This window comes from Diaphorina citri, unplaced genomic scaffold (assembly GCF_000475195.1).
Source record: "Diaphorina citri unplaced genomic scaffold, Diaci psyllid genome assembly version 1.1 scaffold205, whole genome shotgun sequence".
In the NCBI taxonomy this organism is placed as follows: Eukaryota; Metazoa; Arthropoda; class Insecta; order Hemiptera; family Psyllidae; genus Diaphorina; species Diaphorina citri.
In genome coordinates, this window is record NW_007377642.1 from 50,724 (window position 1) to 189,914 (window position 139,191).

At 36.3% G+C, this 139,191-nt stretch overlaps 18 protein-coding genes and 4 long non-coding RNA genes across 37 annotated transcripts in view; 6 read left to right on the forward strand and 16 right to left on the reverse strand.

The window, feature by feature from the left end:
* The first annotated feature begins 12,590 nt into the window (after positions 1-12,590).
* On the forward strand, positions 12,591-16,935 carry LOC103505929. Its single transcript, XM_008470303.3, has 4 exons — positions 12,591-12,708; positions 13,851-14,035; positions 14,412-14,606; positions 16,740-16,935. Exons 1-4 carry the CDS (start codon positions 12,632-12,634, stop codon positions 16,907-16,909), a joined length of 627 nt encoding a protein of 208 aa, XP_008468525.2. The 5' UTR covers positions 12,591-12,631; the 3' UTR covers positions 16,910-16,935.
* Positions 16,936-18,367: 1,432 nt separating this feature from the next.
* Positions 18,368-20,103, reverse strand: LOC103505944. The gene is made up of 3 exons (XM_026821123.1): positions 20,031-20,103; positions 19,775-19,967; positions 18,368-19,614 (listed from the first exon to the last, which is right to left on the reverse strand). Exon 3 carries the CDS (start codon positions 19,295-19,297, stop codon positions 18,368-18,370), a length of 930 nt encoding a protein of 309 aa, XP_026676924.1. The 5' UTR covers positions 19,298-19,614; positions 19,775-19,967; positions 20,031-20,103.
* A 225-nt stretch (positions 20,104-20,328) lies between these two features.
* On the forward strand, positions 20,329-22,132 carry LOC113466052. Its single transcript, XR_003390584.1, has 2 exons — positions 20,329-20,869; positions 20,982-22,132. It is a non-coding gene; the product is annotated as an uncharacterized LOC113466052 (long non-coding RNA).
* A 15,872-nt stretch (positions 22,133-38,004) lies between these two features.
* LOC103505930 (testis-specific serine/threonine-protein kinase 4-like) lies at positions 38,005-39,321 on the forward strand. Its single transcript, XM_008470304.3, has one exon. It carries the CDS (start codon positions 38,223-38,225, stop codon positions 39,294-39,296), a length of 1,074 nt encoding a protein of 357 aa, XP_008468526.1. The 5' UTR covers positions 38,005-38,222; the 3' UTR covers positions 39,297-39,321.
* Positions 39,322-60,822: 21,501 nt separating this feature from the next.
* On the reverse strand, positions 60,823-61,812 carry LOC103505932. Its single transcript, XM_008470305.3, has 2 exons — positions 61,707-61,812; positions 60,823-61,536 (listed from the first exon to the last, which is right to left on the reverse strand). Exon 2 carries the CDS (start codon positions 61,501-61,503, stop codon positions 61,150-61,152), a length of 354 nt encoding a protein of 117 aa, XP_008468527.1. The 5' UTR covers positions 61,504-61,536; positions 61,707-61,812; the 3' UTR covers positions 60,823-61,149.
* Positions 61,813-62,504: 692 nt separating this feature from the next.
* LOC103505937 (protein-L-isoaspartate O-methyltransferase 1-like) lies at positions 62,505-65,532 on the reverse strand. Its single transcript, XM_008470310.3, has 4 exons — positions 65,387-65,532; positions 64,729-64,948; positions 64,218-64,303; positions 62,505-64,013 (listed from the first exon to the last, which is right to left on the reverse strand). Exons 1-4 carry the CDS (start codon positions 65,471-65,473, stop codon positions 63,597-63,599), a joined length of 810 nt encoding a protein of 269 aa, XP_008468532.1. The 5' UTR covers positions 65,474-65,532; the 3' UTR covers positions 62,505-63,596.
* Positions 65,533-65,934: 402 nt separating this feature from the next.
* LOC113466057 lies at positions 65,935-66,481 on the reverse strand. Its single transcript, XR_003390587.1, has 2 exons — positions 66,264-66,481; positions 65,935-66,174 (listed from the first exon to the last, which is right to left on the reverse strand). It is a non-coding gene; the product is annotated as an uncharacterized LOC113466057 (long non-coding RNA).
* LOC103505945 lies at positions 66,482-68,442 on the reverse strand. Its single transcript, XM_026821124.1, has 5 exons — positions 68,349-68,442; positions 67,840-68,156; positions 67,192-67,327; positions 66,651-66,799; positions 66,482-66,544 (listed from the first exon to the last, which is right to left on the reverse strand). Exons 2-5 carry the CDS (start codon positions 68,086-68,088, stop codon positions 66,482-66,484), a joined length of 597 nt encoding a protein of 198 aa, XP_026676925.1. The 5' UTR covers positions 68,089-68,156; positions 68,349-68,442.
* A 1,449-nt stretch (positions 68,443-69,891) lies between these two features.
* On the reverse strand, positions 69,892-80,714 carry LOC103505936 (protein-L-isoaspartate(D-aspartate) O-methyltransferase-like). The gene is made up of 6 exons (XM_008470309.3): positions 80,522-80,714; positions 80,252-80,436; positions 72,010-72,158; positions 71,187-71,403; positions 70,605-70,690; positions 69,892-70,343 (listed from the first exon to the last, which is right to left on the reverse strand). The coding sequence occupies exons 2-6, from the start codon at positions 80,382-80,384 to the stop codon at positions 69,942-69,944; spliced, it is 987 nt and encodes a 328-aa protein (XP_008468531.1). The 5' UTR covers positions 80,385-80,436; positions 80,522-80,714; the 3' UTR covers positions 69,892-69,941.
* On the reverse strand, positions 73,439-78,700 carry LOC103505935 (protein-L-isoaspartate O-methyltransferase 1-like). Of its 3 annotated transcripts, none has more exons than XM_026821132.1 (7): positions 78,599-78,700; positions 78,010-78,291; positions 76,474-77,844; positions 75,996-76,147; positions 74,692-74,911; positions 74,380-74,465; positions 73,439-73,980 (listed from the first exon to the last, which is right to left on the reverse strand). In XM_026821132.1, exons 3-7 carry the CDS (start codon positions 76,670-76,672, stop codon positions 73,564-73,566), a joined length of 1,074 nt encoding a protein of 357 aa, XP_026676933.1. In that variant the 5' UTR covers positions 76,673-77,844; positions 78,010-78,291; positions 78,599-78,700; the 3' UTR covers positions 73,439-73,563. The 3 variants fall into 3 exon arrangements, with proteins under 3 accessions (XP_026676933.1, XP_026676935.1, XP_008468529.1); XM_026821134.1 differs by lacking the exon at positions 78,599-78,700 and adding an exon at positions 78,513-78,535; XM_008470307.3 differs by lacking the exon at positions 78,010-78,291 and having other exon boundaries at positions 78,599-78,697.
* A 96-nt stretch (positions 80,715-80,810) lies between the features above and the next one.
* On the forward strand, positions 80,811-81,818 carry LOC113466056. The gene is made up of 2 exons (XR_003390586.1): positions 80,811-81,003; positions 81,154-81,818. It is a non-coding gene; the product is annotated as an uncharacterized LOC113466056 (long non-coding RNA).
* On the reverse strand, positions 81,676-88,710 carry LOC113466054. 2 transcript variants are annotated; one of them, XM_026821141.1, is made up of 3 exons: positions 88,447-88,710; positions 88,121-88,255; positions 81,676-81,819 (listed from the first exon to the last, which is right to left on the reverse strand). In XM_026821141.1, the coding sequence occupies exons 1-2, from the start codon at positions 88,677-88,679 to the stop codon at positions 88,162-88,164; spliced, it is 327 nt and encodes a 108-aa protein (XP_026676942.1). In that variant the 5' UTR covers positions 88,680-88,710; the 3' UTR covers positions 81,676-81,819; positions 88,121-88,161. The 2 variants fall into 2 exon arrangements, with proteins under 2 accessions (XP_026676942.1, XP_026676941.1); XM_026821140.1 differs by lacking the exon at positions 81,676-81,819 and having other exon boundaries at positions 87,922-88,255.
* On the reverse strand, positions 81,950-92,464 carry LOC103505946. The gene is made up of 19 exons (XM_026821125.1): positions 91,930-92,464; positions 91,421-91,588; positions 90,754-90,931; positions 90,215-90,525; positions 89,923-90,028; positions 89,325-89,652; positions 88,447-88,652; positions 88,180-88,255; positions 87,745-87,902; positions 87,363-87,430; positions 87,073-87,174; positions 86,615-86,752; positions 85,872-85,954; positions 85,190-85,364; positions 84,889-85,066; positions 83,412-83,722; positions 82,583-82,720; positions 82,236-82,298; positions 81,950-82,146 (listed from the first exon to the last, which is right to left on the reverse strand). Exons 1-19 carry the CDS (start codon positions 92,087-92,089, stop codon positions 81,965-81,967), a joined length of 3,129 nt encoding a protein of 1,042 aa, XP_026676926.1. The 5' UTR covers positions 92,090-92,464; the 3' UTR covers positions 81,950-81,964.
* A 2,577-nt stretch (positions 92,465-95,041) lies between these two features.
* Positions 95,042-103,447, reverse strand: LOC103505949 (sodium/potassium-transporting ATPase subunit beta-1-like). The gene is made up of 8 exons (XM_026821126.1): positions 103,246-103,447; positions 101,247-101,387; positions 100,945-101,090; positions 99,673-99,859; positions 98,063-98,193; positions 97,219-97,387; positions 95,927-96,050; positions 95,042-95,137 (listed from the first exon to the last, which is right to left on the reverse strand). Exons 1-7 carry the CDS (start codon positions 103,403-103,405, stop codon positions 95,932-95,934), a joined length of 1,053 nt encoding a protein of 350 aa, XP_026676927.1. The 5' UTR covers positions 103,406-103,447; the 3' UTR covers positions 95,042-95,137; positions 95,927-95,931.
* A 566-nt stretch (positions 103,448-104,013) lies between these two features.
* On the reverse strand, positions 104,014-108,516 carry LOC103505950 (protein-L-isoaspartate O-methyltransferase 1-like). The gene is made up of 4 exons (XM_008470330.3): positions 108,503-108,516; positions 105,907-106,028; positions 105,417-105,502; positions 104,014-104,815 (listed from the first exon to the last, which is right to left on the reverse strand). The coding sequence occupies exons 1-4, from the start codon at positions 108,514-108,516 to the stop codon at positions 104,378-104,380; spliced, it is 660 nt and encodes a 219-aa protein (XP_008468552.1). The 3' UTR covers positions 104,014-104,377.
* Positions 108,517-109,775: 1,259 nt separating this feature from the next.
* LOC113466055 lies at positions 109,776-110,570 on the forward strand. Its single transcript, XR_003390585.1, has 2 exons — positions 109,776-109,834; positions 110,494-110,570. It is a non-coding gene; the product is annotated as an uncharacterized LOC113466055 (long non-coding RNA).
* Positions 110,571-112,404: 1,834 nt separating this feature from the next.
* On the reverse strand, positions 112,405-116,371 carry LOC103505951 (protein-L-isoaspartate(D-aspartate) O-methyltransferase-like). The gene is made up of 4 exons (XM_008470332.3): positions 115,922-116,371; positions 115,016-115,161; positions 113,420-113,535; positions 112,405-112,552 (listed from the first exon to the last, which is right to left on the reverse strand). Exons 1-4 carry the CDS (start codon positions 116,133-116,135, stop codon positions 112,405-112,407), a joined length of 624 nt encoding a protein of 207 aa, XP_008468554.1. The 5' UTR covers positions 116,136-116,371.
* A 2,133-nt stretch (positions 116,372-118,504) lies between these two features.
* Positions 118,505-123,004, reverse strand: LOC103505952 (protein-L-isoaspartate(D-aspartate) O-methyltransferase-like). 5 transcript variants are annotated; one of them, XM_026821136.1, is made up of 5 exons: positions 122,661-122,989; positions 122,183-122,319; positions 120,624-120,849; positions 119,314-119,399; positions 118,505-118,821 (listed from the first exon to the last, which is right to left on the reverse strand). In XM_026821136.1, the coding sequence occupies exons 1-5, from the start codon at positions 122,854-122,856 to the stop codon at positions 118,528-118,530; spliced, it is 939 nt and encodes a 312-aa protein (XP_026676937.1). In that variant the 5' UTR covers positions 122,857-122,989; the 3' UTR covers positions 118,505-118,527. The 5 variants fall into 5 exon arrangements, with proteins under 5 accessions (XP_026676937.1, XP_026676936.1, XP_017298131.1 ...); XM_026821135.1 differs by lacking the exon at positions 120,624-120,849 and adding an exon at positions 121,538-121,763 and having other exon boundaries at positions 118,506-118,821; positions 122,661-122,985; XM_017442642.2 differs by lacking the exons at positions 120,624-120,849; positions 122,661-122,989 and adding exons at positions 121,538-121,763; positions 122,528-122,602 and having other exon boundaries at positions 118,507-118,821.
* Positions 123,005-123,203: 199 nt separating this feature from the next.
* LOC103505941 (protein-L-isoaspartate(D-aspartate) O-methyltransferase) lies at positions 123,204-126,507 on the reverse strand. The gene is made up of 5 exons (XM_008470321.3): positions 126,192-126,507; positions 125,704-125,840; positions 125,252-125,477; positions 124,723-124,808; positions 123,204-123,698 (listed from the first exon to the last, which is right to left on the reverse strand). The coding sequence occupies exons 1-5, from the start codon at positions 126,409-126,411 to the stop codon at positions 123,300-123,302; spliced, it is 1,068 nt and encodes a 355-aa protein (XP_008468543.1). The 5' UTR covers positions 126,412-126,507; the 3' UTR covers positions 123,204-123,299.
* LOC103505939 (protein-L-isoaspartate(D-aspartate) O-methyltransferase-like) overlaps positions 124,701-139,191 on the forward strand; it is a 47,172-nt gene continuing 32,681 nt past the window's right edge. For 5 of the 6 annotated variants that reach the window (XR_001809418.2, XM_026821138.1, XM_017442647.2 and 2 more), the window contains exon 1: positions 124,701-124,833. The gene's annotated coding sequence lies outside the window, so the exon portion shown is untranslated. The remainder of the gene's footprint in view (positions 124,834-139,191) is intronic. The other variant, XM_017442644.2, reaches the window with a different exon arrangement.
* The window catches only part of LOC103505938 (protein-L-isoaspartate(D-aspartate) O-methyltransferase-like), a 14,083-nt gene continuing 2,920 nt past the window's right edge, over positions 128,029-139,191 (reverse strand). Inside the window, exons 3-6 of one of the 4 annotated variants that reach the window (XM_026821130.1) lie at positions 138,869-138,954; positions 132,880-133,147; positions 132,071-132,677; positions 128,029-128,160 (exon numbers count right to left, since the gene is read on the reverse strand). In XM_026821130.1, coding sequence (XP_026676931.1) covers positions 128,124-128,160; positions 132,071-132,677; positions 132,880-133,147; positions 138,869-138,954 — 998 coding nt within the window. In that variant the 3' untranslated portion in view covers positions 128,029-128,123. Of the gene's footprint in view, positions 128,161-132,070; positions 132,678-132,879; positions 133,148-133,484; positions 133,907-134,260; positions 134,649-138,868; positions 138,955-139,191 lie in introns of those variants that run through there. The other 3 variants (XM_026821129.1, XM_017442639.2, XM_026821131.1) reach the window with 3 other exon arrangements.
* On the reverse strand, positions 135,154-136,903 carry LOC113466053 (protein-L-isoaspartate(D-aspartate) O-methyltransferase-like). The gene is made up of 3 exons (XM_026821139.1): positions 136,652-136,903; positions 136,303-136,388; positions 135,154-135,415 (listed from the first exon to the last, which is right to left on the reverse strand). Exons 1-3 carry the CDS (start codon positions 136,782-136,784, stop codon positions 135,215-135,217), a joined length of 420 nt encoding a protein of 139 aa, XP_026676940.1. The 5' UTR covers positions 136,785-136,903; the 3' UTR covers positions 135,154-135,214.

The window sequence follows — 139,191 nt, forward strand, 5'->3', positions numbered from 1 at the left end:
GGACAACTAGTGGTTGACTATGAATCTTATCTGTATACCTATAGGTACTGAAAATAAATACGAGTATATAAATAATAATTAGACATCCAAGTAAATATGGACAACTAGTGGTTGACCCGTCCTTTGTACGGGATCAGCGTGGCATAAGAGTCATAACTTTGAGGTGCTGCCATTTTGAATCGGGATGGACAGGGGTTCGGAAGACTGGGTGGAGCTAAGGTTGGTGGGCGGAGTATTGGGTAGCTTCACATTGTCAGTTTTCACAGCAGAGGTAGAAGGAGGAGCTGCGGTAATGGTAGAATAGGAAGTAGAGGTAGACGTCATACTTGCAGATGGAAGAAACACTGATGGAAGGAATTAATAATTGACAGGAAAAAAGTGGACTTGGGAACTGAAGAGGATCGCAGCGGCCGGGAGGACTGAACAGCTGTTACTGCGTTGCCATGGCAACCGTAAAATTGAACGAAATGGGAAGGTAGATCATTGTTCAAATGGAATAAAAAAAGTTCAATGTAAAGCAGAAAGTACAACAGGGATCTAGGTATGACTTACATACACTTCAAGAGGAGAACTTAACTCGCAAAATGGTACAAAAATCACAAAAAACGACCAACTATTTCTCTTGAAAAACACAAAATAAGGGAGAGAAAAAAAAGCACGAAGCGCACGGGGGTTTTCCTTGATACCAATGAGGGTTAAGTAACAATTACTTTGGTTAATATCTGGATGGGTGATTATCCGATTTTTACCAAATTGTTACAGTCGCGTCCTTGAACCACACCGGAATAGCATACCAAATTTCATTTCTCTACGACAAATCGTTCTTGAGATATTTTGTTCACAACTTCTACTGTGTCGCATCCTTGTCACATTTTACAGCTACATACCAAATTTCAAGTCGCTAGCTCTTACCGTTCTCGAGATATTTTGTTTACAGACAGACAGACAGACAGACAGACACACAGATACACACACGGACCAATGGCTGAAACTTTGGATTTAGGCTCTAGGGACCTCAAAATCTATTCCTCCTCCCCCTCTTCTCATGTCGTTTTTCTTTCCACCAAGTTGTCATGATATATACTCATGATCATGTCACCAGGGCAAGGTTATTAAGATGAGTTTATTCAATAAAACATGATTATTTGTGAAGTTACGCCTACATAGATGCTAAACTCTTACACAATCTGAAAATGGTTGAGCTTTCAAGAAGACTTAGATTCTCATCATCAGATCAATAAGGTGTTGGAGTATTCTGGAAAATATTTTCAGAAGCATCACGCCAAATTTTCTTTACTATTTGAATTTAAATTGTCTTTTATTTCTAACTTTAACATACAGAGCGTTCGAAAAGTCTTGGAACCCCTGAATATTTTTGGAATGGCTAAAGATAAGAAGCTGAAATTAGAGGTAGAGTTTTATATTTTAAAATGCAACTTTTTGAAGTCGTCACCAAACTTTGACTGGAGCCAGGGTCGCCCCCAGGGGGGTCAACTTCAAAATCTTCAATGGGAACTTCCTGATTGTAATACATCAAATTAAAGGCCTCAAAAAACTTAGTAATTTGATACAAGTTTGAGCTCAATCTAACAACCAGGGCTCTTTTAATTTTGGCATGTTCTTCCGTCAATAGGGGAAGCACCCAAAAAGTGAAATTCTTTGACGCAGGGGAGTATCGAACCCGTAACTTTTTAACTGTAAGTCGGATTGTGCTATAAGTTGAACTGATAGATTTGGCGTAAAAAATCACATGTAATTGACTAATCACATGCTTATTTGTTAATAATTCACAGAAAAATAGTCAAATTTGTTGACACAGGGGAGTATCGAACCCGTAACTTCTTAACCGTAAGTGGGATAGTGCTAAAAGTGCACCATTCGATTCGCCGTGAAAAAAGTAAAACACATAAGATAGACTATTCACTTACCCTTGTATTTCACAGAAAAATAGTCAAATTTGTTGACACAGGGGAGTATCGAACCCGTAACTTCTTAAACGTAAGTGGGATAGTGCTAAAAGTGCACCATTCGATTCGCCGTGAAAAAAGTAAAACACATAAGATAGACTATTCACTTACCCTTGTATTTCTTAAACGTAAGTGGGATAGTGCTAAAAGTGCACCATTCGATTCGCCGTGAAAAAAAGTAAAACACATAAGATAGACTATTCACTTACCCTTGTATCAATGATTTATGAAATTTAATTAAATTTGTTGACAAAGAGAAGAATCGAATCTGTAACTCCTTAACCGTTGGTCGTACAGAGCTATAAGATAAACAATAAGATTCCTCGTAAAAAAATACATATGATTGACTTATCACATGTACATTTATCTGTATTTTTCGAAAATTATTAAACTTTATTGACACAGGAAAGAATCGAACCTGTAACTTCTTAATCATGAGTCGGATGGTGTTCAATGTAGCATCATTCGATTTGGCGTAAAAAAATCACATATGAATGACGTTTTATTTTCTAACTGTAAGTCGGACAGTCTTGAAAGTTGCACCAATCGATTCCTCGTTAAAATTTTCACATATGAATGACGTTTTATTTTCTAACTGTAAGTCGGACAGTCTTGAAAGTTGCACCAATCGATTCCTCGTTAAAATTTCCATAAAAGAGAATGAATGCTTAGTGGACCCGAAAAGACTATTGGGGACTTTTATGGGGCAAAAAACTGATATTACGGGTTAATCTCCTATGGGGCACTTTGCTTAGTGGACCCGAAAAGACTATTGGGGACTTTTATGGGGCAAAAAACTGATATTACGGGTTAATCTCCTATGGGGCACTTTGAGGTTGAACAGGAACACCCTGTATGGGTGTACTCATCTTATTGATACCTTACTATGTATTTCAGTCACGTGTCCCTGATTGACCAATCCGTGCTCTGCGTTTGAAACCTCACCATATCATCCGGATGTTTCACAACGGAGAAAGTTCCGGTCTTGCAGATGATAGAGAGGAGGAGAGAAGGAAGTGGTTGAAATCTCACTTCACACTGTGGAGATACAGAGGGACAAAATGATTGATGAAGATGGTTGCACCTTTCTATCCCGTCAGCTTACTTCCTGATAAATATTTGCAGATGATATTTATTTATTTAATATACCTTATATACTGTCTTCTAAGACTAAAAAGTCCCATTATGCCCATAGGCGGTTCTTGCCTAAATTTTTGGGGGGCTTGATTTTGAAGGTACACCTTCAAAATTTTGATTTAGCTTTATGTAAAAAAATCTAGTGTGAATATCACACGACTTTCCTTATCTTATTGAATGATGCTTATTTGAGTATTATTTTACCCTAACTTTTACCATATCTCCAACCGTATAGTCGGTATAGCTGAAAACCGCCAAAAAACGGTCGAAATCCGTCCAAAAGCGGTCGAAATGTAGTTCACAAAAATGTAGTTCACCGTCCAAAAGCGGTCAAAATACCGCCAAGCGCAAAACCTATCTTAACTAAACGTTTTCTGTTGAATCCTTATCACATTTGTGAACTACAAAATACCGCCAAGCGCAAAACCTATCTTAACTAAACGTTTTCTGTTGAATCCTTATCACATTTGTGAACTAGAACCGACAAGCGCAAAACCTATCTTAACTAAACGTTTTCTGTTGAATCCTTATCACATTTGTGAACTACATACCAAATTTCAAGTCTCTAGCTCATACCGTTCCCGAGATATTGTTAAACTAGACCGAAAACCGCCAAAAAGCGGTAAAATGCCGCCAACCAATGCACCGATCTTAACCAAAAGTTTCGTGTCGCATCCTTGTCACATTTGACAGCTACATACCAAATTTCAAGTCGCTAGCTCTTACCGTTCTCGAGATATTTTGTTTACAGACAGACACACAGATACACACACGGACCAATGGCTGAAACTTTGGATTTAGGCTCTAGAGACCTCAAAACGTGTTTTGACACTAAAAACTGACCATCGAAAATTTGACCCGATTACATTACTTTCCTTCCTATAGGATAAAAGTAAAAAATGGTGTTTTGGATTATTATTCTGAAATCCAATTTTATCTAGTGTAAGAGGGCCCTGATAACTTTGGGGGGGCTTAAGCCCCCCAAGCCCCCCCCTATCGCCGCCTATGCCTTATGCCAACAGTGTTAAACGAAAGACCTCCAATAGCGGTTATTTAGGCCAATTAAAACATAAGTATCTTGTACATAAATACGGCCGGGACATAGAGTTGTAACATTGACAAAGATGGAGAAAATTAACAAGTAGCATGGGGAAAAGATATTAATGGTAATAGCCACCAAATAGGGTTGCCACTAAAGATTCTTAGACATCACATTAACCCCTAAAAACCAAGAATATTGGTTTTTCTGGTTTCTGTGTTCTGGCTAGTGCGAACCTAGGTCGCAGGGGGGTTTTTTTTTTTTTTTTTTTTTTTTTTTTTTTTTTTTTTTTTTTTTAGATTTCGCCAAGCACTGATACGCCCAAGACTCAAAGTTTCAAGATTCAATATGATTGAAACGAATCCTTCAGGTTTGGAAGTCCTTGTGGTGTTGCTGGTTCCTTCACATTGTCTACATAAGTGTCAATTATTCACCTCATATAATACTCACAGTGTGGACACAGGGATATGTATGACGTATGGACATGAGCACACATCAGGGATCAGGCTATCGTATCTTATGTACGAGTATCCTCTCCCTAAATTTGCATGATTGCATATTCTATTTGTTATTTGCAAAACCTATACCTACCTTATCTAATCTATATCTATACGATGATCAATAAGTGTCAATTATATTTCACCTCATATTATAGGTATTCACAGTGTGGACACAGGGACACGTATGACGTATGGACATGAGCACACATCAGGCTATCGTATCTTATGTATCCTCTCCCTAAATTTGCATGATTGCATATCCTATTTGTATTTGCAAAACCTATACTTGCCTCATCTAATCTATATCTATACGATGATCAATCAAACCCAACACCCTTTGTTTATACTTATGACCAAACAGGGTGGTAATATAGTGACATTATCACTATATAATATACATAGTACCTACCTATATGCATGTCATACCTACATAATATGTATACGAAGTTCTATACACTGAGAAAAAAAATGCTCGATTTCCCACAAAAAAACACAGAAAAACTTCTGTGACCGGTTTTTTGTGAAGTCAGCAATATTTCATAGGCGGTTCTTGCCTAAATTTTTGGGGGGGCTTGATTTTGAAGGTACACCTTCAAAATTTTGATTTGGCTTTATGTAAAAAAATCTGGTGTGAACATCACACGACTTTCCTTATTCTATTGAATGATGCTTATTTGAGTATTATATTAGATATTACCCTAACTTTTACCATATCTCTAACCGTTTAGTCGGTATAGCTGAAAACCGCCAAAAAACGGTCGAAATCCGTCCAAAGACGGTCAAAATACCGCCATCCGCAGCACCTATCTCAACCAAACGTTTTTGACTTGCATCCTTGTCACATTTGCAAACTCGATACCAAATTTCAAGTCTCTAGCTCATACCGTTCCCGATATATTGTTAAATTACACCGAAAACCGCCAAAAAGCGGTATCCGCCAACCGTTGCACCGATCTCAACCAAAAGTTTCGTGTCGCATCCTTGTCACATTTGACATCTACATACAAAATTTCAAGTCTCTAGCTCTTATCGTTCTCGAGATATTTTGTTTACAGACAGACACACAGACACACACACGGACCAAACTTTGGATTTGGAAATTATTTAACAACAGAACAAATGTAGCAACAGACAAAATATAGCAAATGTACAATATGTACAAGTCATTATGGGATTGAGAATATGGTATAACTATTTAAAATTATGTATGTCAACAACTGTCAACTTATACATAGATATCCCATAATTCAGAGATTTTACCGTTTATATGGGGATAATTATTTTCCTGGATGATTTACAGGAATTACAGATACCTAACCATTTTCTTGATACTAAGGTTATTAAGATGAGTTTATTCAATAAAACATGATTATTTGTGAAGTTACGCCTACATAGATGCTAAACTCTTACACAATCTGACTTGTGTAAAATCTGCCTGGTAATGTTCGTAAACTTGTTGCACATCATGACTTCTTCCTCCTCCCAAATGATAAATAGACATTTCTGTATATCACCTTGCCACTACAGCTTATCCATCATCTTTTTCTATTCCTCCTCCCCCTCTTCTCATGTCGTTTTTCTTTCCACCAAGTTGTCATGATATATACTCATGATCATGTCACCAGGGCGAGATATAACCATGACTTGAATTACTCTCATGAATACAGAACATGAACCCATAACTTATTATTTACTTTATTGAGTGAGAAGAGGGAGGGGGGGATAAACTGCTGGTTATGGATTATGGATGATATGGAAATACAAATACTCTCATGAATACAGAACATGAACACATAACTTATTATTTACTTTATTGAGTGAGAAGAGGGAGGGGGGATAAACTGCTGGTTATGGATTATGGATGATATGGAAATACAAATGACAATCAGATTAATTAGACTTATACTTTATCATGGACATGACTATTATCAGTATTGTGAATTGTGAGGGACTTCGCGTCAGAGAAAAGGTCGGCAATGTCTTGGTTATTTTACAGGCGCGATCTGCACTTTACTGAGAATCAAAAGCTACTCTCTTCAGGACTATAGGTATTATTACATTACGTATAGTTCAACGCAGTTCCCTTGGCTGTCAAAAACATAAACCATTCTGAAGTGACTATATAAACTACAAATATAATGGCTACTCTCTTCAGGACTATAGGTATTTTTACATTACGTATAGTTCAACGCAGTTCCCTTGGCTGTCAAAAACATAAACCATTCTGAAGTGACTATATAAACTACAAATATAATCCACACACATGTCGTTATAATATAATATGCTCTCCTCTTCAAACAGACACACAAAATTTAAATATAATAACAAAACACATACTAATTGTTTTTATTATAATGGAGTCCAAAGCTTCGATAAATCCTCAAACAGACACACAAAATTTAAATATAATAACAAAACACATACTAATTGTTTTTATTATAATGGAGTCCAAAGCTTCGATAAATCCTAACAAAACACATACTAATTGTTTTTATTATAATGGAGTCCAAAGCTTCGATAAATCCCTCTCCTCCCCAATCCCCATGCTCTTAGTTAGATAAATAAAATGATGTATGTACCTACAGTTCCAGGCTGTACTTAAGAGAGAAACATAAATATTTCAAAAATAAACACAACGTTTTCATTTCAATTCAAACAATAATTTGAAAAAAAAAAAAAAAAAAAAAAAAAAAAAAAAAAAAAACCTAAAATCCGATGTTTACCTACCATGCTGGCACCGGTCGCTATGCGCATTTATATGTCATAGCTACTCATTTTCCTCACGAGGCTGCGTGGGCTCCGCAACAGCCAGTCACGGAATCAATCATTTGCATGATACAAATTTCTTGACCCCGGCGGGAATCGAACCCGGGTCTCCCGCGTGCAAGGCGAGCGCAGTGACCACTACGCCCCTATACCTAATACATACTATACAGATACACTAATAGTAGGTACTATACCTAAGCCTATAGAATCTATAGATATTCGTAATACGTGTAATAACATTTTTGATCAAATATGGAAGATAGAGATGATTGATGATCAAAGCGAAGCTATAAGTACTTTAATAATATTATGTAGAAAGTATTGATTTACATATTGTATTTTCATAGCGAAGCTATACCAGTTCTTCAATTTGACTATGTTTGTGGTCTTCGTAGTAATTTTAATTTTTTTCGATGTTCAATTGAAATTTTACTTGGGGAGACAAAAGATTAGGCAAAACGGATCAATATCGTTAATACACCATAGCATGTTTTTTACACAAAAGAAGTTTGACTGATGATTAGCGTGTTCCAATACATACATATAATAATTATGTTCTTTTTGAATAGGTACCAAAATACACAAAAGAAGTTTGACTGATGATTAGCGTGTTCCAATACATACATATAATAATTATGTTCTTTTTGAATAGGTACCAAAACTCAAGACTGTATGTAAGTGGGTGCTCTAGGAGTGTGAGAGCATAGACTGCATAGCATAGAGCATACTACCTAAATACTTTCTGGTATAGTAAAACTCAAAGAACTAGAGAGAGAGGGGAGGGGGGAAGAGGAAAAAAGAAAGGGAGAAGGAAAAGAAGAAGAAGAAGAAGAAGAAGAAGAGAGAAAAAACTGCTGTTGCCAAAAATTCTGCCCTTTAAAACAGAACAAGATAAAGAAATTCCTATGAGAGCATAGACTGCATAGAGCATACTACCTAAATACTTTCTGGTATAGTAAAACTCAAAGAACTAGAGAGAGAGGGGAGGGGGGAAGAGGAAAAAAGAAAGGGAGAAGGAAAAGAAGAAGAAGAAGAAGAAGAGAGAAAAAACTGCTGTTGCCAAAAATTCTGCCCTTTAAAACAGAACAAGATAAAGAAATTCCTATGTACCTACATTTTTATGTAAGAACAGCATTACCATCATTCTAGAGGGCATAAATTTAGTGAACCTAATTTGTCTACGTGTAATTTAAGGCTTGGAGAAAAAACTGCTGTTGCCAAAAATTCTGCCCTTTAAAACAGAACAAGATAAAGAAATTCCTATGTACATTTTTATGTAAGAACAGCATTACCATCATTCTAGAGGGCATAAATTTAGTGAACCTAATTTGTCTACGTGTAATTTAAGGCTTGCAGAAAACGTAATGAAAATTTTCGGCGGGAAATACCTAGGTATAAGAAGAGAATGAAATTTATAAAAATGAAATATAAATAAAAACAATGGAATTAATTACGCCAGATGTGTTGGATGATATTTGGTATAAGAAGAGAATGAAATTTATAAAAATGAAATATAAATAAAAACAATGGAATTAATTACGCCAGATGTGTTGGATGATATTTAGGTAAGAGAGCGGCGATAAATTTTGAGAGAAAGAGAGAGAGAGAGAGAAAGAGAGAGAGAGAGAGAGAGAGAGAAAGAGAGAGAGAGAGAGAGAGAGAGAGAGAGAGAGAGAGAGAGAAGGGAGGGTACATTTTAGGTACATTACAAAAGAAAGAAAAAAACTGTTACTTCTATGTATAAATAAATAGGTAGGTACATAGTTTATTTTGCTTCGGAAAAACTGTAAGTGGTAAGTACGTCTACCTAACATGTTTGAATAATATACTTTATGTACCTTTACATCTAGAGGCAATACTAATATACATATATGAGTGTAGATAAAATATCTTTTATATTATGAGCGGTAATTTATTTGTACAGGGTTACAGGGTCTGGTGTGTTGAAAAAAAAATATATTAGAGAGAGAGAGAGAGAGAGAGAGAGAGAGAGCAATTTTCAAACACCCTGTATGTAAGACAGAATTTAATTTCCCCTCTCATCTGAATCTATTGAAAACAAATAATAAAAAAAGTAAAAAAAAGGTGGTAGAAAAGTGTAGCAAAATTTTATCAACCCTTGTGCCTTATGGTTATAGTCATTTACCTATTCATTGAGCAGGATTGCTATTTGTCAATAATATAGAAGATATAGAGGTTGGCACCTAGTACTCTAATAATATACTGATAAATAGTAATTACAGCTTTGTAAGCTATTCTGGTACCTAGTGGTCAACAGGGAGATTCTATGTTCAATCCTAATAGTTTGTTTTGTTCATTTTTAATGTATTTCTACTGCAATTTTTGTAAAAAAAAGGTTAATACAGAAAGTAAACATACAATTCCTTGCAGGCATTGGTAATCATTCTTGATCAATTTAGTTAAAAAAGAATATAGTAGTATTTCATCATATAAAGGTACAGTCTGGAGCTAGAGGAGAAGGCTCAATGTATTATTCAAAACAAAGAAATATAACGGTAAAAAACATTACATTTCTACTGTGTAAAAATATTTCCCAGGGGTCTAAATATTCACCATTTTGTTTTTATTTTATTATTCCTCGCGAACTTTTGCGCTTAATAAGTTTTTTCTCTTGTGGGTAGGAAGTAGGAAGAAGCAGAAGGGAGAAGAAATATGAGAAGTCATTTGTACTGGTTGAAAATACTGACAGAAGAAAGGTTAAAATAAGGGGGGTACCTATGGAAATTATAAAAAAACATACAAGTATGAGTAAATGAAACTTGAAATAAGTACCTATCCAGGATAAAGGAAAGAAATTCCCTGAATGACGACCTGAGGGAATTTCAGGTCACCTCATGGGGAGGCAAAATAAATTAATCATACTCTAGCAAGGGGTACATTATGGCATCAAATAAACCAGATGAGTGGTTCCCTCGAAAAAAGGTTAGGGATTTTTTTTTTACTCTTTCGGGATTAGATGGAAGTTTGTGTTAGGAGTTAGGTAATGCTCATCAGAGACTTTGGTTCTACCTGGCCTAGATCTAACTACCTATATAGAAAAAACAACAGCAGAATACTACAAAATAAAATTGTTAAAATTACTCTTTCGGGATTAGATGGAAGTTTGTGTTAGGTTAGGAGTTAGGTAATGCTCATCAGAGACTTCAGAGACTTTGGTTCTACCTGGCCTAGATCTAACTACCTATATAGAAAAAACAACAGCAGAATACTACAAAATAAAATTGTTAAAATATACTCTAACATAAAATAAGTTTCAGAAAACTTTACTCCAAACCGTATTCGAACCCTCAATCTGAAGTACCTAATACCTATTGGTAAGTCTACTCTAACATAAAATAAGTTTCAGAAAACTTTACTCCAAACCGTATTCGAACCCTCAATCTGAAGTACCTAATACCTATTGGTAAGTAATTCAATAGGATAAGGAAAGTCGTGTGATGTTCACACCAGATTTTTTTATTTTTAGTTCAGATATTTTAATTTGGTTATTTTATTTCAGTTGCTCTTTTTAGTTGAGAGCTTTTAATTTAGTTCTTTCAGTTGTCCGTCCTTCAAGTCCGCTAGTTTTAAGTTCATTAATTTGTCCTTTTCGTTAGTATATTCTATTCCTTTAAGTTTAGTGTACCATGCACCTTTGGTCGTTTAGTTTAATTTTATTTTTCTCAGTTATCTTTTCAGTGATGCCTTTTTATTTTAGCTCGGCCAGTTTTAGTTTTTGAGTTTTTCTCTGTTCATTTGATTGTTTTCATTTCTCTCTCTCTCTCTCTCTCTCTCTCTCTCTCTCTCTCTCTTTTTTTTTTTTGTTCTTACCAAATTTTGATGATTTTCCTGTATAATAATACATACCTACATAATACCTAATATTGCATCTGATGGAATATTTCATGGGATAAAACTGAACCTGTCTGTTTTATTCAGAATTACATACCTACATAATACCTAATATTGCATCTGATGGAATATTTCATGGGATAAAACTGAACCTGTCTGTTTTATTCAGAATATTCAGCTCTCTCTAGTAAAAAAAATAATGGCGAGATTTCCTCTGGAAGTCTTTTTTATTTATTTTAATCGGTCTTCAATAAGCCATGCGATAGTTTCTAAAGTACCTATCTACCTATACTCTGTATGTAGATAGCTAAATGAATATACATATACATTATGTACATATATTATATTAAGTAGGTATGTGGCTATCTACCTATACTCTGTATGTAGATAGCTAAATGAATATACATATACATTATGTACATATATTATATTAAGTAGGTATGTGGTTTGCTAATACCTATAGATAGTGCACAAGTAAACTCTATAGTACACTTCCCCAGAAATTGTCGGGCTTCAAATATTATGTTTAATGACTATAATGAGTAATGAGTGGAAAAAAATAAAAAATAATCAACATGTATTTTTAGGAAGAATACTCATTTGTCTAATCGAGAAACAAACTGGCAGAAAACGGTTATACCTACAACAAGTGCACAAGTAAACTCTATAGTACACTTCCCCAGAAATTGTCGGACTTCAAATATGTTTAATGACTATAATGAGTAATGAGTGGAAAAAAATAAAAAAATAATCAACATGTATTTTTAGGAAGAATACTCATTCGTCTAATCGAGAAACAAACTGGCAGAAAACGGTTATACCTACAACAACAAAGTAGGATAAACTGGTTACATCCACTAACATAACATGGTACGAGTAAACTGGTTACATCCACTAACATAACATGGTAAACTTGTTAGATCCACCAACATAACATGGTAAACTGGTTACTGGTTACATCCACCAATATAACACGGTAAACTGGTTACATCCACTAACATAACATGGTAAACTGGTTACATCCACTAACATTCATAGCATTTTCTGAGTTACTGAATTTATTTCTAAAACTACATTAGACGAGTATTACTTGTGTTTCTATAGCATGTACATATGTAGATAATAAATAATACATAATTTATAATACCAACCTCAGAGGTGTAGTGGTAGCATGGTGGACTCTGGATCTGGACTCTGGAGGTTCAAATACAAGTCAGGTCGTAAAATTTGGCGTAGGTAATGGGGCTCAACCACTTTTTTTTTTCTTCGCTGATAAAGGAAGTTCGAAACACGCTGATCTCAATAGAAATGCTTAAAATTTCAACTATCACTTGAAGAATTGCGAGAGGGCACTAAGCTCCTATTACACGATGCGAGCCACAATACCTGAGTTCTTCTGTGACCGAAATTTCAAGACTGGCACCATGCAAAGTGTCCAGGATGTGGTGTAAGTATGCCAGAACTATGTGAGTGAGTATGCCAAAACTATGTGTGAGTATACCAGAACTATGTAAGTGAGTAGGTATTTCAGACTTAAAAAAAAAGAAGGTTCGATAGAGGGAACTGTAAGCAACAAAGGAGGTCGTATCGTCCCGAAAGCGAAGAGAGAAGAAGGAAGACAGGAGAAGGTTCGATAGAGGGAACTGTAAGCAACAAAGGAGGTCGTATCGTCCCGAAAGCGAAGAGAGAAGAAGGAAGACAGGATAGAAGAAAGCCAGCCGTTCCGAGAACCTTATCCGTTTAGGATAGAGTTCGCCCCAGACAGGAATTAAACTCGCTACCTAGCGCTTACAAGGCAGAGGCGCTACAAACCAAGCTAACTAGGCTGGCAAGGTAAACTTTCTTTCGCCTCTAAGGAGTCTAACCCGTGACGTGATAGTAGTGTGGCTGTTCTGAACGAAATTACCTACAATATCCTGCCTCGGTGGTATAGTGGTCAGGACTATATCCTGCCTAGGTGGTATAGTGGTCAGGACTATATCCTGCCTAGGTGGTGTAGTGGTCAGGACTTTATCCTGCCTCGGTGGTGTAGTGGTCAAGGCGCTCGCCTGGTAAACAGGAGGGCGTGGGTTCAATCCCAGCCGAGGTATGAAATTTTACCTCAATATAATTTGAGAATTTGACCACAATAATAGTAGTAGCCTACTGCTGGAGTAAAGGGACTTTTCAGTCCTATTTAGTGGTCAAGGCGCTCGCCTGGTAAACAGGAGGGCGTGGGTTCAATCCCAGCCGAGGTATGGAATTTTATCCTCAATCAATTTGAGAATTTGACCACAATAATAGTAGTAGCCTACTGCTGGAGTAAAGGGACTTTTCAGTCTTATGCGACTATCACTTTTAGACTGAAAGTGGTCGAGACCATCATATTCCCCCACTTCACTATCACTTCTAGACTGAGTGCCTTTACTATCACTTTTAGACTGAGAGTCGTCGAGACCATCATATTCCCCATGGAGAATTTCCCGATTGTCCTGTCTGAAAGGGATAACTGTTCTGTCTACAACTACTGATGTCATTGTTATTATTATTATTTGAGTTCAAGTGACGTGATGGTAGTGTGTTTCTAACTTTATTCTATTCAAATTTCAGAAAGTTCTGCATCCTCCCCAATCGGACAGCGAAAGGTTGGGCAGTCCTTATGGGCAAATTGGACAACTACGATGCTTCCCAGCTGCACTTGGACAGTGCTATAAAACTCCTGTTTATGCATCTGGATAGCTTCTTACTAGCCCATCCACTGGTACCTGGCATCATATTTATGTTTGACATGCAAGGTATGTTGGTAACACCTCGAAAATCAAATTATTTGTGTTTAAAGCAGAGTTTTTTCACAACTTTTTTAGATATTACAGTATTACTAAGTGCCTCTTTTCAATTTTCTTAACCTTTTCACACTGGTAATGCCGCCACTGGTCGCTATTCGATTACAGTAGCTAGAGCTGAGTGCACCCCGAACTCTAAGCACAGAGCCGAAAAATTTCTTTTTAGGTATCTACTAATTTTGACCTCCCCCCCCCCCCCCAAATACCCACAGACCGAAAAATTTTTTTTTTGGTATCTGCTTATTTTGGCCCCCCCCCCCCCCCTAAAATAACCAATAGAACGTCTACATAAAATCTTCACACTCTGAAACACTTTGTTTTTTGTCAGGTACTAGTCTGTCCCATCTGACCCGAATCAATCTGTCCCTGGTCCGCAAATATTTGACCTACGTACAAGAAGCTATGCCACTTCGTCTGAAAGAAATTCGAATCATTAACGTGAACAATGTTATATCCCATATCATGAACCTTATCAAGCCATTCATCCATAAGAATCATCTGCAGTATGTGAGTATAACTTCAAGCTAGAGGGAAGGGGAGGCTAGATTGAGGAAGGGTAAAGGGCCGTTCACACTTGTCCATGTCGTGAGTTTCATCCGATTTTTTTCCGAATGTCCTGTAGACAATGTAGGTAATTTAAATGAGTGCTTCCAATACAAACGACACGATATTTTTTTCCCCCGAACGACTCAAAATGTCCTTGTAGGCTTACCTACTTACAGGTGAGAGGAGCTAGTAGCATCAGTCAATTGGTGCTCGATCCAGCAAGGTATGGTATTCTACGCCAGTATTAAGTTGATTAGTTGATGATTTTGTTCATGTCCCTTTTGGCAATATAATTTACATGAGAGTGTTCCCACTATTACGCACGACACGATTTTTTCCGCACGACACGTGGGAACGGGCCTCAAGCCTTAACGAACATTATCCCATCAGGATAAAATCCGCCCCGGGCGGGAATCGAACCCGCGGCCTAGCGCTTACAAGGCAGACGCACTACCCTTTTTTTATTGGTGAGTATAAATATATGAAAATAATATTGTTGGTTGTATTTAATTCTTTCTCTCCTCTCTTTCATAAACAAATCGTGAAATAAAAGACGCATTTCGTCAGCTTTGTAGGCGCCAGGCTGGCTTTCTCCTATCATGTCTTCCTTTTCTCTTCGCCTTCGGGACGGTAAGACCTTAAGGTGCGTCCCCACTTCTGTTGAATGTGTTGATCAACATGTTGAGGTTGCTCAACATGTTGATCGTGGACGTGTTGATCCACAAAATGTTGAGTAGAACGGAACCCGACCGAAGGCGGTAAAGATCAAAGGAAATTTTGTTGAACGGGAAACATTTTTCTAGTGTGGACGGTTCTACAAAATGTCCAACTTTTTTCTCCATCATCATCACCATTCAGTACTAGAGCATCAGTGTTAATGTGCTAGGAAAAAAAGAAAGGTGCTTTGTTGGACGTGTTGATCCACAAAATGTTGAGTAGAACGGAACCCGACCGAAGGCGTCAAAGATCAAAGGAAATTTTGTTGAACGGGAAACATTTTTCTAGTGTGGACGGTTCTACAAAATGTCCAACTTTTTTCTCCATCATCATGTTTTTTTGTTGGTGAGTATAAATATATGAAAATAATATTGTTGGTTGTATTTAATTCTTTCTCTCCTCTCTTCCATAAACAAATCGTGAAATAAAAGACGCATTTCGTCTGCTTTGTAAGCGCCAGGCTGGCTTTCTCCTATCATGTCTTCCTTTCCTCTTCGCCTTCGGGACGGTAAGACCTTAAGGTGCGTCCCCACTTCTGTTGAATGTGTTGATCAACATGTTGAGGTTGCTCAACATGTGTAAGTGATCTATGGCCAGTGTTGAAATCTCGATAAACTCGCTTTAATTTAACTCTTGAAGAAAGTAATCTAATAGATCAGTTGCGCTTACTTGGGTGATGTTTCAAAGTCATAAAGCAGGAAAAATGAGGACCAACAAAATTTTTCTTTTTCCTCTACGACTTCTAGATACCGAGATAAATCGATTTAAAAAATACCGGTAAATCGTGAAGTTTGACGTCACGGAATACGCTACCGTAGACGATGACTCCCGCTTCGTTTGTTTGTGCGCAAGCGTTTCTGCGCATTTTGACGTGAAATCTGACGTCACAACTCTTTGAATTTTTTCATGTATGTTTGAATACTGTTGGTCAACAAATCAACAAAATTGAAAATAAATAGTGAGGCCGGTGCAGTGTTGATCAACATTGTTGATCAATACATTCAACACCAGTGGGGGCCCACCTTTAGCAGTTACAGTTCCCTCTATCAAACCTCTTTGAAAAAAGACACATTTTCTCCCTCGTTTTATGCCGACCACTCACGTTCAAAGGGTCGGAGAGACCTAGGTCCGCCACACAAGTTCAAGGCCGGTGCAGTGTTGATCAACATTGTTGCTCAATACATTCAACACCAGTGGGGACGCACCTTTAGCAGTTACAGTTCCCTCTATCAAACCTCTTTGAAAAAAGACACATTTTCTCCCTCGTTATATGCCGACCACTCACGTTCAAAGGGTCGGAGAGACCTAGGTCCGCCACACAAGTTCCGACTGTCTGGCAGTGACCGACCGACATTAATATTATATCTGGATTATCTGGAAAAAGTTTCGTTGTAAAACGCGTTCTGTTCTGAAATTTCAGAATTGGCCATCAACCAACTCGCAGACTGTTCCAACATGTTTGATGACGAAGAGCGACTCCTCTCTCAGTTGAACAAGAATTTCAAAAAGTCCAAAACCAACGTTACCATTGAGGGATCTTTCAAAAAACTGGATCTGGACTGAAAGCAAAAGGGACCGCCAAATTGGACATCCGGAAGTATACCTACCACCTGCAAGAGGAGGTACCTACTCTAAAAGTCTAATCTCCCTTCATTTCCAAATGGGTACGGTACACGAAAAAGCCCGTTGTAAATTAATTTGTCCATATGTCGTCTATGAAAAATATCAAAACACGCACTGTCCCTGTACATATGTATGTACTTTCCGTATCCATGAAATAGGCATGTTAATATTGGTAATTGCCTACATAAATAAGGGAATAGCAAGTAAATACTTTCCTTCCTATACGATAAGGAAAGTAAAAATTGAAAAAAAGAGGATACTTGAAGGAGAAAAAAAAGGGAGGACATTTGTAAAAGTATGTGTTTATTCATCTCCTACTGTTCTTCTGCGCCGCTTACGCTTGGTTCATTAGGATCTCTGGGCCGTCCGCCCGTCAAAATGTCCTTCTCTGACGGCGTCAGAAACCGCTTGTCCACCCCGTCTTCTCTCAAATACCAGGGTCTCTCATCCACAGGTTCCCCAGACGAGGAAGAAGACTCAGACGATACCGCAGTTCCCATCTTTTCCCTCTCCGTGTGAGACATCACTTGTTCCAGATGTTTAACATCTTTGCAGAACTGGATAACTTCGGACACAGTGGGCTGCAGCTCAACATCTTTGCAGGAAAACTTCTTGTAGGCTTTGCAATAATACTGCACACTGTCTTCAGCAAGTTTCCGTTCTTCTTCAGAGCTAAATTGGCTCGGATGGCCTTTTATCTTACAAGAGCGATCTTTGTAAGACGAATCTTCTGGTGTTTCTGGCTCTTCGAATTTTTCTACGGGTTCTTCAATTTCTACTATTGGTTCTTCAAATTCTTCGAGACATTCTTCCGATTCTTCGAGAGTTAGTATTGGTTCTGGGAATTTTGGTTCTGGTTCAACCATATGTTCCGATTCTTCAAGCAGATCGTGTACGGGTTCGATTTCTACTACTGGTGGCGCAGGTTTCGGCTTCTCTGGTTTCTCTTTAAGATCACGTAGTGTTTTCTGCAGTAAATCATCCTTGATAGCACCTTTGTCCAGACCCTTATCAGGTTTCACCTTTCTTTCCAGGTCTTTTTGTGTTTGGCCATCACGCGTCGGTACAAATGCCGCCGTTTCCTTGTCTACTTTCTGAGTACTGGTTTGTGTGAATTGTTCCACACCGGGTTCAGGTTCTGGTTTTTCACATGGTATTTCTATTTGAGCAGCTTCTTCCTTGCATGGAATAGCAACAATTTTGTCATCACAGACAATGACACATAGTTCTGTTGAAGTTCCGTCATCAATATATTCAACTGATTCCTTACATAGGTCTTCCTCTGGGATGCAGACTTCTCCTTGGGCGAGAGTGTCGCATATGGTTTGAGGATCTCGACAGATAATGTCACACAGTGTAGGCGAAGGCTCGTTGTCTGTACATTCTACAGATGGGTTTTCACATATGGAGAGAGATGCAGACTTCTCCTTGGGCGAGAGTGTCGCATATCTTTTGAGGATCTCGACAGATAATGTCACACAGTGTAGGCGAAGGCTCGTTGTCTGTACATTCTACAGATGGGTTTTCACATATGGAGAGACTCATTTCGGTGCATGCATCTATAGCTTCTGGAGTACCTTTTTGAGTTGTGGCAGTCTTTAAAGAGACAAGGGAACAAGTTGTACCACGAGACACGGGCCTTTCTTTGCATTCCTTCTTGGGAGCCTCAGATGGTTTTTCACATATCGAGAGATTTACTTCAGTACATGCATCTTTAGCTGTTGCACAAGGAGTATCTTTTTGTGTCATGACATCCCTTCTACAGACAATAGAGCAGGTTGTACCACGAGAAACAGGTCTTTCTTTGCATACTTTCTTTGGGGCCTCGGTTTTTTCTTTGCACACTACAGATGGTTTTCCACATATTGAGAGATTTATTTCGGTACAAGCGTCTTTAGTTGTTGCACAAGGATCATCTTTTTGTGTTGTGACATCCTTCGGTCTCCCACAGACAATAGAACACGTTCCACGGGAAACTGGCCTTTCTCTACACTCTACAGACGCGTCTTTACTTTTCGGGCGATCCTTTCGAGGACAAATTTCTGGGACACGATCTTTCTGAGCCACACTTTTGGCCATGTCGCAGAATATGGCACACAGTTCAGCCACGGTGGGGCTTGGCTTTAAGCTTTCGACGGCCTTTTCGTTACAAGGGGAAACGTCCTTGAATGCCTTTTCGGCATTTGTTGCACAATCTTCTTGAACACTTACTCGTTTATCTTTGCAACACATGAGACATTTGTTTTGTGGAGCATCCATTTTTACACTCTCTTCCGAAATACTCAATTCTTTGCAGCAGACGACACATTTGTCTGATGCAGCACTCATTCTTAGACATTCTTCCGGTTGTACGTCTTCTTTTCGGCCTTTGACGTGGCATCTGAGCGTCAGCTTACCTTGTTCCCCAAGTATCACTTCACATTCCGCTGGAATGGCCTTGCACCCGTCCGGAAGAACGCTACATATAGCTTCAGTTAACGAATCCCTAGAAGGGTCAATTTCTCGAGTGCAGCATTTACACAAGAAGTCTTCTCTAGATCTGCTTGACAAGGAGTGACTGGAATGAGAAGGGGTCTCGTCGGTTATAACAGATTCGAAACTGTCCCAGGAACCGCAACTACTGATCAGCGTTTCACTGTCAGAATCTTCAGCCCCTAGAAGGGTCTATTTCTCGAGTGCAGCATTTACACAAGAAGTCTTCTCTAGATCTGCTTGACAAGGAGTGAGAAGGGGTCTCGTTGGTTATAACAGATTCGAAACTGTCCCAGGAACCGCAACTACTGATCAGCGTTTCACTGTCAGAATCTTCAGCCGTCCTTTCACTATTACAATCTTCACTAGTCACTTCACTATCACTTCTAGACTGAGTGCCTTTACTATCACTTTTAGACTGAAAGTCGTCGAGACCATTATATTCCCCCACTTCACTATCACTTCTAGACTGAGTGCCTTTACTATCACTTTTAGACTGAAAGTCGTCGAGACCATCATATTCCCCATGGAGAATTTCCCGATTGTCCTGTCTGAAAGGGATAACTGTTCTGTCTACAACTACTGATGTCACTTCACTATCACTTCTAGACTGAGTGCCTTTACTATCACTTTTAGACTGAAAGTCGTCGAGACCATCATATTCCCCCTCCCCAAATTATCGTGATTGGAGTTCAAAATGCAGACCATCCAAAAAATACTCCTTACCAGTTATTCAAAAAACTACTCCTTACCAGTTACCATAGTCTTACCAATTACCATAGTACTCTGGACACCCTGTATATTAAGCTAGCCGATAAAACAAAAAAAATGTCTTTTATCAAAGTTGAACATACCGGGTTTGAACATTGGGAGGAACTCGAGAATAATATTCTCTGACCATACAAAATCATGTGAACCACTCTCACAGGCCGTAGACAGTCTGGTAGCGCAATGGAAAGCCCTGGTAGCCCTTGCCCCGAATGTTCCAGCTTCCTCATCACGGTCTCTACAGTAAATAAGGTTCACCTACTTGGTTTTTAACCCCGATTTGGAATACAGTTCACTTAACTAAAAGGTAGTTTTTTTCTTCTTCTCCTTCTTCTCCGACCTTTCCGTTCGAATTCAATGAAAATAATTCATAAAATTATCGTGATTGGAGTTCAAAATGAAGACCATCCAAAAAATACTCCTTACCAGTTATCAAAAAAAACTACTTCTTACCAATTACCATAGTACTCTGGACACCCCTGTATATTAAGCTAGCCGATAAAACAAAAAAAATGTCTTTTATCAAAGTTGAACATACCGGGTTTGAACATTGGGAGGAACTCGAAGGGTTAAATTTAACCCTTTAATGGGATTAACTTAAGCCCATTATGGCCAGTCTTACTACTGAGAGTTAACATAGTGTCAAGGGTTTCCTCTGAGGTCACCAATTCGATTTAGACAGGCCAGTTAACCCTTTAATGGGATTAACTTGAGCCCATTATGGCCAGTCTTACTACTGAGAGTTAACATAGTGTCAAGGGTTTCCTCTGAGGTCACCAATTCGATTTAGACAGGCCAGTATTTCTTGAAATCTGCATTAACTGAAAACTCTGTGGTAAGATCGGGCATTAATGGGTTATCTTTAACCCGAAAGTGGGTTGATTTTCACCCTTTAATGTTCAAACCGCTACAAATCCGCCGTAACAAGGAATCTACGTGAATAAATTATGACTTTAAATAATAAAAACATAAAATAAATACATAATTGATAATAATAGCTAAAATATATAAAAATCACTACTGAAATCATAATACAGGGTGCGTTGGAATCGTGTTCCCCATTTTTGAAGGGGACAAGAGGAAATCTTATGCTGTGACTATCGTAGAATGGGTGTGTTGCTACACAGACCACGCAGGTCTAATGTAGCAGTTGTTTCATTGGCCTTTTTTATGTAACGCTTCCAATAATCCCAATCAAGTAGGCACATTTCTTACTTACCACTTACCGAAAAAAGTAAGTGATCTATGGGCGGTGTTGAAATCTCAATGATTAAACTCGCTTTAATTTAACTCTTTTCGACCTTTTAAAGTTACTTTTTCGGAGTTTTTGACCTCCGATTTGGATTTTTCACAACTTTTTACGTAGGAATCGACCTTTTATTAATAATATTTTCCCAATTACAACTCCTCCATTGGGTAATAAATTTGAAATAAGCCAATCAGATTGCTTCATCCGAGAGTTAAACTCTATTTGTGGCCCCGGTCACTAGTGATTATTTAACCTGGACTCAAAGACGACCAGCTAATGGGCATACTGTATAAATGGGTTTTATATCTTCTCCTTTTGAAAATCTCACGACAGTATAATTTATCTAGGATGAAGATTTCCATTGGAATGATGGTTTTGGCTGTGATGTTCAAACAGTCACAGGCTGGCAGCTGCTTTATTTTGTTACAAATAAATATTTCTCTCTGCCAAACTTTCAATCATCTCTAAATTCAGCTAAAAATGGGGAGCACCAAAACCCGACACCCTGGCTCACATTGGTGAAAATAAAACATAACACTAGTAAAACATTACAATATAAAGTTTAATATTAAAAGATTTTTTTAAAGGAATGTATTGTCAACACTGAATGCGGGGAGTGTGTATTTCTACGCATCATCTTTGAAGAAAATGGCCCGGGAAAAACACTTTTTTCGAGGAAATTATATCTAGATAAAATGGCCCAAAACCATAATTTGCGTAAAATGAAAAGGCTGAAAAACTCTTTTTTGATGAAATTATATAGATAAAATGACCCAAAACCGTGAGGAAATTATATCTAGATAAAATGGCCCAAAACGATAATTTGCGTAAAATGAAAAGGCTGAAAAACTCTTTTTTGATGAAATAATATAGATAAAATGATCCAAACCGTCTTTTGCGTAAAATAAGAAGGTTGAAAAACGCCGAAAATGGCTTTTCACGGACATTAGATAAAACAGCTGAGATAGTCTTTCATAGAAAATCCATAATAGTAACAGTGCCTATTTAACTATTTGAATGGGAAAGAGTATCCTCATTTATACAGCTCCAGTGTACATTTTATTTTGTATTTATTAAAGTGTATGCACATTTTAAAAAGTAAGAAAAGAATTTTTCAATAGAATATAAACAGGTTTGAGTTCTTCAAGAAATATACACTTCCGCACGATTATTCAAATAAATTAATATTTTAAAGAAGAAACGAAATTTTTAGGGTATAATAAAGGTAAGAAAAAACCGAATGAATAGGAGAGAAAAAAATAGTAATAGGACTAATAGACGTAATTCAATAGCGAGTAATAGCTACGGCCCAATGGCGCATGCGCAAGCAGCTTTGCACGGCTATTATTGACTATAAGTCCGTCTTTGCGCCAATTACGAAGAAATAAAGAAAACTGTTAGATTATTTAATTTATAAGAAGAAATCAACAGCGTTTTTTTTTTTTATCCATTACATAATAATTATTACCTATTTCATGTTATTTTTCAATCAAGAGAAATTGAATATAAAGTATTACTTGAGTTCACACTTTTGATGGGAACAACTTTGATCTTACAAGTAGTGGATTTTCATAAACAATTCAATTTTTACTAATTGGAACCTTGGAAGGATTTGAACCTTAACTCACCACAGAATAGAAAGTCCGGAAAGTAGATTTCGATAAGGTGATAAAAACAGATAAATATCTGGGTAAAGTACAGTAAAGTGCAAGAAGGTTTTTTGGTAGGAATAGGATCCACTAAATTTCTAGTTTTAAAGTTTCCACTTAGAATTATTGAAATGCATATTTATATTCTACTTATATGCTCGTTTTAATTATTTATAGGCAAGGGATAGTATTTTATTCATATACGTCAAAGGATAAAAGAAGGACAGTTTCCTTTTGATAAGTAAGAAGAAGGGAAGTGGTTTTTATTTTATTTAAGGTTATTTATTATTTATTTAAATGGTCGTTTATTGGTGAACAAAGGTTGGAGCGAACCATTGAAATTCCTTATTTATTTGGTATCCCAATCGAGTTTTAAACTACACTGCGCCAAGCAATTAGGGGAACGCTCCTATTTTTCGGTTTTTCTCAAACTGCTGTTCCGTGTTCTATTTTTTTTCGGTAAAACCATTATTAATATTCTTTGCTGTAAAGTTTAAAACTTATTTCACAATACCTACTTACCCTGTGAGTAAAAAAAGAAAAATCAAAAACAAGGAAGGATCAGTTTTATGCTGAAAATGCATGTTTTTGGAGATAAATGTTAACGTAACTTTTTTTCTCCTCAATATTTTTACACCATTTTTTATTACAATATAAAGTTTAATATTAAAAGATTTTTTAAAGGAATGTATTGTCAACACTGAATGCGGGGAGTGTGTATTTCTACGCATCATCTTTGAAGAAAATGGCCCGGGAAAAACACTTTTTTTCGAGGAAATTATATCTAGATAAAATGGCCCAAAACCATAATTTGCGTAAAATGAAAAGGCTGAAAAACTCTTTTTTGATGAAATTATATAGATAAAATGACCCAAAACCGTCTTTCGCGAAAAATAAGGAGGCTGAAAAACGCCGAAAATGACTTTTCGCGGACATTAGATAAAACAGCTGAGATAGTCTTTCATAGAAAATCCATTATAGTAACAGTTTCTATTTAACTGTTTATGATCTTTAAATAGGAAAGAGTATCCTCATTTATACAGCTCGAATGTACATTTTATTTTATTTTTATTTGTTTTTATTAAAGTGTATGCACATTTTAAAAAGTAAGAAAAGAATTTTTCAGTACAATATAAACAGGTTTGAGTTTTTCAAGAAATATACACTTCCGCACGATTATTTAAATATTTTAAAGAAGAAACGAAATTTTTAGGGTATAATAAAGGTAAGAAAAAAACCGAATGAATAGGAGAGAAAAAAATAGTAATAGGACTAATAGACGTAATTCGATAGCGAGTAATAGCTACGGCCCAATGGCGCATGCGCAAGCAGCTTTGCACGGCTATTATTGACTATAAGTCCGTCTTTGCGCCAATTACGAAGAAATAAAGAAAACTGTTAGATTATTTAATCTATAAGAAAAAATCAACAGCGTTTTTTTTTATCCATTACATAATAATCATTACCTATTTCATATTATTTTTCAATCAAGAGAAATTGAATATAAAGTATTACTTGAGTTCACACTTTTGATGGGAACAACTTTGATCTTACAAGTAGTGGATTTTCATAAACAATTCAATTTTTACTAATTGGAACCTTGGAAGGATTTGAACCTTAACTCACCACAGAATAAAAAGTCCCAAAAGTAGATTTCGATAAGGTGATAAAAACAGATATGTAAATATCTGGGTAAAGTACAGTAAAGTGCAAGAAGGTTTTTTGGTAGGAATAGGATCCAGTAAATTTCTAGTTTTAAAGTTTCCACTTAGAATTATTGAAATGCATATTTCTATTCTACTTAGATGCTCTTTTTAATTATTTATAGGCAAGGGATAGTATTTTATTCATATACGTCAAAGGATACAAAGAGGACAGTTTCCTTTTGATAAGTAAGAAGAAGGGAAGTGGTTTTTATTTTATTTAAGGTTATTTAATTTAAATGGTCGTTTATTGGTGAACAAAGGTTGGAGCGAACCATTGAAATTCCTTATTTATTTTTGGTATCCCAATCGAGTTTTAAACTACACTGCGCCAAGCAATTAGGGGAACGCTCCTATTTTTTGGTTTTTCTCAAACTGCTGTTCCGTGTTAAATTTTTTTCGGTAAAACCATTATTAATATTCTTTGCTGTAAAGTTTAAAACTTATTCCACAAGACCGCATACCTACTTACCCTGTGAGTAAAAAAAGAAAAATCAAAAATAAGGTCTAAGTCACTAAAATACATAATGTCACCCAATGTAAACCCGCTCTGATATACACTGCGCCAAGCAATTAGAGGAACGCTCCTATTTTTTGGTTTTTCTCAAACTGCTGTTCAGTGTTCAATTTTTTTCGGTAAAACCATTATTATTCCCAATGTAATCCCGCTCTGATATACACTGCGCCAAGCAATGAGAGGAACGCTCCTATTTTTTGGTTTTTCTCAAACTGCTGTTCAGTGTTCAATTTTTTTCGGTAAAACCATTATTATTAGTATTCTTTGCTGTAAAGTTTAAAACTTATTCCACAAGACCGCATACCTACTTACCCTGTGAGTAAAAAAAGAAAAATCAAAAATAAGGATCAGTTTTATGCTGAAAACATGTTTTTGGAGATAAATGTTAACGTAACTTTTTTTCTCCTCAATATTTTTACACCATTTTTGAACCAGGTGCTTTAGAAAAGAACACGATAAATGTTTACGTTACCTTTTTTTTCTCAATATTTTTACATATTTTACACCATTTTTGAACCAGGTGCTTTAAAAAAGAACACAGAACATTACTACTGGTAAGAATTAGAAAAAATTCTGGACCCTAGCCGGAAGTTTTTAAAAATCGTCCGTTTTTTGCCCTATTGCCCTATCCTTGTTTTTCATTTTTATTTTTTTACTCACAGGGTAAGTAGGTATACGGTCTTGTGGAATAAGTTTTAAACTTTACAGCTACTGGTAAAAATTAGAAAAAAATTCTGGACCCTAGCCGGAACTTTTTAAAAATCGTCCGTTTTTTGCCCTATTGCCCTACCCTTGTTTTTCATTTTTCCTTTTTTACTCACAGGGTAAGTAGGTATACGGTCTTGTGGAGTAAGTTTTACAGCAAAGAACATTAATAATTGTTTTACCGAAAAAAATTAACCGAACCGAAAGAAAAGCAGCTTGAGAAAAACTAAAAAAAAAAAAAAAAAAAAAAGGGTAAGTAAGTAGGTATACGGTCTTGTGGAATAAGTTTTAAACTTTACAGCAAAGAACATTAATAATGGTTTTACCGAAAAAAATTAACTGAACCGAAAGAAAAGCAGCTTGAGAAAAAAAAAGGAGCGTTCCTCTAATTGATTGGCGCAGTGTAGTTTTATGAAAGAGAACTTTCAAAATGGTTTGGTACCTAGTTGAATAGATTTTTCATTTTGTTATCATTATTATTTCCATGTTAGGTATCTATTAGTGGATGTACCACTATCACTTTACGCAATACAATTTTTTCACATCATTTGTTAGCTGAACATTGTGCATTGAATCCATTATTATTATTTTATTGACATCGTTGATCAATTTTGCTAGAGTGGATATTGTACAGTTTGCAATTAAAATAAAGATGGTAACTTTATCTTCTTCCGATCCCGGGATCCCGAAAAAATTGAAAATCGGTAAGCCATACCTAATCACGGAGCAGGCTTTGGCTTTCTACTTTCTCTTTAAATGTCACCTTCATGTGAACTTTGTTTTTATTTGATAAGTCAATTGGCATGTCAATTTCACACCCCTTAAATGTGCGTGCGTTTCTTCAATCATGTGTGACATGCACTTAATTTATTATTGTTCTTCCTAATACCTCCCTCTTTCAACTTTTTCATGCTTTGTTCACTGAAGATTTTTATTGATAACATTTTCAGAAGTTTGTAATAATGAAGCCAGCTATGTTTTAAACTACCTTACTAGTGTGGAAAACTCAAATATCTTGTGTTTGATGTGACATAAATTGGTATTATTAAAGCTTGAGATCTTTGTACCGGAAAATTTTATGCTCGTTCAAGCAAAGGACAATTCTTGTTTGATCCTTGCTGAAATTTGATACAAATACAAAGTTTTTATATTATTATTAAATTTTAATTATCAGTTTTTTTCACCTTTTTAATATTTTGCCTTTTTCTATCAGGAGTTATAACAGAAAAAGTAAAAAAGAGAGCGGAAGAGCTCAAGAAAAAAAAGTTCGAGTGACAGTAATTTTGCTATTTTTTCATCATTATCTATTTTTTTTTTTTTTTAAGATATCCCTTTTCCTCAAGAACTTCACTTTCTCTACGATTATATTTATTAGATGGGTCTTAAATATGTTTCCTAGATCTGCAGCTTGCTACATGTGCAAATAGAAACAAAATATCACATGTTAGAAGGGCAAGAAGGTTCCAGGGTAATTTTTCCCGTTGAAGATAGCATCAGGCATGAAGACTCTGTTCTCTGTTTTTAGAGGTATCTTCTACCTTACAACCAGTAGATAATAATTATTGCACTGATAAAAAATAATAAATATATTTATATGTATACTGTGTGGTACTAAAATGCACATGAAAATCAGAAATGAGATCGAGTTTGGCACTTGCCTCTTTTCGTGCTTTCTTTTGATCTCACCCTGTATAAAAAAAAAAATCTTAAAAAAACTTTTTTCTTCAATATTAGAAAACATAAAAAAGTAGACTGATATTACTTACAGTTTATAATAAAAAAGAACATTTTTGCTTAATTTATATTGTAATTAGTTGGTCAAGTTTTTACTTTCTCTACACTCTACAGACGCGTCTTTACTTTTCGGGCGATCTTTTCGAGGACAAATTTCTGGGACACGATCTTTCTGAGCCACACTTTTGGCCATGTCGCAGAATATGGCACACAGTTCAGCCACGGTGGGGCTTGGCTTTAAGCTTTCGACGGCTTTTTCGTTACAAGGGGAAACGTCCTTGAATGCCTTTTCGGCATTTGTTGCACAATCTTCTTGAACACTTACTCGTTTATCTTTGCAACACATGAGACATTTGTTTTGTGGAGCATCCATTTTTGCACTCTCTTCCGAAATACTCAATTCTTTGCAGCAGACGACACATTTGTCTGGTGCAGCACTCATTCTTAGACATTCTTCCGGTTGTACGTCTTCTTTTCGGCCTTTGACGTGGCATCTGAGCGTCAGCTTATCTTGTTCCCCAAGTATCACTTCACATTCCGCTGGTATGGCCTTGCACCCGTCCGGAAGAACGCTACATATAGCTTCAGTTAACGAATCCCTAGAAGGCTCGATTTCTCGAGTGCAGCATTTACACAAGAAGTCTTCTCTAGATCTGCTTGACAAGGAGTGAGAAGGGGTCTCGTCGGTTATAACAGATTCGAAACTGTCCCAGGAACCGCAACTACTGATCAGCGTTTCACTGTCAGAATCTTCAGTTGCGCTTACGCTTGGTTCATTAGGATCTCTGGGCCGTCCGCCCGTCAAAATGTCCTTCTCTGACGGCGTCAGAAACCGCTTGTCCACCCCCGTCGGAATGTGTGTCGCGAATTCTCGCGAGTTTGTGATATTTTTATCGGCCAGTCTCTGGACTGTCTAGAATTTTATAATAGCTCAGTCTAAAAAATTTTCGGACAGACATTCAGGAGTTCAGATTTTTTTCTCTCGGTCATTTTCAATTTATTCGGAACCCCTTTTTGGAGACTTACTATTATTTTGGGCATATTTTTCCTGTGAATTATCATCGTTCTACACCTAATATATTGTTACAACTATGTACGTTCAGTTACGGTTTTTTATTTCACTATTTTACGCCTAACTGTGGGGAAATACATACTCTCAAATACGCTTCCACACCACTCTGTCATCCACTCCATTTCCCCACAACGTGTGTGGCGGAAAAAGCTTCCAACTTCTAGTCTCTCGGAGGGACGGTCTAAAGACCAAAGTCGGAAGGTTCTTTTCGTCCTAAACGTTCCGGCGCGGCGATCTAACAACCTAGGTCTGTCAGACAGTCGAAGGTGCAGACCAACCTCAGTGGTGCAGTGGATAGCGTGGTGGACTTCGGATCTGGAGGGTGGTGGTTTTTTTTCGCCCTAAACGTTCCGGCGCGGCGATCTAACGACCTAGGTCTGTCAGACAGTCGAAGGTGCAGACCAACCTCAGTGGTGCAGTGGATAGCGTGGTGGACTTCGGATCTGGAGGTTGGTGGTTCGAGTCCGAGTCAAGTCAAAAAATTTAGCGTAGTGCATTAAGCGGGGAACGACATTTGTGACAAGCATTTATGCTTAACACAATTAAAATTCCTTCCTTCTTCTTCAGTCGAAGGTGCAGCTTTGTCCCCGAGTATTTGACAGTGGTGCATTTCTACTTCCCAATATTTCGCCCTACATGTGGCGGGGAACGACATTTGTGACAAGCATTTATGCTTAACACAATTAAAATTCATTCCTTCTTCTTCAGTCGAAGGTGCAGCTTTGTCCCCGAGTATTTGACAGTGGTGCATTTCTACTTCCCAATATTTCGCCCTACATGTGTATATCAAGAACTGAAAATAGTTATCATTTAACTATCTACACGGTGTCAGAGTACTATGGTTGTACTGATGATTTTATTGAAGGTTTCTAGGGGAAAGGGGAGGGGGATATAAACCTTTTGAGAGCTCACCCAAGAGTAAGAGTTTTAACTAGATTTTTTTTTTATATATATAATTAAGCAAGGTCTATTGTAGGTAATAATTACGCATTGTACAATGTTAAACCCACGAGACACGAGACCTTGTTTAGACTGCGGGGGTAAAGGGACTTTTCAGTCTCATTCGAGCAGGATAAACAAGGTATATTCTATTCTATTTTTGATGACAAAAAATCTCTTCTACATTTGAAGAACCTATTAGGGTTCCTATGGCCGCTACCGAATTCCCCCGCTAAATAGCGAGCGATATCCATTGAGTGAGGAATTCAGCGGCCGTTCTGTCTCGGTATAGAGTTCATGAAACGCTTCCCAATGTCTTTGATAAATTTAATGCCCTAAATGAAACTGCAGCTCCTAGAAACCCGGTTCGATTCCTGGTGAGGTTGAAAATTTGCATCTATTTTTTTTTTTTTTTCACAAGATCTAAAAAATAATGTTCTAAAAAAATCTACTCTTTTTCATCTTTAGATAACTACAGGTTGGAAACGTAGTTCATGAAACGCTTCCCAATGTCTTTGATAAATTTAATGCCCTAAATGAAACTGCAGCTCCCATGGCATAGTGATCATTGCTCTCGCTTGTATGCAAGAAACCGGGTTCGATTCCTATTGAGGTTGAAAATTTGCATCTATTTTTTATTACCTTCCTTATCCTATAGGAAGGAAAGTAATGTAATCGGGTCAAATTTTCGATGGTCAGATTTTAGTGCCAAAACACGTTTTGGGGTCCCTAGAACCTAAATCCAAAGTTTCAGCCATTGGTCCGTGTGTGTGTCTGTCTGTCTGTCTGTAAACAAAATATCTCGAGAACGGTAAGAGCTAAACTTGAAATTTGGTATGCAGCTGTCAAATGTGACAAGGATGCGACACGAAACTTTTGGTTAAGACCGGTGCAACAGTTGGCGGCATTTTACCGCTTTTTGGCGGTTTTCGGTGTAATTTAACAATATCTCGGGAACGGTATAAGCTAGAGACTTGAAATTTGGTATGTAGTTCAAAAATGTGACAAGGATGCAACACAAAACGTTTGGTGAAAATAGGTGCTGCGCTTGGCGGTATTATGACCCGCTCTTTTTTTTCAGTTATTCGACCTTTCGCGGTTTTCAGCTATAGCGACAAAACGGTTAGAGATATTCTAAAAGTTAGGGTAAAAAAACACTCAAATAAGCATCATTCACATAGGATAAGGAAAGTCGCTGTGATGTTCACAACCAGATTTTTTTTTTTTTTTTTTTTTTTCACAAGATCTAAAAATAATGTTCTAAAAAAATCTACTCTTTTTCATCTTTAGATAACTACAGGTTGGAAACGTATTTTTCCCAGCAATGTAGAAATTAGCAGATAACTGTCTCTTGTAATATTTTGTCTAATGCGTGGAGCTTTTTTTTTTAAAAAAAAAAAGCATTTAACTAAAGGTTTTAAAAATTACGGGTGAAAAAAGCCACACTTGAGCAAACTTTACATTAAAAGCTCACTCTAAGAATTTAAGAGGAGAAAAAAGAAGAAGAAAAGGGAAAATCTGAGGGAAGATCAGAAAAAAGCCTTTGTTATTCATTGCTGTCCATTTGCTTAATTTAAAAGAAGAATAATAACATATAATAATTAGCTCATCCCTAAAGAGAACTTTAGCTAACAAACATCTATCTACGTATCTACCCATTAGAAAGATCAGTTTTATATCTCGGGATACCGTCTTGGTTTTAGTTTCCAATTTAACTTTGAGATCTGCATTTGTAAGATCTTGAAATCTCTATGCTTACTGGAGCTTGGCCTGGCGCACTGCCATGTGCTCAGATTATTTGTTTGTATGTTTAGGTCAAATTTTGTAACTTTTGAGCCACTTTTACCCGGCCGATCGACTTTATCAACTAGTCCAAAGAGTCCTATACTTGAAAAAAAAAAGATGGATTTTCAATGTTTTAAAAATAAAGTACAAAGTAGATAGTACTTTTGAAAGTCGTCATTAGAAAAAGTGCGTCCCACAACAAAAAAAAAAAAATAAAAAAAAAAAAAAAAAAAAAAAAAATACATTTAAAAATGCAAAAGTTATGTCAAGCGTTAGTAAAAATGTCTTAACACCAAAATCCCTTGTCAGAATTGAAAAATGTTTCTCACTAGCCCATGTAGGAATTACGAAAATGTAAATATTTGAAATCTTTTCAGCTTGTACCTTGTGTACCTACCTTAATTTCCAGCAACCCAAGATGCTCTTGCTCTTCTGTCTGACTTTTTATTTACCTTTGAAAATTTCCATGTGTATTTATTTAAACGTACATTTTAGGTTCTTAATGAAAAATTAAATTTGAAAGGTAATTAAGTAATTTTATTTTAATAGCTCATGTTAAATTTAATAGCAATATTTTCTGACTGAAGTTCTAAAGCTAGACAAATTATTGCTGTGAGCTTAGAGATCCAATAATATAATCTGATGGGAATTATTTTCGTTAATAAAAGAAAATTGTAGAAATCGACTTATCCATACCGAGACATCTAGACTTAGACAACATAAACTCAGAATTGTTTCGGGTTTATTCTAGAGCTTTTAGAATTTCGATGTCGAAAGTTGTCTATTGTGCAGCAGTTTGTTAAATTGAGGTGGGTATAGGTAATAAAATTATTATTGAAAGAAGATAATAACATAATCTCTTTCTTCTTAGCTTTATTTTAATTTTTAGTTTGTCGAAGGAGATCACCAATGTGTCCATTTTAGCAAGAACATTGCAGGGTGTATATTTAGCGATATGTTTTACATTTTATCCAAGTGTTGAGAATATCGCTTGAAGGAGCAAAAGGGTTGTAAAGGCTGGCCATGCATAAAAAGCTACACTATAGAAACCCATTGAGGGAAAGGTTTGCACATTAAACACTTACTTAATCCCTTTTGCAACGTTGTAGGTTATTAGAGAAGCGCTGTTGAGTTTTTCTCCTTGATTGCATCTTGTTCCCAAACATCTATTCACCTTGGCTAACTTTTTCAAACTTCGTTTTGGGTGGTTTGTGTGACATTACGAGTACCTAGATATAGTTCTTTCGGGTCCCTTTTTCATCTCTTTTATTCCATTTCGGCATTTTGTTGTATGGAAAAATGTGTTGCACGATTATAGGTGACAAAACATATTATTGTAGAATGTAGAACATGTTTTGTATGGTCAGCCTGGCGTTAAACTACTTTTTAACGTGGTCGGCTTTGTTCAATATTAACTCTTGTACGCTCTGAAGCTTAGTATTAACATGGGCACTAACTGTTTCCTAGCACCCGAAGGCATTTTTGTCTTGGTATAAGGTACTTGTACCTACATAATTATGCCGTACTTCTTTGGCAGCGGGCGCGCGAAGGAGGGGGGGGGGATCTAAAACGAAGACTTTAGGGTTGAGAATTACTGTTCTAGCCTACTCGGACACAGAAGGATTTGTTGGTTCTGCTGTCTGCCATCTACTCATCATCTATCAGAGTACCCCCGTTCTAATATTGTAATCACCGTAAAAATATGAAATTATAGCAAGAAGCAAATTTCCAAGTTCATACTTCATAGTAGGTACCCACAATCTACATACATACACACACAAATATCTTACTTTGTTTCAGCTGAATAGCTTAAATTGGCACAAAATACACCTTAATTAAAATAAATAAAAGAAGAACAGCTAAATAACCTAAATTTCCTAATAAATCCCATGATGCTAACTATTGTATGTCTTATTATTTGTACGAGTAACTAAATGTTGGTATAATGGAACAACTTGTTCTAAGCTGACAGTCTAAATAAAGCACTACTTTTACTAAATAACGATTGACCAATGAATAAATATTAGGTATAATTTATCATCATTGATGTTTAAAAAATTAGCCTTTCAAAATGTAAGTTTTCTAAATGCTGACCATTCTCCATCACCAACTCTTAATAAAGCACTACTTTTACTAAATAACGATTGACCAATGATCCAATGAATAAATATTAGGTATAATATATCATCATTGATGTTTAAAAAATTGTAAGTTTTCTAAATGCTGACCATTCTCCATCACCAACAGACTAAGAAAAGAAATAACACCTACTTAAAATAAAACAGTCATGATCACTCACCTAGAAAGTCAGCGGAATTGGTTGCTGACGAAAAACTGGAGGCATCACCAACAGACTAATAAAAGAAATAACACCTACTTAAAATAAAACAGTCATGATCACTCACCTAGAAAGTCAGCGGAATTGGTTGCTGACGAAAAACTGGAGGCCGCGGCAGCAGCTGCAAGTCCTAACTGTAGAGGATGTCTGAGTAACGCTGATGCATGACTAATAGGTGACATAGTGGAATTCACTGTAGAGGCCCGAGATGATGGGGCTAGTATGGAATCAATGGTAATATAATCTGATGGGAATTATTTTCGTTAATAAACGAAAATTGTAGAAAACGACTTATCCATACCGAGACATCTAGACTTAGACAACATAAACTCAGAATTGTTTCGGGTTTATTCTAGAGCTTTTAGAATTTCGATGTCGAAAGTTGTCTATTGTGCAGCAGTTTGTTAAATTGAGGTGGGTATAGGTAATAAAATTATTATTGAAAGAAGATAATAACATAATCTCTTTCTTCTTAGCTTTATTTTAATTTTTAGTTTGTCGAAGGAGATCACCAATGTGTCCATTTTAGCAAGAACATTGCAGGGTGTATATTTAGCGATATGTTTTACATTTTATCCAAGTGTTGAGAATATCGCTTGAAGGAGCAAAAGGGTTGTAAAGGCTGGCCATGCATAAAAAGCTACACTATAGAAACCATTGAGGGAAAGGTTTGCACATTAAACACTTACTTAATCCCTTTTGCAACGTTGTAGGTTATTAGAGAAGCGCTGTTGAGTTTTTCTCCTTGATTGCATCTTGTTCCCAAACATCTATTCACCTTGGCTAACTTTTTCAAACTTCGTTTTGGGTGGTTTGTGTGACATTACGAGTACCTAGATATAGTTCTTTCGGGTCCCTTTTTCATCTCTTTTATTCCATTTCGGCATTTTGTTGTATGGAAAAATGTGTTGCACGATTATAGGTGACAAAACATATTATTGTAGAATGTAGAACATGTTTTGTATGGTCAGCCTGGCGTTAAACTACTTTTTAACGTGGTCGGCTTTGTTCAATATTAACTCTTGTACGCTCTGAAGCTTAGTATTAACATGGGCACTAACTGTTTCCTAGCACCCGAAGGCATTTTTGTCTTGGTATAAGGTACTTGTACCTACATAATTATGCCGTACTTCTTCGGCAGCGGGCGCGCGAAGGAGGGGGGGGGATCTAAAACGAAGACTTTAGGGTTGAGAATTACTGTTCTAGCCTACTCGGACACAGAAGGATTTGTTGGTTCTGCTGTCTGCCATCTACTCATCATCTATCAGAGTACCCCCGTTCTAATATTGTAATCACCGTAAAAATATGAAATTATAGCAAGAAGCAAATTTCCAAGTTCATACTTCATAGTAGGTACCCACAATCTACATACATACACACACAAATATCTTACTTTGTTTCAGCTGAATAGCTTAAATTGGCACAAAATACACCTTAATTAAAATAAATAAAAGAAGAACAGCTAAATAACCTAAATTTCCTAATAAATCCCATGATGCTAACTATTGTATGTCTTATTATTTGTATTTCAAAGTACTATCTACTTTGTACTTTATTTTTAAAACATTGAAAATCCATCTTTTTTTTTTCAAGTATAGGACTCTTGGACTAGTTGATAAAGTCGATCGGCCGGGTAAAAGTGGCTCAAAAGTTACAAAATTTGACCTAAACATACAACAAATAATCTGAGCACATGGCAGTGCGCCAGGCCAAGCTCCAGTAAGCATAGAGATTTCAAGATCTTACAAATGCAGATCTCAAGTTAAATTGGAAACTAAACCAAGACGGTATCCCGAGATATAAAACTGATCTTTCTAATGGGTAGATACGTAGATAGATGTTTGTTAGCTAAAGTCTCTTTAGGGATGAGCTATTATTATATGTTATTATTTCTTCTTTTTAAATTAAGCAAATGGGACAGCAATGAATAACAAGAGCTTTTTTCTGATCTCCTCAGATTTTCCCTTTTCTTCTTCTTTTTTCTTAACGGTGTGGCTCTCTGAAATTTACCATATTTTACAATATTTTCTACAATATTGTTTTTTTTTTTTTACTTAGGGACATTAGGGGACCCAATGTAGGGACGGAACAAAGCCGTTATTTCCTCTCACGATAGTTATTTTAGAAGTCAATGGTAAACAAAGAAGAGGGGGCTGACTTTTTGCTTTCTTGGTAACTAGAGTCGTCGTAAAACTTTGGTGATCTATTGACAGAGTCTGCATAGAATCGTAGTCTCGAGTCAGGAGGCTGCTCTGAACATTTGCTTCCATCTTCATCATCTTCCTCATTATCCTCTCCATCTTTCAGATGAGTTCTCACATCGTAGTTGTTATCGTTGTGATATTTGTTTAACATGTCCATGTTGTCCGTAGACTTTTGATGTCGATGAGCAAATAACAATTGAGCGTATTTTATGCTATCAAAAGATTTGCTTGAGAGTGACTCTATCATTGTACAAGTGATTGTTTGTTGGGCTTTCTTGATTTGATTGCGAATATTTCAGATCATTTGCACTATTCGTGACATCTTTGGTTAGAACTTTATATTGCACTTGGTCTAATTGTTAATAACTGAGGAAAGTGTGGATTTAATATTAATACTGTTTAATAATTATATTTATTTCTTTATATTTTCCTTTTAATTTTGAGAAAAACTGGTAGGTTTGCCTATAGAAGTTACTAAAAAAAAAAAAAAATCGAGTAGAGACAATTAAACACTTAAAACACACAAAAAACTTTACAGAACGTTCATAATGTCGGGACAAATGAGATAAACAAAAGTTGAAAATCCTCCCAGGTAAAATCACTTTATAAAAGAACTAATAATATCAGCTAATACCAACTCCGGCGATAAAAAAGGAGTAGAGAGAAATGGGTACAAAAACAGCAGAGATAAAATTTAAACCACTTTCTAGATAAGGCAAAGCGTATAACAACAAAATCAAAACACAGTAAACAGTTAAATGCTTTAAGGGATGATAGTATAGAAAAGAGGGACGTCCCTTCTGAATATTGGTTGCAAATAAGGGGCGGGCGTAAAGTTTCTACCCCATACCCCATTGTACCCTCGTGTTTCCTATCATTTATGTAACATAATAAGGTATATTTTACTCGGCTAATAACATAATCATTTCTAGTGCTGGATCTTGGAGTTTAGGTGAGAAAATGATTCCATCTGTCTAATTTTCATGGAACTTTGTTAAAATGATGTAGATGTCTAAAACATGGAACCACTAAGAATTTGTCGATTTTACGTTAGAGGTTAGAAATAATCTCATGGTACCTTTTGTACTGGGTAATTTTTTCCGACCGAGGGTTATTGACAATAAATTGACGGCCACTGATGTATTGTCCACAAAACTATTGTCAAATATGGCGAAATCCTTTCCCGAGGGTTATTGACAATAAATTGACGGCCACTGATGTATTGTCCACAAAACTATTGTCAAATATGGCGAAATCCTTTCGGGTTATTGACAATAAATTGACGGCCACTGATGTATTGTCCACAAAACTATTGTCAAATATGGCGAAATCCTTTCGGAACACTTGGCCTGTTTGAATATAAAAAAAACCTGTTTCATTATTCAGTCAAGAAACTTCATGAGTTTCCTTATTCCATTTCTTAAACATATGGAAGACTATTGGGGTCCTATCAGGCATTCAGCCCGAGTATTTTGAAATATGAAAGAAACAGTTCGGTAAACACAAGCACCCGGTTTTCCTTTATTCTCTTGTAATAACACCAGGTTCAAACTTAATCTAAAGCAAGAGCTTTCCCAGAAAAAAAGCCCCAGGCAAAATTAGTTTTCACCATGTTTTTATGCGTCCCTTATTCAAAAGATTACATTTGTTCAGCTTATAGTCTTTATTAATTAATTTATTAAAGTATAACTCTCTTATTAAGTGTACATAATTCAACAGCACCTCAGGGTTTGATCACATGGAGCTGTTTCCAGTGCTTTGAGCAGTAGTTACTTGTACCTAGTGAGGAGGACTGTTCGTAAATTAAATCTTGCTGCCACTTTCTGTTCATATAGATATTCTAGATAAAAAATAAAAACAAACTCAGATTTGATCACTTTTCTATTTTCTTTTCTAAGCCTGTGTTGATATAGGTTAGTTCTTTTTTTTCACCATACTGGCCAAAGAAAAGGCAAGGAACTTGAAAATACATTCTATGCTCACATTAAAATTATCTCAAGTAAAGGTATACACAAGTAAAATACACAATAAAATCTTTGAAATCAGAAAATAAATTTTAAAAGACGGATTCAGTTTCCATCATAACACAGGTCAAAGTGAGGTGGAAGGAGTGAAAATATGACTCTTAAACAGCATGAGAGACCTCAATCGGAAAACATCAAAACGGACACCATTGCACAGAGCTCCAAGGAAAACAAAAGACCAAAGTCAAGTAGTAATAAACTAGATCTAGATGCTTCATCCAGATCAACACTCATTGCCGCTAACAAAAGGGACGTGAAAAAGAAATCAACGGTAATGGAAAACCATGGATACGTTTTAGGTAAAGTGATTGGTATTGGATCTTATGCCACAGTGAAGCTAGCAACATCAACTCGGCATGGATGTGACGTTGCCGTCAAAGTTGTCTCCAAGGTAGAAGCGCCACCGGATTATTTGAAGAAGTTTCTTCCACGGGAAATTGATGTTGTCAAAGGTTTACGACATCCTAATCTGATACGATTTCTTCAGGCCATTGAAACCACACATCGCGTGTACATAATCATGGAATATGCAGAGAAAGGAAGTCTTTTGGACTTCATTCAGAGAGAAGGATACATTGATGAACCTAGGACCAAGAAATGGTTTCGCCAACTTGTCGATGCGATAGATTACTGTCATGAAAGAGGAGTAGTACATCGAGATATCAAATGTGAAAATCTTCTCATTGATGGTGAATATAATATCAAGCTCTCTGATTTTGGTTTTGCTCGTGGCCACATGAAATGTAAGAGTGGGCATCAGAGTCCTTTGAGTGACACTTTCTGTGGCAGCTATGCCTATGCCTCACCTGAAATTCTCAAAGGAGTTCCATATACCCCTCATTACAGTGATGTTTGGTCCATGGGTGTTGTGCTGTATGCTATGGCGTTCGGAAGATTACCATTTGATGATACGAATTATATTCAACTTCTAAAGCAGGTCCAAACGAAAGTGGTGTTTCCGACAGAACCTAATGTGTCAGCTGAATGTAAAACATTGCTGTCTAAAATATTTTCTCCTATCAAGTTTCGAATCCGGTTGAAGGATATCAAACAAGATCCCTGGGTCAAAACAGAAGCGAACCCTGCTGCTAGTGCGGGGGTTGAAACCAAGACCCTGAACCAAAGTAAGATCGATACACAAGCAAATTCAAATTCCCTGTCAAGTTAAATAAATTCAGACGTCATTATTTATACTTTTGGTACCTTGTTCGTTTGATAGATAGCTATAACTGGCCTAGATCTCTGTTAGCGTTGTATATGACAAGGTGTGTGCCCAATTCTAACATTTGGCTAATTTTCCCATTTCATATTATACCTAATTAACCTTGATGGTGAGGGTAGGTATCAGGCTATCAGGTAGGATGATGGTAGGTATCATTTTATTCACGGTTCGCCTCTTTTTAATTTTAATAAATTCGAGTATTATTAGATTGAAAAATTTGGCTCGGAATAAAACGCAAAGTAGACTACTGAGGATAGAGATCGGGGCATTGCATAATGATTGGCATTGGGAAGAGACAGGGGGAGTATTTTCTTCACTTGTGTTCGGTGTTTTCTTTTCTCAGCATATCGGGGCATTGCATAATGATTGGCATTGGGAAGAGACAGGGGGAGTATTTTCTTCACTTGTGTTCGGTGTTTTCTTTTCTCAGCATTTAAAATGCTGTTTTTATAAAATTAAAATCAAAATACGAAAAGAGGGTTTTGATAATGGTTAGGAATATTACGAACAGGGTGGTAGAGGCAGTTTCGAGTGCTCTCATGATAATGAAAAGTAAATTGAATTTCTCTAGTGGTAGCTGTGTCGGTGTGGAGGGTGTAAAGTTAGTTTTGAGGTTTCAGTGTGATTTCATTTAAGATGAATATAATCAATGCATTAGGTTAAAGGGGCATTAATGTGCATATATTGTATTGTTATGTTTGTTTTAAATGAAGAGGAGGAGGATTCGTATCAAAGTCTGTACTGAATACTCAAGTCCTGACTATTCAAGTGATTCATATGCATTTTATTCTTGTCATTTACACACGTTTGTTGTGCCATGAGACATTTAGGGTATCTGTTTCTATTGGATGAAAATTAGTATAAATTACTTTCTAATAACCGAAGTTCAAAGTCAAATAAATAAGCTATTCCCCCTGAAATTTAAATAATTCTTGTATTCTGTTACAGGTTCACCCATTCTTTGTTCCCTACTACAGAGCCTTCTGTAACGGAGTAATGTGTTAAGCAACCTCCTTAGCTTTAAGTGTAAAATGTACCTGTATAACTATCACATCAGGCTGGAAATAGGTATTTAGCAATTCTCTGTTTTAATATCTTCAATGAAGGTAGACCAATTTTCTGTTTTAATATCTTCAATGAAGATATTAAAACAGAAAATTGGTCCCTTGCGGCCCTCGGGTGCCCTAAGGTTGGACAACCCTGATCTTCATGTTTATATGTACGAGTGTGTATTAATAGTTTCGGTTGAAATAAGTGCTTTATTTTCAAGCATCGCACTTACCAACCATACCAACCAATTCTAAGAAATAAAGACAGAGTAGATACCTAACTCATTGAGTAGTTGTACTTATCTTTTTTCGTCTTCAGAGTTTCAATTACTATTCCTGTGACTTAAGTCCTCGTATGCCTGATAAATAATACATAATTCTATTTGATTTTGGAGCTGTTATTACCAACCTATTATAAAAGTACAATATTATTTTACATGATTACTCTTAAATAGCATAACCTAATGAAAAGCATACTAAATATTTTTTATTACCAACCTATTATAAAAGTACAATATTATTTTACATGATAACTCTTAAATAGCATAACCTAATGAAAAGCATACTAAATATTTGAATGACAAAAAAATCTGGAAAGTCGAGATGTTTAGGGAGAGACGTAAGGGATCTGTTTTACCCCCCATGTTTAAGTTTCAAATGACAAAGTCAATAATGTTCAGGGGTAGACATTGTTAGGGGGAAGGGGGTGCATTTAATTCAAATGATACGGCCAATCACATTGAAGAGTCTTTCTCATTGGCTGTCCCCAGGGAGGGATAAAAATTTTATACACAAAGAAGGAAAAAAAGTTTAAACTTTTGAGATACCCGAGATGAAGAAGGAAAAGGTGAGGAGGGGGAGAAGGAGGAAAAAGCAAATAGGAGAAGGAAATAACCTTTCAACTTCTTGTGGGCATTTTTAGAAGACGAATTTTTAGATGTAGATTGTAGAATCATGACTTAGTCATCGGACACATTAATTTAAGGCTAGACAATTTACACACTTGCGTTGTTTGTTTAATAAGGCCATAAGCCATTTCCGGTGTTGTTTGGGAAGTGAGAAAAAAGAACATAGGTATTGAAAAATGAAATTTACGTTTGAAGAACCTACCACATCAAGTATAAATATAAAAGTTTTTGTAAAAATTACCCAGCAAGAGTAAATAAACTAACATAGTAGACCGAAAGGCGAGGAGTGAAATATAGAGTTTGTTTAATAAGGCCATAAGCCATTTCCGGTGGTTGTTTGGGAAGTGAGAAAAAAGAACATAGGTATTGAAAAATGAAATTTACGTTTGAAGAACCTACCACATCTAGTATAAATATAAAAGTTTTTGTAAAAATTACCCAGCAAGAGTAAATAAACTAACATAGTAGACCGAAAGGCGAGGAGTGAAATATAGAAGAGGAGGAGGAGGAGGAGGAAAACGAAGTAAAGTGAAAAGAGAACAAAACAAGAAAGAGAGAAACGACCAGATCCAGAGATATTAAAAGATATTCCAAGTATTTTTGGAGGAAGAGGAAGAGGAAGAAAACGAAGTAAAGTGAAAAGAGAACAAAACAAGAAAGAGAGAAACGACCAGATCCAGAGATATTAAAAGATATTCCAAGTATTTTTATTATTACATATATTAAATTCTCTCTGTTTCTTCGTATTAATTTTCTTATTTCCTCAAGCAGAACAAGAAAAGACGAAAGATATTAGACGTCGGAAAGGAGAAAAAGAGAAAAAGAGGACAAAGCGAGGTGGAAGAAAGAGAAGAGAAGAGAAGGAGAGAATAAGAGATTGAATTACAAATTCTTTTCATTGAAAATTCTTGGGCTGATAAAACGGGATGTAAACACAGGATGTATGTATCAGCTTTTCTGTTTTCTATCATTTCATTCCTATAAGCACATTCCCACTACTCAGGACAAAGCGAGGTGGAAGAAAGAGAAGAGAAGGAGAGAATAAGAGATTGAATTACAAATTCTTTTCATTGAAAATTCTTGGGCTGATAAAACGGGATGTAAACACAGGATGTATGTATCAGCTTTTCTGTTTTCTATCATTTCATTCCTATAAGCACATTCCCACTACTCCACTGTCTGCCAATTCAATCCTTTAGTAGTAGATTATAATACTCTGCTCCCCAAAAGTACACAAGTACTTACAGGATGTTAAAAAGTTTATTAGTTTTCTTTTTCAAAGGCAATAATAGTTATTTTTACCATCCTAAATAAGTAAAGACTAAATTTGCATGTATGCAATCAACACTCGAACCTCTTTCAAAGACAATAATAGTTATTTTTACCATCCTAAATAAGTAAAGACTAAATTTGCATGTATGCAATCAACACTCGAATCCCACTACTCCACTGTCTGCCAATTCAATCCTTTAGTAGTAGATTATAATAATCTGCTCCCCAAAAGTACACAAGTACTTACAGGATGTTGAAAAGTTTATTATTTTTTTTTTTTCAAAGACAATAATAGTTATTTTTACCATCCTAAATAAGTAAAGACTAAATTTGCATGTATGCAATCAACACTCGAACCTCATTTTCCCGGGATTACAAGTTCGTAGTGAGAGAAAGGGAGAAGGAAGGAGAGAGAGAGAGAGAGAGAAAGAAAGAGAGAGAAAAAGGGGGAGAGAGAGATAGTGATTTCGAAGAAAATTGTCAAAGTATTTTTCCAGCTTTTACATGTACCTATGTATATCTGGTGAAACAACCTGTGTTAAAGTACAAAATATGCTTATGCTTGAAGATTTTATTAAAACATAATAGTCTGAATAATGGCGAGGATGAAGGAAAATGGAGAAGAGAGAGAGAATGAAAAGAAGGAGAATGAGAGAGAAAATGAAAAGTATGAGAAGAAGGGGAAGACGAATAAGAAAATGTGACGTAGGCGAAGGAATAAATCAGAAATAAATAAATTTATAATATTTTTTTCAAGCTTATTTTCAAATTCGAGGGATGATAGGGCAAGACAATAAAAAATATCATCTGGAAACGATAGGTACGAGTAATAATTTAATAGAAAGTAAAAAGTAATGAATAGTAATTTCGTAAAAAGGAAGAATTAACAAATATGAAACCACAACTTGCTCATAATGATCATACTTTGCTTGACAATGCCTAGATAGATATTTACATAAAAAAAAAAATCGTCTCAAGTGGTCAGAGGGGTGCCAGTACCCAGTAGTTACTGCTAAGTATTAGGGATATAAGGTATTAATTTAATAATAAGTTACTACAAAGACAATAATAGTTATTTTTACCATCCTAAATAAGTAAAGACTAAATTTGCATGTATGCAATCAACACTCGAACCTCATTTTTCCGGGATTACAAGTTCGTAGTGAGAGATAGGGAGAAGGAAGGAGAGAGAGAGAGAGAGAGAGAGAGAGAGAAATAGAGAGAAAGAGAAAGAGAGAGAGAGAAAGAGAGAGAGAGAAAGAGAGAGAAAAAGGGGGAGAGAGATAGTGATTTCGAAGAAAATTGTCAAAGTATTTCTCCAGCTTTTACATGTACCTATGTATATCTGGTGAAACAACCTGTGTTAAAGTACAAAATATGCTTATGCTTGAAGATTTTATTAAAACATAATAGTCTGAATAATGGCGAGGATGAAGGAAAATGGAGAAGAGAGAGAGAATGAAAAGAAGGAGAATGAGAGAGAAAATGAAAAGTATGAGAAGAAGGGGAAGACGAATAAGAAAATGTGACGTAGGCGAAGGAATAAATCAGAAATAAATAAATTTATAATATTTTTTTCAAGCTTATTTTCAAATTCGAGGGATGATAGGGCAAGACAATAAAAAATATCATCTGGAAACGATAGGTACGAGTAATAATTTAATAGAAAGTAAAAAGTAATGAATAGTTATTTCGTAAAAAGGAAGAATTAACAAATATGAAACCACAACTTGATCATAATGATCATACTTTGCTTGACAATGCCTAGATAGATATTGATCTGTTTCTATTGGATGAAAATTAGTATAAATTACTTTCTAATAAGGAAAGTTCAAAGTCAAATAAATAAGCTATTCCCCCTGAAATTTAAATAATTCTTGTATTCTGTTACAGGTTCACCCATTCTTTGTTCCCTGTTACTAGGTAGATAGGCTCCTCATCTTTGTAGTGTCATATGGATTGTATCTTGCCAAATGAATACACAAAAAATATGTTGATAAGTTACTAGGTAGATAGGCTCCTCATCTTTGTAGTGTCATATGGATTGTATCTTGCCAAATGAATACACAAAAAAATATGTTGATCCCTACTTCTGATTGTATAAAAATCAATTTAAATATTGACAGTGTAAGAAATTTAATCCCCAGAGCAAATTGCTATGTTGATCCCTACTTCTGATTGTATAAAAATCAATTTAAATATTGACAGTGTAAGAAATTTAATCCCCAGAGCAAATTGCCTCTCAAAGATTTTTTAATGAGTCCTCTTTTTAGGAAAGTTTTTTGTGTATGTACTCGTCTTTGTTTAACTTTACTTGGTCTTAGAATTCAATTAATTATTTGGTTCAGCACAAATAGTGTTTTAGTTTAACAGGCAGATCAATTAATTCTATTTTAATCGAAGTACGGACTATCTAGGTAAGCAAATTGCAAAATCATCCTCAATCATGCAGGATTAAGGAATATAGTGGTCCTTGGATTTTCAAGCACTTAGGAGATCTAGTTCTTGAGGACATTTTGTCCAAAGGATACTAAAGCGATCTGCTCATTGAATGTATTCAAAATACTGGTCTAGTACAGAAGAACTAGTGAAGCAAGAAGTAGGTTCTTATGGTATTTATTATTAGGTAATCTGGAGATTTCGGAATGTCACATTATAAGAGCTCAGGATAGAAAAAACTTCTTGGTACCCAGTTTGTGGCGGTACCATGACATTCCTTACAATATTGATGAAATTTGGGTTGTATGCAGTTTGATACCTAGATAGTCCGTACTTCGATTAAAATAGAATTAATTGATCTGCCTGTTGAACTTAAACATTAGTTGTGCTGAACCAAAGAATTAATTGAATTCTAAGACCAAGTAAAGTTAAACAAAGACGAGTACATACACAAAAACTTTCCGCTGAACCAAAGAATTAATTGAATTCTAAGACCAAGTAAAGTTAAACAAAGACGAGTACATACACAAAAAACTTTCCTAAAAGAGAACTCATTGAAAAATCTTTGAGAAAACACGCTTTGGGTTTGATTCAAAAGTTTTCATTTGGTCCAGTATCTGACATGTTATCTTCAATCTTTGAATTCTAAGACCAAGTAAAGTTAAACAAAGACGAGTACATACACAAAAAACTTTCCTAAAAAAAGGACTCATTGAAAAATCTTTGAGAAAACACGCTTTGGGTTTGATTCAAAAGTTTTCATTTGGTCCAGTATCTGACATGTTATCTTCAATCATGAAAACGGAGACATTACCTGGGGTCTTAGCAAGGTTGAGCAAACAAGAGGACCTCAAGTGTTTACACGGTCCTTGCAATCAACTTAGATCCAGCGAGTGGTCAAAATATTTACTCTTGTTCGAAACAAATTGACAATGAATTTCTTTTTCAGCACCACAAAGGAAAAAAAAGGTAAAGAAAGGTTTTGTGCTTCTGTTCTGGAGACAAGTCGTTTGATACAGGGCTAGTCACTTCAAACTATGAAAAAACTTTGAGAGAACACGCTTTGGGTTTGATTCAAAAGTTTTCATTTGGTCCAGTATCTGACATGTTATCTTCAATCATGAAAACGGAGACATTACCTGGGGTCTTAGGAAGGTTGAGCAAACAAGAGGACCTCAAGTGTTTACACGGTACTTGCAATCAATTTAGATCCAGCGAGTGGTCAAAATATTTACTCTTGTTCGAAACAAATTGACAATGAATTTTTTTTTTCAGCCCCACAAAGGAAAAAAAAGGTAAAGAAAGGTTTTGTGCTTCTGTTCTGGAGACAAGTCGTTTGATACAGGGCTAGTCACTTCAAACTATCAAGGTTGAGCAAAAAAGAGGACCTCAAGTGTTTACACGGTCCTTGCAATCAACTTCCAGCGAGTGGTCAAAATATTTACTCTTGTTCGAAACAAATTGACAATGAATTTCTTTTTCAGCCCCACAAAGGAAAAAAAAAAGGTAAAGAAAGGTTTTGTGCTTCTGTTCTGGAGACAAGTCGTTTGATACAGGGCTAGTCACTTCAAACTATGTATTACCTTCTAGTAATTCAGAGATCACATCTTTTGCCTCTTTGTAAGTCCACTTCATTTGGGTCCAAATTTTCTGCTTCATCTATCAGAGAGTACTCTTCAGGCTTTCCTTTCTTTGATCGTTTTTGGTCACGTTTAACTCTCGGACTAAGCAATTAGCTTAAAATATATATTTTTTATTTAGAATTATAAAAAACTAGCCGAAATCCTTAAGACATGGCCGTTCATGTCACTCATCCATTTAGTGGTCTTGCTCGGCGTAGCTTAACAAAAACGAACCGGAAAATAGCCTATAACCTTCACGGGAGTGCAAGCAATAAGTTGACAAAGTTACATAGCAATCGGATGAGCGGTTTGGCCAGGCATATAGTTCGAACAAACAAACGAACAAACAAACACACATTTATTTTTATATATTAGATAAAAATTTCTCTCTCAAAATTAACCAATCAAATAGCAAGATCCGAGAGTTAAACTTAAACTCAGATTGTGGCCCCGACCATGAATATCATTTTCAAAAGCTGGTCCCATCACCACAACTTCAATCTCCATCCATCCTGTATACTATCTAGGTTTTGAATACACACACATTTATTTTATTTTTATATATTAGATAAAAATTTCTCTCTCGAAATTAACCAATCAAATAGCTTAATCCGAGAGTTAAACTTAAACTCAGATTGTGGCCCCGACCATGAATATCATGTTCAAAAGCTGGTCCCATCACCACAACTTCAATCTCCATCCATCCTGTATATACGTACTATGTAGATTTTGAATTGTGTGAGAAAAGGTCTAAGCATATTGTATGTAAGTATTTGCACATCTAAAGTAAGCGTGAATGTGAATGGTCTAAGCATATTGTATGTAAGTATTTGCACATTTAAAGTAAGCGTGAATGTGAATGAGTTAACTCATGCGAAACTAATTGGAGTACACATTTTGTATACAGTGTTAATTGCAAATAATTGTCCTCATATTGAAATTGATTCTGGTGGTGGATCTAGGGTCTCCAGATCAAATTTTTAAAAAGTAGGACATTTGGTTCCAAAAACCCGGACATTCCATCGAAAACCCGGACATTTCCCAGAGTACACATTTTGTATACAGTGTTAATTGCAAATAATTGTCCTCATATTGAAATTGATTCTGGTGGTGGATCTCTTCATGAGTAGTCTCTCCGTGTAGGAATCATGATCAAAATCATGGAAATTTCTAATGTGCCCAGTCTCGGTAGGCCATTTTTTTGTGATTTTCATGGAGTTAAATGGTTTTTTCTTGAGGTTGCTCTCTTTTGCCCGCTCTGTATTTGGAACTTTCTATTGACATTTGTGATCAATCCTGTATGAAAGTTTGAGAGGTACCTATCTAGAGCACCTTTTGGGGGGCCAGTAGGTATGTTCCTCATGCCCAGGCAATTTTCATTCAAGGAAAACGGATAGGTCGCAGGTTGTTCAGATCTATAGAACTTGAAAGTCAAAAGCTCCGAATTACCGTTAATCTAGTCCTAAATAGTAAAATTACACTTTTTGGGGGCCAGTAGGTATGTTCCTCATGCCCAGGCAATTTTCATTCAAGGAAAACGGATAGGTCGCAGGTTGTTCAGATCTATAGAACTTGAAAGTCAAAAGCTCCGAATTACCGTTAATCTAGTCCTAAATAGTAAAATTACACCTATACGTTTAGAAAAATAGATGGCTTCAGCAACTCAGAGTTAAACTGTAGGCCTTGTATGTAGGTTGGGACTGGGTTTCGATTCTCTGTAGTGACATGATGAAACTTGATTTCTCCTCCTACAGGTCCTCCTAGACAACGGGCAGACAACGGATATCTTTTTGGATTTCCCGATTACAGAAAGAGATGCTAAGTACAACTGGACACAGGAATGAGAGGATGGTTTCTACAACCTCAACTACTAACCTACCTATTATGTAGAGGTGAGAATAATATTCTAAATCCTATATGAACTTTTTTCTACTTAAAGCTTAATACAGAGCATTTTTATATTTTTGTATGTATTATGTAGAGGTGAGAATAATATTCTAAATCCTATATGAACTTTTTTCTGCTTAAAGCTTAATACAGAGCATTTTTATATTTTTGTATGTTTAATTAAATGTTCCTTTTTCTCGGGTAATAGTTGCTTCTCATTCAACACTTGCAGGTCATTTCTTGTTGATTCACTGGATTGACATATCGGTTTTAAGCCGAAAACTTGCATTCTTTAGATCCAGCGAGTGGTCAAAATATTTACTCTTGTTCGAAACAAATTGACAATGAATTTCTTTTTCAGCCCCACAAAGGAAACAAGCAGGGTCCGTCCCTCCGGGAATTTTTAAGCCCGTATAGTGATCAGAGAAAATCAGTACCTATGTACCTACCTAATTTGTTTAATATTCAGTTTATTATTATTCTTGATTTGACTTTTCGATTTTTACTTTCATGTAATGATTCGAGATCAGAGCTCATTTGTGTGATAGAGCCCGTTCTCACTTTAGTCTCAATATAAGGTTTAAGTCACCCATCCATTTATTGGCCTTGCTCGGCGTAGCTTAACATAGGTGACGCTAAAACCGGTCTTAAATCCTTAAATGATCGACTGAAGTGTTATCTAAAGCTTTCTCGCTTTGAGTTCATAGGTCGTCGCGACAAATTTCGAGATCAGAGCTCATTTGTGTGAGAAAATGTGAAAAAAATCCCCCAAAAACCAGTTTTTTTGGTTTTTTGGCTTTATGGTTCTCTGGACAAAATTTGCACCACCACTTTCGTTTTCCTCGTAAAAAGACCTTTAATTTGATATATAGGTCGACTAGGTTTGGATAAGCCCTTCTATGGGGACAGACAGACAGACAGACAGACTGACGGACAGACAGACAGACACCGAAGCGAATACAATAGTCCGTCCACTATACCTTTTATTATTAGTAATAACCGTCCACTATACCTTTTATTATTAGTAATAATAAAGGAAGGACGGACTAAAAAAAAGGTAAAGAAAGGTTTTGTGCTTCTGTTCTGGAGACAAGTCGTTTGATACAGGGCTAGTCACTTCAAACTATGTATTACCTTCTAGTAATTCAGAGATCACGTCTTTTGCCTCTTTGTAAGTCCACTTCATTTGGGTCTAAATTTCCTGCTTCATCTATCAGAGAGTACTCTTCAGGTTTTCCTTTCTTTGATCGTTTTTGGTCACGTTTAACTCTCGGACTAAGCATTATTACCTTCTAGTAATTCAGAGATCACATCTTTTGCCTCTTTGTAAGTTCACTTCATTTGGGTCCAAATTTCCTGCTTCATCTATCAGAGAGTACTCTTCAGGTTTTCCTTTCTTTGATCGTTTTTGGTCACGTTTAACTCTCGGACTAAGCAATTAGCTTAAAATATATATGTATTTTTTATTTAGAATTATAAAAAACTAGCCGAAATCTTTAAGGCATGGCCGTTCATGTCACTCATCCATTTAGTGGTCTTGCTCGGCGTAGCTTAACAAAAACGAACCGGAAAATAGCCTATAACATATGCAAGCACGCTAGCGGCGGAGCAGAAAGAACTGCGCAGAAACGTATGCGCACAAACACATTAATGCCTTACCTGCAAGGGAGCTTTGCTCGGGACATTTGATGTGACGTCATCGCCTACGGGAGCGTATGCCGTGACGTCAAAGTTTACGATTTGCCGGTATTTTTTAAATCACATTTATTTTTATATATTAGATAAAAATTTCTCTCTCGAAATTAACCAATCAAATAGCTTAATCCGAGAGTTAAACTTAAACTCAGATTGAGTCTAAAGATGCGCAGAGATATCTGCTCCCTGACCTTTATTTATGATCTCCTAAATAACTCCGTACACTGTCCATCTGTCAGGGAGGAGATATATTTCGCGGTACCATCGTAGAAGAAAAAGGAAAATTCCGTTGGTCCTCATTTTTCCTGCTCTATGACTTTGAAACACCACCCAAGTAAGCGCAACTGATCTATTCTACACATTCTATAACGAGATTAACGAGGTACTTAATAAAATAAATTAATGAATGATAGTGAGTAATTAGGTATGGCTAAAATACGAGATGAACAAATTTCTTGTAGATGAACAAATTTTTGGTTGGGTGGAAGAGCTCACTTTGTGAGAATCCTGCCAATAAAGCCTCAAAAAAGTCAGTATTTCACTCGGAAATGTTCAGAACTTACCAAAACATACCTAATGATGTTATTACGGTATTTTTCACTCGGAAATGTTCGGAACCCTAAAAATAAATATAAAAATACTTACCTATCATCAACAGTACCACGTAGCCAGATACTGTTACTTACCATAAAGACCTGGACCTCGCTATGTCACGGGGGAGTTATGTGCGTGTGGCGGAGAGACTCCTCAACACAGAGGGGACCAGGTAGGCCTAGCATAGCCTAACTTACCTAATTGTAACTTCATTGTATAATTTTGTTATGTATCTATCTTACAACATTTTTTCTTCTTTTTTTTTCTCTTATTATTTTTACTACTTACCTATGTAAATGTTTATGTAATTGCATAAAATTAATGCGTTTAAACATCAAATAAAATTAAAAAAAAAAAAAAAAAAATGATTGGGTAATATGGAAACGGAAACTCTGTAGATCACCTGGTGCCTGGTGCGTTATCGATACCCCTTGGATCGACTAGCGACTGTTCCATGTTAACTTGTCATGTTGATTTTCAAAGGCTCTGCTCTTGCGCATAATAAAGGTCAACATAATTGGGAAAATATAGGTTTACTTCAAATTATTTTTCTATGTATCTTAATCATAAAGTCATGAGTCATGGACTCGTGACTAGTCATGACCGACACAAATGTTTGAATCATCTTTAGATGACCAAATGGCAGATCCACCATTATTATCTACCAAATACCCAAACACATGAGCACAAATCATAATTATCTACAACTCACAAGTCTCTCAACCATTTTTTAAAGTCTTTAGATTTAGAGCAAGGTGTCTTCCGGTCTTCCATTGCATCATCTGAGAGAACCTCTATTTGTTTGATTATTAGTTTTCATACATAGGCAGGATAAACGCCAGTCTTGGGAAAATAATTTATGAGACTTTTTTTGAAGAGGTTTGACAGAGAGAACGTAACTGTCACCCCCATACATAGGCAGGATAAACGCCAGTCTTGGGAAAATAATTTATGAGACTTTTTTTGAAGAGGTTTGACAGAGAGAACTGTAACTGTCAATGTCTTATCGTCCAAAATCGAAGAGAGAAGAAAGGCAGGTTAGGAGAAAGCCAGCCGTTCCGAGAACGAACATTATCCATTCAGGATAAAATCCGCCCAGGGCGGGAATCGAAACTGCGGCTTAGCGCTTGCAAGACAGACGCGCTACCAACCAAGCTAACTAGGCTGACGAGGAGAGACTTTGAAAGTTTTTCTCAGTCACGAAACTCGAAGAGTCGGAGTCAAAGGCAAAATCTCTCCTTGTGCAGCAATAAACTATAGTTTGGTTTAATCCTTTATAATCCTCAGGCCTGTCAAGATCTATACGTGATATCTAGATTCAGATAGCGTGAAATCCCTCCCCACTATACCTACCTCACACAACTTGTCAAAAACACCGCTTCATATTCCAAGCCCTTCTTACTTCTCAATAAAACTATCAAACATCATGATCCTTTCAATCAAATCAATGCACCACTAGCATCATGGGTCCATGGGATAAAATATGTTATCAGAGGTACCTATCTAGAGCACCTTTTGGGGGGCCAGTAGGTATGTTCCTCATGCCCAGGCAATTTTCATTCAAGGAAAACGGATAGGTCGCAGGTTCTTTTGGGGGGGCAGTAGGTATGTTCCTCATGTCCAGGCAATTTTCATTCAAGGAAAACGAATAGGTCGCAGGTTGTTCAGATCTATAGAACTTGAAAGTCAAAAGCTCCGAATTACCGTTAATCTAGTCCTAAATAGTAAAATTACACCTATACGTTTAGAAAAATAGGTGGCTTCAGCAACTCAGAGTTAAACTGTAGACCTTGTATGTAGGTTGGGACTGGGTTTCGATTCTCTGTAGTGACATGATGAAACTTGATTTTTCCTCCTACAGGTCCTCCTAGACAACGATGGCTTCAGCAACTCAGAGTTAAACTGTAGGTCTTGTATGTAGGTTGGGACTGGGTTTCGATTCTCTGTAGTGACATGATGAAACTTGATTTTTCCTCCTACAGGTCCTCCTAGACAACGGGCAGACAACGGATATCTTTGGATTTCCCGATTACAGAAAGAGATGCTACAACTGGACACAGGAATGAGAGGATGGTTTCTACAACCTCAACTACTTACCTACCCATTATGTAGAGGTGAGAATAATATTCTAAATCCTAAATGAACTTTTTTCTACTTAAAGCTTAATACAGAGCATTTTTATATTTTTGTATGTTTAATTAAATGTTCCTTTTTCTCGGGAAATAGTTGCTTCTCATTCAACACTTGCAGGTCATTTCTTGTTGATTCACTGGATTGAAATATCGGTTTTAAGCCGAAAACTTGCATTCTTCCAGGAATACAATCCAGGACAGGGCCTTCGATGCGTCGTTTTGTGCAAGTCTAATGTGATAGGTGATACCCATCGAGTTACCTACATAGTTCAATCCAGGACAGGGCCTTCGATGCGTCGTTTTGTGCAAGTCTAATGTGATAGGTGATACCCATCGAGTTACCTACATAGTTTGCTTACTACATACATATCTACGTATAAGATTATAATGAAAACTTAGGATAATGTTAATCTATTTCCTATGACAGCCTGCATGATCCATGGGTCGTATAGTGTAGAAAATGACATCTGTTTACCACCAAAACCGTTTCATCAAATACTCTATCTACCCTGTGGTAGGCCTGTTGTCAATATAGGACCAATATTGAATACCCCTAAGCTAACTTCCATTCCAATTATTATGAACAATTCCACAAAATAGTATGGTTTCATGGCATAAAATTTGTGCATGGGTGGGATTAAATAAAACAATTGGGCTGATCGCCGATATAAAGGCGTTCCACAAAATAGTATGGTTTCATGGCATAAAATTTGTGCATGGGTGGGATTAAATAAAACAATTGGGCTGATCGCCGATATAAAGGCAATGAAAATAGATTAAATATTTTCCAAGGTTAAATAATAAGAAGTTTAGAAATGAGATTCGAATATAGGGAGGGCGAAGGGACTTATTTTTTTATGTTGGGCTGATTAAGCAACATTAGAGCAATTAGAATGACACTGATCCTAGCATTGAATAGAACATAAGATACAGGCATGGTTTTATGGACACATCTGAGGATGTTCAGCTCACTGTTGACCGATTTTCATTTTAATAAGCCCTACGGAGTACTAAACATTACAGGCATGGTTTTATGGACACATCTGAGGATGTTCAGCTCACTGTTGACCGATTTTCATTTTAATAAGCCCTACGGAGTACTAAACAGCTGTAAGAAGGCCGTAGTATTTCGTGTGGTTAAAGTGTGTTTTTATTAAATGAAATAATGAATGGCCGAGACCTCAGTATGAGTTTTTAAAGTTAATTTAAATTAAACCAATTTCTGATGGGCTGAATTTTAAACTAACCAATCAGATTGCTCAACCCTATGTGTTAATGTTAAACCAAGTTTAAACTTGGCTCTTGGCCCTGTCCATTGATACAGAGTGTTTAACATTTTAGATTCTTCTCATTTTCCATATCCCCTAGATCGGCCCTGATTCTTCACAGGATAATCCCTGGTTCTGGGATAATCTCTAGCTCTGATCCTGATCCCATATTGATGTGGATATTTTAATCCTCTAACCAGGTGATCCCTTATTCTTTTCTGCCAAGCCTAGTTTTGAAACGCTAATTTGTAAAGCTGCGTAGCCCATGACCAAGTAAAACACAACGCTTACTAAAATTTATATCGTTAAAACCGCTTATGATGGATACTAGAAAGACTTAATACATTTTTGCCCATATTTTTGATTGCATACAAGATGTATTGATTGATTTGTTTTTTTTTTTTGGGATTTCGAAATTTTCAAATTATTTCACCTCTCCTTCTCTCCTATTTCAAAGATATTTCATTACATTAAAATTTAGTTTATTAAATGAAACAAACTCCAAAGCAAAACTTCTTGCGTACTTATAACATCTGTTTGAGGATGCAATAATGATGTGAGCTTCTTGTACCCGTACTAAACACAATACAATAAACAGAATATGGAGGTTAACATGCTAAACCTAGCCAGGCTTATAAAACAATGGGAAAATCTATTTATGTATATCCAGGCAATATGTGTAATAGCAACCATACTACATTTGCATGAGGATAATACATAATTAAGACGTTAAACTGGCAAGAACGACCTGGTATAAAGCCCAATTAAAAAAAAAAAAAAATGGTATGTTTATATTTTGTTTATATTTCAGTACAGAATGATATAAAACGGCTAATGGTTGGTATCCGGATGGTTGACCATTTGGGCAATCACGTCCTGCTCACTTTTCCCGACCCCCATTAGGCTGAATGAGGTTAATAAAATTAGAGGAGACTATTAGCGTGTCGCCAAATGAAGGTAAATCCACCTTCACTTAAGAATTCGCTAACTTTTGGGTTTCATTGTGCTTGCAATTTGACTTTTCAATTGCCGAATGATATACAATGAGCCTGCTCATCACACAGGCTATACGAATTTCATATAACAATACTATATGTGTGGGGACTCACCTTCAAAGCTGTAGGATACCTTCCCCCCTCGGTAAACCTTTATCACCTTTGTTGTACATTACAGATACCATCCTCCTTTGTATTATAGGAGGGATTAAAGAAAAAGTAATAAAATGGCCGCCAGCAAATTGATGCTTTCAATCCAAAGGCCTTTGTATTTTATCCTCTTCAGGGCCAACAGACTTTAGAATATGAGGCGTCTACCCAAGTAGTCAAAGTTTTTAAGAGTTCTCCTATAGGTAAGTATATCTACTAAACTAAATCAATATCTTTCAGACTAGAAAAACATAAAAATCGAAAAAGGAGCTAAGTATATTTTTCATTTGTTTCAGTCCTTGTTATGAGTTTCTTTTATCGTTTTCTTCACGATTTAGTGTCTGTTCATTCTTCTGGCTTACCAAAGTTTTCTCCTCTACATAAGAGTTGAAGAGGAAAGCGCAAATAAAGTTGAAGGATTACGAGTTGATGCTTTCAATCCAAAGGCCTTTGTATTTTATCCTCTTCAGGGCCAACAGACTCTAGAATATGAGGCGTCTACCCAAGTAGTCAAAGTTTTTAAGAGTTCTCCATATAGGTAAGTATATCTACATTATCTACTAAACTAAATCAATATCTTTCAGACTAGAAAAACATAAAAATCGAAAAAGGAGCTAAGTATATTTTTAATTTCTTTCAGTCCTTGTTATGAGTTTCTTTTATTGTTTTCTTCACGATTTGGTGTCTGTTCATTCTTCTGGCTTACCAAAGTTTTCTCCTCTACATAAGAGTTGAAGAGGAAAGCGCAAATAAAGTTGAAGGATTACGATTTTCAGACTAGAAAAACATAAAAATCGAAAAAGGAGCTAAGTATATTTTTCATTTCTTTCAGTCCTTGTTATGAGTTTCTTTTATTGTTTTCTTCACGATTTGGTGTCTGTTCATTTTTCTGGCTTACCAAAGTTTTCTCCTCTACATAAGAGTTGAAGAGGAAAGCGCAAATAAAGTTGAAGGATTACGAGTGTTCTCTTCATTAATGCGTCGTTTTTTATCCATTAGCTTATGTGATCTGTTTCTTTTAATCAAGATAATTAGATTTTGCCATGACACCTGTTTCAATGGATATCAAGTACTATTTTGTTGTATGAGTCAAATAAATCCGCTTCACATATAACAACGTGTAATTTTTTTTAGGACAACTAAGACTCATCATATTTTTGATGTGCCATGGGTACCTTTTTGTATATGAATTTCGACTTTTTTTATGCCCAAGTTTTAATCAAGATAATTAGATTTTGCCATGACACCTGTTACAATGGATATCAAGTACTATTTTGTTGTATGAGTCAAATAAATCCGCTTCACATATAACAACGTGTAATTTTTTTTTAGGACAACTAAGACTCATCATATTTTTGATGTGCCATGGGTACCTTTTTGTATATGAATTTCGACTTTTTTTATGCCCAAAAATCTCCCTACCCACCTTCCCTCTTACCCGTCTAAATTTTACACAACAGTAGGTGTACATATATGCTGTGTATTTATTTTCATAGCGGAAAAAATACCCAATTAGTGAAATCACCCGGAGGTTGCCAAAATGAAATTATTTGTAGATATTATTAATATTTAGGTCGGTTATATGTTTATTTTTCTCTTTTTCAAATCAAATTATTTTTTTGGTCTCTCTCTGTAAAAATGTATGGGGCAGTGGCAGAATTTTTCGTTATCTGTCAAAATGTAGTTGTGAACCTATGGTTTGATGTGTATCACTACAAAGGCCCAACTTACCTGATTGTATAGCATAATATGTTACACTTGTGAAGTGTACCTGCACATGTACCTACCCTATGATTTTGGTATCAGAGGCAACCTTTTTAACTGCCAGAGTCAAACCAGGCTTTATGCCGCCTTGTCATTTTTGCTGAGATTGCACAATATGTTACACCCTATATACTTGTGAAGTGTACCTGCACATGTACCCTATGATTTTGGTATCAGAGGCAACCTTTTTAACTGCCAGAGTCAAACCAGGCTTTATGCCGCCTTGTCATTTTTTTTAAAGTAGGTATGAGTGAATCCAGTTACATATATGTCAGTCTAGTTAGCTTGGAGGGTAGCGCGTCTGCTTTGTAAGCGCTGGGTCACGGTTTCGATTCCCGCCCGAGGTAAACTTTATAATAAACGGATTAGGTTCGTTCTCGGAATGGCTGACTTTTCCCTATCCTGTCCATAAAGACTTTGCCCCAATATGAATAGCTGAAAGAAAAAAAAAATAAATAAATGAAAAAGCTAAGCACCTATATCTTTATTACAATTGTCATTTCCAGTTAACCACGCTACATCTCTCCCACTCAGTAAAATCATAATTAAATGGCAAATACAAAGAAACTCCCCCTCCCTCCCCGACACAACCTTGCGCATAATTTTGGACGACTGGAAAGATCAAATTCGAAATAAATAATTGGAAAATTATTAAAAATGATCATTTTTCTCTCTCTAGAAGCGAAAAATTCTTTTGATTGCTTTATTAATTAGAGAGAAATTCAAAGCTTTACTGGGAATCAAAACATTAAAAGAAAAGCTACTATGAAGATATCATTCTGACCCTATTCAGTCCCTTCAGAGAATTTAAATCTGTATGAGCTTGAGATGACTGATGATGGTGAAATGATTTTATAGAAATATCTAGCATACTAATACCTTTTATCCAACCATGAACAAGTTCCAATAATTATAAAAGTTTTTATGTCTAGTAATAAAGTAGGAGTGAGTGACGAGCTATTTGCGTCAACTTTTTTCAACTTTTTGCTGTTTTATGTTTCAAATGATGTATTTTTATATTTTGACTATGATGATGGTGAAATGACTGAAATACATATGTATGTAGGTACCCCCATACATAGGCAGGATAAACGCCAGTCTTGGGAAAATAATTTATGAGACTTTTTTGAAGAGGTTTGACAGAGAGAACTGTAACTGTCAATGTCTTATCGTCCAAAATCAAAGAGAGAAGAAAGGCAGGTTAGGAGAAAGCCAGCCGTTCCGAGAACGAACATTATCCATTCAGGATAAAATCCGCCCAGGGCGGGAATCGAAACTGCGGCTTAGCGCTTGCAAGACAGACGCGCTACCAACCAAGCTAACTAGGCTGACGAGGAGAGACTTTGAAAGTTTTTCTCAGTCACGAAACTCGAAGAGTCGGAGTCAAAGGCAAAATCTCTCCTTGTGCAGCAATAAACTATAGTTTGGTTTAATCCTTTATAATCCTCAGGCCTGTCAAGATCTATACGTGATATCTAGATTCAGATAGCGTGAAATCCCTCCCCACTATACCTACCTCACACAACTTGTCAAAAACACCGCTTCATATTCCAAGCCCTTCTTACTTCTCAATAAAACTATCAAACATCATGATCCTTTCAATCAAATCAATGCACCACTAGCATCATGGGTCCATGGGATAAAATATGTTATCTTATACCAGAGGTACCTATCTAGAGCACAGAAAAATAGATGGCTTCAGCAACTCAGAGTTAAACTGTAGGTCTTGTATGTAGGTTGGGACTGGGTTTCGATTCTCTGTAGTGACATGATGAAACTTGATGTTTCCTCCTACAGGTCCTCCTAGACAACGGGCAGACAACGGATATCTTTGGATTTCCCGATTACAGAAAGAGATGCTACAACTGGACACAGGAATGAGAGGATGGTTTCTACAACCTCAACTACTTACCTACCTATTATGTAGAGGTGAGAATAATATTCTAAATCCTATATGAACTTTTTTCTACTTAAAGCTTAATACAGAGCATTTTTATATTTTTGTATGTTTAATTAAATGTTCCTTTTTCTCGGGAAATAGTTGCTTCTCATTCAACACTTGCAGGTCATTTCTTGTTGATTCACTGGATTGACATATCGGTTTTAAGCCGAAAACTTGCATTCTTCCAGGAATACAATCCAGGACAGGGCCTCCGACGCGTCGCTTTGTGCAAGTCTAATGTGATACCCATCGAGTTACCTACATAGTTTGCTTACTACATACATATCTACGTATAAGATTATAATGAAAACTTAAGATAATGTTAATCTATTTCCTATGACAGCCTGCATGATCCATGGGTCGTATAGTGTAGAAAATGGCATCTGTTTACCACCAAAACCGTTTCACCAAATAATCTATCTACCCTGTGGTAGGCCTGTTGTCAATATAGGACCAATATTGAATACCAACTGCACATGTACCCTATGATTTTGGTATCAGAGGCAACCTTTTTAACTGCCAGAGTCAAACCAGGCTTTATGCCGCCTTGTCATTTTTGCTGAGATTTCGAAGGGCTCCTAAATTTTATAGAAATATCTAGCATACTAATACCTTTTATCCAACCATGAACAAGTTCCAATATAAAAGTTAATGTCTACTAATAAAATAGGAGTGAGTGACGAGCTATTTGCGTCAACTTTTTTCAACTTTTTGCTGTTTTATGTTTCAAATGATGTATTTTTATATTTTGACTAATTAGATTTTTTAATGATATTTATGTTTAAAAAATAGTAGACCATCCATGAGATGAAATTTTGGTTTACCATTTAAAGTCTTTTTTGCAGCTGTCATCAGAGCCATGCAGGAATATTTCAGTTTTCCTCAAAACGTCAAAGGCTTTTTTCCAAAGTTCAAATTTGAAGCGACTCATAAATTCAACATTAGGAAATACTGAAATACAAATATCTGCTTTTAGGACTTTAATACAGACTAGGGGTCGGGAAACAAATGCACTCAAAACGTCAAAGGCTTTTTTCCAAAGTTCAAATTTGAAGTGACTCATAAATTCAACATTAGGAAATACTGAACTACAAATATCTGCTTTTAGGACTTTAATACAGACTAGGGGTCGGGAAACAAATGCCAGAAAAGTTAAGTTTTCCAAGTTGTCCCCTGTAGTACTCATAATATCAAATGAAACATTACCACATGTATTGGTAAGCTGGTCCCTGAGTATTATTTTATCATGATTCACCCCCTTCGTCATTTTCCCCCTATCTGCTGGCATTTATTTTTCCATATTTATTAAAAATTGTTGTTGTTGTTGTTGTTTACTAATGCAAAGGAATTGATTATTATGTCATTTTCCTACGCGCGTCCCAATATTTTCAAGTAAGGATCGAGTATGCAATCTAGGTGCTACGTACATACGGCATATTGCCTTTTACTGTCGTATATCCGACACTTTATAATATGCTAAACACTGTCATTCAGATGTGAAATGGGCCTTGGACTATAAATTTATAACTAGGGAGTCAATTGCTTCAAGTCACTGCTGGAGTATGCAATCTAGGTGCTACGTACATACGGCATATTGCCTTTTACTGTCGTATATCCGACACTTTGTAATATGCTAAACACTGTCATTCAGATGTGAAATGGGCCTTGGACTATAAATTTATAACTAGGGAGTCAATTGCTTCAAGTCACTGCTATTGCTTTACAATGTAATTTTAAATGAAAAGAGATTCGATATGACACTTTCATTATGCTGTATTTACAAACATGTCACCCTCTTTCTTTTCCATTTCAACAGTTCGGCTTTTGCTGTCACCCTCGTGAGATCAACACCAGGCTGGTGTGACATTTAGTTCCTAGTCACCTTCCTAGCTCAATCCTAATTATTTGGTGAGGGAAAAATGTCTCCTCTTTGAGATAAATTACTTTTCTGGGTAAGAGGAACCCTCTTGACGACTTTACTGTTATAGATGTTTCGTTTTACTTTATTTCTTGAGATATTCATAAATGTATTAGAGATCATTAAGATGTAGTTGTAGTATATGGGCACTGGGCAGAGTAGCATCACCTGACCTCATACTCTTCATCAGCATTCCACCATAGAGGTGATCTCATACCAAAGGGTGTAAGCTTAGGTGTTGGATTGTCATAGTCAGACTCGAATATACGAGTTTCCTTCTGACTTTTGTCAAAGTAGCATCCATAATAGTCGCCGGTGAACCACTGCTCTGGATGCAATCTTCTGCTAGCGTTATATTTGTACGTATTATTCAAGCTGAGTTGAGTTTGCAGATCCATCAATGGTGGTAGATATACACTGCTGTGGATGCAATCCATCATGTCAGTTAGATTACGAAACTTGTGATATACACAGAGTGCATGCTTGTCCAATTCTGGCCTTTTATGGACAAAGACCATTCTACCTCCAAACTTTAGTTGAGGTTTAAGAATCTGTAAACATTTAACAATTTGTAAATATCTTCGAAAAAAGAACCAATTCTAAACATGAACCTTTTTCCAAAGTTATCATGATTATGTTTTATGCTTGTGTCTAACCATTTCCTAGTCATGTTATTTCAAACGAAGCTTGTTAATGTAATGTAATGTAATGTTAAACTTACTCAATGACGGGGTGGAGTCCTTGAATTTTTTTTCTTGATTTAACCTCTGTGTTATTCTGTTCTAATTTCTACAGTTTGAGTCTAAAGATTTAATATTTATGTCTTTTGTTCAAGAAAAAATAATAAAAACAAAAATACGGAAGGTAGCAAAAATGTAATTTTTATTCCCCTATCCCCCATTAATTAATAATAATGTTACCTTTATGCTGGGATATGTTTACTTATGTATGTGCATATAATTGTGGTTATTACCATTATTACATAAACATTTGATACAAACTAAAAGTAAATTTATTAATATATATATAAAAAAGAGATGAAGGCATGATGGTACAAAGATTACTATTAATAACGCCCTCCATCTCTTTCACCGACTATGAAAGTGTAGCTGTAGAAAAAGAACACCGAAGCAGTAGCTAGAGCAACATAAAGCATACAATGAAGAGAATAGAAAAAGGATTACGAAGAAGAATGATCAAAACAAACTAAACTATTAGGGCTTATGCAACATAAAGCATACAATGAAGAGAATAGAAAAAGGATTACGAAGAAGAATGATCAAAACAAACTAAACTATTAGGGCTTATCTTGTAAAGGTTTTTAAAGAACAACCAACCAAATATAATATGCCTTTTTACAATAAAAACCAAATCAGACGGGTATTGATTGTATCAAATTTGTATTCTTTCATCACACAATTTAACAAAAAAATCAATAATATTTAAAATATTCCCTTTAGGTCTGAGATGATCTCAGCCTACGTACCTACTACCTACGAGTAAATGAAAACAAGAAAGATTAGAAGTACCGTTTAAGTTTAGGTATACGATTTTGTTCTAATTAACAAATAATTTTCATTTCGTTTGACTTTCTCTTATATTAATTGGTCAGCTATGTACGTGCAATGCTACAAAGTTCAAAAAATTCCATTTTACTAATTTATCTACAGGGTGCCCCGCGAACGACTCGAAAAGACAAAAGGCTTCTATATACCTTACCCTAGTGGACTAGGTCGATAGTAATAAAATTAACGAGAAAAAGTTGAACAGCTCCGTCCATTTTAGAAAGCGCCGTCCAATTTGGGAAGTAGACCAGAAAAATTTCCGTTTTTAAATTTCTGAATCCCCTTTACGTCCTCTGGGTACTGGTTACCCAGAGGACCCAGTATATTTGTATACCTTTCGTGCTGTTTAAAGTAAAGAAGGGACATGAGATTACACATTTTCACATGAGTAAGCTTCTACATCTCTCCCGCTCCACCAAAAAACATTCTTTAACAGAAAACAAATTCGCCAAATGGATAGCTCTTGTGATATCCAACATTAGGTACTTTTGTTCCTTTATTTTCTTCCACCTACGCTACGTAGTCTTTCAGCTCACTCCATTTTTGACTTGGTGGGTCGCAATGCTACTGTCCGCTCAGTGAGCATTGGATTTTTACCGACAAACAATTTGTGTTTGATATCTACATGAGGGTGGTCTTTCACCAGGTGGGCTTGTTTCTTGTTTGCCTGGTTTCTTAAGTGTTGAACAATATTGTAAAATTTAGTGCTTTCGGTGAATTAAACAAGTCTAATAAAATAATCTTGGGAAATGTATTGATGATGGATTTATTTATTGAAACTACCTATGTACCTACTTAACCTACTACTTTTTGTCCTGTTTCTACTCGTTTTCCATTTAACTATTCCTTTCATTTGCTTCTGTCCATTTGCTTCATATGGACTGTTACCTGTTACTGATGTTTTTTCCTCTCCTAAAGGTATTTTCCGCTGGATGCAACAAGGTACAATTTTCTCAACGTTAATATATTCACCGAAACATGCCCTCAGACTGCTCAATTAACAAAGATTCGTCTGTAGATTGTTGCATTGCTTTCATCTCACCTAACTAATATTTTATCGGTTCTTCGGTATCAAAGGTCGGTTTTGGTTTGGTCCCGATAATTTTATACATTTTTGGATCAAACTCCATCGTGAACAGATTTGGTCTTGCGTTAACCAATTCGTACAAGCCCTTAAAGTATTTATCCGTGTGATACCATCCAGTGTAGTTTTTGAAATCTTCTACTGACCGTGTAGGTGGTGTGTTGCGATCGAATTCATCGATCAAATCGTTCTCCCAAGTTCGATTCAAAGATCTTTGCTCTTGTAGCTCTCTCAATGGCTCAATAAACACGCACTGGACCTCAGTTGTAACCACAGTATTGTTCATGTACCGATCTATGATGGTTAGGATTGGATCTTCCTTAGGATCTGACTTGATTGGAACGAGAAGTCTTCCGCCAGGCTTGAGTTGTTTGATTAACTGAAAGTAGGACCAAATCATTGTTGCAAATTGCAATTACAAACTTTTGGACATATCGATTAATTCATAAGATTTAAGGAAAAAGGCATGAAATCATGTTTTACAGTGTTCCATTTTAGTTATAAATGAAGGTACCTCCTTAATAAAAGTAGGTATTATATTCACCATTATTGATGATATAAATACAACTATTAACAGTCTTACCTCAATTGGTATATTGTCAACAGATCCAGAGACGTATATTGCTGAGTAAGGTGCTTCTTTTTGCAATCCATTTTTTCCTTGACCAACTGTGAATGAGAATGGAAAATACTAGGTTTATTATACTATAATTTCTATTAGTAGTTTGGAATTCATTTCATGTTGGTTTTCTTTGACCTGATGAACTTTACCTCAACTTTTTCTTTGCAAAATTTGACCAAGGAGAAATAAAAACAGTTCAAAGACCTTTTTTATGGTCAACTACGTGTATTCAAAAGAAAGTTCTCTCTATTTCGGGCTCTGTCACTTACCATAGAAATTAATTCGTTTGATGTACGTTTCAGCTTAATTTCTATTAGTAGTTTGGAATTCATTTCATGTTGGTTTTCTTTGAGCTGATGAACTTTACCTCAACTTTTTCTTTGCAAAATTTGACCAAAATTTGACCTTTTTTTTATGCTGAACTACGTGTATTCAAAAGAAAGTTCTCTCTATTTCGGGCACTGTCACTTACCATAGAAATTAATTCGTTTGATGTACGTTTCAGCTTTGGCTTTGACGCGTTTCCGAGCGGCTTCCAACAACTCGGGGATGTGTTCTATGGTGTAGACTTTCCCGGAGATACCAACCATGGCTCCAAACAGGGTGGTCAAATAGCCTGATCCCGTACCTATCTCCAGAACTTTGTCACCATATTTCAGATGACCACTGAGGAGTTCCAACACCAAGCAGTGCTGGAAAATGAATCATCCTTTATGTAGGTACGTATATTGAACTTATTGTACGTATATTGAATGTATTGAACTTATTGAACGTATACGTATATTGAACCAAAAATTTGACAACAAACAAAGAAGCTAAAGAAAATGGACCATTATCCTTTTAGGTACGTATATTGAATGTTTCGTGTTAATATGGGCCGGGTGGCGCTTCAAACTATTGACGTTCGAGCGCCTCCCGGCACGCTTGATTTTTTGGTACATTTCACCAAAATTTGACAACAAACAGAGAAGCTAAAGGAAAATTTTCAAGATGTCAAGGTAAAACTTGAAACTTCGTTCGTTGAACTATCATTCGAACATACAGATGTTGAGATGGGCTTTTTTTTTATGGGATATACTGTCAAGGCAAAGTGTGACATTACTTCAAGGCTGTTGAGATAGGCTACTTACATCGGATGGCGATTCCATGAAAGCATTGTGTCCTATGTTGTGGGGAATATCGAGTAACGTCAGAACGGGATACTTTTCGTGGGACATGAATTTATCCCGAGGAAATTTGGAGAGTGCCAACTGAACTCGCCTTGATCTCAACTTCCCTTCGCCTGTAATATTTTTTTTTATAATGATTAATAGTCATTTTGATTTGTAGGATTGCTCTAATATAGGCATTTCTTGAAATTAAAACTTTATAGTTCCAATCAAAGTAACTAACAAAAACAGACAAACAAACGAGAAAATCTGGATGGATGTGTTGGTTACAGCCCGTGTCTTTATCATCGTCCATTTTAGAAAGCGCCGTCCAATTTGGGAAGTAGACCAGAAAAATTTCCGTTTTTAAATTTCTGACCGTCCATTTTAGAAAGCGCCGTCCAATTTGGGAAGTAGACCAGAAAAATTTCCGTTTTTAAATTTCTGAGAGAAAAAGTTGAACAGCTCCGTCCATTTTAGAAAGCGCCGTCCAATTTGGGAAGTAGACCAGAAAAATTTCCGTTTTTAAATTTCTGAATCCCCTTTACGTCCTCTGGGTACTGGTTACCCAGAGGACCCAGTATATTTGTATACCTTTCGTGCTGTTTAAAGTAAAGAAGGGACATGAGATTACACATTTTCACATGAGTAAGCTTCTACATCTCTCCCGCTCCACCAAAAAACATCCTTTAACAGAAAACAAATTCGCCAAATGGATAGCTCTTGTGATATCCAACATTAGGTACTTTTGTTCCTTTATTTTCTTCCACCTACGTCTTTAACAGAAAACAAATTCGCCAAATGGATAGCGCTTGTGATATCCAACATTAGGTACTTTTGTTCCTTTATTTTCTTCCACCTACGCTACGTAGTCTTTCAGCTCACTCCATTTTTGACTTGGTGGGTCGCAATGCTACTGTCCGCTCAGTGAGCATTGGATTTTTACCGACAAACAATTTGTGTTTGATATCTACATGAGGGTGGTCTTTCACCAGGTGGGCTTGTTTCTTGTTTGCCTGGTTTCTTAAGTGTTGAACAATATTGTAAAATTTAGTGCTTTCGGTGAATTAAACAAGTCTAATAAATATCTGTGACTAGACCTAGACGACCATAAGTCTTCTCAATACTGCCCATTGGGATCTTTGAAAAGAGCTCATTCGTAACAAAGATTATTGAGCTTTTTTCTGTCTCTTCAACCCTCAAATCATTTTACACATGTTAAGGCAGAGATATGCATCTGACATACTTGATAAGGAGGTTCCATCCAGGTGCCATAGCCCAGGTCAATAGGGTAGTCGTAATGACCTTTGTCCAGCGGATCCATGGGGGCAAATTCTTCTTTGTCCACTTCCCGCATGGCCTCTACAACTCGGACACTTTTCACATAACCTTTGCCTGGAAATTGAAAAGAAAGACATAATTATTTCACCGTTGTTATTTTAACTCTCTTACTGAGTGAGTTGTACAGTTCACCATCCAACACTGAGCTACTATACTTCTTAAATACCCCCACCAAGCCCTCGTTGGGGACCTTTTCGAGTATCCATCCAGTTTGGTGTGGTATGACTTGTAAAGAGTCTAACCTTGTGAGCAAATAATTTAGAATTGTAATTTTCATCAGACCATCAGATCGCTCGTAAATGGTGAAAAAAATCCCCAAACGAAGAGTCGAAAAAAACCCCAACCCCGCCGGGAATCGAACCCGGGACCTTCGGAGTGCAGCCTAGTGTGATACCCACTCGGCCACGGAGGTTGTTCACTTGTGAATGATTCTCTTGGGAACTTACCAATAAGATCATTCACCATGAAGTGAGTTTTATACGCGGCCGGTTCCACATAATCCGTTATAGCCATGTACTTTTCCTGCAAGATCTTATCCGTTGCCAGATTTATCGAGTACGTAGGTGTGTTGTATCGGTCTACCTGGAACAGAGCATTTCAGTTAGATGCACCAGGGAAGTAATATAAAAAGGTCTCAATAAAGTAGTTACAAATATTAGCTAGTTTTTGCAACCAAAATTAGCGTCCCTTTACTTAACTGAACTCTTAAAATTTGCTAGGACTCTAGGAGTTCAACTGCTAACCGGAGGTCATGAACCCTTTAACTTGAAATTCCAGTTTCTTGCTAACCGGAGGTCATGAACCCTTTAACTTGAAATTCCAGTTTCATTAAGCCCGCTATGACCATAGTACTTTTTTTCTTTTCTCTATGACCCTTTAACTTGAAATTCCAGTTTCATTAAGCCCGCTATGACCATAGTACTTTTTTTCTTTTCTCTATTTGGTACAGAATAGGTGTAAATTTTTGTCATCCGTTTTTTCCGTTTTCCGTTTGACAACAAACTGGGCTTACTTTTCTCTATTTGGTACAGAATAGGTGTAAATTTTTGTCATCCGTTTTTTCCGTTTTCCGTTTGACAACAAACTGGGCTTACCGTAGCGTCATTGTCATCATTTAGTGTTTGCACTTGTCCCATGAATCCTCGGAACTTGTTCATCATCATTGGATCAAATCCGGGAATGGTCACGTTCTCATCCGTGATTACTCTTCTCAGTTCGTCTGAATTGACATTCCCATGCCATCCTGCTGGTGTTTCGTATCCTGTCTCATTGCTGAAACATTTCACGTAGACGCCCAACTGAACCAGGGAGATGAAGGCGCTCCACAGCATGTACATGTACATTATGTACGGATAACTTGAAACTTTACCGAAATACCTGTGAGATTTAACTGTCGCTGTTAATACGTTAAATATCGAGAAAGAAATACCTGTGAGATTTAACTGTCGCTGTTAATACGTTAAATATCGAGAAACATGATCGGTTAACACACTGGCGCAATATTTGACTTTGCTTTTTCCGGACACCGAAAGTATGTAAGTATCGGTTAACTATCGAGTTAATACGTTAACTATCAAGAAACATATCGCTGTTAATACGTTAAATATCGAGAAACATGATCGGTTAACACACTGGAGCAATATTTGACTTTGCTTTTTCCGGACACCGAAAGTATGTAAGTATCGGTTAACTATCGAGTTAATACGTTAACTATCAAGAAACATAACCGTAGCATGGGGAGATTCGCTAGTTTACTCGATTCCAAACCTTTTGCTAATCACAAGTCAGGAAAAGGTAGTTTTTTTTTCTAGATTGAAAAACATATCTGTTTATTTATTTCACCTTTTTTTCACTTAAAAAGTTAGATTGGATGAAGCAACATTTTAGCAAGAAACATAACCGTAGCATGGGGAGATTCGCTAGTTTACTCGATTCCAAACCTTTTGCTAATCACAAGTCAGGAAAAAGTAGTTTTTTTTCTAGATTGAAAAACATATCTGTTTATTTATTTCACCTTTTTTTCACTTAAAAAGTTAGATTGGATGAAGCAACATTTTAGGAAACACCCTAATCTAATCACACATCTCCTGTTGAGTGGTCATAATTGAAAGGTCGATTACTGTAGTGAATAGGTATTGTACGACTTATGTTATATAGACATATAGTATGTCATGCGAGTTTGTACAATTCTCATAAAGCAGCATGTCTGTTAGTCAAAAGCCAGCCACTCACTATCAGGTAGACCTGGCAGTTACGGCTGAAAAAGTCCGCCTGTCAGGTCTACCTGATAGTGAGTTTCCAGCTAAAGTTAGCAGCTATACAACGTTGAATGCACCACTTTCTGACACATATCTCAAGTTGTAACAACTTGTGTATGCTGTTTGTTATGCAGGGTGTTTTTCATTATTGAAGGAGTGACCATAAACCATTGTAAAAAAAAATAATAAAAAAAATAAAAATACAAGTGCTCATAACCAGCATAATCAGTATACGGGGCCCTGTTTCATATAACTTTTGGGCTACTGGACCAGTTATACAGAAATCGTAAAACATAGATCTATGTATATTATAGATTGTATATTAATTCCTGTGTCATAAAATGTGTATCGTTACTGTCAAGTGTGAATTGGAAATATACTACCATAAAAATGCTCACCTATAAATAATCCAATCAGTTGGAAAGCGGCATAATATCCGTATAGTGTTTCAGTCCAATCGAACTTGTAGCGAACAAACAAGTATAGCACGGATTGTTCTCCTGGAAACAAACAAATTGGATAGATGGTTTTCACATTTGACATGACAGGAATCTATCTTGTTCATGATCTACGTATACTATGAGCCCTCTTCATTCATTAAATCTAAATCTAAACCAATGAAGTTCTCAATTTCACTCGATGAATTTCCCTTTGTTTGTTCCGCCAATATTACTCTTGCTCTCGAACGATTTATCTGATTGTGATGAAATTTGGCAAACATGTTCAACATTCGAAAGGAATTTTTTTTTTATATCTTGAAATCGATCAATCTTGTAGTAGTTTAATTTTGTGTCAAATGAATTTACTACTCGCGTGTCTCCCGCAGCGGGTATTATGTAACAGGTACATGGATTGGTTTTGTTATAACTTTCGGAAAATCAGGATCCATTTCGCAAAATACACTTAAATTATATGCTCGGTTTCATGCCCATGTTGGGCTAAGTTCCCGGTTTTCTCGTTTTCAAAGGTCCCCACCATCCATACTCAGGATCCATTAATACCAAGGGTTTTGATGTTGAGCGTCGTATAACGTCACAAGGTCTCTCTGTGATGAAGTTTTCCTCCGATATATTCAGTTTATCCCAATCTATGGACAAGTCTTCTACCCTTGGCGTAAGACCGTCAAATAGATCCATCTGGGGTGGTGGTGTGTTGTAATAGTGGAACATCCGCTTCTGGTCCTCGAGGGATTTCAACTCATGAATGTAAACGTGTGGATGTATGACGGTAGTTTTCACACTACCGTTTACGAATTTGTCCAACAGTTCAAGTGTCATGATATCATCTTCGTGTCCTTTGATAAACAGCATTCGACCCCCCAGCTTGAGTTGATCAACAATCTGTGTAAGAACAAAGTATCTCGATTAACACAAGCAATTTCGGACACCATAAGTAACATCGGATGTCAAGCCTTGGAAATCTTTTCACCTTCCGTATACAAAGTTCTTCACGAAAATTTGGTGTGAGTGAAACGGACCAAATGACCAAATATTACCGAGGAACCAAACTTCATACTCATAACCAGTCTCTTAAACAGTCAAGTGTGGACATTCGTTTCGAAGAAGTCAAACCAATCATTTGTATTTGTAAAGTTTACTTACATGCCATGGTATATCTCTGATAGCCTGCGAAATATAGATGACATCGTAAGGTGCAGCATCAGGATAGCCCCTTCTTCCATCCGCACCTGAAAACAAATTCATCCTAGATTAATTTGATTCCCGTCCGGGGCAGATTTTATCCTAAACAGATAAGTTAGTTTCGTTCTCGGAACGGCTGGCTTTCTCCTATCCTGTCTTCCTTCTCTCTCCGCTTTCGGAACAATAAGCCCTTAGCGTTACAGGAACTTCCAACGACGCATGCTTGATTCAATCGAATTGTAATTTTCCAGAGTTTCCAAGTACACAGCTCATATTCAATAGAATCTCTTTTTTCTTTGCTTTTTAGTCCGTCCTCCCTTTATTATTACAATAGTAATAAAAAGGTATAAGGGACGGACTATTGTATTCGCTTCCTCATATTCAATAGAATCTCTGGCATACGAGAAAATCTTACCTTCAGGTACCATCTTTATCAACTTATCATCGAACGGAAATAATAATAATTCGACAAAACATTCTAAATTTTATTTCAAATAGATATAACTACTTGAAAAATTCAAAAGACAAGGATTGTTCACTTACAGACGAATTCAAAATTTTCTGCCAAGGCTATAGCAGGGGCACCGCGACGTATATTCTTCATAGCTCGCTTGCATAGGTTTTTAACATGTTCGATGGCGTAGACCTTAGCTCCCATGTATGCGAACAAAGCCGACAAGTATCCCGAGCCTGAACCAATGTCCAACACTTTGGATCTGCAATGAAGCCAAGGTTTCAGATGTTCCAAAATATGAGCCACCTACAATGTAGAACAGTGAGGGGTTCTTTGGACAATACCCGTAAACCAAGTGACCTTTGGCGAAAACGTTAATTGGATAGCTTTTGTCGAAAACTACAGAAAAACCATGCTTACGCGAAAGCAGTATCCGAGAATTTGGAATCAGAATAGAGGCGTACATAAAAAGCCGTTTGTGAATAAAGTTGTGTTGTCCAACATGAAATTAAAATGACCATATCTTGAAATCGATCAATCTTGTAGTAGTTTAATTTTGTGTCAAATGAATTTACTACTCGCGTGTCTCCCGCAGCGGTAAAATGACCCATTACTATGTAAGCCCAGATATTAGTAGCTATCAAAATAGATAAAAGAAAGTAAAAAAAATGACCCATTACTATGTAAGCCCAGATATTAGTAGCTATCAAAATATGATAAAAGAAAGTAAAATATTTGTACGACAGTTTACCCGTCCTTTGGACGTAAATGAAGTTGAGGGGAGAGGTACCAATGTCGGGCCAAGTTTCAGTAAAATATTTGTACGAACAGTTTACCCGTCCTTTGGACGTAAATGAAGTTGAGGGGAGAGGTACCAATGTCGGGCCAAGTTTCAGTATCACATTAACTTACATGATTTGGAGACTCCATGAATGTTTCATAGCCCAAGTCTTTCTCCACATTGTTATACATTCTGTCACCGAAAGATGGTTTGATGAAATGATCCCGCAAAACGTATCGCATGGCTTCTTCCACTCTTCTCGACTTGATGTGATTGTATTCTGGAAATAAAAACAATGAAAGATCCGCCGTGTTATTGAAACGCAAGATTTTGCTCATTTTCCCTATAAGGTTGTATAAGAAAAACAAACAAACAAACAAAGTAAGCTAAATTTCCAGGCCGATTGTATACTTACATATAATGTCGAAATTTTTCCGAAAGTACACTCTGGGGGCACCTCGGACCATGTTGTCTTTGATTCTGTTGGCAAGTTCAGGGACATGTTCGATAGCAGTCACGTGACCTGCAAGTAGGGATAACAATGACGTCATGTAGCCCGTTCCGGCACCGATCTCGAGAACTTTGCTGCCCGGCGTCAAATGTCGTTTCATATATTCCAAAGAGCCAGCAATCTGAAGCGTAACTAACAAAAACAGACAAACAAACGAGAAAATCTGGATGGATGTGTTGGTTACAGCCCGTGTCTTTGTCATATGTAGATGTATGTATCTGTGTTTATGACTTACTATGACTTTTGAATTGAGATCTTTATTATTATGATTCAAACATATGTACCTACTAATCTGAAGCAGAGATAAGAGATGGAAAACCTTAGCAGGTATACAGTGACAGCAGCATAGGACAGACTTAAACGAGAGCGTTTAATAGGCTTTAGCATCACTGTACATATGACTTATTAGTTATCTGTGACTAGACCTAGACGACCATAAGTCTTCTCAATACTGCCCTACCTATGTATGTACCTACTTAACCTACTACTTTTTGTCCTGTTTCTACTCGTTTTCGATTTAACTATTCCTTTCATTTGCTTCTGTCCATTTGCTGGGCTTGTTTCTTGTTTGCCTGGTTTCTTAAGTGTTGAACAATATTGTAAAATTTAGTGCTTTCGGTGAATTAAACAAGTCTAATAAAATAATCTTGGGAAATGTATTGATGATGGATTTATTTATTGAAACTACCTATGTACCTACTTAACCTACTACTTTTTGTCCTGTTTCTACTCGTTTTCGATTTAACTATTCCTTTCATTTGCTTCTGTCCATTTGCTCAGTTGGAGAGGCAGTATTGAGAAGACTTATGGTCGTCTAGGTCTAGTCACAGATATGTAACTAATAAGTCATATGTACATTGTACAGTGATGCTAAAGCCTATTAAACGAGAGCGTTTAATAGGCTTTAGCATCACTGTACATATGACTTATTAGTTATGTGTGACTAGACCTAGACGATCATAAGTCTTCTCAATACTGCCCATTGGGATCTTTGAAAAGAGCCCATTCGTAACAAAGATTATTGAGCTTTTTTCTGTCTCTTCAACGTATTTTCCGCTGGATGCAACAAGGTACAATTTTCTCAACGTTAATATATTCACCGAAACATGCCCTCAGACTGCTCAATTAACAAAGATTCGTCTGTAGATTGTTGCATTGCTTTCATCTTACCTAACTAATATTTTATCGGTTCTTCGGTATCAAAGGTCGGTTTTGGTTTGGTCCCGATAATTTTATACATTTTTGGATCAAACTCCATCGTGAACAGATTTGGTCTTGCGTTAACCAATTCGTACAAGCCCTTAAAGTATTTATCCGTGTGATACCATCCAGTGTAGTTTTTGAAATCTTCTACTGACCGTGTAGGTGGTGTGTTGCGATCGAATTCATCGATCAAATCGTTCTCCCAAGTTCGATTCAAAGATCTTTGCTCTTGTAGCTCTCTCAATGGCTCAATAAACACGCACTGGACCTCAGTTGTAACCACAGTATTGTTCATGTACCGATCTATGATGGTTAGGATTGGATCTTCCTTAGGATCTGACTTGATTGGAACGAGAAGTCTTCCGCCAGGCTTGAGTTGTTTGATTAACTGAAAGTAGGACCAAATCATTGTTGCAAATTGAAATTACAAACTTGTGGACAGATCGATTAATTCACAAGATTTGAGAAAGAAGGCATGAAATCATGTTTTACATGTGTTCCATTTTAGTGATAAATGTAGGCACCTCCTTAATAAAAGTAGGGTATTATATTCACCATTATTGATGATATAAATACAACTATTAACAGTCTTACCTCAATTGGTATATTGTCAACAGATCCAGAGACGTGTGGACATATCGATTAATTCATAAGATTTAAGGAAAAAGGCATGAAATCATGTTTTACAGTGTTCCATTTTTGTTATAAATGAAGGTACCTCCCTAAAAAAAGTAGGTATTATATTCACCATTATTGATGATATAAATACAACTATTAACAGTCTTACCTCAATTGGTATATTGTCAACAGATCCAGAGACGTATATTGCTGAGTAAGGTGCTTCTTTTTGCAATCCATTTTTCCCTTGACCAACTGTGAATGAGAATGGAAAATACTAGGTTTATGATACTATTATAATTTCTATTAGTAGTTTGGAATTCATTTCATGTTGGTTTTCTTTGAGCTGATGAGCTTTATCTCAACTTTTTCTTTGCAAAATTTGACCAAGGAGAAATAAAAACAGTTCAAAGACCTTTTTTTATGGTGAACTACGTGTATTCAAAAGAAAGTTCTCTCTATTTCGGGCACTTTTACTTACCATAGAAATTAATTCGTTTGATGTACGTTTCAGCTTTGGCTTTGACGCGTTTCCGAGCGGCTTCCAACAACTCGGGGATGTGTTCTATGGTGTAGACTTTCCCGGAGATACCAACCATGGCTCCAAACAGGGTGGTCAAATAGCCTGATCCCGTACCTATCTCCAGAACTTTGTCACCATATTTCAGATGACCACTGAGGAGTTCCAACACCAAGCAGTGCTGGAAAATGAATCATCCTTTATGTAGGTACGTATATTGAACTTATTGTACGTATATTGAATGTATTGAACTTATTGAACGTATACGTATATTGAACCAAAAATTTGACAACAAACAAAGAAGCTAAAGAAAATGGACCATTATCCTTTTAGGTACATATATTGAATGTTTCGTGTTAATATGGGCCGGGTGGCGCTTCAAACTATTGACGTTCGAGCGCCTCCCGGCACGCTTGATTGTACGTATATTGAATGTATTGAACTTATAGAACGAACGAAATTGAACGTATCGTATATTGAACCAAAAATTTGACAACAAACAAAGAAGCTAAAGAAAATGGACCATTATCCTTTTAAGTAGGTACGTATATTGAATGTTTCGTGTTAATATGGGCCGGGTGGCGCTTCAAACTATTGACGTTCGAGCGCCTCCCGGCACGCTTGATAGAACGAACGAAATTGAACGTATACGTATATTGAACCAAAAATTTGACAACAAACAAAGAAGCTAAAGAAAATGGACCATTATCCTTTTAGGTACGTATATTGAATGTTTCGTGTTAATATGGGCCGGGTGGCGCTTCAAACTATTGACGTTCGAGCGCCTCCCGGCACGCTTGATTTTTTGGTACATTTCACCAAAATTTGACAACAAACAGAGAAGCTAAAGGAAAATTTTCAAGATGTCAAGGTAAAACTTGAAACTTCGTTCGTTGAACTATCATTCGAACATACAGATGTTGAGATGGGCTTTTTTTATGGGATATACTGTCAAGGCAAAGTGTGACATTACTTCAAGGCTGTTGACACAGGCTACTTACATCGGATGGCGATTCCATGAAAGCATTGTGTCCTATGTTGTGGGGAATATCGAGTAACGTCAGAACGGGATACTTTTATGGGATATACTGTCAAGGCAAAGTGTGAAATTACTTCAAGGCTGTTGACATAGGCTACTTACATCGGATGGCGATTCCATGAAAGCATTGTGTCCTATGTTGTGGGGAATATCGAGTAACGTTATGGGATATACTGTCAAGGCAAAGTGTGACATTACTTCAAGGCTGTTGAGATAGGCTACTTACATCGGATGGCGATTCCATGAAAGCATTGTGTCCTATGTTGTGGGGAATATCGAGTAACGTCAGAACGGGATACTTTTCGTGGGACATGAATTTATCCCGAGGGAATTTGGAGAGTGCCAACTGAACTCGCCTTGATCTCAACTTCCCTTCGCCTGTAATATTTTTTTTTATAATGATTAATAGTCATTTTGATTTGTAGGATTGCTCTAATATAGGCATTTCTTGAAATTAAAACTTTATAGTTCCAATTCAGAATTCAAAATAATTAGTGTTTTTTTTTTAAATGGTCGAAGTAGGACATATGTCAGCCCTTTAGTATTTCTGTCAGCCCAAACATGAAATATACCTATATTTGCATCATAAATGGTCGAAGTAGGACATATGTCAGCCCTTTAGTATTTCTGTCAGCCCAAACATGAAATATACCTATATTTGCATCACAAGAAAATATATTTTTTGCATTAGAAATGGTGCTTACTTTCCAAGTGTTCCAAGACATTTTGATAACTGAGTTCTTCTTTGGATTGATCTTGCTTTTCAAGTTTAGAAAAGTCCACACTTTCCAGTTCATCTTCGCCAAATGTAGGAACGGTAACTGTTATATCCAAGAGGGAACACTCTAGCTGATTCCATACGGAAGAACTACTAAAAACAAGTGCTAGAATGTAATATTCCATGTCTAATAGCTTGTTTGTTATCACTTCATCGCATTCTGTTTATATGACTCTTGTGTGTCATATGTAGCTATGTGCTGTGTAAACTTCATTTATACCAGAGTTGAGGCCCATGTTACACTTGTAGGACAATTACAGATTACAAATTGTCGGCTAAATGAAATTTGTATTTTGTGTGCTCTTCACATCTGGACTACAATACAACGCATAGGTGTTTTACGTTATTCAAGAAATGAAAAACAATCAAAACAGAAAGTAAGGATGGAGTATGCAATCTAGGTGCTACGTACATACGGCATATTGCCTTTTACTGTCGTATATCCGACACTTTGTAATATGCTAAACACTGTCATTCAGATGTGAAATGGGCCTTGGACTATAAATTTATAACTAGGGAGTCAATTGCTTCAAGTCACTGCTATTGCTTTACAATGTAATTTTAAATGAAAAGAGATTCGATATGACACTTTCATTATGCTGTATTTACAAACATGTCACCCTCTTTCTTTTCCATTTCAACAGTTCGGCTTTTGCTGTCACCCTCGTGAGATCAACACCAGGCTGGTGTGACATTTAGTTCCTAGTCACCTTCCTAGCTCAATCCTAATTATTTGGTGAGGGAAAAATGTCTCCTCTTTGAGATAAATTACTTTTCTGGGTAAGAGGAACCCTCTTGACGTCTTTACTGTTATAGATGTTTCGTTTTACTTTATTTCTTGAGATATTCATAAATGTATTAGAGATCATTAAGATGTAGTTGTAGTATATGGGCACTGGGCAGAGTAGCATCACCTGACCTCATACTCTTCATCAGCATTCCACCATAGAGGTGATCTCATACCAAAGGGTGTAAGCTTAGGTGTTGGATTGTCATAGTCAGACTCGAATATACGAGTTTCCTTCTGACTTTTGTCAAAGTAGCATCCATAATAGTCGCCGGTGAACCACTGCTCTGGATGCAATCTTCTGCTAGCGTTATATTTGTACGTATTATTCAAGCTGAGTTGAGTTTGCAGATCCATCAATGGTGGTAGATATACACTGCTGTGGATGCAATCCATCATGTCAGTTAGATTACGAAACTTGTGATATACACAGAGTGCATGCTTGTCCAATTCTGGCCTTTTATGGACAAAGACCATTCTACCTCCAAACTTTAGTTGAGGTTTAAGAATCTGTAAACATTTAACAATTTGTAAATATCTTCGAAAAAAGAACCAATTCTAAACATGAACCTTTTTCCAAAGTTATCATGATTATGTTTTATGCTTGTGTCTAACCATTTCCTAGTCATGTTATTTCAAACGAAGCTTGTTAATGTAATGTAATGTTAAACTTACTCAATGACGGGGTGGAGTCCTTGAATTTTTTTTCTTGATTTAACCTCTGTGTTATTCTGTTCTAATTTCTACAGTTTGAGTCTAAAGATTTAATATTTATGTCTTTTGTTCAAGTTGTGTTTGTAAATCTGTTAGAGGAAGGAGGATTGATGTCTTAGAATCTATTTCTCTTCTTGATATCGTCGAATTTTCCAATTTGTGTACCGCTGTAAGCTTTTGTTTCCCATTTGTTTGATTTATTGATAGAACTAACACACCTCCAGGCTTTATTTGTTCCAGAATCTGAAACAATAGCACAAAAAATGTCTGATACCATTTTCTAAATATTAACAAGCTCCGCTTAACATGAGCGAGGTTATTTGGTGCTTTATTTATGAATCTTTAAAAATTATAAACAAATATTTTGAAATAAATATATTCCTCCTATCAAAAAATATTTACCTATGTATGTATAGATTTGTATAGCAACCATAAACATTTTTATGGTTCTCTGAGAAACTTACCTCGAATGGTACATCAGGGAAAGCCTATGTATGTATAGATTTGTATAGCAACCATAAACATTTTTATGGTTCTCTGAGAAACTTACCTCGAATGGTACATCAGGGAAAGATGCGGATATGTAAATAACATCATATGGTCCGTTTGGTCGGTAACCCTTTCTTCCATCAGCACCTGGAATGAAATTCGATCCATCAGAATATTTTCTTGGCAATATGGTTATTTCAGAAAAAAATCACGATTTGGGATTAGGACTAATAGGAGTATTAGGAGTTCATCATAGTGGAAATCAAGGTGGACCTAGAAATCGTTTTTTCAGTGTTCACAGCTTAAAGATCAGTCCTTCGTGTAGTGTTGTTTAAAGTATATTTCTGTACACATATAAGTTACATTCTTTTTCTTTGCTTTTTCCCATTCTTTCCAACATAATCTTCGTTCCTTCATCACGGCTTTTCAGTGTTCACAGCTTAAAGATCAGTCCTTCGTGTAGTGTTGTTCAAAGTTTATTTCTGTACACATATAAGTTACATTCTTTTTCTTTGCTTTTTCCCATTCTTTCCAACATAATCTTCGTTCCTTCATCACGTAACCATACCATTGTAACCTTTTTTCCTGTATTTCCTTTGTGACTTCTGCCACTTTTAACTTGTCTCTGTATACTAGGGTGGTTTTAAAAACATCGATGTCGGAAATTCGGCGCCAACCCCCAAAGTGATCAGCCTGGCCAATATTAAGGTAGCTAAATTTCTCTTTCCAACATAATCTTCGTTCCTTCATCACGTAACCATACCATTGTAACCTTTGTTCCTGTATTTCCTTTGTGACTTCTGCCACTTTTAACTTGTCTCTGTATACTATAGGGTGGTTTTAAAAACATCGATGTCGGAAATTGGGCGCCAACCCCCAAAGTGATCAGCCTGGCCAATATTAAGGTAGCTAAATTTCGAGTAACTAACAAAAACAGACAAACAAACGAGAAAATCTGGATGGATGTGTTGGTTACAGCCCGTGTCTTTGTCAATTTGTCATATGTAGATTATGTATCTGTGTTTATGACTTACTATGACTTTTGAATTGAGATCTTTATTATTATGATTCAAACATATGTACCTACTCTTTCACCAGTGTAAATGTATATCGAGCTTTATTCAATCTCACCACTTTCCGCTGATGTGTTACTCAGCTCCTCACATCATATTATGTAGATGTATGTATCTGTGTTTATGACTTACTATGACTTTTGAATTGAGATCTTTATTATTATGATTCAAACATATGTATGTACCTACTCTTTCACCAGTGTAAATGTATATCGAGCTTTATTCAATCTCACCACTTTCCGCTGATGTGTTACTCAGCTCCTCACGAAGTTGAGCTCCTCACTCGAAAATACTCGTACATTAAAGGTGGGTTCCACCAACCTTCTTTTTAGCCCCTAACAGCCTGTAAACTTAACAGCCTTGTTAAGATTATACAAATCAAATAGAATTTAACAGGCCGTTAGCTTCACAGGCCTTCTAAGGACTGATAAATTATTGGTGAAAACCGACATAAGTTCCCTACCAATCATGCTTTACTTTGCTTATCTTCTGTGATCCCTTGAGGACTGGTCAATAAAATGATTTTTTATCATCTCTTTTTCAGAGATGTCTGCTTACCTATGAGATGGTCAATCAGTTCATCTTGAGTCAGATGTATCTTGTATACATCTATCATCTCTTTTTCAGAGATGTCTGCTTACCTATGAGATGGTCAATCAGTTCATCTTGAGTCAGATGTATCTTGTATACATCGTTAGTGTGGAAGATCCCCGTCACTCGCTGTACAGGATGCAGTTGGAGGAGTAGGCATAGTCGTAACGCATTGGTAAGCATAAGTCGGTAAGCATAAAACCTTTGGTAAAAGAAAGGTTTTCTCTTTTTGTTTTGTTTAATTTTTTCCCCTTTAGTGTAGAATTGAAAACTGTTTATTGGTCTAAGCTTTCCTTTGTTATGTCAATTGTGAATTTGTGAATTTTTTCCCCTTTAGTGTAGAATTGAAAACTGTTTATTGGTCTAAGCTTTCCTTTGTTATGTCAATTGTGAATTTGTGATTTAACCAAATCTGTGACAAAAATTAGAATTTCAAATTCGGGCCCTGGTTATCGAAAATACCCTCCGGCCCAGAATTTGAAAATCTCCGGTCCTGATTATGTAATTTACTTATTTGCTAAAACCCTTCAAGATAATTTACTTATGCTAAAATTTTATAATTTTTCAAGGTCTTTTATGATGTGTGTCAAAAGTTGGGGTTTCTCCTTGTGCAAATTTTAGTATTTTAGTTATTTTGTAAAAAAGAACTATTAACAATATACTGTACTGATGTTTTCACATTTAGGGTAGGTACCCAATAAGTAATACGCCAAAAAATTTACTGCCCGAATCGGTGGTGGTAAGTAGGTTACTAGGTATTCGGAAAAGTGAACTAGGTATCATAAATATAGCATACAGGGTGGTATTTATGAGTGTCTCATCGCCGTTTTTATTTCCTAGCAATAAAACAATTGTTACATTAGGGTCAGTGTCGTAGGTATTTATGAGTGTCTCATCGCCGTTTTTATTTCCTAGCAATAAAACAATTGTTACATTAGGGTCAGTGTCGTAGCTATTTATGAGTGTCTCATCGCCGTTTTTATTTCCTAGCAATAAAACAATTGTTACATTAGGGTCAGTGTCGTAGCATGCCTATCCCGTAATATATCATTCATCAGATGAGCGGAAAGAGACTTGATGCTTCCCATTTAGGTGCTGGGTCCCCACGAGAACACCAGAAAGTATCCTGTTGAAATATTTTCAATCCAGACATGTGTGCAAACTTTTTCGTCTTCTGCATAGCAAGCAAGCGCCTTACCACTGATTTGTAGATTCGTATAAGATTAAACTGCCTTTTAGGGCTGTTTGCCCCTTCACCTAAGCCTCAGAGGGGGCTTTTTGCATGGTAAGCAAGGCATCACTCCTGAAGAAAAATGTTTTCTTAGAATGTGTAAAAGGTGTCATAAGAATGCAGTGCTCTTCCAAAGTCGGAAATTTCTCTTCGCCCCTGGAGAATATTGCTGAAACAATACATACTAATCCTTTCAAATAGATCAAGAGATTTTATTATATTTTTACAATCTATAACAATACACGACCTACTCTTCATACAGCTTTAATCCAGTCCCAGATAAGATTACGTACATATGTCGCTGTTCAAAGATATTTCGTTGCTGTTGATTATTATTAATATCTTCTATTTGACCTGTCAACACAGTTCGATATATTCCGCAAAAATCTGGATATTTACTAAGAGAACCTGATCTGGTAGAACAACGGATGAAATTTGAAACTGGACTGTGCTGGTGAGGTTTGGTGGACAGTTAACCCATCCCTTTGGCTGGAATGACTTAGGTTACTTTTGTAATTACAATACGTCAAACTTACCAGAAGATGAGGAATATTGGAAGTCCTATACAAATGCTTATAATGTAATATCCGCTGGGCAAATACTCAAACGTATGAATGTACACAAAGTTGTACAGTGGCGTGGCTACAGATGGGGCGATTGATTCCAGAAAAGCTTTGACGCTCGTGATTTTGCCCAATTCGTGAGATTCGACATGTTTGGTGAGAAGTGAAGTACAGATGGGGCGATTGATTCCAGAAAAGCTTTGACGCTCGTGATTTTGCCCAATTCGTGAGATTCGACATGTTTGGTGAGAAGTGAAGTACAGATGGATTGAACAGCACCATGGAATATATCGACCATCGGCACTGAAAACAAAACATAGTTTGAGTTATAATTATAGTCAGGGTCGTATCCAGGATTTTGGTCGAGGGGGGGGGGATACTCCAAATTTTTTAAGTCTAGCCTACAGTAAAGGAGAAAAATGAAGCTCCAAGGGGGGAGGAAGGGATAGTGTGTGTGCTCATCAGGTTTCAGGCGGACCTGATCAGGTGTACCTGATAGTGCTGGATAACACCTTAACCTGAGCGATTTCAGTATTCAATGTTATGAAAAATAAATACTTAATAACACCCATCTTTCTCAATCTTACCGACAAACATTTGCCAAGAGCTTTGCACCATCAAATAAAGGGTCGCGGATGTCATGTCCATGAGACTTGCTACCAGTGCAATCTTGGAATCTGCCACTCCCAACTTCTTGCTTAGAAAGCCCAATGAGAAAATTATACCTGAAACAACCACACAGGGAAAGGAAATTGATCAAGTACCGTGTATTGCAACTCTGCCATTGACGGTCCTAACTCGTATGAAAAAGGAGAAAGGTTGTGCCATTTGTTACCTTTTGATGACCAAGAAGTAAAGTGCTCATAACCAGCATAATCAGTATCCGGGGCCCTGTATCATATAACTTTTGGGCTACTGGACCAGTTATACAGAAATCGTAAAACATAGATCTATATTATAGATTGTATATTAGTGCTCATAACCAGCATAATCAGTATACGGGGCCCTGTATCATATAACTTTTGGGCTACTGGACCAGTTATACAGAAATCGTAAAACATAGATCTATATTATAGATTGTATATTAATGCTCATAACCAGCATAATCAGTATACGGGGCCCTGTTTCATATAATTTTTGGGCTACTGGACCAGTTATACAGAAATCGTAAAACATAGATCTATATTATAGATTGTATATTAATTCCTGTGTCATAAAATGTGTGGCTTTCTCCTATCCTGTCTTCCTTCTCTCTCCGCTTTCGGAACAATAAGCCCTTAGCGTTACAGGAACTTCCAACGACGCATGCTTGATTCAATCGAATTGTAATTTTCCAGAGTTTCCAAGTACACAGCTCATATTCAATAGAATCTCCCCGCAGCGGCTTGAATCTAAATCTACCTACTTAGCACTTACCCAAAATGGGACTTCTAACAAGCGGAGAAGCAAGTAGAGCGAGGAGTATAATTTTCCTGCTTGTGCTCGGTCGCTTTCTGATGGCAACTTTGACATTGCCCCACATTTGATCACAGAACCCTTCAACATCTCGAGGATCATATTTTTCCGATGTATCACGAATGCAGTAGAGGCCAATGACTAGAGCGATGGTGTTAATAGCGACGCATAGGAAAAACACGTTGATAAAACCAAGCTTCACCGTTAATATTCCGGACAGGGCGTCTCCAACGGGGGTGGCAATACAGTATAAAGATGCCACGAAACCTAACCTGGAAATGAGAAAAGGAAGATGTTGAGGGTGAATTTTTCTTTAATTTATTTTCATCCTACATAGATATTGTATTGTAATGAAAAATCCTTTAATCCATTATAACAAGCTGGGCCCGTCCCTCCGGGAATTTTTTAGCCCGTAGTTTATTCGATCGTGATTAAAGAAAATCAGTACCTATGTACCTACCTAATTTGTTTAATATTCAGTTTATTATTATTCTTGATTTGATTTTTCGATTTTACTTTCATGTAATGATTTAAAATCAAGACTAGAGCCCGTTCTCCCTTTATTTCCAATATAAGGTTTAAGTCATCCATCCATTTATTGGCCTTGCTCGGCGTAGCTTAACATAGGTGACGTTAAAACCGGTCTTAAAATAACGACTGAAGTGTTATCTAAAACTTTCTCGCTTTGAGTTCATAGGTCGTCGCGACAAATTTCAAGATCAGAGCTCATTTGTGTGAGAAAATGTGAAAAAAATCCCCCCAAAACCAGTTTTTTTTTGTTGGTTTTTTGGCTTTTTGGTTTTCTGGATAAAATTTGCACCACCATTTTCATAGCAATTAATGTTCCCGAAAAGTACTACCTACATGTACTTAGTGGAACTTGAAAAGATTGTTGTAATAAGAAAGTAAGCAATAAATCTATTATTATTATTTCCTGGTAAAAAGACCTTTAATTTGATATATAAGTCGACCAGGTTTGGATAAGTCCTTCTATGGGGACAGACAGACAGACAGACAGAGTGACAGACAGATGACACCGAAGCGAATACAATAGCCCGTCCCTTACGATAGTAATAATAAAGGAAGGACGGGCTGACACCGAAGCGAATACAATAGCCCGTCCCTTATACCTTTTATTATTACTATCGTAATAATAAAGGAAGGACGGGNCCTTCTATAGGGACAGACAGACAGAGTGACAGACAGATGACACCGAAGCGAATACAATAGCCCGTCCCTTACGATAGTAATAATAAAGGAAGGACGGGCTAGAAATATATCAGTATGAAATGAACCAAGAATAAGTAATCGTAGCAAGTCAGGAGAATATAAAATTTGGTTTACCTAAAAGTCCTGTCCTTATGATTAGTATATATGTATGAAATGAACCAAGAATAAGTAATCGTAGCAAGTCAGGAGAATATAAAATTTGGTTTACCTAAAAGTCCTGTCCTTATGATTAGTGGTGTCACTGACGTAAGCATTTGCTCCAGTGAACAATAGTAATCTACCTCCAGACACACCAGGAAAGAATCCGTTAATAAGGGAAACAGCTAAACTTGATGTACGCCAGAAATAAGAGCAGATCATGTTCCCCAAATCGGTTATGATTTGTCCTGAAAATAGGGAATGGTCAAACATGAATAAGAAAAAAATCCTATTTAGTTCATACTCTCTCAGCTGAATCTTCAATGTCACTTCTAAAGATCCGGACAAGTATAGCCTAAATATTTACTTACCAAGATAAATTGGACTCGAGGCTTCTTTGTCGCAAGCTTTTTGGAACATTAGATTTATGGAGCAATTTTCCGATATGGCCAACGAGATCATTGATAACAAGATGGTTTTCTCTAGAGCGGCATTTGAAAATAGGAACTTCATCATTTTTGTAATAAACATTTTGACCGAGTTGAACTTTGGAAATCTCGAGAATCAGGGTGATACAGAAAACAGGAGTTATGACAAAATTCTGATTACTTTACTAGTCGGAATTGAAATAAATTGTGTCTTTCCTATTTAGGCAGTCTACTAACTACTTCTATAAATGATTCAGTTAGAGTAGGGACTGTGAGTAAGGGTGCCAGGACACAACCCTGCGTTACCCTTGTTTGAATTCACTTCGTTCGCTAAATAAAATAAAGAATCAGGGTGATACAGAAAACAGGAGTTATGACAAAATTCTGATTACTTTACTAGTCGGAATTGAAATAAATTGTGTCTTACCTAATAATGGTATGAATACCAAAGGCCTCCTTCGCTTTCCATGGCTGTCACTCCAAGCACCAGCGTACAGCATAACAAGCGATACTGAGAATGAACTTAACATATGTTTGTAACACCCATATTTATGAACAAAATGCTGGCTCTTAAGTTCGTGCTAAGCATAGTCTCAAGGCATTTGATTGGTCAATTTTGACTTACCAGGAGGGAGTAAATCATCGACTTGGATATGTTGTAAGAAGTCGTTTCCGTCTGAGCCGCCTTTTCATTTGGACACATTTTCCCTTTGAAAAAAATTGAAAAGCAAAGATTTCGTATTATGAATCCTGCACTAGGGTAAACTTAGCTACCTTGAAAATCGTCATGGTAAAAACCTAAGATTATTTTATCTGAGGAAGTAGGGGGACAATAATCCCACTTTGACCCTTATCTTAAGACGAAATTTGGCGGAATGTTCAAGGTCATGCTTCTCCCCTACATAAGTAGTGGGCTGTCAAGTTTCTTTGTAATAGTGAATGTATTATTATTTTCCCTTTAAAACGCTTTATAATATGGGTTGAACTTGTCGTTCACGCCGAAATATACAGTATTAGGGAGGTATTGCCTTTCCTAACATCACGTCTTCAAATTCTCATAACCTCTCGGGAGTCTCGGGAAATAAACAAGTGATCTATGTTATGGGGGATAAGGAAAATGAAATTTGTAGAAAGTATCATTTTTGAAGTAATGCTAAGCAGCACCAAGCACACAGTTCATTGGTATCTTAAGGGCCCCGTTGAAAATTTTTGACTTTCCTTATCTCGGTAAAACTTAATTGTGCTGTTCACAGTTGATCGTGTTGTGCAATATGCTTGCTTGCAATTGCCGTACAGAATGTTCTAGGTTTCATTCTCAGAGTACCCCACCTGAAATCTCCATTTCCTGTTAATATTATAGTTACTCACTTAAAAACATTTGCCAAGGAGCGTTGACAAATATGTAAGATGCTGCCGCAGTCATGTCAGAAACACTAGCAAATATTCCAATGAGCGAATCTGATATTCCAAAATATTTGCTGAAAATTCCAAGGGAAATCAGGGTTCCTGAAACAAATCAACGGGAAACAGTGAGAAAAAAAAACAATAATAATAATATGAAAAAATAATTTGCAGATAAAATGCCAAGATCATGTTCAACAGTTTTGTGTCAACACTATGCATTTACCTCGTGTCAGAAATCAGGGTTCCTGAAACAAATCAACGGGAAACAGAAAAAAAAAAAACAATAATAATATGAAAAAATAATTTGCAGATAAAATGCCAAGATCATGTTCAACAGTTTTGTGTCAACACTATGCATTTACCTCGTGTCTTTTCGTGTTTTTATTGATAATCATTTTCCATTTTAGATGTTGTCTACTTACCAATAAAAAGTCCTATTAGTTGAAAAGCTGCGTAAAATCCATAGTCAGCCTCATTCCAGCCAAATTTGTACCGCACAAAAAGATAAAGCACTGAAGATTCTCCTGGAATTATGAAAAAAATGGTTCATTTATTTCAATTTACTGGTGCGCTCATTCTCCTGTAGAATGTTAATTTTTTTCTCTTTTGAGTTGAAAATGGTCATAAGTAAGTATTTTATCGATGGATTACAAAAAAAGTTCTATAATAATACTACAAACTTTACAAGGGGAAATTACCAAAGTAAACTTACCAATCATCGGACTTCTTACTAAAGGGGAAGCAATCAATGCCAGAACGACAATCAATCTCGATCTGTTGCTGTTTGCCCCTTCACCTAAGCCTCAGAGGGGGCTTTTTGCATGGTAAGCAAGGCATCACTCCTGAAGAAAAATGTTTTCTTAAAATGTGTAAAAGGTGTCATAAGAATGCAGTGCTCTTCCAAAGTCGGAAATTTCTCTTCGCCCCTGGAGAATATTGCTGAAACAATACAAGAGATAGGAGAACCTGATCTGGTAGAACAACGGATGAAATTTGAAAATGGACTGTGCTGGTGAGGTTTGGTGGACAGGTAATCCATCCCATTGGCTGGAACGACTTAGGTTACGTTTGTAATTACAATACGTCAAACTTACCAGAAGATGAGGAATATTGGAAGTCCTATACAAATGCTTATAATGTAATATCCGCTGGGCAAATACTCAAACGTATGAATGTACACAAAGTTGTACAGTGGCGTGGCTACAGATGGGGCGATTGATAGGAAATTTCTCTTCGCCCCTGGAGAATATTGCTGAAACAATACATACTAATCCTTTCAAATAGATCAAGAGATTTTATTATATTTTTACAATCTATAACAATACACGACCTACTCTTCATACAGCTTTAATCCAGTCCCAGATAAGATTACGTACATATGTCGCTGTTCAAAGATATTTCGTTGCTGTTGATTATTATTAATATCTTCTATTTGACCTGTCAACACAGTTCGATATATTCCGCAAAAATCTGGATATTTACAATTTGATTTTTATACAAAAGACACATTGCTAGATTGTCCCAGCTGCCTGCCACTGCTTTGTCTTGTCTTTTGGAGATGGATCTTCGTACGCTGCCGTATTTCTTTCTGCCAATCGAATTATTCTGGAAAAAGGAGGAAGAAACAAGGCATTTTCTTAAAAAGAATAAACCATCTTTTATAAATCATGTAAATTACTTTACACTGTGGTTGAAGCAATGGTTCGAGGAATGTGGACAACCAAGAAACCATGGTTTAACAATTCATTTACATCCAGGATCAAATAATCAATTCTTCAAAAAAGGTGACAACTTACCCAAAAATAACAAATATTGGCAATCCAAAGATAACACTAACAATGTAGAAAGCACTTGGCAGATAGTCAATAGTATGCATGTAAACAAAATTGTAGAGGGGTGTCGCCAGAAATGGAGCTATTGATTCCAGAAATCCTTTCACACTGGAGATTTTTCCTACTTCGTGAGGTTCAACATGCTTGGATAGGATTGAAGAGCATATCACCTGGGCAGCACCGTGAAAAATATCCATAAATGGAACTGAAAAAAAAAAAAAAAAAAAAAAAAAAAAAAAAAAAATTTCTTATTAGACATAGACATTAGACACAGTAGCAACAAAAGCTATTATAATTAACTATATAGTTACAATAGTAGGACTATAAAAGCATTTAGACATAGACATTAGACACAGTAGCAACAAAAGCTATTATAATTAACTATATAGTTACAATAGTAGGACTATAAAAGCATTAAATGTTTATGTGAAAAAAAAAAATGAGTATACTCTAAACCTTTTCTTTGTATCCACATAAATATACATATGAAATAAAATTTTACTTTTGCACATTGCCTAAAATCATAGGAAATTTTTAGTTATTCTTATTCCTTATCGGGATAACTAAAAAATTCAGGAATTTAAGCAATATACAATGTATAGATAGACAAAAGTAGAGATTTATATAGATAGAAAAAGGGTGGGTATACGGCTCAAGCTTAGCGGGAGAAATAATTCGTTTCTCAAATTCTTTCTGGATACCAGTGGGTACCGATGGGGTCACTAACAGGGAATCTCATAGAATACATGATGGGGTCAAGGCATATGTTATGAGCTTCTCTATTAATGATCAACATGCTATCTTCGGTGCATTGACCATTCCCCGCATTAAAGTGAATTCACTGAACTTTGTGCTTGGTACTTCTTGGACTTTGACATGTCCTTCACATAAGGTTTAATAACGTTCAGATTGTTTCTAGTATGACCAGCTAGTGTATCAATGCCTGCATGAGCACCATTAAACAATACATGATTTGAACGGTCAATCATTGATCCCACTGCATTCAATTTTGATACCAGAGGGGACAAAATGCTGGCTCCAGCAGATTCATCTGCCTTTTTCTGAATGTCCTTCTGAAAGTTTTGATAACCTTCACTTGCTTGTTTGAATAATCCCAAGTTGATGTCGTTACAAGTAGCAATAACGTTGTTGCCTCTCTTGAGAAGTTTTCTGCCATAGTTCAAGGGAGAAAGCCAACTCAGATAATCTAAACCGTATCCTACCCCTTGATCAGTTTCCCCAGCATCTCTATTAGATACCTCTGTTACGCTTTTGTTAGTTACTCCTACCCCTGGAGTAGTTAGACCCCAACCTAAACCTAATCCCCAGGAACTACCAGAAGAAGCACCTACCCCTGGATTTTTTACCTCTGTTACGCCTTTAATAGTAGTTACACCTACCCCTGGTGTAGTTACTCCTACCCCTGGAGATGTTGTCTACTTACCAATAAAAAGTCCTATTAGTTGAAAAGCTGCGTAAAATCCATAGTCAGCCTCATTCCAGCCAAATTTGTACCGCACAAAAAGATAAAGCACTGAAGATTCTCCTGGAATTATGAAAAAAATGGTTCATTTATTTCAATTTACTGGTGCGCTCATTCTCCTGTAAATGTTAATTTTTTTCTCTTTTGAGTTGAAAATGGTCATAAGTAAGTATTTTATCGATGGATTACAAAAAAGTTCTATAATAATACTACAAACTTTACAAGGGAAAATTACCAAAGTAAACTTACCAATCATCGGACTTCTTACTAAAGGGGAAGCAATCAATGCCAGAACGACAATCAATCTCGATCTGTTCGGCCTTTTCTTTGTGACAACTCTGAAATTGTCAACAATCTGTACACAAAAGGATTCCACATGATTGTCATCGAAGTCCTCTGAAGAATCAAGCATGAAATGGATACAATTGATCAGAGCAAGTATGTTAAGAACTATGCATAGAGTGAAGACAAATTCGAAGCCATATCGCACTGACAAAACACCGGACAGAGAATCGCCAATTGGTGTTGCTATGAAGTAAAGAGCAGCTAGAATGCCGATTCTGAAAAACAAAATAGAGAAATTGAATTAACTTTTGCATGTGTTGACTCTTTGGACCAGAATGAATTTAGTAGGAAGTAAACTAAAAGTTTGACTCTATAATTTCCCATAACCAATTAACCATACCTAATCAAAGATTTCGGAACATTCAAATATTGGGTCTCGAGCAGGAATTATTATTTGTACAATTTATGTTTACGGGGGAAATAAAACGAACTTTCCAACTCACCGAAAAGTTCTTATTTCTACCCCGGTTGTATCACTGATGTAGCACACAGCCCCCGTGAATAGAAGTAATCTCCCGCCAGTAATACCGGGCAAGAGTCCGTTTAAAATGGCTACAGTGTATCCGGATATGGTCCAAATATTTGAGCAAATGACGTTTGCAACATCTGTGATAAGTTGTCCTGAAAATGGAAGATATGAGTCAAATGCTGGAAGGAGACTTGGGTCAGCCACTCACTATCAGGTAGACCTGACGGATACAACTGATCAGGTTCGCCTCTCAGGTTTACTTGATACCTGATGAGCACACACACTATCAGTTAGATCTGAGTCAGGTCTACCTGATATTGAGTGAATGGCCTTGAAGTGGTTTTGTGAAGTCATTAACCTCGGCCTCTTGATCGTCAATTTTTGGACCTTTTTGAAGTAGTATCTACGCTTGCGCAGAAGTCAACAAGGGAAAGATGCTTTTTCTGTGACTCTTTCCGCTTTCAGTCGGAAGGTAGACGGCACAGTTGCGTATGTTTCCTCTTAGGCTTAGGAAGGATCCTCTTGTATTTGTATTACTTGATATTATTAAATAAAGAAAATAAAACATTAAACATGTGGCACACTTGTTTATTTCGTTCAATATACTCTCTCAAACCGTCACTGATTTGATTATCACTTACCGATTAGAGGTATCACGACCAAAGGCTTTCGTCTTTTTCCATGACTATCGCTCCAGGTTCCAGCATACATGAGGACCAAGGATACCAGGAGGGAGTAAATCATCGACTTGGATATGTTGTAAGAAGTCGTTTCCGTCTGAGCCGCCTTTTCATTTGGACACATTTTCCCTTTGAAAAAAATTGAAAAGCAAAGATTTCGTATTATGAATCCTGCACTAGGGTAAACTTAGCTACCTTGAAAATCGTCATGGTAAAACCTAAGATTATTTTATCTGAGGAAGTAGGGGGACAATAATCCCACTTTGACCCTTAAGACGAAATTTGGCGAAATGTTCAAGGTCATGCTTCTCCCCTACATAAGTAGTGGGCTGTCAAGTTTCTTTGTAATAGTGAATGGTTTTCTTAAACCACTCAATTACATATGTTCGTCATCCCTTCATACTCTCTCAGCTGAATCTTCAATGTCACTTCTAAAGATCCGGACAAGTATAGCCTAAATATTTACTTACCAAGATAAATTGGACTCGAGGCTTCTTTGTCGCAAGCTTTTTGGAACATTAGATTTATGGAGCAATTTTCCGATATGGCCAACGAGATCATTGATAACAAGATGGTTTTCTCTAGAGCGGCATTTGAAAATAGGAACTTCATCATTTTTGTAATAAACATTTTGACCGAGTTGAACTTTGGAAATCTCGATAGTTCGATAACTTTCTGAATCCTCGAATTAATCAGGTACAGCTATTTGTTACATGTGCAATTCAACACACATGACAGATATGTCTCGAGAAATCAGTAAATTAATACAAATTTCACAAAGGTAAAACCAGATTCTTTACACGTTCTCTCTTGAATGTCAATTCCGGTTGGTGTTCTTATTAGTTTTCCAATAAAAAGATCGTGATTCAATCAAAGACATTTTTTTGAACTTCAACATTAAATAACTTGATATTACAAACAATTAAATGAAAATAAGTAGTTAACTTGTGAAGATACACATTGGACACTCGTACAGTTCCACAGGAATCTGTTATAAAAGATTCATTGAACTTGATTCTTCAAATCTTATCTATACCATGGATTATATTGTCTTTTAAAATTCTACGCTGTTGATAAATTGATAGTTAAATACCTCTATAGGGTGGCGTATAAAACTCGGACACAGTCTGAGCTAGAAAGCTCAAATTTTCACTGAATGGTCTATTATTAATTTTGCTGCTATTCAAAATCTGTTCGAGATTATTAGTTTTCCAGTAAAAAGATCGTGATTCAATCAAAGACATTTTGAACTTCAACGTTAAATAACTTGATATTACAAATAACTCTCAGGGTATGTCCCAAGTATTCTTGAAAACATTGAATGAAAATTTGTGCTTTCTTACTCAAACCGTGTCTTGAGTCCTGTATTTTTTCACGCGTCATCCGGTATGTTGATATCTTAACATGAGCATTGGCAGTATTGTCATTTGCGAGGTACCCGTTAACAATAGTGGGTGCGAAATAGGTACCTCACTCAGCGCCTACAGCAACATTCAATTCCTTAGATAGTAGATTCCTTAGATCACTGTTATAGATAGAAAAATAAAATAGAGAAGAAAAAAACTTGTAAATCAATAAAATTATGGTTTCATTATCCAAGCCGTATTCTAATTAAATTCATAAAAAGCATTTAAAATACTTATTAGACATAGGGGCATTTCATGGGGTAGCTCATCCAAACTTTGATAGTAGTCAGGTTCCCAGCCGTAAATCTGGAATAGGTATTCAAACATACATACATATCATTGTTATGTCATAGTGTTATATTTAAACAATTTAATCTACTTTTATTTTCAAAAATATATTTACAAATGATAACAAGTTATGGAATAATAAAATAAAGTTCAACCAAGGGTGTTTAATGCCTATGGCATTCTCTACTATTTCTTAACCAACCTGTAGTCGTGTGAGTAGCCATTTTCCTTATTTTAAAGGAAAATACAAATTTCAATTCAACAAGTTAAAACTAGGTGGCGTGGTAGTGCTTGTACATAAACGATTTGAAGTTTCAACGTCCAAAATGTACAAGTGGAGTCTCCTCAATTCGGAAATTCCCAGGGTTGGAAATTGCAATCTGGAGTTATCTGTACTACGAATAACTCCATACAAGTCCCACAGAGTCTCCTCAATTCGGAAATTCCCAGGGTTGGAAATTGCAATCTGGAGTTATCTGTACTACGAATAACTCCATACAAGTCCCACAAAGAAAGTACGACCTCATTAAAGAGCATGTCATTGCTCACATACATCACATTCACACGAATATGTGTTGCTGTGGCAATTAATCACGAAATATTATCTAATGTCAAACACTTGCACTAAACAATAGTAATGCACTTGCATTATCCCATATCATGTTTACTAAGTACTCACTCAACTTATTTTATATTTTTTCATCCCTACAGAGATGGCGCGGTAAGACCAAGGTGGAAAAGCATCATTTAAGGGATGTTAGGAATGCAAGAGCTTTGTAAAAATGAAAAGGACCGATCAGTCGACAGTAATAGACCGTGGTTTCAAAGAACAATGAACATGCCCCATTAGGTACAATAGAATCATCGTCCATCTAATTGTGCAAGAGGTAAGACAAACGAGTTTTCGTCAAATAACGTTAAAGAGTTCAGTTAACGGTACGCTAATTTACGGGGCGATAATACCCCAGCAGTTACATTTCCATCTTTTAAAAAAAATTTACCTTGTTTAATTGCCATAGTTCAAGGGAGAAAGCCAACTCAGATAATCTAAACCGTATCCTACCCCTTGATCAGTTTCTCCAGCATCTCTATTAGATACCTCTGTTACGCTTTTGTTAGTTACTCCTACCCCTGGAGTAGTTAGACCCCAACCTAAACCTAATCCCCAGGAACTACCAGAAGAAGCACCTACCCCTGGATTTTTTACCTCTGTTACGCCTTTAGTAGTTACACCTACCCCTGGTGTAGTTACTCCTACCCCTGGATTTTTTACCTCTGTTACGCCTTTAATAGTAGTTACACCTACCCCTGGTGTAGTTACTCCTACCCCTGGAGTAGTTACTCCTACCCCTGGATTTTTTACCTCTGTTACGCCTTTAATAGTAGTTACACCTACCCCTGGAGTAGTTACTCCTAAACCCAATCCCCAGGAACTCCCAGTAGAAGCACCTGAAGCGCCTACCTCTGGCTTTGTTGCCACTCCTACACCTTTATTAGTTGCCTTTCCTACTCCTGAATTAGTTACACCGACACCTGGAGTAGTTACGCCTGCAGTAGGAGTGCTTCCCCCTGCACCCCAACCTGAACCTAATCCCCAGGAACCTAAACCTAGATCCCATCCTCCTAGATTCCATCCACCTCCACTTGACGTATCGTCGGCATTACTGGTAGTGGTAGTCGTACTTAGATGAGAATTACTGTTCTTGTCGTGGTGCTTGCCACTTTTCCCGGATTGGCCTCCATTTTGTCCATGATCTTTTGTTATTTCAGCATGTTCTGAGGAACTTGATTCATCTTCAATATCTTCTGTATTTATTTGTACAAATTGTAAGGAACCATCTGGACCTCGCAGTTTCACTTCAGGACATTCCTCATGAAGACAGTGTATCTTCACCCATTTTTCAATGTCTTCAATACTATCGAATATCAACTCCTTGTTCTTTCCTTCAGCACTACCCAACGCCTTGCTCGTGCAGTGTACAACCTGGAACATCCGTATAGAGAAATTTTAATACTCAATGGACATAATATGCCTATTCGGAGTAGTCCATAGTGTTTAAAAAGTACTTATTGTGAATACCTATGTAAATTATTTTCTAATAAATTGATATATTGTGTTTAAAAAGTACTTATTGTGAATACCTATGTAAATTATTTTCTAATAAATTGATATATTTAGTGTTTAAAAAGTACTTATTGTGAATACCTATGTAAATTATTTTCTAATAAATTGATATATTCGAGACTCACCAAGTTAGTCAAAATGAAAAATATGAAGAAAGCACTTGTTGATTGGTACATGTTTAAGTGAGAAAAGGACTCATTAGTAACTACTGAACCGAGAACAACTTGAGCTCTATGACTCTATCCGATTGGAATAACAGGAAAACCTACGTAACGAAGGCGTTTACTTTCCATTACCCCAATGTCGTTAGTTAGTTCCTAAATACATTGGGGTTACATCTTGTTATAAATAACCATATTAGAAAGTCGTGTGCTATTTACACTTTCTTCCGATTTCGTCTGGAAATTTTCAATAAGCAATGTATCATAGTTGACAGCTTTTTCAATGCGTGACTACTACTCATTAAGCATTTTTCACGAGTGAACTTAGTCTACACTTGAATATCGTAAACAGTGCTGTTTCACTTGTTTACTCACTGCATGGATTCCCTACAGGTGTTTGGCGGCCCACTGTGGTCCTTGTCCTTGAGAAGGTTTCAAGTGTGGCCCGAATGTCGAGATCTAGTAGCAAAATAAAAGCTAGAATTACCTGAGCTAATCATTCCACTCGAGCAAAAGCTCAAAATGAACAGATCCCTCCCGATTTAAACCACTTTTCTTGTAGCGAATATTCTTCGCCCAGGCTCTGCATTCAACATTGATGAGTGTGCCAACTGGAACCAGAAAAATACAAAGCTCGTCACCGTTATAAGAATTCTCCCCCTCTTATGTGCTAAGACTTCAGTCATTCTCGAGGTAAAACTTGTAAGGTAAAATACAGTAAAACTGTTCTTGGGAACGTTGTTCAGAAAAAAAAAAAAATTGTCCCGGGCGGAAATCGAACACGCGACTTAGCACTTACAAGGCTAGCAAGTTACCTGCCAACCCTGACCAGGCATTTGTCTTTTTGAGGGGCATATTGTATGGCCAGAAAGAAGGAAAGACGGGAACGAACCTTATTTGTTCAGAAAAAAAATTGTCCCGGGCGGAAATCGAACACGCGACTTAGCGCTTACAAGGCTAGCAAGTTACCTGCCAACCCTGACCAGGCATTTGTCTTTTTGAGGGGCATATTGTATGGCCAGAAAGAAGGAAAGACCAAAGGAAAATACAAATTTCAATTCAACAAGTTAAAACTAGGTGGCGTGGTAGTGCTTGTACATAAACGATTTGAAGTTTTCAACATCCAAAATGGAGTCTCCTCAATTCGGAAATTTCCAGGGTTGGAAATTGCAATCTGGAGTTATCTGTACTACGAATAACTCCATACAAGTCCCACAAAGAAAGTACGACCTCATTAAAGAGCATGTCATTGCTCACATACATCACATTCACACGAATATGTGTTGCTGTGGCAATTAATCACGAAATATTATCTAATGTCAAACACTTGCACTAAACAATAGTAATGCACTTGCATTATCCCATATCATGTTTTTATTAAATAAAGAAAATAAAATATTAAACATGTGGCACACTTGTTTATTTCGTTCAATATACTCTCTCAAACCGTCACTGATTTGTTTATCACTTACCGATCAGAGGTATCACGACCAAAGGCTTTCGTCTTTTTCCATGACTATCGCTCCAGGTTCCAGCATACATGAGGACCAAGGATACCAGGAGGGAAGGAAAGACCAAGGAAGAGATGGATTGACGGTGTAAGAAGATGGTACAACCAAAGAAGTAACTCCCACAGAAAGCAAGACTGGATTTAAATCGCACAGGATAGAGGGGAGTGGGAAAAGCTGTTTGGAGGTCCTGGGCCCACGTGGCTTGTTAGAACCCGGCGGTAAGGTGAAGGTAAGGTATTTTATGGTAGAAGATTTGACCTAAACTTACCTCCAGGGTTTCTAAAGCGGACGGCTATGATAGGACTCAAGTAGCCTATGGTGTTTGTGTACGGATAGAAGTATCCGGGGTATCCTGGTTGAGGGAAATAGTCAACGTCACCCATGGTTTCAGTGTCGTGGGGATCTGCCCCTGAACAACTCACCCATATTGTCCTCCACTGAAATAATAAGACATTACAAATTATACAATATACAAATATAGATTATTATTATTTTCCCTTTAAAACGCTTTAACTACATATGGGTTGAACTTGTCGTTCACGCCGAATTATACAGTATTAGGGAGGTATTGCTTTTCCTAACATCACGTCCTCAAATTCTCATAACCTCTCGGGAGTCTCGGGAAATAAACAGGTGATCTGTGTTATGGGGGATAAGGAAAATGAAATTTGTAGAAAGTATATAGATTATTATTATTTTCCCTTTAAAACGCTTCATAATATAAGTTGAACTTGTCGTTCACGCCGAATTATACAGTATTAGGGAGGTATTGCCTTTCCTAACATCACGTCTTCAAATTCTCATAACCTCTCAGGAGTCTCGGGAAATAAACAGGTGATCTGTGTTATGGGGGATAAGGAAAATGAAATTTGTAGAAAGTACCATTTTTGAAGTAATGCTAAGCAGCACCAAGCACAGTTCATTGATATCTTAAGAGACCCGTTGATAATTTTTGACTTTCCTTATCTCGGACAAACTAGTCAAACTACCAGACTTAAAAATTGTCAAATAAACCCTTTGGTGACCGATGCAAACTGTAGGTTACATCGAGGTTTAGACGTTCTCCATAACAAACGGTCACTAAAGGGTTAAAATTTAGACTGTCAACTTACATGTGCAACGCTAATATTGACAGCGTGTGTAATGTAACTTTTCAGTGTGACTGGCATTTCATGGGGTAGCTCATCCAAACTTTGATAGTAGTCAGGTTCCCAGCCGTAAATCTGGAATAGGTATTCAAACATACATACATATCATTGTTATGTCATAGTGTTATATTTAAACAATTTAATCTACTTTTATTTTCAAAAATATATTTACAAATGATAACAAGTTATGGAATAATAAAATAAAGTTCAACCAAGGGTGTTTAATGCCTATGGCATTCTCTACTATTTTTTCTTAACCAACCTGTAGTCGTGTGAGTAGCCATTTTCCTTATTTTAAAGGAAAATACAAATTTCAATTCAACAAGTTAAAACTAGGTGGCGTGGTAGTGCTTGTACATAAACGATTTGAAGTTTCAACGTCCAAAATGGAGTCTCCTCAATTCGGAAATTCCCAGGGTTGGAAATTGCAATCTGGAGTTATCTGTACTACGAATAACTCCATACAAGTCCCACAAAGAAAGTACGACCTCATTAAAGAGCATGTCATTGCTCACATACATCACATTCACACGAATATGTGTTGCTGTGGCAATTAATCACGAAATATTATCTAATGTCAAACACTTGCACTAAACAATAGTAATGCACTTGCATTATCCCATAATATATCATGTTTACTAAGTACTCACTCAACTTATTTTATATTTTTTCATCCCTACAGAGATGGCGCGGTAAGACCAAGGTGGAAAAGCACGCTTGTACATAAACGATTTGAAGTTTTCAACATCCAAAATGGAGTCTCCTCAATTCGGAAATTTCCAGGGTTGGAAATTGCAATCTGGAGTTATCTGTACTACGAATAACTCCATACAAGTCCCACAAAGAAAGTACGACCTCATTAAAGAGCATGTCATTGCTCACATACATCACATTCACACGAATATGTGTTGCTGTGGCAATTAATCACGAAATATTATCTAATGTCAAACACTTGCACTAAACAATAGTAATGCACTTGCATTATCCCATATCATGTTTACTAAGTACTCACTCAACTTATTTTATATTTTTTCATCCCTACAGAGATGGCGCGGTAAGACCAAGGTGGAAAAGCATCATTTAAGGGATGTTAGGAATGCAAGAGCTTTGTAAAAATGAAAAGGACCGATCAGTCCACAGTAATAGACCGTGGTTTCAAAGAACAATGAACATGCCCCATTAGGTACAATAGAATCATCGTCCATCTAATTGTGCAAGAGGTAAACCATCTTGAATCTGTAGGCCCTTTCCCAGCGGAGTGGAAAGATTTTTTTTCTCTCAACATAAACCATTTGTATTTTATATTCTGAACATTACTGCTATTTTTTTCTTCTCTTTTTGGTTTATTTTAGTTTGTTTGTGAACTACTTACGTATAAATTCGAGTGTTTTGCTTTGCAAGAGATCAGGACGGCTGATTTTGATGTTCTTCAAAGAGTTGTTCAAAGTTAGTTTGTTTGTGAACTACTTACGTATAAATTCGAGTGTTTTGCTTTGCAAGAGATCAGGACGACTGATTTTGATGTTCTTCAAAGAGTTGTTCAAAGTCTCGGGGTCATGTTCGAGTGCGTATACTTTTCCGTGTGGGCTGACGAGATGAGCGAGGCACGTTGCCATGTAGCCCTGGCCTGAGCCAATGTCTAGCACTCGACTTCACGAGATGAGCGAGGCACGTTGCCATGTAGCCCTGGCCTGAGCCAATGTCTAGCACTCGACTTCCATTCTGCAAGTGATCCACTAACTGTTCTAAACATCGAGCGATCTGAAATGACCAAGAAGATTATCAAGAAACAGCGGCAAACTCGTAAATCTTTTTGGAGTGCCTAATCTAGGGTTTCATTTTGACGATTAGTGGAAAAGAATGCCTCGGGCATTACTTCTCCCCGGTTCAACTTTACATTTCCTGTTAGGTTTCCCTTTCTTGTTACTGAGAAACATTTTGGAAAATATTTTTAAAGATAATACATTTTAATGATTTAAACGAATTGAGACTTTATGTAAGTATGGAGTTTCAACAACTTTTTGAACATGGTGTTGCACTGACACTTTCCTTCGTTTTCTTATGAAACCTGAGAAAGTGTCGAATGTTAAATGAAGCCATTGCGATTCCAGTTAATTAAAAATGTCTAATGGACATTCGAATTAAATCAATCTATTCAACATTCTCCAAACATAACATTGTTTCCCCGTTTTTTTCTAGAGGGAAGATACAACCTTGGTAACTTAGTGGTCAGCACTTTGTCTTACAGGGAAAAGATTAGAGTTTAACTTTCACAAGGTTACTGAGATATTTTTAAAGATAATACATTTTAATGATTTAAACGAATTGAGACTTTATGTAAGTATGGAGTTTCAACAACTTTTTGAACATGGTGCCTATGTTTAAAGATAATACATTTTAATGATTTAAACGAATTGAGAATTTATGTAAGTATGGAGTTTCAACAACTTTTTGAACATGGTGTTGCACTGACACTTTCCCTCGTTTTCTTATGAAACCTGAGAAAGTGTCGAATGTTAAATGAAGCCATTGCGATTCCAGTTGATTAAAAATGTCAAATGGACATTCGAATTAAATCAATCTATTCAACATTCTCCAAACATAACATTGTTTCCCCGCTTTTTTCTAGAGGGAAGATACAACCTTGGTAACTTAGTGGTCAGCACTTTGTCTTACAGGGAAAAGATTAGAGTTTAACTTTCACAAGATTTCGGCTCTTTGCTTGGACTGCTAATTTTCATAAGAATAACAACGAAAAAATGAATATCTCATCCCTAAAGGGAATTTAGCTAAAATAGGTCGTAACCTGCACATTTATGTTAGAAACTAAAATACCTTTTACTTACATAAGACGGGGGTTCCATAACAACTTGATTAGCAAATGCATAGGGAATATCACAGAATCCAAATTTTGGTTTCACGTTTATGAAATCCGCTCTACGTACAGCATAGAATGCCTCTTCTACTCTAGGGTGGTTGAGCAATTTACGCTCTGAAAATCAAAGTTCATTTATGTAGGTTGTAGGTATATATGAAAGGTTGGAACTTAGAATACCACTGGTCAATAATGAATTACTTATCCATGTAAGGGCTAGGTCTCGGGTTTTGTATAAAAATGTTAGCATGCTTGCGAGTTATGTGTACTCACCAGGATTTACTCCTATGATGGATTCATCTAGCTGTAACTTAGGATATTCATCTGTGAGGGTAGACATTAGGACGTACATACATATTGCGAACAGACAGGCTAGGATGGAATAGAAGATAACGTAGAAGAGAAATATGCCTCCTGAAATATGAGAAAGTATAGAATTTATTTTTTCATTTGGTGCTTTTCAACACAAGAGGTATAATCGAATAAACAGAGTCACCAAAAAACGAATCAGGTTACAGTGTCATAGGATTTCTGTGAATAGTTGATGGCCCTACATTTACCAATATTGATGGAATTGAACAAAGAAATGTCTAATCCTCATCTTATTACCCAGACAAAATATGTCTAGCTAGGGGACGTTAAACAGAAAGTAGACTAGCGTCTGGCTGTGCGACTATAAACAGGGAGAAGTACAGCTAACCCTAACCAGCCTAGCTAGCTGATAGTTTCAAAGGGTTCTCTGCTTGAAAAGAATAAGCACAAGTCCTCACAATGGTTGACTGCGGTTCAGGACAATTAAACATGGCTAGAGACCATCACCTTGGTGTATGGCTGATAGAAGAGATAATTTCTCTATTTTGTCATCACCTTTCGGCAATAGCTAAAGCCGCTACAACAACACAGACAAAATAAATCGATCTTGTTTTATCTATTATTTGCTCATTGATATTTAAATTTAAATTGGTACTTGTCGCGGAGATCTACATTAATAGTTAATGTACATCGCTAATACCAATGTCAGATTTATCTTTTATCTTGGGTTACTATACTCACTACTTATCCATCTTTATGACATGCTAACTACTCTGATTACATTGGGAAATGTAGATAACCTAGGCAAATATTGAATACCAAGATAGTAGTATTCTTCTAGCGAGAACAATTTATTAACATATTAGTTTTTGTTGCCTACGAGGTTCTAGGAATTTAGGATGTTTCTGAGCCGCAGCATCTTTCGGGATTGTTGACAAAATAAATAGCAACAAACCATCTCATGGCAACTTAAAACTATTAGGTTAAAACCATTAGGTACCTATAGCCTAGGTGAGACAGCGGAGATAGCATGTTGAATGCACCAGGTCCCTATGGATCATTGAACTTAAGCAACGTTGAGCGTAGTTGATATACATGCTTAACGTTGTCATCTGGACAATCACTCTTTTGCTGTCTTTTCCCAGTCCAACTCAGCCCGGGCCCGGGTGAGGTTAGTGTTAGTAGGCGGGTAACTTGTACCCAAATGGATGGTAAAACCCCGTCATTAAAAACCTCAACAGTTACAGGGACATAAACCCCTTGAAAAATATAAAACAAAATACCTATAGCATAAAATAATTTCAATATAGTACGAACGGAAGGAAAATAATAAAACCATACAATTTGAACAAATAAAAATATGCTAGGTACCTAATGCCAAAAAAATCAAAGCACTCATTCAAAAAACATAAAAATCTATTTTTAAACTTCATCTTATAGTTTTTTATTCAATTCTGCTACAAAATCGAAATATGTTCAAGCCAGAGGTTAAGCATCGTTGGGTGTAGTGTGTGACTTGATGGGTGACGGGCTGGGCATATTAGTTAAAATGAAGCAAAAAAGGCGAGTTGGCATTAAGTTTTGTTTATTAGGGTGCCCTCACACTCAAAGGAAAAAGGAAGATATGTAAAATAATTTTATTTATACAGGACACTCTTTAACTAATTGCTCATTATTGATTAAAAATTTCGTAGATCCGGGAAAAAAATATATTTTAAGACCATAGCAGTTACAGTTCCCTCTGTCAAACCTCTTAAAAAAAAGAAAAAAAAAACAATACATTTTATTATGCCAAGGTACTTAATTTATTAATTAATGTATTACCTATTGCTTATTTTATCATTCCTGAACCATGATTAAAATTGTAAAAAAGTAAAAATACTAATCTACTTTGACATGCACAATTATTAGACTACGTACTTATAAATACTATGAGAAAAGAAATGATAGAATAACTTACCCCAACTCTTTGGAGTCCTTCCAAATACTTCCCCGGTTTGAGGGTTGTAAATGCAGAGCTTGAAATTCTGCCACTTGGTGTTGCCCAAATCCTTTCGGGCATATTCCCACTCGTAGCCCCGCGGGGGACCATTATTTGCCACATTCTTAGAGGAAGACATTATTTCCACTGACGATAACGAGCTGTTCCAATTTCGAATCTAATTTTAGTTTTCTTCCCCTTCTCTCCCTCTCCCTCCGTCTTTCACTCTCACACACACTCACATACGTATTATACATACTTGTAAAATTATACAAATACACAGTTGCTTAGTTGTGTCTGAATTGATTTTGTTTACCGAGGAGAAAAACTCCTTTTTATTCCTGTCTTTTACTCTCACACACACTCACATACGTATTATTCATACTTGTAAAATTATACAAATACACAGTTGCTTAGTTGTGTCTGAATTGATTTTGTTTACCGAGGAGAAAAACTCCTTTTTATCCCCCTTTGGGAGTTGAGTACCCTACATTCCTACACTTCTCCAAAAATCAACTTTTTCATACGATTTAAAAACGGAAATGATTTAAAAACAGGTACATTTCGGATTAAAACTTTTGTTTTACAATGTATAATATTTAAAATTAAAAAGAAAATGGCAAATTTAATAGTCCACCTGCATTTTGTTGGTAGGTCACCATTTAAAGTTTTCACCAGAACTGTGACAGGAACCTAATAAAATTAAGGATACGAATAGGTCCCCTTTGGGAGTTGAGTACCCTACATTCCTACACTTCTCCAAAAACCAACTTTTTCATACGATTTAAAAACGGAAATGATTTAAAAACAGATACATTTCGGATTAAAACTTTTGTTTTACAATGTATAATATTTAAAATTAAAAAGAAAATGGCAAATTTAATTGTCCACCTGCATTTTGTTGGTAGGTCACCATTTAAAGTTTTCACCAGAACTGTGACAGGAACCTAATAAAATTAAGGATACGAATAGGCTTGACGATTAGGTATCGAGATAAAAAAGTTGGTTTAGATGTGATGTTGGTTTTATTCTTCAATTTCAGCACTTGAATTGGTCGTAGTGTTGTTCCTTTGAATTATCAGGTTCATTTCTCTTGTATATGGAATACGAATTATATCAAAAGAGTTACTTTACTCTGTACATGTCTTGATTTTGTTTTATTTGGACCATGCAAGATGTCTAAAATATGTTGTGGGAAGATATATCGGTCTTCGGTTGATTCAGGAAGGAACTCATATTTCTTAGTTGAACCATTGCCAGGTGACCGCTCTTGTGAACTCAGAGGAAACGTGACAGCTCTTGGTCTCACACCTGGAGGTGGTGGAAACATTTTCGTATACGTATCCTCAGCAGATGTGTTAAGTGGCTGGGGAAACACATCAGGGTGAAGTTGATACTCCAAATTACACAGAAAATCGGATGAGACACGTCTCAGGATCTTGCTGGATATGGAACCATCTGGTCCTTTATCTATTACCGATAAGTTCTGACGCCAAACATTACCGACGGGTGCCACAATTCTACCATTGGGTTTCAGCTGAGACAGAATCTAAAACATGAGAGCAAACCAAATGGTTCTGATTTTATTGTTACATATCTAGCCTGAAGATTATGCTTCAGGCGGTAAAATTTTTTGTGGTAAGATACAATGCCCTACAGGCCTACATAATAAATTTTAGCTGTTTGCCCCGAGCTCCCTCCCTCTCTCTATTCGTTACTGAGAAAACATTATTTTTGGGAACCAAATCCTATGAATAAATATAAATTTTTATTTACATTCAGTATTTACCGTTTTAGACACTTCAGTTGTGCCGGCTCCAAAGAAGATGACATCATAAGGACCTCCTTCTGCATGACCCCATGTATGCTTCAGGCGGTAAAATTTTTGGTGGTAAGATACAATGCCCTACAGGCCTACATAATAAATTTTAGCGGTTTGCCCCGAGCTCCATCCCTCTCTCTATTCGTTACTGAGAAAATATTATTTTCGGGAACCCAATCCTATGAAAGAATGTAAATTTTGTACATAATAAATTTTAGCTGTTTGCCCCGAGCTCCATCCCTCTCTCTATTCGTTACTGAGAAAATATTATTTTCGGGAACCCAATCCTATGAAAGAATGTAAATTTTTATTCACATTCAGTATTTACCGTTTTAGACACTTCAGTTGTGCCGGCTCCAAAGAAGATGACATCATAAGGACCTCCTTCTGCATGACCCCATCTTGCGTCCTTTACTGCAAATATTAAAGAGACAATTTCAGTCCATTAGTTTAGAAGGTATTATATCATCCATATTTCGAACGTTGTTATTTATTGCCATCTTTAAAGGTCCAGGAGGGAAGAATGTCATCAATAGGTTATTCAGTGAATAACCAACCGTCTTGAGTTTCAGTCCATTAATTTAGAAGGTATTATATCAGCCATATTTCGAACGTTGTTATTTATTGCCATCTTTAAAGGTCATCAATAGGTTATTCAGTGAATAACCATCTTGAATCTGTAGGCCCTTTCCCAGCGGAGTGGAAAGTTTTTTTTTTTTCTCTCTCAACATAAACCATTTGTATTTTATATTCTGAACATTGTTGCTATTTTTTTCTTCTCTTTTTGGTTTATTTTAGTTTGTTTGTGAATTACTTACGTATAAATTCGAGTGTTTTGCTTTGCAAGAGATCAGGACGGCTGATTTTGATGTTCTTCAAAGAGTTGTTCAAAGTCTCGGGCAGTAAAAGCTGCCTTACTGATGATAGCCATTCTTTGGCCCTACCAATATTGACGGAATTGAACAAAGAAGCGTCTCATCCTTATTTTATTACACAGCCAAAATAAATCGATCTCATTCTCTCGGTTATTTGCTGAACAGTATTTAAATTTAAACTGGTACTTGTCGCGGAGATCTACATTCATAGTTAATGTACATCGCTAACACCAACGTCAGATTTATCTTGGGTTTACCATACTCACTACTTATCCATCTTTATGACATGCTAACTACTCTGATTAAGTGATTACATTGGGAAATGTAGATTATCTTGGGTTTACCATACTCACTACTTATCCATCTTTATGACATGCTAACTACTCTGATTAAGTGATTACATTGGGAAATGTAGATAACCTAGGCAAATAATGAATACTAAGATAGTAGTATTCTTCTAGCGAGAACAATTTATTAACATATAAGTTTTTGTTTCCTACGAGGTTTTAGGAATTTAGGGTGTTTCTGAGCCGCAGCATCTTTCGGGAATAGCAACAAACCAACTCATGGCAATTTAAAACTATTAGGTTAAAACCATTAGGCACCTACCTATAGCCTAGGTGAGACAGTGGAGATAGCATGTTGAATGCACCAGGTCCCTATGGATCATTGAACTTAAGCAACGTTGAGCGTAGTTGATATACATGCTTAACGTTGTTTGAATACTAAGATAGTAGTATTCTTCTAGCGAGAACAATTTATTAACATATTCTATTAGTTTTTGTTTCCTACGAGGTTTTAGGAATTTAGGGTGTTTCTGAGCCGCAGCATCTTTCGGGAATAGCAACAAACCAACTCATGGCAAGTTTTTGTTGCCTACGAGGTTTTAGGAATTTAGGGTGTTTCTGAGCCGCAGCATCTTTCGGGAATAGCAACAAACCAACTCATGGCAACTTAAAACTATTAGGTTAAAACCATTAGGTACCTATAGCCTAGGTGAGACAGCGGAGATAGCATGTTGAATGCACCAGGTCCCTATGGATCATTGAACTTAAGCAACGTTGAGCGTAGTTGATATACATGCTTAACGTTGTCCATTAGGTACCTATAGCCTAGGTGAGACAGTGGAGATAGCATGTTGAATGCACCAGGTCCTTATGGATCATTGAACTTAAGCAACGTTGAGCGTAGTTGATATACATGCTTAACGTTGTCATCTGGACAATCACTCTTTTGCTGTCTTTTCCCAGTCCAACTCAGCCCGGGCCCGGGTGAGGTTAGTGTTAGTAGGCGGGTAACTTGTACCCAAATGGATGGTAAAACCCCGTCATTAAAAACCTCAACAGTTACAGGGACATAAACCCCTTGAAAAATATAAAACAAAATACCTATAGCACAAAATAATTTCAAAATAGTACGAACGGAAGGAAAATAATAAAACCATACAATTTGAACAAATAAAAATATGCTAGGTAATGCCAAAAAATCAAAGCACTCATTCAAAAAACATAAAAATCTATTTTTAAACTTCATCTTATAGTTTTTTATTCAATTCTGCTACAAAATCGTAAAATAATTTCAATATAGTACGAACGGAAGGAAAATAATAAAACCATACAATTTGAACAAATAAAAATATGCTAGGTACCTAATGCCAAAAAAATCAAAGCACTCATTCAAAAAACATAAAAATCTATTTTTAAACTTCATCTTATAGTTTTTTATTCAATTCTGCTACAAAATCGAAATATGTTCAAGCCAGAGGTTAAGCATCGTTGGGTGTAGTGTGTGACTTGATGGGTGACGGGCTGGGCATATTAGTTAAAATGAAGCAAAAAAGGCGAGTTGGCATTAAGTTTTGTTTATTAGGGTGCCCTCACACTCAAAGGAAAAAGGAAGATATGTAAAATAATTTTATTTATACAGGACACTCTTTAACTAATTGCTCATTATTGATTAAAAATTTCGTAGATCCGGGAAAAAAATATATTTTAAGACCATAGCAGTTACAGTTCCCTCTGTCAAACCTCTTAAAAAAAAGAAAAAAAAAACAATACATTTTATTATGCCAAGGTACTTAATTTATTAATTAATGTATTACCTATTGCTTATTTTATCATTCCTGAACCATGATTAAAATTGTAAAGAAGTAAAAATACTAATCTACTTTGACATGCACAATTATTAGACTACGTACGTATAAATACTATGAGAAAAAAATTATAGAATAACTTACCCCAACTCTTCGGAGTCCTTCCAAATACTTCCCCGGTTTGAGGGTTGTAAATGCAGAGCTTGAAATTCTGCCACTTGGTGTTGCCCAAATCCTTTCGGGATGTTTATTAGGGTGCCCTCACACTCAAAGGAAAAAAGAAGATATGTAAAATAATTTTATTTATATAGGACACTCTTTAATTAATTGCTCATTATTCATTAAAATTTTCGTAGATCCGGGGAAAAAATATATTTTAAACAATACATTTTTTTAGGCCAAGGTAATTAATTTATTAATCAATGTATTACCTATTGCTTATTTTACCATTCCTGAACCATGATTAAAATTGTAAAAAATAATAATCTACTTTGACATGCACAATTATTAGACTACGTACTTATAAATACTATGAGAAAAGAAATGATAGAATAACTTACCCCAACTCTTTGGAGTCCTTCCAAATACTTCCCCGGTTTGAGGGTTGTAAATGCAGAGCTTGAAATTCTGCCACTTGGTGTTGCCCAAATCCTTTCGGGATATACGATTTATGTAAAAGCTGCCTTACTGATGATAGCCTTTCTTTGGCCCTACCAATATTGACGGAATTGAACAAAGAAGCGTCTCATCCTTATTTTATTACACAGACAAAATAAATCGATCTCATTCTCTCGGTTATTTGCTGAACAGTATTTAAATTTAAACTGGTACTTGTCGCGGAGATTCATAGTTGATGTACATCGCTAACACCAACGTCAGATTTATCTTTTATCTTGGATTTACCATACTCACTACTTATCCATCTTTATGACATGCTAACTACTCTGATTAAGTGATTACATTGGGAAATGTAGATAACCTAGGCATACTAGAATCTATAAAAGCATTGTCAAGGGTCTCTTCTTGAAAATTTGAATGGTACCCGGGATGACCCTGTACCTACAGAAGCACACTTCAGGAATATCATATCACATATGCAGGGCACTACCTTCTCTTGATTTCCTCTCTCACAGTCTCTTCCCTTCTTTTTCCTCTCATTTCTTTTGCCCTTCCATGCTCCCTCGTTCTCCCCCGCTCTCGCTCTCCCCATTGTTCTCTCCCTTTCTCCTCTACTTATTCAGAACGTGAGGAGAATCTTCAACTTATATTAGAAAAAAGTAAGAGAGAGTATTATTATTAAAAAAAAAAAAAGTTCAGCACGAATCTATGTAAAGTAGATATGTATTATACTGTAAGGAGTGTAAGGGGTATGCCGAGCCAGTAAACTCAAATTCCAAATTAGGTTGGCAATGGTAAGGTCTGAAATAACAAGAGGCGAAAACGAAGTTGTTCTCACATAAAAATCTTCTGGGAAGACGTTTTGTCTGGAGAAGAAATGTCACAAATTGATAATAAAAACAACATTTTTTACATACACCTCCCCTCATTGTTCCACTTAAAAATGAAAATTCCCTCGGAAAAACACAAGTTTATTAGCGAATCTTGTAGACAATAACAAAAAAATGTAGACGCTTTTTTTTTGCTCGGAAAATGTAGCTCTTCATTCCTTGTGGTATAGAAACTTTGTAGAGTAGTGCTGGAATATTATGTAAAGAAACATAGAAGAAACTAAAAAAATGTTTCAAAATATCATTAAATCTTTGGGTAGAGTTAACACAGGTGAGTCCCATATTTCTAAAGTTTCTAGGCTAACAGGGCCTTTATCAGTCAGAGGGGACTTTAGGGTTAAAGTGAAGGAGAGTGAACCCAATCCCTCTTGCTCACCACCTAACTCAGTAATTCTGCTTTACCTGTGTTAGTGCTTATTGCCATTGGTAATTCATCCATTTCTAAAGTTTCTAGGCTAACAGGGTCTTTATCAGTCAGAGGGGACTTTAGGGTTAAAGTGAAAGAGAGTGAACCCAATCCCTCTTGCTCACCACCTAACTCAGTAATTCTGCTTTACCTGTGTTAGTGCTTATTGCCATTGGTAATTCATCAAGATTCAGGTCTTTTAAATGGTCTTAACATGTAGGTATATTCTGAAAAATAAAACTTCTCTTGGCCCAACCAACAAAGTTAATTCATCAAGATTCAGGTCTTTTAAATGGTCTTAACATGTAGGTATATTCTGAAAAATAAAACTTCTCTTGGCCCAACCAACAAAGATAGCCAATTTTATCTAAATCAGGCCCTGATATTTGTACAGGCATCAGACATTTGTAGGCAGGTAGGCTTAGAGTTGTAGAGTTTCAAGTATAACATTTTGTATTGTTAGCATTTGTCTTCATATCTGCCCAGATTTTTACATTAAATTTTGATTTTTATCTTTGTTTCAGTGCTGTTCAACAAATTTGTCCACCCAAACATCATCTCTAACTCTATCCAGGGATCTAAGTTTCATTCACTTACTAAATATGTTTCCAACAGTTTAATAGCCAATTTTATCTAAATCAGGCCCTGATATTTGTACAGGCATCAGACATTTGTAGGCAGGTATGCTTAGAGTTATAGAGTTCCAAGTATAACATTTTGTATTGTTAGCATTTGTCTTCATATCTGCCCAGATTTTTACATTAAATTTTGTTTTTTATCTTTGTTTCAGTGCTGGTCAACAAATTTGTCCACCCAAACATCATCTCTAACTCTATCCAGGGATCTAAGTTTCATTCACTTACTAAATATGTTTCCAACAGTTTTTCCTGATAATGTTGTGGCTGTAGAATTATACATAGCTATAGGAATGAAAAGTATCGATATCTATACTTCACAGAATTATGACACAATTCCGGCAGTTTTATTTTTGTATTTACGATAACAGAATGTTCATTTATTTTAGTAAATTTTCTTTCCCCACAAGTGTTCTCTATATCTTCATAAGAGCAGTATTAATGGGCTATTTACATAGTTTTCGTGTTCCTGATAGGATACAGAGCCTCTAGGACACTGAGCCAAGCCAGCATAGTGATAACAGGAATGACAAAAAGTTCATTTACTCACGGGATTATGTTTCCAAAAATAATTATAAACATTCAGAGCTATATGTATATTCAGAACGTTTTTCATCCATTGTCACTCAATATATTGTGTACATGATTTGGAATAGTTCCAGAATATCAAATTTTTCTCTCCTCTCTCTCTCTTTTTGACATAGCATTTGTGTTGACAGAGTTTCATCATACTCGTCGTTCGCCCATTGATGTTATTTTTCCCAGAAAAGTTTGAGGAATTTCAAGGCGGAAATCACCTACCTACCACTTACGATAACATACATCTGATCAAATGCTCAAAAGGAATAAATTTAATACTATCTCTGTCCACATATGTATTAAAGGAAATAGTGGGACGAATAAACCCACGTGGAAATTAATGTCCCAAAATATCATGGGCAATTTCATCATACTCGTCGTTCGCCCATTGATGTTATTTTTCCCAGAAAAGTTTGAGGAATTTCAAGGCGGAAATCATCTACCTACCACTTACGATAACATACATCTGATCAAATGCTCAAAAGGAATAAATTAAATACTATCTCTGTCCACATATGTATTAAAGGAAATAGTGGGACGAATAAACCCACGTGGAAATTAATGTCCCAAAATATCATGGGCAAAATAAGACGCAGGAATATGGAAGAAGTTGGTAAGAGGAAGCTTTGAGAATCATTAGGGAGAAATACCCTCATCTCTTCATCGTTTCCCAGCATAAGGGAAGGTTGAGGTGAGGGGTAGACCGTTATGGGTCATATTTCTCCTGTATCCTTTAACTCTATTTATTTACCAATAACTACATAGATATCGAACGTTAGCAGAAATTATTAGTTCCATATAGACTTTGCCCAGTATGCCGTACCCGAAATCGTGTCTGAATCAGTGTTCAAAATAAATTTGTTCAATAGTTTTCGGTATGACGTGAGGCGATATATACATTCCTAGTGAAAGCGTTATATGAAATTTAGTCACCATCACTAGTGGAGAAAAAAACCTGTACGAGAAGAAATATTTCAGAAATTAAGCCTTCTTTGTTCGCTAGTTAGTTTACAAGAAGATGTGAATAGAAAACGTTACAGTATTCACATTCGCTAGTTAGTTTACAAGAAGATGTGAATAGAAAACGTTACAGTATTCACAAGTTGAATAAGACGGAGGAGCCATGAGGTTCCGCCACGTTATGGGTCATATTTCTCCTGTATCCTTTAACTCTATTTATTTACCAATAACTACATAGATATTGAACGTTAGCAGAAATTATTAGTTCCATATACTACTTATAACTATAGACTTTGCCCAGTATGCCGTACCCGAAATCGTGTCTGAATCAGTGTTCAAGATAAATTTGTTCAATAGTTTTCGGTAAGACGTGTAGACTTTGCCCAGTATGCCGTACCCGAAATCGTGTCTGAATCAGTGTTCAAGATAAATTTGTTCAATAGTTTTCGGTAAGACGTGAGGCGATATAGGTATACACTTCTAGTGAAAGCGTTATATGAAATTTAGTCACCATCACTAGTGGAGAAAAAAACCTGGACGAGAAGAAATATTTCAGAAATTAAGCCTTCTTTGTTCGCTAGTTAGTTTACAAGAAGATGTGAATAGAAAACGTTACAGTATTCACAAGTTGAATAAGACGGAGGAGCCATGAGGTTCCGCCATGTGAGTTTGGTGAGATGAATGAATAGAAGAGGTATCTGTGAGTGACGAGAGTATGACCAAACCAACTTTGAAATTACCACAACAGGCTTAGATTTCTGTGGATTGTGATTAGGACAAAGGATGGTACATATAATAAAAATTAAAACATAATTGAGTGAGGAAAGTGTTGAGTTCCAAGTTCCAAGTTTTTAACTTGAAGATTTTCTATTTAGTTGGAGCTTGGAGCCACCTACATACAGAAAGGCTCGAACGAGAATCACAAGTGTGAAAGAAAGCGATAATACAGTGTAAGGGATGGAAAAATAATAATCACGCCTTCGAGAAAAAACGATCTTCAAAAGAGATCAATTAAATGGGAAAGTGCTATTAGAGAATGAAAGAAAAGAAAAGGTATAAGGAGACTTAAACGAGACTAATGGTGTGACAAGACGGCGGAACAGTCAGTTATAAATTTCAAACTGCAATGGTATGAGATTTCACAGTAAATCGAATGAATAATAATTTAATAATTCAACCGAAAATTTGCAAAATTGAACAACTGCAGTTCGGGAAAAAACCGGAAAAATTCAGTTTGTGCAATATTATTGAGCAGCATGTACAATACGTTACCTACCTTCCAGAGACGAGATGAGCGAGGCACGTTGCCATGTAGCCCTGGCCTGAGCCAATGTCTAGCACTCGACTTCCATTCTGCAAGTGATCCACCAACTGTTCTAAACACCGAGCGATCTGAAATGACCAAGAAGATTATCAAGAAACAGCGGCAAACTCGTAAATCTTTTTGAAGTGCCTAGTCTAGGGTTTCATTTTGACGTTTAGTAGAAAAGAATGCCTCGGGCATTACTTCTCCCCGGTTCAACTTTACATTTCCTGTTTTACTGAGAAACATTTTGGAAAATATGTTTAAAGATAAAGAGTTTAGTGTTTACATTTTAATGATTTGAACGAATTGAGAATTTATGTAAGTATGGAGTTTCAACAACTTTTTGAACATGGTGTTGCACTGACACTTTCCCCCGTTTTCTTATGAAACCTAAGAACCGGAAAAATTCAGTTTGTGCAATATTATTGAGCAGCATGTACAATACGTTACCTACCTTCCAGATCGGGAAACAATAGATTACCTTCCAGATAATTATCGATCTCTTTAGTCCACATACTAGCACTCTCAGTGTTGTTGATTTTGTATCGTATGAGAGAGGCAGCTTCAGGATCTGAAGACATTGGTCTGAATCCAAGCCCTGAAAGATAACAAATATTGGTGATTACAAAAAAAAGTTGACAGTCTGTCGACCAGTTTTATCCAGCGCCGCAGGCGAGATTTTTGAAAATTTTGGTCATTCCCTCAACTGAAGTAGTTGACAGTCTGTCGACCAGTTTTATCCAGCGCCGCAGGCGAGATTTTTGAAAATTTTGGTCATTCCCTCAACTGAAGTAGGAAGTTGACAGTCTGTCGACCAGTTTTATCCAGCGCCGCAGGCGAGATTTTTGAAAATTTTGGTCATTCCCTCAACTGAAGTAGGTATTTTTCAAGGCCGGGTCCAGAAAGTCAGTAAATCCGTTTAAGTTTAGTCTCGCTTTAAGGAGAGTTAAACTTGAATCGAGTTTAAACTTGTTTTATGGCCCCGGCCATTAGTGTCCTCAAGTGGAAATAACTTAATTGGCTTACTTATATGAAGGTAGCACATTGCATAGGGCCGGGTCCAGAAAGTCAGTAAATCCGTTTATGTTTAGTCTCGCTTTAAGGAGAGTTAAACTTGAATCGAGTTTAAACTTGTTTTATGGCCCCGGCTATTAGTGTCCTCAAGCGGAAATAACTTAATTGGCTTACTTATATGAAGGTAGCACATTGCATAAGTGTCGAATGTTAAATGAAGCCATTGCGATTCTAGTTGATTAAAAATGTCAAATGGACATTATTCAACATTCTCCAAACATAACATTGTTTCCCCGCTTTTTTCTAGAGGGAAGATACAACCTTGGTAGCTTAGTCGTCAGCACTTTGTCTTACAGTGAAAAGATTAGAGGATTAGAGTTTAACTTTCACAAGATTTCGGTTTTTTGCTTGGACTGCTAATTTTCATAATAATAACAACGAACTATAGGATAAGGAAAGTAAAAAATGAATATTTCATCCCTAAAGGGAATTTAGCTAAAATAGGTCGTAACCTGCACATTTATGATAGGAACTAAAATACCTTTTACTTACATAAGACGGGGGTTCCATAACAACTTGATTAGCAAATGCATAGGGAATATCACAGAATCCAAATTTTGGTTTCACGTTTATGAAATCCGCTCTACGTACAGCATAGAATGCCTCTTCTACTCTAGGGTGGTTGAGCAATTTACGCTCTGAAAATCAAAGTTCATTTATGTAGGTTGTAGGTATATATGAAAGGTTGGAACTTAGAATACCACTGGTCAATAATGAATTACTTATCCATGTAAGGGCTAGGTCTCGGGTTTGTTAAACTTGTTTTATGGCCCCGGCCATTAGTGTCCTCAAGTGGAAATAACTTAATTGGCTTACTTATATGAAGGTAGCACATTGCATATAGGGCCGGGTCCAGAAAGTCAGTAAATCCGTTTAAGTTTAGTCTCGCTTTAACGAGAGTTAAACTTGAATCGAGGTTAAACTTGTTTTATGGCCCCGGCTATTAGTGTCCTCAAGTGGAAATAACTTAATTGGCTTACTTATATGAAGGTAGCACATTGCATAGTCATTATTTTTTAAGGCGTTCATATGGCTATACTGTGTTTTTTAGCAACCAGCCAGGGGCTGACAGTTTGTTTATGTTTCATAAAAATATATAATATATGAAAGGTTGGAACATAGAATACCACCGGTCAATAATGAATTACTTATCCATGTAAGGGCTAGGTCTCGGGTTTGATTCCCACCCGGGGAGAACTTTATCGAAACAGATACGGTTCTTTTTCGGAATGGAGTTGTTACAGTTCCTTTTATCAAAAAGGATCGTGTGTGATTTACATAACTTAACAGGTCTAGAGAGGTTTTGGCCTCTAATGTCTAGGTCTCCCCAGTAATCGTAACGTGTCTGGTAGTTCCATTTCTTCTAATCTTCTCACTGATACTCATTCTCATACGTACCTTTCAAACCTTCGAGGAAATCCGCATAGGATCTTGTATAGAAAAAGTTTTCTTCATTTTCATTGTCTTCGTCATACATCTCGCTGCGTAAGTCAGGAGGTGGTTCAATAGGCATACCAGGATCCGGCTTCCAACCCTGACCTCTCGAGACCAAGATAAAAAATACAGCAAGAACGCACCGTTCTATTTTCAATGGACGTCCAAATAACGTCATTGTATCTTTATTCTTGAAATTTTAACTGACTCAATAAAAACCTTCGATTCAGTATTTTTCTTCATTATCAGTGGTAGATTAAGAGAAGAAATTGTTCAGAAGGAAACTGTTGTTGTTGTGGTATACATTTTTACGATATGACGTCCTTTTCTCAAAAGTATTTGACCAATGAGTTGATTGGAGCAAGTTGTACTAGAAGAACTAATCTGATTCTAGACTGCTAAAAAAAATTGAAATAAAAATCAAAAAATAACAACGCGGTATACATTTTTACGATATGACGTCCTTTTCTCGAAAAGTATTTGACCAATAAGTTGATTGGAGCAAGTTGTACTAGAAGAACTAATCTGATTCTAGACTGCTAAAAAAAATTGAAATAAAAATCAAAAAATAACAACGCAAAAGTTACGATCTATTCGACACAAGACTTATATTGATAACGAAACACTGAATGAACATTTAAAAATCAATGTTGTGGTATACATTTTTTTAAGATATGACGTCCTTTTCTCAAAAGTATTTGACCAATGAATTGATTGGAGCAAGTTGTACTAGAACAACTAATCTGATTCCAGAGATATGACGTCCTTTTCTCAAAAGTATTTGACCAATGAATTGATTGGAGCAAGTTGTACTAGAACAACTAATCTGATTCCAGACTGCTTAAAAATTGAAATAAAAGATCAAAAAATAACAACGCAAAAGTTACGATCTATTCGACACAAGACTTATATTGATAACGAAACACTGAATGAACATTTAAAAATCAAATACATAAAAATGCCTTGTTCTTATCAGACCATCAATCAGAAAAACACAAATCACCAATAGGTAAATTATTGGTCTCCATAAATTTAATACATTTGCACAGTACGAGGGCTGAAAAATGAAGGCAAATTATTAATCGATCTGAACATTGATAGTATAGGTCATTTTCCGCCATTCTCTTCTTACTCTTTTTTTTTTACTTTTATAAAGATCTTCAAAGAAAAATCAAATATTCAAATTTTCCGGATGAGGCTTTCATTGGCGTTTTTATTTCGTAGCAATGAAATAACTACTACATTAGACTCGTGTGGTCTGTGTCTTAGCATGTCCATCTTGTCCCTTATCAGAAGGGCGCAAAAAGACTACTTCCCATGTACTTGCCAAGTTAAAACTAAAACACCAGAAAGTAACCCCTTGTGAATCTTGAAATAATAGGATAGGTTTTCTAGATAGGTACGAGTTTTTTTTATATATATGACGAGCATCAAACTCTGGACCTTCTGCATACAATGTTCCTACATACCATATTTTTCCACAGCTGTAACAAAGAAATCTACTCAATGATCCTCATAAATATAATATACACCCATTTAAAAAGAATCATTTCCCATAGATTTCCTTGCAAAAGTACATAACATAATATGTACTACCCTTGTTTCCATTGTTTTGCTTTAATATCCCAGTTAGTTTTCTATGACAACAATTATGACGTTTATCAAATCATCATCTTTTAGTTTAGCGACATTCATAATGACTATCTAATTCTAACTATACAATTACCTACTTATAAACTAAGGGACAGTTCTCAGTTAGTTTGGAATTATATTTTTTTTTATTGTTCTACTCATTCTAGTTGTCCATAACAACAACTAGAATATTGTCAATTATATCTTTGAAACCTTCCATATTTAAATTATTATATGAAACGAAAAATTAAAAAGACAGTTTAGATTCGACTTTCAACAAAGAAAATATTTGGTGAGCTTTCGAGACTACTCAGATTCTCATGATCAAACGAAAAATCGCGAGAGAGGTGTTTACTCTACGAGCGCTGGGTGAAACGAAAAATTAAAAAGACAGTTCAGATTCGACTTTCAACAATGAAAATATTTGGTGAGCTTTCGAGACTACTCAGATTCTCATGATCAAACGAAAAATCGCGAGAGAGGTGTTTACTCTACGAGCGCTGGAGTTGAAGTCTTTCTTCGAAAAATGTTTCTTCCAATAAAAGCCGTTCGCGAATATCTGCTATCCCGTTAAAGTCATTATTACCTTATTTATTCCTTAAAGTATCAATAATTAAATTCTCAATTCTCTTCTTCCCGGCAAACGTAACCATTTTATTATTACCATTATTTAGTACACGGCAGACCTGTTCATTGTTGATGTAATTGATAATAGCTACCGAAAAGAAAGGTATTTTCTCAATTCTCATAGTCGTAGGTTACCTAAAATATCTCAAGATTGATGGCTATACTGTGTTTTTTAGCAACCAGCCAGGGGCTGACAGTTTGTTTATGTTTCATAAAAATATATAATGAGGGCTATACTGTGTTTTTTAGCAACCAGCCAGGGGCTGACAGTTTGTTTATGTTTCATAAAAATATATAATGATTTCTTCTAATTACCTTCGATAGTAAGATAGATCGTTAGCATATTCAGATTTAATCCAGTTTGAATCCATTTTGAATGTGGTCGTCGTTAGATTGTCCGTAATGGTTACAAAGTGTTTATTCTCTTCAAATCTCTTTATCTGTTCTTCTTCATTCGCCATTATGGGCTCAAACGAACAAGGTTCTTCGACAAACCAATATTTGGTTCCCAGTAGAAGTTTGTCCATGATAGTCAGATTCTGTAGTTCCCCTTCTCTCCCTACAGGTACAACAAGTCTTCCGCCATTTTTTAATTGATCTTCTAGCTAGGGAAAATACAAAAGACAGAAATAATGCCTTAAAAATAATTACAAATAATAATAAAAAAATAACTACAAAAAATATTATTTCTTGATACAAGGAAGGAAATAATTACTTTATGATCGCGTCATTTCCGTTTATCTTCACATGCAGAAGACTTGTTGAACCCATTACTTCCCAGAGTTTCTTTTCATTATCTGTTACTAATTGTGCTATGAACAGTGTGATATTTGAACAGATAACCCACGAGATACGGCTGGCGTGACCTATTACGTAACCAGTACATGCATATGAAATTATGAACACAAATCTGTTGAAATTTGGGATGAAAAATTTCACTGTCAGCCAGCGTAATCGGCAAGGTACAACCTCCCCTCTTCCCGTAAAAAAGGACGGGTAACCCTACTCGACCAGCGTAACCGGCAAGGTACAACTTCCCCTCTTCCCGTAAAAAAGGACGAGTAACCCTGCTCGTAAATAAATAATTAAACACTTACATGAGTTGGCCATTCTGGAAAGGCGCAGCTAGCAATTATACAATCATAAGGTCCACCCTCTTCATGACCATTGCGTCCATCTTTATCTGTAACAATAGAAGATATCCTTAGTAGGTCTGCTCTTCAAATGATTAGAAAAAAGAATTCTACAGCTCACAAAGTATGTTTTCTTTCGAATGTCCTATAAACAAATTTATTCAGGGTTTACATCTATCAATAAATGATATACGTAGCATTTAAGCCGTGTGGTTGTCCCGCGTCTTCCTCCCAGTTTGCCACTATACCCCCTGGCACAAGTAGGCATTGGTCGCATTGGAGAGTTGTGGGAAAGTCGGAAACGACTAATACCCCCCGAATCAATGTATGTAGCAAACCTGGTACATAACACGCACATGATAAAGTAAGTTAAGGGACTTAAGGGTGTCTCAAATAGAACGCAAGATTTCATTGTTTAATAAAGCATGGTTCTCCGTGGAATAAAATGGACTTCTTAGAGGATTTGAGAAGTAAACATTCTGAAATTTTGTATGGAACAATAATCAGGCAAATAACTACCTCGACTTTGATGGTACATTCATTTCGTTTTGACAAAAATTTTCGATGACAAATTCAAGGAAATCAGGCTGTATCTCGTTGATGCAACTCTCAATTTCACCTTTCAATGCTTCAAAGCTTGTGGGTTTGTTGGTGTAAACCTGTGACTTTAGATACCCTCACAAAAAATAGTGGGGTGTAAAATTACATGATCATGGAGGCCATTTCTCGTCAGAAAAACGGCGAATGACAGGATTTCGACTAGGAAAATGCTCGCGTAAAAGTGATTATGTGTCGATTTTACTATGCTAACGCGTTGTTGAACAGTTTTAGAATTCATGATGACTAATTTTGATATGTTTACAATTAATCTGTCAAAGATTGGGCTAAATAAAACATAAAATAAAACATAAACACAACGCATAAAAGAGTTATGACCCTTTCAAATCTTGCGTTCTTATTGGGACACCCTTTAGTTACGTGCAGATTAGAACTCACGTATAATTTCGATAGTTTCGTTTGCAATGAGATCAATGTGGTTTGTTGAAATGTTAGCAATAGATTCAATGGCGTGTCGATTTTACTATGCTAACGCGTTGTTGAACAGTTTTAGAATTCATGATGACTAATTTTGATACGTTTACAATTAATCTGTCAAAGATTGGGCTAAATAAAACAACGCATAAAAGAGTTATGACCTTATGACCCTTGAAAGGGTCATAAGATCTTGCGTTCTTATTGGGACACCTTTTAGTCACATACAGATTAGAACTCACGTATAATTTCGATAGTTTCGTTTGCAATGAGATCAATGTGGTTTGTTGAAATGTTAGCAATAGATTCAATGGCAATGTCCATCATGTGTTCCAAGCCAGTAACATGGCCGGTAGGTCCAACCAAATGAGCCATCAGGGTTGCCAAATACCCCGACCCCGAGCCAATCTCGAGGACTTTGGCTCCTCTGTGCAAGTTCAGGTAACAGAGATCCAAAATGTGGGCTATCTGGAAAAGACAAGTTCCACTCTTATACGCATACCTATTACAAAAGCAATCCAGTCTGGCTTTGTGATGTTAAACAGAGAGTAGACTAGTGTCTAGCTGTGGAATTATAATCAAAGAGGAGAACAGCTAACCCTAATCAGCTGAGCTTGCTGGCTGGTGACGTTAAACAGAGAGTAGACTAGTGTCTAGCTGTGGAATTATAATCAAGGAGGAGAATAGCTAACCCTAATCAGCTGAGTAGCTGAGCTTGCTGGCTGTTCTTCAAAGGGGTTTCTCTGCTTTAAAAGAATAAGCAAGTCCTCACAATGGTTGACTGGGGTTCAGGACGAGCCAATTAAACATAAATAGAGACCATCACCCTGGTGTATGGCTGTTATAAAAGTTATTGTTCTACTCATTCTAGTTGTCCATAACAACAACTAGAATATTGTCAATTATATCTTTGAAACCTTCCATACTTATACTTAATTATTATTTTGAAGAAATCGGTACTAAGAGGTAACAATTAATATGTTGATAATAGTTATTGGGTTATTCGAAATAAAATTTTGCTGGCTGTTCTTCAAAGGGGTTTCTCTGCTTTAAAAGAATAAGCACAAGTCCTCACAATGGTTGACTGGGGCTCAGGGTCATAAGATCTTGCGTTCTTATTGGGACACCTTTTAGTCACATACAGATTAGAACTCACGTATAATTTCGATAGTTTCGTTTGCAATGAGATCAATGTGGTTTGTTGAAATGTTAGCAATAGATTCAATGGCAATGTCCATCATGTGTTCCAAGCCAGTAACATGGCCGGTAGGTCCAACCAAATGAGCCATCAGGGTTGCCAAATACCCCGACCCCGAACCAATCTCGAGGACTTTGGCTCCTCTGTGCAAGTTCAGGTAACAGAGATCCAAAATGTGGGCTATCTGGAAAAGACAAGTTCCACTCTTATACGCATATCTATTACAAAAGCAATCCAGTCTGGCTTTCTGACGTTAAACAGAGAGTAGACTAGTGTCCAGCTGTGGAATTATAATCAAAGAGGAGAACAGCTAACCCTAATCAGCTGAGTAGCTGAGCTTGCTGGCTGTTCTTCAAAGGGGTTTCTCTGCTTTAAAAGAATAAGCACAAGTCCTCACAATGGTTGACTGGGGCTCAGGACGAGCCAATTAAACATAAATAGAGACCATCACCCTGGTGTATGGCTGTTATAAAAAGATGTCTTTTCTTTATTCTGCAAATATAAACACTCACACTGCGTTCTGAGGACGGACCATTGTCTGGCGCACTGCCGTGCACCTAGAAAATTATATCCACATAGAAATTCCTGGAATATTCAACTTACCGTATGAGGTGAACTGGTCCAAGAACAAAAACCCAAGTGTTTGGGTATATCCTGATAAGGCATGTCATAAACAAAGTCCTTCCTGTCAACTTTTAAAAATACGTCTTTTATTCTTTGCCACTGAATGTAACGCCAGTCTGTAATTCGAAGATAAAATGAATTTTTTGATATTATCTAAGTATTTATGCCCAGAACAACAAGCAGAGTTTTTTCCCTCGCTTTAGGGTTTAAGGTTAGTCTAAGCTCAACTTGGATTCAGCAATCTCATTGTTTCAGTTCAACCTTTAATAAAACTAGGAAGATTCGTATTTTCTTCATAACATGTACTTATGTTTATGTACGTACCTTGCAAATAGTTAACCATGTTAGTGTTATTATCTCTGTATCGGTACAGGGATTTCTGCTTCATATTGTTATCCAATAAAACTAGGAAGATTCGTATTTTCTTCATAACATGTACTTGTGTTTATGTACGTACCTTGCAAATAGTTAACCATGTTAGTGTTATTATCTCTGTATCGGTACAGGGATTTCTGCTTCATATTGTTATCACCAAAAGGGCCCCTCCTCTGTTTGTACTTTCCACAGCAAATTCTCCATTTCTTCTTGCTCTCGTTTTGTCCTATGTAGCACAGCACAAAAAGCACCGCTATGTATACTAAATTGATATTCATGGTTGAAAGATAACTATCAATCAACTCTTGGAGATCTTGGTTGATTGAATGGTGCTTTATGTACTACATGCTCTTCCTAATAGAATGGCTTGAATGACGGTCGGAATGTTTACATTGGAAAGAGTCTGCAATCTTATCAAGACAATCTAACACTGGTATGGTGTGTGGTGAGGTTGAGGTTCAACTATGTATGTATTCTTTGTAGACTGAGAAATATGTTAATACTTCTATCCAACTCTCAGGTCTAACAATAAGCCGACATAGCATTTGAAAGATGGCAAAAACAAATGAGTGTTCGAACCAGAAATTTTAGTCCCAACAAGATAGAAAAATAACACAGTAGTTTGCTAGACAAAAAAGATGTATTTATTAAATTTTAGTATACATTGTACAGGGTTCTGACTAGACTGAAATGCAAGTTTCAAGTTTTGTCCATGTGCAATTTAGACGACTGGCCACCCCGAATAATTCCAAGTGACCAATCTTCCATACTTGTCCCTTGTAGTTATTTCTCCTGGAGTTGTATATCCTGGAGGCTGAGGAATCCATTTCTCAGTTGTATACAGAGGATCCTGCTTCAGCTCCCAAACTCTCTCCGAAAAAAGTTCGTCTGAGTCCTTATCCATTAAAGTGAATAAATTCTCATCCACAGGATCCATTTGAAACTTATGAATGTCCATTTGTAGAGCTTTCCTCATAATCGCATCATAAGCTACCTCAAACAGATCTGTTTTTTGCAAAGTGTTATCATGAAATCTATCGATTTGTGTCAATTTCTGAAAGTCATCCATTGGTCCTATGGGCGCTAGTATTCTTCCACCTTTCTTTAACTGGTTCAAAACCTGTAAATATGAAAATCATTTTAAGTACCTAGGTGCCAATTTCTACCTATCGATAGAAAATATACAAGTGTATTAGTTAGCTCCTATGGGTCTCATAAATTAAATGAAACGCATTCCGAGACTTTCCAACATACTGAATCAATTGTTAGGAAAGGATTTCTGTCATTATTAGAACCTGTTTAATAACAATCGATTTTTCCAACTATTTTCAGATCTGCTTGGACCTACTTACTCTCGAGGGAACTTCGCTGACACATCCACCATAGTAAATGACATCGTATGGAGCTTCTGGCAGATAGCCTTCCCTGGCATCCGCTTCTGCAAAATGGAGGAAATGCATGATGTGAGTAGTAAATTACCATCTATCTATCTATCTTCTATTATATTTAGGTGGTGCACGTCAAAATCTTGATTTTATGCACCACGGTAAATTTCTAGTTATAGACCTTGCGAATAATACGTATACACAGAGGCAGATTAAGTACTCCCCGCGGCCGGGCTGCGGTAATTTTGAATTTAACGAGTTATAGCTCGATAAGCTTCAAATTATTTGCCGCAACGCACTGGATTGTATGCGTCTTTAGACGAGAGTTAACGTGAAAAAAAAACCCTTTCCTGTACATCCACCATTAGTTATAATGACAAAAAGTTGTCCCCATATGGCCTCTCATAACCAAACTGGAAAAAAAAGTACCTACTTACTCTCGAGGGAACTTCGCTGACACATCCACCATAGTAAATGACATCGTATGGAGCTTCTGGCAGATAGCCTTCCCTGGCATCCGCTTCTGCAAAATGGAGGAAATGCATGATGTGAGTAGTAAATTACCATCTATCTATCTATCTTCTATTATATTTAGGTGGTGCACGTCAAAATCTTGATTTTATGCACCACGGTAAATTTCTAGTTATAGACCTTGCGAATAATACGTATACATTAGGAAAGGATTTCTGTCATTATTAGAACCTGTTTAATAACAATCGATTTTTCCAACTATTTTCAGATCTGCTTGGACCTACTTACTCTCGAGGGAACTTCGCTGACACATCCACCATAGTAAATGACATCGTATGGAGCTTCTGGCAGATAGCCTTCCCTGGCATCCGCTTCTGCAAAATGGAGGAAATGCATGATGTGAGTAGTAAATTACCATCTATCTATCTATCTTCTATTATATTTAGGTGGTGCACGTCAAAATCTTGATTTTATGCACCACGGTAAATTTCTAGTTATAGACCTTGCGAATAATACGTATACACAGAGGCAGATTAAGTACTCCCCGCGGCCGGGCTGCGGTAATTTTGAATTTAACGAGTTATAGCTCGATAAGCTTCAAATTATTTGCCGCAACGCACTGGATTGTATGCGTCTTTAGACGAGAGTTAACGTGAAAAAAAAAAAAAACCCTTTCCTGTACATCCACCATTAGTTATAATGACAAAAAGTTGTCCCCATATGGCCTCTCATAACCAAACTCAAAAAACAAGTAATTTTCTTTAATTTAATCCTAAACGGACACGGAAAGTAAATAAGTATGGGGACATTGACGTACCTACTATTCTAACTCTTCCCGAATCCAAGAGATCTTTATTTCCTTTTGATATATTTCTCAAAGATGCTTCGATAAGTTCGGGAATGTGCTCGACTCCGATGACTTTTCCTGTAGGACCAACCATGTGAGCGAATACACAAGTCTGATATCCAGAGCCTGACCCCAAGTCGAGTACCTTTGCTCCGTCTACCAAATGGAGCTTGAGATTTTCTGCAGCATCGGCAATCTGAAATGCATTATTAGGCATATGACTGCATCAAAAAACAAGTGTCTCTCTCTGTCTCTTTTATGCAGGTTCCAAAATCATCCTTCTACCTACATACGGCTTATGATTGGACCCCGGTAATTGAGTAGTCGGGTATCTCATCAAAAATTACCCGGATATTAGTTAAACATAAACAGGAGGCTACTCGAGTATTCGCCCTATTTATACCTTTAAACGCTTTACATACCTGATTTGGCGCGTTCATGACTCCTGCGTAACCAAGGGAGGCTGAAACGTCCTGATAAGGTTCTTCATTTGCAAAATTCCCTCGGTCTACTTTGTAAAATGCCTGAGCCACTCTTTCTGTTCGGATTTTTCCAATATCTGTATCAGAATAATATGATATGAAATAAGTAGGTATATCGTCGTTTAACAAACACAACGTCAACCATTTTTCCGAAAATGGTTAGTACATTCAATTTGATGACGCTTGTTGAAAATCTCGTGATACAACCTGATGGGATTTACGTCAACCATTTTTCCGAAAATGGTTAGTACATTCAATTTGATGACGCTTGTTGAAAATCTCGTGATACAACCTGATGGGATTTGCACTGAAAATCTGTCGGGTCGGTAATCAGTAGATATTCAAGCCGACTTATATGAATACGAGTGTTAAGATTTATATTTATTCCACTGCTTTGCTTTCCATCAGGTTCCTATTCGTCCACTTACCTCTGAGATGGTTCACCAAATCTGTTTGGCAGGTTCCTTCATTTTTGAAGTGATTTAAATTATCTGGAGGGGGAATCACCCAGTGCCCCTCGGGAAATTCATCCATATCCTTTCGACAGAAATCATCTTCATTCTGAATATCTCCTTCAGTATAAACCTGAGAATATCCTGGTCTATAAACAAGGTTAGTTGTTGTTTTTTCAATCAGTTTTGTCGTCATATGTTTGAAGAGCTTTAGCCTTCTGGCATTATCTATCCTGGAGCTTACTTGAAGTAAATAGGTCAGTAGAAAACACAGTTTTAAAATGTATTTGAAAATGGACATTACTTTGTTTTTAAGGTTAGTTGTTGTTTTTTCAATCAGTTTTGTCGTCATATGTTTGAAGAGCTTTAGCCTTCTGGCGTTATCTATCCTGGAGCTTACTTGAAGTAAATAGGTCAGTAGAAAACACAGTTTTAAAATGTATTTGAAAATGGACATTACTTTGTTTTAGCCGTGGCCTGTTATTAACTTGAAAAATAATAGTTAAAAATAAATATAAGAATGAAACAAAGAAAATTTACTGTATAAATAAAACATATTTCTTCTACTTGTTTCGTCTCTACATTTGCAACGGTTTCCTAAACATTTAATTTTGTTTGTACCTACTTCTTTGTTTTGCTTTGTAGCACCTACATTATAAGCTAAATTGTTTCTTATCATTTGGTGACATCAGCTTGATTTTTAATTTTGGTTGTATGTATGGTACAAGGTACATGCGTTATTTAATGTTCACAGATGTTTCTATTGGGTATGTAATTCATCTCTCACTCACTAAAAATACATGTGATTGTAGCATTTAAGCCGTGTGGTTGTCCCGCGTCTTCCTCCCAGTTTGCCACTATGCTCACCCCCTGGCACAAGTAGGCATTGGTCGCATTGGAGAGTTGTGGGAAAGTCGGAAACGACTAATACCCCCCGAATCAATGTATGTAGCAAACTTGGTACATAACACGCACATGATAAAGTAAGTTAAGGGTGTCCCAAATAGAACGCAAGATTTGATTGTTTAATAAAGCATGGTTCTCCGTGGAATAAAATGGACTTCTTAGATGATTTGAGAAGTAAACATTCTGAAATTTTGTATGGAACAATAATCAGGCAAATAACTACCTCGACTTTGATGGTAGGTACATTCATTTCGTTTTGACAAAATTTTCGATGACAAATTTAAGGAAATCAGGCTGTATCTCGTTGATGCAACTCTCAATTTCACCTTTCAATGCTTCAAAGCTTGTGGTTTTGTTGGTGTAAACCTGTGACTTTAGATACCCTCACAAAAAATAGTCTAGGGGTGTAAAATTAATTGATTGTTTAATAAAGCATGGTTCTCCGTGGAATAAAATGGACTTCTTAGATGATTTGAGAAGAAAACATTCTGAAATTTTGTATGGAACAATAATCAGGCAAATAACTACCTCGACTTTGATGGTACATTCATTTCGTTTTGACAAAATTTTCGATGACAAATTTAAGGAAATCAGGCTGTATCTCGTTGATGCAACTCTCAATTTCACCTTGGTACAAGGTACATGCGTTATTTAATGTTCACAGATGTTTCTATTGGGTATGTAATTCATCTCTCACTCACTAAAAATACATGTGATCTCTCTCTCTGCGCTAGGAATTGAATTCGTTACCTCTGGTTGTTATGCAAGTTGTGATCTAGGTTTTTTCCCTCTCACATTTGATTGAACATAAGTAAGAAGGTAACACTGTTTTGCCAGTTTTCAATATCATGATTCTGTTGCATTGAAAACTAAATCATTGTTTTGCGCTAGGAATTGAACTCGTTACCTCTGGTTGTTATGCAAGTTGTGATCTAGGTTTTTCCCTCTCGCATTTGATTGAACATAAGTAAGAAGGTAACACTGTTTTGCCAGTTTTCAATATCATGATTCTGTTGCATTGAAAACTAAATCATTGTTATGCTTCAAAGCTTGTGGTTTTGTTGGTGTAAACCTGTGACTTTAGATACCCTCACAAAAAATAGTCTAGGGGTGTAAAATTACATGATCATGGAGACCATTTCTCGTCAGAAAAACGGCGAATGACAGGATTTCGACTAGGAAAATGCTCGCGTAAAAGTGACTCAGATTATGTGTCGATTTTATTATGCTAACGCGTTGTTGAACAGTTTTAGAATTCATGATGACTAATTTTGATATGTTTACAATTAATCTGTCAAAGATTGGGCTAAATAAATTATTATTATTTTGAAGAAATTGGCACTACGAGGTAACAATAAATATGGTGATAATATGTAGTGGCTTAATCCAAATACAATAAAATTATTACAAGATATATTATATTCTAACGAAAAAGTTTTTCTAGCTGTTGTCCATAACAACAACAACTAGAATACTATCCATTATCTCTTTTAAACCTTCCATACTTAATTATTATTTTGAAGAAATCGGTACTAAGAGGTAACAATTAATATGTTGATAATAGTTATTGGGTTAATCGAAATAAAATTACAAGATATGTATATTCTTATTAAAAAGTTTTTCTAGTTGTCCATAACAACAATCAGAATACTGTCAACGAACTCTTTTAAACCTTCCATAATTAATTATTGTCTTGATATGCTGAAAATATGTAATAGTTTAAAACAATTACAAGATATATTCTTATTGAAACGTATTTCTAGTTGTCCATAACAACAACTAGTATACTATCAACGAACTCTTTTAAACCTTCCATAGTTAATTATTATCTTGGAGAAATAAGGTCAATTAATATGTTGATCATAATAAGTAATGGCTTAATCCAAGTACAATTACAAGATATATTTTTTTGAAAAAGTTTTTCTAGCTGTCCATAACAACAACTAGTATACTGTCAACGAACTCTTTTAAACCTTCCATATTTAATTATTAGCTTGAAGAAATAGGTAGGTAGTATGCAGGTAACAATTAATATGCTGAAAATAGGTATTGAAACGTATTTCTAGTTGTCCATAACAACAACTAGAATACTGTCAATTATCCCTTTGAAACTGTCCATAGTTATCTTTATAATGTAGAAACAAGATTCCAACTTGTCCTGAAAAGTACTTGAAGAGAATCTGGAGGATATATTCTAAATTTCACCTAAACTATCTTATTCCTTATGGGTTTAATTTCTCTAATTATCCATAATCACAACTATAATATTTAGAAAAGCTTCCTTTGTGTACATTCAGCTAAAATATTTCCTTTCTAAAATATTTGATTCAGGAACTATAATATTTAGAAAAGCTTCCTTTGTGTACATTCAGCTAAAATATTTCCTTTCTAAAATATTTGATTCAGAAACTTTTGTCTAACTTTAGTTTCTTGAGATTCTTACGCTGTGCCGCTATTGTAGATTCCTCCAAACAAGTGCCTTTACTATAATATTTAGAAAAGCTTCCTTTGTGTACATTCAGCTAAAATATTTCCTTTCTATTTGATTCAGGAACTTTTGTCTAACTTTAGTTTCTTGAGATTCTTACGCTGTGCCGCTATTGTAGATTCCTCCAAACAAGTGCCTTCTGCCAATTATGTGATATGTAATTTGCCGACTATGTTTTGATTGATGATCTTCGTTTTCTTGTCAGTCTTCACTACTACCGCTTATGATGATGTGTCTTACACTTCTTCTTTTTAAACTTTTCTTGTATATTAAACATTATGAGAAGTTCTTTATTTAACACAACAAGCATGACAAACTTTGTGGCAACAAGGAAAGCAAACTTTGCATAATATGAGAAAATAAAATAAAAGAAAAACAAGAAAGAACTAAACCTTTACAGTTTAGTTCTTTTCCAGAATATTTATGTGTAGAATATTCAACTGAAAACAAACAGCAAGTGCCTTCTGCCAATTATGTGATATGTAATTTGCCGACTATGTTTTGATTGATGATCTTCGTTTTCTTGTCAGTCTTCACTACTACCGCTTATGATGATGTGTCTTACACTTCTTCTTTTTAAACTTTTCTTGTATATTAAACATTATGAGAAGTTCTTTATTTAACACAACAAGCATGACAAACTTTGTGGCAACAAGGAAAGCAAACTTTGCATAATATGAGAAAATAAAACAAAAGAAAATATTGTTATCACCAAAAGGGCCCCTCCTCTGTTTGTACTTTCCACAGCAAATTCTCCATTTCTTCTTGCTCTCGTTTTGTCCTATGTAGCACAGCACAAAAAGCACCGCTATGTATACTAAATTGATATTCATGGTTGAAAGATAACTTTCAATCAACTCTTGGAGATCTTGGTTGATTGAATGGTGCTTTATGTACTACATGCTCTTCCTAATAGAATGGCTTGAATGACGGTCGGAATGTTTACATTGGAAAGAGTCTGCAATCTTATCAAGACAATCTAACACTGGTATGGTGTGTGGTCAAAAGAAAAACAAGAAAGAACTAAACCTTTATAGTTTAGTTCTTTTCCAGAATATTTATGTGTAGAATATTCAACTGAAAACAAACAGTTAGGCACACTACTCAGTAAAAGATTTTTCCCCTTGACTAATAGTTTCACAGGTGATCTTTGTAAGAGCGTTTAACATCAATAGAACTCTAGGCACTGTCAGCGAGGGTTTAAATATCTTGACTAATAGTTTCACAGGTGATCTTTGTAAGAGCGTTTAACATCAATAGAACTCTAGGCACTGTCAGCGAGGGTTTAAATATTGATGAGAGGCTGATAAACTTTATCGATTTTGCTAGAAAATGATTTTCTGCTGACGTCTTTTTTATTATCAAGATGGACTTGTTTTCGCACATGTAATAATACCTACCTACTTCGCAATAACCAACGTACTCAACATTTCAAATGTCGTAAATACGTATTTTCTTGAAAAGTGTTAATACCTCTATCCAACTCTCAGGTCTAACAATAAGCCGACACAACATTTGAAATATGGCAAAAACAAATGAGTGTTCGAACCAGAAATTTTAGTCCCAACAAGATAGAAAAATAACACAGTAGTTTGCTAGACAAAAAAAGATGTATTTATTAAATTTTAGTATACATTGTACAGGGTTCTGACTAGACTGAAATGCAAGTTTCAAGTTTTGTCCATGTGCAATTTAGACGACTGGCCACCCCGAATAATTCCAAGTGACCAATCTTCCATACTTGTCCCTTGTAGTTATTTCTCCTGGAGTTGTATATCCTGGAGGCTGAGGAATCCATTTCTCAGTTGTATACAGAGGATCCTGCTTCAGCTCCCAAACTCTCTCCGAAAAAAGTTCGTCTGAGTCCTTATCCATTAAAGTGAATAAATTCTCATCCACAGGATCCATTTGAAACTTATGAATGTCCATTTGTAGAGCTTTCCTCATAATCGCATCATAAGCTACCTCAAACAGATCTGTTTTTTGCAAAGTGTTATCATGAAATCTATCGATTTGTGTCAATTTCTGAAAGTCATCCATTGGTCCTATGGGCGCTAGTATTCTTCCACCTTTCTTTAACTGGTTCAAAACCTGTAAATATGAAAATCATTATTAAGTAGGTGCCAATTTCTACCTATCGATAGAAAACATACAAGTGTATTATTTAGCTCCTATGGGTCTCATAAATTAAATGAAACGCATTCCGAGACTTTCCAACATACTGAATCAATTGTTAGGAAAGGATTTCTGTCCTATACATGGGTCTATAGTTCCCCCTTTTGGAAATCTCACGACAAAGTCACAAAAGATCTAATCAGGTCATAAGTAGTTTTTCAAGTTGATATTCTAGGGTTGTTATTGCTTTTTTTTAAGTTCATTAGTCCATTGACAATGAAAGCTGCAGTAAAGAATGAACAAAGATTTGTTGTTTTTCCTTTACAAAAATAAATAATCATTGTTAAAGTAAGAGTCATTCGAATCTTCAAATGGATCTCCTGTATATTTTGTCGTTGTTGGCCATGGTGTCAATAGTCCCAAGCTAGATAGACGAGCTCTCTCCCTATCTCGCGAAACCATCCATCTCCACTTTTTACTCGTTTTTATCGTGGGTAGTGTCCATTTTTCAATAACTTCTTTTTCAAACTTTTTATACCAATCAGGAATGTCCCCCGTATAATCATCAATGTTGACTTCGGGGATGTCTACCAGTGGTGGAGTGTATTTAACGCCATCGACTTCATAGTAATCTGTGTTGAATGTCATACTTTGCATTACCCTTGACACGTTGCGAAGTTCTTTCAACGTTTCCTCTGATGGATTCCAATCGCTGAATTCAGAGGAGTTAATGCCAGGATGCACTGTGAATTCACCAGATTTTTGGTCTGGCGTTCCAAATACTTTCTCGTAATCCAATGATCCGGGCAGAGTTTCAACATCTGCATAGTTTTTGTTTTCGTTTTCGTTGAACATAGTATTTTCGGTCTCTTGAGACACAGTATAGTTTAGTAACCAGTCATAATTGAACTTATCCGGAAGAGGAAATTGCCGAAGAGGATTATAAGTTGTACCTAAAATTTTAAAACAAATGTAAATAACATCTACGAGCCCTACATATCCTATATCTACGTATTTATGAAAAATATTCAAATTCAACACACCAAGTCTCAATGAAGACATGAAAAGAGTTGGTCGATTTTTTTTTTCTTCCTGACATGGCCTCGAAATTTTCAAGTTGAGGACTGTTCATGTGAATTAATTTCTATGTCTCACCTGTTTCGTCATCGTAATACTCTACAATGGTAGTTGCTGTTGTCGTACGCCGAGGAAAAATAAGATCACGTTCTTCTTGTTCTATTTCCTGTGTCAAGTTTGCTTTCTTAGATAGCTCTATTTGTTCTGCTCGAGAACATAATGCATGAAGCGAGCTGCGGGAATGGTTTCTCCTTTTAACTTTGCCAATACCATGATTAATCAATGATTGTAACCACTTGTTTGTTGCAAATAATGCTATGCCGTTTTCTTTTGTTTGGTTCATAATCTACAAAACAATTTAATATAATCCGAACTTTATGAATAAATCAAACAAAAATATTACACCCTACTTTTGAAAGACGTTAGTTATACAATGCCTACTCCTACATATGCATATAAATATGTAGTTCCCTAATGAAATACTGGCGCGGCGTTTTAACAACTAAAGGATTGGTTCCAAATGAAAACTTCGGATGATTTGTATTACACCCTACTTTTGAAAGACGTTAGTTATACAATGCCTACTCCTACATATATGTATATAAATATGTAGTTCCCTAATGAAATACTGGCGCGGCGTTTTAACAACTAAAGGATTGGTTCCAAATGAAAACTTCGGATGATTTGGTTTTACAAAACAGAAATTTTATTGTAAAGAAATCTAAAATGACATTTTAACAAAGGAAAGAAAATCTCACATTTGTCTGTATTTTTGGTTTGGTTGAGCGATAGCCCAGTTTTTAAAATACGGAAACTTGTGCGTTTTTTCGTCTTCTCTGTCAACTTTGCCTTCAGTCTCACGAATTTTTTTCTGCAATAGGATGTACATAGGGTCGACTTTAGGATAGTTTTTATTGCTTATGATGGGTTTCCAAAAGTCTAACTGTCGATCTTTCGGACTCAAGTGCATGAATTTTGTGTCACCCAGATCTATAGCAGAAATTTTCAGATCCTTTTCATTTTTAGTGTACAACATGAGAGATTGCTCCCCATACAAACCGACTGCACTTAGTAATTTACCACCAGCTACAAGTTGTTGAATCAACTGAAATCAGAATATGAAGTAGTTTTTCAAGTTGATATTCTAGGGTTGTTATTGCTTTTTTTTTTTAAGTTCATTAGTCCATTGACAATGAAAGCTGCAGTAAAGAATGAACAAAGATTTGTTGTTTTTCCTTTACAAAAATAAATCTTTTGTACATATAATATAATTGAAGATCAAAAGTTTAGGTATAAGTATAAAAAAGAAAGAAAATTATTGTAATAGAAAGTAAAAAAAAAGAATAAAATAAAATAATTTGGTCATGGATATGAAATAATGTAAGTCTTGATCAGATAATTTTACTCGGCTTTTTCAGAAAAATTCTTTGGTAGTTGTGTTGTGCACATTTTGTAGCATCCATTAGAAGATTCAAGCGGAAGAAATTGTGAATCAGTGACCTCTTTGCAGTTAATCGATTTCTAGCAGTCATAGGAGTCTTCTTATACTCTCCAGCCATTATCATTTTAATTAAACCGAAAAGTTAACCATAAGCATACAGCATTTCGTGCTCCACAGAATCTACATTGTTCTTAACGGTATCGTAGAATTTCAGCATTTGTTCATTTTGATCAGCTAAGTATTCGTTCATATTACATTTTCCAAGTTTTTTGAAAGAAATGGAAACATTTCCAATAAATTTATCGCTGTAATCATATGGCCTATCAATGGCGACGAGGTGTTGTTTTCCTCTAGAGTTCCCGACGTACGCCAGGAGTCTTCCATTGGCACTAATTTGATTAAACAACTGCAACAGATATGGTTTGGATAGTATCAACAATTATCACTATCAAGTACACCGGGGGGGCACCTACATTTGCTGAACGGAAGGTGATTAAAACGATATACTTTCAGGAAAATAAAGAAAAACAACAAAATGTAGATCTATTATTACTACCTACATTTGCTGAACGGAAGGTGATTAAAACGATATACTTTCAGGAAAATAAAGAAAAACAACAAAATGTAGATCTATTATTACTACATTTTTAGAAATATTTATATCATTTTATTGATTTGCAAGTGCTAATGTTTTAAACCCAGCATTTTAATTTGAGAAATATATCATCACTCTCTACTCTAACTTCCTCCCTCTCCTTTCCTCGTCAACAACTCTCCTCTCCTATCACCTCAAGCTTAATATTTTACTCGTAATCCGTGAACGTTGCAGGATTGCAGATTAACAGTGCTGAAAACTCTTACATCTAATGAGATCTTTTGTATAAATAAGCGACCTATGTATTGTGCTATATGTATGGTTACAAAATTTTAATTTAATGAGATCTTTTCACGGCAAATGATCATTTTGTGTGGTCAGCACGGATAGACAAAGTTGGAAAGATGTATTTTCATCTGGGTTTTGGCATCTTTCAAATAAGGGAATGCTGTTTTGAGAAGTTTTCGTCGGCCTATTACGCCATCATAATATTTTTCAATAGTTTCCCAATTTTGAGTTTCTGTAGTAAGTCCGATGGGAATATACATTCTAGAACACGGTTTTAATTGTTCAACAAGCTGGAATCAAATGGAGAACAAGAGAGTACTAATCTTGCCAAGAGGTCCATGTCTTCCGTTATTTCTTGAAAACTGTCTTTCTTCACACTGATATAGCGACTTGTGTTGAGCAATGATGGTCTTTATGATCTTGCGTCTTTTAGGCGGAAAACGCATTTAATTATCTTCTTAAAGAGTGTTGATTTACTCGATCAAAAGTACCTAATTAATATATCAGTTTTGTGGTTTGTTTCTCATGATTATGACAATCATACGAATTTACGTAAGAGTCACTGTTATGCGCACTACCGTCATGTTGTTGTTTACAAATGCAAAGGAATTAGTTTTTAGGCCATTTTCCTACTGTCATGTAAACTTCTTAAAATTATCATATCATCATGAGAGTACTTTCGTCAGATCAATATAAACCTGATTCGCGAATGTAGCTATTTGGATACTAAAGCCATTCTCACATGTAAACCGATAGGAGTTTACACTATCATGTTTGTCTAGCTGATGAGTTCGAATTAAGAACGAAACGCGCCTTAGACGGTTTGAGCAGCCTATCTTGCAATACTCGAAAGTTGTTTTTAATCGTCCATAGTGGACATTTAGGGAAAATGAAGTTACATTTTTGAGCTTCTGCCCATGAAACTAAAAAAAAAAAAAAAAGCCAGTGGCTAAATGCACCAATTCCCAAAGTTTCAGAGACTAAGCAACAGCATCATTACGTGCTATTGGTTGTTTCACTCAACCTCGTGAAGACAAATGAGAAGCTTCAGAAATTATAGTAAAAATATCGAACCATAAAAGCCAGGTTATGTATGACCTTCGCAGTTAAAGGATTGTCTCTAAAACTATTGGGAAATACAAAACCTATTTCTTTCCATTAGCTTATTCGTACTCACCTTGAAAGGATAATGATGGACTGCTCCTCCAACGTAAATGACATCATATGGACCCTCAGCTGCATGACCTTCTCTGCCATCTCCGTCTAAATAGTCGAGAATAAATGTGAAGTAGTCAGCATCCCAAGTAGACATAGGAGTCTGCTCAGGCAAAGGAACTCTTTAGTCCTAACCGGCTAGTATTAACAAGGCAAATTCTATTCTATTATTGAGTAAGTACATATATAATTATGTAGTATGTACCATGTACATATGAAGGAGCTATGTACGTATATGGAAGGAAGCTCTCGTAGTTGATGTTAGTTAGAGAAAACAATATTTCCTACTGAACAAAATACATGTTTCTTACCTACGAATTGAACTCTGCCCCCCTCCATAAGATTGGGGTAGTAGGTGTGCATGGATTTATTTGCTTGGGCCACCAAATCTTCAATGTGTTCGACTGCATACACTTTGCCGGTAGGACCAACCATGTGAGCCATACACGCCGTCAAGTAACCAGATCCTGAACCAATGTCCAGAACTTTGGCACCAGGCTTCAAGTAATCCTTTAAAATTTCCAGTGCTTGAGCATGCTGAAAAGAGTCATGTAGTGTTTAGTGCAATAGATGTCGTCCTTGTGCCTCAACAACGTCCAGGTCATCATAAAATCCATTGGGATGATACCAATACTTTTGCTCTTCAACACTTGCTAGAGCTGGTAGACGCCATAGTCTGCCCATGAATTCTTCTTCCCATTCCCCATGGTCTTTCTTATGGGCTTTGACAACTGCCAAGTTTGATTCCGTTCTTCTATTATTTTTGAGCATTTCTTCTGCATTTCCAATTGTGAACCACATGACACCACCAGGTTTAAGTTGATCCATTAACTGAAATCATAAATGATGAGGTACATAGTTGTCAGGGGGAGAGTTAATGCTCTCTTGCATATGTGGCTTTGAGTATTATTGTTATGTCAACTTTTTTGTTTTGTATAATCTAGATCTCTTAAATATTTGAATCAATGAAACACACCGGAGATGTACGCCACAGTCATGAAAGTAACATTTCCTTCTCTTCCATCGGAATCTTGTTTTTTCAACGAAAGGTGTCACTATTGTGGGTTTTACATGCATGGGAATATCGAGTATCTGGTCCAATCTTCTCCAAGCTGACGATCAATGTCAACTAAAGGAGCAAGGTGCAAGTGCTAATGTTTTAAACCCAGCATTTTAATTTGAGAAATATATCATCACTCTCTACTCTAACTTCCTCCCTCTCCTTTCCTCGTCAACAACTCTCCTCTCCTATCACCTCAAGCTTAATATTTTACTGGTAATCCGTGAACGTTGCAGGATTGCAGATTAACAGTGCTGAAAACTCTTATATCTAATGAGATCTTTTGTATAAATAAGCGACCTATGTATTGTGCTATATGTATGGTTACAAAATTTTAATTTAATGAGATCTTTTCACGGCAAATGATCATTTTGTGTGGTCAGCACGGATAGACAAAGTTGGAAAGATGTATTTTCATCTGGGTTTTGGCATCTTTCAAATAAGGGAATGCTGTTTTGAGAAGTTTTCGTCGGCCTATTACGCCATCATAATATTTTTCAATAGTTTCCCAATTTTGAGTTTCTGTAGTAAGTCCGATGGGAATATACATTCTAGAACACGGTTTTAATTGTTCAACAAGCTGGAATCAAATGGAGAACAAGAGAGTACTAATCTTGCCAAGAGGTCCATGTCTTCCGTTATTTCTTGAAAACTGTCTTTCTTCACTGATATCATAGCGACTTGTGTTGAGCAATGATGGTCTTTATGATCTTGCGTCTTTTAGGCGGAAAACGCATTTAATTATCTTCTTAAAGAGTGTTGATTTACTCGATCAAAAGTACCTAATTAATATATCAGTTTTGTGGTTTGTTTCTCATGATTATGACAATCATACGAATTTACGTAAGAGTCACTGTTATGCGCACTACCGTCATGTTGTTGTTTACAAATGCAAAGGAATTAGTTTTTAGGCCATTTTCCTACTGTCATGTAAACTTCTTAAAATTATCATATCATCATGAGAGTACTTTCGTCAGATCAATATAAACCTGATTCGCGAATGTAGCTATTTGGATACTAAAGCCATTCTCACATGTAAACCGATAGGAGTTTACACTATCATGTTTGTCTAGCTGATGAGTTCGAATTAAGAACGAAACGCGCCTTAGACGGTTTGAGCAGCCTATCTTGCAATACTCGAAAGTTGTTTTTAATCGTCCATAGTGGACATTTAGGGAAAATGAAGTTACATTTTTGAGCTTCTGCCCATGAAACTAAAAAAAAAAAAAAAAGCCAGTGGCTAAATGCACCAATTCCCAAAGTTTCAGAGACTAAGCAACAGCATCATTACGTGCTATTGGTTGTTTCACTCAACCTCGTGAAGACAAATGAGAAGCTTCAGAAATTATAGTAAAAATATCGAACCATAAAAGCCAGGTTATGTATGACCTTCGCAGTTAAAGGATTGTCTCTAAAACTATTGGGAAATACAAAACCTATTTCTTTCCATTAGCTTATTCGTACTCACCTTGAAAGGATAATGATGGACTGCTCCTCCAACGTAAATGACATCATATGGACCCTCAGCTGCATGACCTTCTCTGCCATCTCCGTCTAAATAGTCGAGAATAAATGTGAAGTAGTCAGTATCCCAAGTAAACATAGGAGTCTGCTCAGGCAAAGGAACTCTTTAGTCCTAACCGGCTAGTATTAACAAGGCAAATTCTATTCTATTATTGAGTAAGTACATATATAATTATGTAGTATGTACCATGTACATATGAAGGAGCTATGTACGTATATGGAAGGAAGCTCTCGTAGTTGATGTTAGTTAGTTAGAGAAAACAATAT

Excerpts from the sequence above, each read along its gene's own strand:
- LOC103505946 (XM_026821125.1), bottom strand. The coding sequence starts at position 92,089 with ATGTTTATTACAAAAATGATGAAGTTCCTATTTTCAAATGCCGCTCTA. Across the intron at positions 87,175-87,362 it reads AGTAAGAAGTCCGATGATTG|GAGAATCTTCAGTGCTTTAT; the intron begins GTAAGTTTACTT and ends TCATAATTCCAG. Across the intron at positions 83,723-84,888 it reads CATAAGGACAGGACTTTTAG|GTTAGGTTTCGTGGCATCTT; the intron begins GTAAACCAAATT and ends TCTCATTTCCAG.
- LOC103505935 (XM_026821132.1), bottom strand. The coding sequence starts at position 76,672 with ATGGAATATTACATTCTAGCACTTGTTTTTAGTAGTTCTTCCGTATGG. Across the intron at positions 74,466-74,691 it reads CAAACGAATTAATTTCTATG|TTGGTCAAGGGAAAAATGGA; the intron begins GTAAGTAAAAGT and ends TCTCATTCACAG. Across the intron at positions 73,981-74,379 it reads TTGACAATATACCAATTGAG|TTAATCAAACAACTCAAGCC; the intron begins GTAAGACTGTTA and ends TCCTACTTTCAG.
- LOC103505932 (XM_008470305.3), bottom strand. The coding sequence starts at position 61,503 with ATGGTCTTTGTCCATAAAAGGCCAGAATTGGACAAGCATGCACTCTGT.
- LOC103505950 (XM_008470330.3), bottom strand. Across the intron at positions 105,503-105,906 it reads CAAAACACTCGAATTTATAC|TAAAGGACGCAAGATGGGGT; the intron begins GTAAGTAATTCA and ends TAATATTTGCAG. Across the intron at positions 104,816-105,416 it reads CAACTGAAGTGTCTAAAACG|ATTCTGTCTCAGCTGAAACC; the intron begins GTAAATACTGAA and ends CTCATGTTTTAG.
- LOC103505941 (XM_008470321.3), bottom strand. The coding sequence starts at position 126,411 with ATGACGACAAAACTGATTGAAAAAACAACAACTAACCTTGTTTATAGA. Across the intron at positions 125,478-125,703 it reads TCATGAACGCGCCAAATCAG|ATTGCCGATGCTGCAGAAAA; the intron begins GTATGTAAAGCG and ends AATGCATTTCAG. Across the intron at positions 124,809-125,251 it reads GGGAAGAGTTAGAATAGTAG|AAGCGGATGCCAGGGAAGGC; the intron begins GTACGTCAATGT and ends TCCATTTTGCAG.
- LOC113466053 (XM_026821139.1), bottom strand. The coding sequence starts at position 136,784 with ATGGCTCACATGGTTGGTCCTACCGGCAAAGTGTATGCAGTCGAACAC. Across the intron at positions 136,389-136,651 it reads GGGCAGAGTTCAATTCGTAG|ACGGAGATGGCAGAGAAGGT; the intron begins GTAAGAAACATG and ends TCGACTATTTAG. Across the intron at positions 135,416-136,302 it reads TCCATCATTATCCTTTCAAG|CTTGTTGAACAATTAAAACC; the intron begins GTGAGTACGAAT and ends ATTTGATTCCAG.
- LOC103505945 (XM_026821124.1), bottom strand. The coding sequence starts at position 68,088 with ATGTACATGTACATGCTGTGGAGCGCCTTCATCTCCCTGGTTCAGTTG. Across the intron at positions 67,328-67,839 it reads ATGATGACAATGACGCTACG|GTAGACCGATACAACACACC; the intron begins GTAAGCCCAGTT and ends GCTCTGTTCCAG. Across the intron at positions 66,545-66,650 it reads GGATGGAACCTCCTTATCAA|ATCCCAATGGGCAGTATTGA; the intron begins GTATGTCAGATG and ends CTCTTTTCAAAG.
- LOC103505944 (XM_026821123.1), bottom strand. The coding sequence starts at position 19,297 with ATGAGTGCTGCATCAGACAAATGTGTCGTCTGCTGCAAAGAATTGAGT.
- LOC103505949 (XM_026821126.1), bottom strand. The coding sequence starts at position 103,405 with ATGTCTTCCTCTAAGAATGTGGCAAATAATGGTCCCCCGCGGGGCTAC. Across the intron at positions 101,388-103,245 it reads AAGGACTCCAAAGAGTTGGG|GAGGCATATTTCTCTTCTAC; the intron begins GTAAGTTATTCT and ends CTCATATTTCAG. Across the intron at positions 99,860-100,944 it reads TTATGGAACCCCCGTCTTAT|ATCGCTCGATGTTTAGAACA; the intron begins GTAAGTAAAAGG and ends TGGTCATTTCAG.
- LOC103505951 (XM_008470332.3), bottom strand. The coding sequence starts at position 116,135 with ATGACGTTATTTGGACGTCCATTGAAAATAGAACGGTGCGTTCTTGCT. Across the intron at positions 115,162-115,921 it reads TTTCCTCGAAGGTTTGAAAG|AGCGTAAATTGCTCAACCAC; the intron begins GTACGTATGAGA and ends TTTGATTTTCAG. Across the intron at positions 112,553-113,419 it reads GCTCATCTCGTCTCTGGAAG|ACACGATTTCGGGTACGGCA; the intron begins GTAGGTAACGTA and ends ACACTGATTCAG.
- LOC103505929 (XM_008470303.3), top strand. The coding sequence starts at position 12,632 with ATGCGAGCCACAATACCTGAGTTCTTCTGTGACCGAAATTTCAAGACT. Across the intron at positions 12,709-13,850 it reads CAAAGTGTCCAGGATGTGGT|AAAGTTCTGCATCCTCCCCA; the intron begins GTAAGTATGCCA and ends TTCAAATTTCAG. Across the intron at positions 14,036-14,411 it reads ATTTATGTTTGACATGCAAG|GTACTAGTCTGTCCCATCTG; the intron begins GTATGTTGGTAA and ends GTTTTTTGTCAG.
- LOC113466054 (XM_026821141.1), bottom strand. The coding sequence starts at position 88,679 with ATGGATATTTTTCACGGTGCTGCCCAGGTGATATGCTCTTCAATCCTA. Across the intron at positions 88,256-88,446 it reads CCAATATTTGTTATTTTTGG|AATAATTCGATTGGCAGAAA; the intron begins GTAAGTTGTCAC and ends TCCTTTTTCCAG.
- LOC103505937 (XM_008470310.3), bottom strand. The coding sequence starts at position 65,473 with ATGTCCCACGAAAAGTATCCCGTTCTGACGTTACTCGATATTCCCCAC. Across the intron at positions 64,304-64,728 it reads CAAACGAATTAATTTCTATG|TTGGTCAAGGAAAAAATGGA; the intron begins GTAAGTGACAGT and ends TCTCATTCACAG. Across the intron at positions 64,014-64,217 it reads TTGACAATATACCAATTGAG|TTAATCAAACAACTCAAGCC; the intron begins GTAAGACTGTTA and ends TCCTACTTTCAG.
- LOC103505930 (XM_008470304.3), top strand. The coding sequence starts at position 38,223 with ATGACTCTTAAACAGCATGAGAGACCTCAATCGGAAAACATCAAAACG.
- LOC103505936 (XM_008470309.3), bottom strand. The coding sequence starts at position 80,384 with ATGCTTACCAATGCGTTACGACTATGCCTACTCCTCCAACTGCATCCT. Across the intron at positions 71,404-72,009 it reads TCATGGAGTCTCCAAATCAT|GTGGCTCATATTTTGGAACA; the intron begins GTAAGTTAATGT and ends TCTACATTGTAG. Across the intron at positions 70,691-71,186 it reads AGAAAATTTTGAATTCGTCT|GTGCGGATGGAAGAAGGGGC; the intron begins GTAAGTGAACAA and ends ATTTGTTTTCAG.
- LOC103505952 (XM_026821136.1), bottom strand. The coding sequence starts at position 122,856 with ATGAATATCAATTTAGTATACATAGCGGTGCTTTTTGTGCTGTGCTAC. Across the intron at positions 120,850-122,182 it reads GGACCAGTTCACCTCATACG|ATAGCCCACATTTTGGATCT; the intron begins GTAAGTTGAATA and ends TGTCTTTTCCAG. Across the intron at positions 119,400-120,623 it reads CGAAACTATCGAAATTATAC|ATAAAGATGGACGCAATGGT; the intron begins GTGAGTTCTAAT and ends CTATTGTTACAG.